This window comes from Fundulus heteroclitus, chromosome 10 (assembly GCF_011125445.2).
Source record: "Fundulus heteroclitus isolate FHET01 chromosome 10, MU-UCD_Fhet_4.1, whole genome shotgun sequence".
Classification (NCBI taxonomy): Eukaryota; Metazoa; Chordata; class Actinopteri; order Cyprinodontiformes; family Fundulidae; genus Fundulus; species Fundulus heteroclitus.
The window spans coordinates 3,888,104-4,032,282 of NC_046370.1; the positions used below are offsets into that span (position 1 = coordinate 3,888,104).

The 144,179-nt window shown below is 40.2% G+C and overlaps 7 protein-coding genes across 13 annotated transcripts in view; 5 read left to right on the plus strand and 2 right to left on the minus strand.

Annotated features, from left to right (window-relative positions):
• Positions 1-3,052: 3,052 nt before the first annotated feature.
• On the plus strand, positions 3,053-29,344 carry cep55l (centrosomal protein 55 like). 2 transcript variants are annotated; one of them, XM_036141804.1, is made up of 12 exons: positions 3,053-3,071; positions 11,502-11,730; positions 11,809-11,916; positions 12,820-12,975; positions 20,290-20,343; positions 21,975-22,119; positions 22,770-22,918; positions 24,067-24,260; positions 25,445-25,568; positions 26,995-27,066; positions 27,154-27,279; positions 27,509-29,344. In XM_036141804.1, exons 2-12 carry the CDS (start codon positions 11,542-11,544, stop codon positions 27,710-27,712), a joined length of 1,521 nt encoding a protein of 506 aa, XP_035997697.1. In that variant the 5' UTR covers positions 3,053-3,071; positions 11,502-11,541; the 3' UTR covers positions 27,713-29,344. The 2 variants fall into 2 exon arrangements, with proteins under 2 accessions (XP_035997697.1, XP_035997698.1); XM_036141805.1 differs by having other exon boundaries at positions 22,773-22,918.
• A 2,430-nt stretch (positions 29,345-31,774) lies between these two features.
• On the minus strand, positions 31,775-34,008 carry rbp4 (retinol binding protein 4, plasma). Its single transcript, XM_021307911.2, is given in 6 exon segments — positions 31,775-32,313; positions 32,623-32,835; positions 33,128-33,234; positions 33,336-33,472; positions 33,555-33,657; positions 33,905-34,008. Coding segments are annotated over 5 exon segments (600 nt in total). The 5' UTR covers position 33,657; positions 33,905-34,008; the 3' UTR covers positions 31,775-32,272.
• Positions 34,009-41,871: 7,863 nt separating this feature from the next.
• On the plus strand, positions 41,872-61,795 carry pde6c (phosphodiesterase 6C, cGMP-specific, cone, alpha prime). Its single transcript, XM_021307905.2, has 22 exons — positions 41,872-42,560; positions 44,546-44,698; positions 45,535-45,624; positions 45,750-45,890; positions 45,994-46,068; positions 46,173-46,237; positions 47,832-47,898; positions 49,732-49,779; positions 49,882-50,031; positions 50,133-50,276; positions 50,638-50,703; positions 51,947-52,102; positions 53,782-53,889; positions 53,977-54,086; positions 54,172-54,259; positions 54,360-54,460; positions 55,960-56,067; positions 56,233-56,296; positions 56,585-56,659; positions 56,791-56,874; positions 58,548-58,701; positions 58,809-61,795. The coding sequence occupies exons 1-22, from the start codon at positions 42,093-42,095 to the stop codon at positions 58,856-58,858; spliced, it is 2,565 nt and encodes an 854-aa protein (XP_021163580.2). The 5' UTR covers positions 41,872-42,092; the 3' UTR covers positions 58,859-61,795.
• A 5,443-nt stretch (positions 61,796-67,238) lies between these two features.
• fra10ac1 (FRA10A associated CGG repeat 1) lies at positions 67,239-91,224 on the minus strand. Its single transcript, XM_036141806.1, has 14 exons — positions 91,105-91,224; positions 88,898-88,977; positions 88,601-88,693; positions 88,064-88,109; positions 85,888-85,964; positions 85,643-85,726; positions 85,390-85,474; positions 83,080-83,125; positions 72,587-72,700; positions 71,498-71,540; positions 69,792-69,925; positions 69,584-69,637; positions 67,776-67,860; positions 67,239-67,398 (listed from the first exon to the last, which is right to left on the minus strand). Exons 1-14 carry the CDS (start codon positions 91,120-91,122, stop codon positions 67,356-67,358), a joined length of 1,002 nt encoding a protein of 333 aa, XP_035997699.1. The 5' UTR covers positions 91,123-91,224; the 3' UTR covers positions 67,239-67,355.
• A 2,811-nt stretch (positions 91,225-94,035) lies between these two features.
• lgi1b (leucine-rich, glioma inactivated 1b) lies at positions 94,036-110,060 on the plus strand. Its single transcript, XM_012881230.3, has 10 exons — positions 94,036-94,722; positions 97,863-97,934; positions 99,543-99,614; positions 100,805-100,876; positions 102,998-103,069; positions 104,378-104,547; positions 104,763-104,927; positions 106,659-106,879; positions 107,253-107,499; positions 108,360-110,060. Exons 1-10 carry the CDS (start codon positions 94,517-94,519, stop codon positions 108,707-108,709), a joined length of 1,647 nt encoding a protein of 548 aa, XP_012736684.2. The 5' UTR covers positions 94,036-94,516; the 3' UTR covers positions 108,710-110,060.
• Positions 110,061-113,505: 3,445 nt separating this feature from the next.
• slc35g1 (solute carrier family 35 member G1) lies at positions 113,506-124,598 on the plus strand. The gene is made up of 5 exons (XM_012881240.3): positions 113,506-114,875; positions 119,921-120,101; positions 121,052-121,186; positions 121,315-121,511; positions 123,452-124,598. The coding sequence occupies exons 1-5, from the start codon at positions 114,545-114,547 to the stop codon at positions 123,862-123,864; spliced, it is 1,257 nt and encodes a 418-aa protein (XP_012736694.2). The 5' UTR covers positions 113,506-114,544; the 3' UTR covers positions 123,865-124,598.
• A 10,161-nt stretch (positions 124,599-134,759) lies between these two features.
• Positions 134,760-144,179, plus strand: part of plce1 (phospholipase C, epsilon 1) — a 124,160-nt gene continuing 114,740 nt past the window's right edge. For 4 of the 6 annotated variants that reach the window (XM_036141808.1, XM_036141809.1, XM_036141811.1 and 1 more), the window contains exon 1: positions 134,761-134,887. The gene's annotated coding sequence lies outside the window, so the exon portion shown is untranslated. Of the gene's footprint in view, positions 134,888-144,179 lie in introns of all 6 variants that reach the window. The other 2 variants (XM_036141807.1, XM_036141812.1) reach the window with 1 other exon arrangement.

Below are 144,179 nucleotides of genomic sequence, written 5' to 3' on the forward strand. Positions count from 1 at the left end.
ATATATATATATATATATATATATATATATATATATATATATATATATATAAATAAAACAGGATGTCTACCTCACAGACCAAAACTGGGAGTTGGTTAAACGTTGCTACTCTACACATAATACTACAAGGTCGGTAAAGTGATCAAAAGGTTTGCCAGGCTGCCACAGATTTTTCAAGACATGTCAAAAAATCCTGAGGCATATCTGTCACATCTCAGAGATACAATTTATAGCTCACATAAGCACCACTGTTAAATTCTGCACCACACAAATAAAGCATACAAAACATTGTCACATTAAAAAGTACCTTTTTTTTTCTCACTCAGTAGCGTACTGTAGATTTTATGTGTTTTATCTCAATGCACAGACAATATGCCAAACAGGAGTGCATCACAAATGTTATATGTTTTGGAGATGCAATGAGACGTGACGTTTCAGAGAGTGGGCCTTATTTCTTCCCGTTCAAATCCATGTGAAACATGCTAACATAAATAGTAAGATGGGAAGCATTGTAAGCAACTTTACATTAACAGCACTGCACAAGCTCCTATGGTGAACACTACAATGTTTGAAGGTACAAAACGAAGGGAAATACAGTATTATTATTAGCTTGACTGGCTACCAGGAGTAAAAAATTGTTGCTGACCAGATTAATTAGAAGATCCCATTGGTTCTTTAACTTTGAACTGGAACATGGTTTGGAGGTGCTTGATATTATTCCCAGATAATAAATATGACCAGAGCTTGTTCCGAGTTTACTGTAATCCATTATGTAGCCCAATTCAATTCTATTTATATAGTGCCAATTCACATCAAATGACATTTCAAAGCACTTTACAAAGTCAGATTCAATTAAATCATACAGACTGGTCAAAAAGTTTCCTATCCCAGTAGATTCCATCAAGTCTTGGCAAGCAGCATTCACTCCTCCTGAAAGAGCGTAGAGCCACAGTGGACAGTCGTCTGCATTGTCGATGGCTTTGCAGCAATCCCTCATACTGAGCATGCATGAAGTGACAGTGGAGAGGAAAACTCCCCTTTAACAGGAAGGAAAAATCTCTAGCAGAACCAGAACCAGGCTCAGTGTGAACGATCATCTGCCTCGACTGACTGGGGGTTAGAGAAGACAGAGCAGAGACACAGAAAGCACAGAAGCACACATTGATCCAGGAGTACTTTCTATGTTATATGGTAATAGTGGATGATCTGTCTTCCCTGGATGATGCCACAGCTAACAGAACACCAGACCAGATGTACCTACTACGAAGAGAAAAAAGACAGAGAGAACATAAAGTTAAAAGTTCTTGCTGCAGCATTTTGGATCAATTGAAGAACTGCATTTTCTGAACTTCCTGATTGTATAGATTTACGATATTACAGCCTTGAAGTAACAAATGCATGGACTAGTTTTTCAGCATCATTCCTGGACAGAATAAAAATACGAAGCAATGTTGCATGCCGTGACCATCCTGAGGGCCTTGTAAAATAAAACAGAACAAGAAAACGATTTTGATGCATTAAGAATGTAATATAAACTATGTCAAAGAGAATGCAGCTATAACAAAGAATGTGGAACGGTTTATAACGGTGAAGCCAGCGGAAGGTGATTCTCAGAGAGCTTTTTGTGAAGTTTCCCAAAGTTATTTTTCTATTTCACACAGAGGGGAGCACAATGTAAACCAACTCTATAGAAGTGAGTTGAACAATAAACAGTGATTTGCAGAACTATAGAGCCCAATATTAGAGCCAGACACAGTTTTGCACATTAAAATGTTTATTAAAACAAATAAGCAAAAACTTGGTGCATTCAAGTCATGTCCAGGGTAGGTCAGAAGAAGCAATCCGCACTGCTCACAACAGGAGATGACAGGCACAATCGGCAGGAGGCAAAGTCCGTGAGACGGGCTTGGGTCATACACGGAGCACACAGGCAGCCAGGTCCAAAAGGCTGAGCAAGAACCTTGGTCCAAAAATAGTCCAGGCCGTGTCCAGAATCAGAGAGTCAATGAGGTGTCCAAGCAAGGGCAAGGCGAAACAGCATAATGAAAAAAAAAAAAACATACTTGGTCAGAAACAAGTGACGAAAACTAAGGAGCCCAGCCAGCTACACACTCTGATGTTACGTCACACCGAACGTGATCTAGGTGAATTATTCGCCTTGATTGCTTGACATTTCTCCTCTCTCTTGCAAACCATCCGCGCTGACGACACAGCCATTTCTCCTCCAGCTCGCAACACAGCGTCATCAAATAGGGGCAGCGTCTATTCACTTGTCGGTTCCTCCTGTCTGTTCAACTCATGGTTAAGGAGATGGATCATACCGCACGAGTGACGGTGCGGTATTTTATATGGAAAGACGAACAACGGCGACTGGGCCCCTGGGTCCACCAGATGCTCCAGAGATGCAGCGAGTACCACCGCCTGTAGCTGCATCTGGACAATGTTCACTTCCAGCAGTGATTCCATCTGTCCAGGACCCAGTATGAGGAGCTGCTGCCCCACGTCGGGGGACGGATCTCCCTCCGGGATGCAAACCACAGGCGTCTTTGGTCAGTAAATCCATGATTGGTCGTTAGAAATATTGCCTATTTTCAACTAGAGCGAAAATTCGCTTTGTTCTTGTGCCAGTTTTGCTTTACACCACGCTGTTTGTAGTTTGCTTCGCTCTCCATGCCATTCGCATTTGCTCAATAGCGTTCCTTTTCTCTTGAATGTGCCTTTACCTAGGGATACGATGTAAATCTCTTGCTCCAGTCGTTTTGGTTTGCGTTTGGTGGGAACGCACCTTAAGGCTTTCAACAATCTGGCACAGACGGGCTGAGAGAGGCTGGTATATATAGGCAGGATCACAGCTGGGAGGAATGAAGGTGATTACAGAGAGAAACGGGTGTAGCTGCTCACTCCAATTAGCAGAGCAGAGAGTGACTAACAGCCAGAGGGCCCAAAAGCTAATAGTTATGGCGGGAGACAGGATAAAACAGAGCAGATGCATAACACACAGCTGAAAAGTCACTTACTCCTCTATGGACTCGTTTTTACCCAAACCCAAAGATGTCTGCCTGACAGAGAAGGTAAGAGCAGCCAAGATTAACTAAAAAAATATTCAACTTTAAACAAAAGGTTTTTCCGATAAACTCTAAAAAGTGTTAAACTTTAAAAGCTTTTAAAGTTTTTTGATAAACGTGGAACAACCTTACAAACCTTTTTTAAAGTTTACCACTTTGGTTAAGCTTCAAAAAAGTTAAATAATGTATCAACTCGTGCTAATTCATTGTTGCACCATAATAGGCGAAGCAGAGCTTGATTAATGTAATGTGAGATCTATGTTAATTTAAAATGTATGATGTCATCATAGTGTTGATAATGTGTCCCTTGTCCCACATTCTTTTTTTCTTTTCTTTTTTTTTACCCTATGCATAAGCCTCTGTAGCCCAGCGAATACATTCAGCCCTGTTGCTGTCACAGTCACAGTTCTTTGCTTTTTCAGTACGGCACTCTGCTGCTGCTGCTGCTGCTGCTGCTGTCAACAACATAACTGATAAAACAAATAGTTCTCGCATTCAATATACATGAGGAGATTTTCTACATGGTTTTAGGAAAGTGGATGTGTATTTCTAAATGATTTATGCAGCCTCGGGTGTTCCCCTTCTTGAAAAACAAGGCCTATTTCTACTTACTTGAAAGGGCAAATACACAAAGAGCACCGGAAATCCATGTTACACGTAGAGAGCAACCAGTACCTGGCTGAGACTCCTGCAGTCTCTCTAATGTCTTTTCTCCCTTTTAACAGATTTCTTATAGCCTTAACAACTGTGGAGGGACCTCCTGCACTCGAAGAATCAAGGTCCCATAGTTCTCCTACTTTTTAACCACAAGTAGTTTATGAACCACCCCAAAAAAAAAATATTCTTCTCAAACTTTGTTTTGTAGTAACTTTCTGATAAGTCTCACCTTCTTTGACCAAAATACAGCATTTGAATAAAATGTGGCTCGAATTCTCTGCTCGGATCTAATCAAAGTGACTTGGCTCCTGGGCTATAGCTGTTCATGGAAGGGCACAGGAGGACCGTTCGCTTTGCCAGTACATTGCAGAGCTAGTGTATGCCGTGACCCTGCTCCAAACAACAGGAGCCAGGCCAGTCGATGATGTAGAGCAGCAAGAGGTCTGCTGTAGAAATGGTAGAGCTGGTCTGCGAACAGCCGATGATGCAGGCAGGGCTCACCGGGAGGCTGAGCCATGAGCCCCGCTCCTCCCCGGCGCTGATGAGGGATCCCAGCGGCAGGCCGAGAGGCTGACAGCTCCGTGAATCTCAGAATAGACAGATGGTGGAAGAATGGAAGAAAAAAAAAACAAGCGACATTTTTAAACATCACTGTCTAGAAAAATTATAGTCCTTTTTTAGGGATTTTGCGCAGTCCTCTCATTTGGAGGCGTGTTCCTTGTCATGCCATTGTCTCCCTGTAGTCATCAATTAGGTTCCAGGAACGCTCACGAGGGAGGTGTTGTCCAGCTGCAGCGTGTCAGATCAGGCTGTAGCTCCAGTGAACTGTAATGAGAAGAACAGCACACTCCATCGCTCTGTCTACACCCAGGTAGTACAAGCAGGCACACCAGGAAGGCTCTTTTCAGAGCTGCTCAGCGCAAAGCTTTTCCATGAGAACATGGAGACGTTTTCATCGCTCTTGTTCTGCCTTTTTTTTTAATGTGGGAATGGTTATATTTTTCAACAGTTTTACAATTGCAAATTCTTTAGACTGTGACTCGCTTGTCACAAAAGGTTTTATTTGAACTTTAGTATTTAAAAGAAATCCATATGTTGGGCATAAACGACAACAATAAAATCAGTCAAAGCTTGTAGGCCGTGGGCCAGAATCTGTAGGACGCTTCCTTAAGAAGTTTCGTATGAACTGTCAGGGGGCAACTTTCTTCCACCAGGATAAGTTGCTACACATAGCAGTGATCTCAAAACACCAATGTTCCCACGTTTTCGCTTGCACATTAATAAGTTATAGCCGATAAAAAATCTAAACTGTGGCGCTCCGGTCCAAGAGGTCACGTGATTCGATTTTTGCTGCTCAGCCAATCAGATCGCTGTATTGTCAGCTGTGCGCGTTCATCAGTTCATCATGGCTGCGCTCGTAAGATGTTTGTATGCATTTGTTTCCAGATGAAGAAAGCCCAATAATAGCATTTTCTGGCGCCAGCTGGCAGAGATCTTGATGGCAAGAAAAAAATAAATAGCCCAGACCATCTGTCCATCCATCCATCCATCCATCCATTTTCTAACAGGCTTATCCCCGCTGGGTTTGCGAGGTGCTGGTGCCGAGCTCCAGCTGTCAATGGGTGAGACGCGTTGTATAAACTCGTTGTGCCAAACGAGTTATCCCCTTCGGAATTTGTAGAATTTTGTATTGTATTTTTGAAATCAATAAAAGTTTTAACCTCCAGCTTTGTGAAGTCTAAATATTTTAAACATCACATTCTAGTAAAATGAAATTTATTTTTTTTAAACTCCTAATACGTTGTTCTATTTTTAAAAGAGACATATCTCGTTTTCTTAATACGGTTAATATCTCGATAAGGTTCTTGGTTGAATTAAAATCTTATTAAATCTGATAATTTTGGCTGTGCCTTTATTCAGTGTTCATTTGATCACACGTGAAATCCGCTTTATATAATCTATTCATGCGGGTTTAGCTACCAAAAAAGAAAAAAAGAGAACCAGCAGACAGCTGTGATGGACTTAGGAAGGTGGATTTTGGTTTCAGCAGACAGACATTCGACAATCTAATAACATAAAGCTAATATTTTCGTGACACATCTGGAAATGACCGTTTTCTTTCTCATAACGTATTATACTGGATGGATGGATGAACGATAATGTAACGACACCATTGCTATATTTCGTTAAGAAAAGTAAAACATCCTCATTTCCACGCCTAATAGGTTGGAAATGAGGCGGAGTTGACTAGATTCATTCTTCCAGCTGAATGCGCTCTTGGCGCAGGGAATACAAATTCTGGCGGGGATAAGTCGTTTGGCACAACGACACCTGTGCTATCCTAGCGCAGCAGGTCTTGGTGATATCACAGTAAATTGGGCAAAAGTCTGGACTATTTCTGCCCTGCGATGGACTGGTGACCTGTCCAGTTTATACAACGCCTCTCGCCCATTGACAGCTGGAGATAGGGACCGGCACCTCGCGAACGCAGGGATAAGCGTGTTAGAAAATGAATGGATGGATGGATGGATGAATGGATGGATGGATGGATGAATGGATGGATGGTCTGGGCTATTTATTTTTTTCTTGCCATCAAGATCTCTGCCAGGTGGCGCCACAAAATGCTATTATTGGGCTTTCTTCGTCTGGAAACAGACACAACAGAAACAACCATCTTACGGGCGCAGCCATGATGACGTGGTAAACTCGCTCAGCTGACAATACAGCGATCGGATTGGCTGAGCAGCAAAAATCGAATCACGTGACTTATTGGACTGGAGCGCCACAGTTTAGATTTTTTATCGGCTATAACTTCTTAATGTGCAAGTGAAAACGTGGGAACATTGGTGTTTTGAGATCACTGCTATGTGTAGCAACTTATCCCGGTGCAAGAAAGTTGCCCCCTGACAGTTCATACGAAAAGTCACCGTACAGATTCTGGCCCACGGCCTATTGGGTCATTTGTTAGATATTTCATACAGGGAAATGTATCAGTATACACCACCGCTATAAACTACTCCAGTGCTAGTCACATGTATTGACAGCCATGCAATAAAATAAATTAATATTTTATCGCAGCAGTATAACCTCTCAGTCCAAAGTCAAACCTTCATTTTGAGAATATTATTATAATATTTCAGGGGGCGGGGGGACCTATTTGCTAAAACCTATTGGTGGCAACAAAAAAAAAACATATCACTAGCATTTTCTTGAAATACATATAACGCATGCAGTGTTTTTTTTTCATTTAAACTTCACTTCTTTTTAAGTCTGATCAGTTCTTTCAGGGACCTCTAATTAGTAAACCACCACTTTGTATTCCCTGCGGTTAGAAATACGATGTGATAAAGAGGCTCACGTCTTGAAGCTACTAGTGGCCAGTAGGCTGGATGATGAGCCGTATTCATGTTTTTTCCCACCACACAGCCTGAGCAGAGTGGTCGGGGAAGGGAGGAGATCTCCACAGCTGACCATTAGAGAATGTCGTTAAAGTGTGCTGTCTTTGGGTCACCATTCAATGTTTTCATTCTTCATAACAACCATTTCATGCTACATCGCAACCAGCAGCTTGGGGAAGCACAAACAAAAGCAGTTACCTATTCCCTTATCTAAATTCTAGGCAGACTATGCTTTGGTGGGATTAGAATAAGATGGAGTTTTTCAGCAACAAACACACGAGATGGATGAGGATGTGAAAACGCCCCCCCATGCTTATTGTTAAGTCCAAACAAACAATGTCCCCTTGGCAAAAGGAGACTGTAAAATAGTATTAGAAACAGAGATAGGCCTACTAATTTGGGGGGTAGAAAAACTGTTAATTTCTTCCTCAATTGATTTTTTTTTTCCCCCAAATGAATAGATGCAACATAAATTATTAAATTACATTTTTTTTAGTGAGAGATTATGCAGTGACTTTTTTTCAAGCTTTAATTTCTATTAATCATGATGATTTTCTACTTAAAACTAATGAAATTTTTGTACATAGACTATTACATCAGAAAAATTTGAAAAAGGTTTAATGAATAATTGGGGACTGAAATAATAGTATGTTTAAAACCGGGTGAAAGGTGGTTATTTTCAAGGTTCTTTTAATCTAACAAACCAGCCTCGTCGGAACGCGTGTTCTAGTTACTGAATATGACTATAACTTGTCTTAGCAAGTTATTTTTTATGTGAATAATATCAAACAGATTGCTTCTTTGCTATGAAATAAAAAATGCGTTGTGTGTTTTGATGCAAGGTTAGAAGACGTCACAAACAATTTGCCACTCAGGGGTTAGTTTTGAACAAAAAAATGCTTGTTCTCACAACAAAGCCTGAAAGTGGTCTTGGAAATATTTTTGAACCACCAAAATAATAGAAAAAACACATTTCTGACTTTTTAACTTTTATTTTCCTCAAACTAAAATCGATGAAGGTGAAATCTGGCATACTGTGCCCACAAAAGAAAAAGGTCAATTATAATTTTGAATACCATCATTTCTGTGAATCAATTGAAAACCTTGAAGGCTTTTTGAATTTGCCATACTTGTAAAAACTTTTCACTGATATTAACCCTCAGGAAAAAAAACACATCTTAAGCGCTGTGAAGCAGCAGAATTACACTCACCAGCTCTGATGAGTTGGAAATATGCTATTTGTATCCTTAATAGAGTTGTTTAAATGATTAAACAGTTCAGCTTTTGAATGCCGTCTACATGGAAAAACATAGCTGACGTGTGAAAATGTAGGTCCCAGAACAAGTTGTGCAGAAAGACTGAACCACATGTGTCTACATCTGGGTTCATTGCTGGATGACTTCATAATTTAACCTCAGTAAACTTTCTTATGATTGCCAGTATGTTTGTCAGTTTAATGCAATAATAAATAATTAGCACAGATGTATTTCTTGATTCGTGTTCTCTTGGCTTCGATGTGAAATTCATCATGAGTGAGCCTGTGTATGAAACAGGCTCCGAGAGCTGGTGCTGAATGTGAGTGACAGTCCTGCTTATTTCATGTCAGAGCTACTGTTTACTGACTTTAACTCATTATTTCTGTTTACCCTGACAAAAGCATGGGCGGAAACTCTTAGAGCTGCTCCACCATTATAGCTGCTTTAATCAACTTCTGTAACACAGCTGAGGTTATTAAGTATACACAGTAGCTGCATGCTAATACAGGATGAAACATACCAGCAGCTCCTGACCTAGTAAAAACAAACAAACAAAAAAAAAAACGAATTACAGAAGCTAGACAAAAAATAGACATTCAATTAAGACATGCATTTGACTAAACATGAATAATACAGATTCATATTTGTGTAAAACTGAGAGATCTCGATGGGCAGATGCTGACAGCAATGTTTAAACCCAGTTTTATTTTTAAAAAGGTTGAGGAAAAATGTATAAAACAAAATATTTGTCATTAATTGAAATCCTATAATAAATGGAAATGATGTAATTCCTAAAATAAAAATCCCATAATTGGAAATGTTGCGAAGACGTCTCAGTCCTACACAGTAAAGAAATAAGTACACACCAAGAGTCTGTGTATGAATATTTTTTGACACGTCTACGCCATACACCAGATTTTTTTGTATTTACATATTGAACAACTTCTATTGTTAATACATTGTCTGTTATTTCCAGTTTTAAATAATTAATGAAAAATAATTCTTCAAGGACTTGCAGTTGTAATTTGAAAGAGAGGCGTGATATATTTTAGACACAAAAGCAGGATTTCGACAAATATGCACTTTTTTTAATAATCACCAGTGTATGTAGACAGTACTGTAAGACAACCATGTTAACAGTTTATTGGCAAAAAAGAAAAAAACAGTTGATTTGGTGGTGAGTTACACTCAAAGACAACCCCGTTTTGAAATGTGTTATCCACTGAAACAGATCCACTTCCTTCCTTGATAGAATTTCCACATTGGGTTTAAAAGTTGCAGGATATTGTATTTTATATCATAGTACCTGATTAACACATAACAATGTTCTTTAAATCAAAAGTCTGAGAAAGATCTTTTAGAGTTCGTTACATTTAATCTATTTGTATTTGACGCGCCGTCCAACACGCGCTGGGAAATGCGAGCATGCGCACTTAGCACTTTGTCACGGATATGACGTCAACGCGCTGCGATTCAAACTTCAGGAAATGAAAGTGTTGTTTGAGCAACGGTCTCGCCACCACCAGTGAATTAAACGCCTATTCTTCTGCTGTCTTAACCTGTAAGTGTTCTGCGTTTCGGTCATTTCACTTCCTAACAGCTGCTCTGTGCGTTTACTTGGACATTAAACTGTCATGTCAATTAAATTATTAGGTTCTGGTTAGAGATAGAAGAAAGCAACTGTCAGTTTTTTCTTTTTTTCTATAACTACTTATCGAAGATATTTGTAACGAAACGAATGGTTTCAGATTCGGCAATATTTTGAAGGGGTTTTTCTTTTTCCTTTCAGTTAAATTCAATTGACTTAAAATAGCAGTTTACTTTTTTTTGTGCGTTGTCTGTGTCTCTAAAAACATGAAATTCGGCTTACCTCATGCCTAAAGCAACACTGCTTCGACTCGTCAAACCCGTTCAGGAATTTCTTACTTTAAAAACGGGGTTTTCTTCAAATATTACCTAAGGTCTGTTGAATCTTATGCTGTTTCTGAAAGAACAAAAGGGTCCATTTTACTCCTTTCCTTGGCCACCAACCAATTCTGGTTCATTTTTGACGAATTGTAGTTTAAAAAAATTGTCAACACTAAATATTGTACAATTATATGTGTGATCCTTATTCTATTCGTTCTTTATTGAACACATGTCAGGGTCATGGTGTTTATTATTGGACCATGTGGCAGATGTGAGCAGTGTTGCCTTGCAGCAAGAAGAAAAGAATATAGATTTAAAAAGTTAACGCACGTTAGGTGAGATCTGGTGTGCAATATGTCATCTTTGGTAGGTATGTTGTTGTTGGTTTATACATTTAAACTCCGAAGGTGTTCGCCCGGATGGATCTATAACGTCTCGTTGATGGCAGCAGTTAACACAGATCATGTCCTGCATGAAAACAGACCTGTATGATGTCATAAAGTGTGGGAAGTGGTTTCTTTATAATGCCCTAGCTGACTTTCGTACTCTCTCAGCAGCCTTCCTGTCAGTTGACGTGCAGTTTGTAAGCCACACCAAGAGATCATGGGTGATGATGAGGATTATTCCTGTTCTGATCCCCTTTTAGGAAATATTACTATTGGGAAACGTTGTGGAAGCTATGGGTGTAATGTAAAACAAGCTTTGTCATTTCCAAAACATAAATGTAGATATTTAGGGTTTTTTTATTTTTTTTTATAGGCAGATATGGGTGTAAACAAAATAAAATAGAAATACAGTTAAAATAGTTGAGTTTCAACAGTTGTAAGTAGAAATTGATCAAGTTTAATTTTAATTTTAATTTTTAATTTTTTACAGTATATTTTATGAAACAGGAATGCAAATATATTAATCAGACCATGACCTTTCAAGGCCTAAAGATCCCTCCGTGTCAACTTTCTGGTTTCCCAACTCGGACTCCTCTTCTTCAGCCTTGTTGAGGACGACTCTGGGTCAGAGTTAAAGAGCCCTAAATTTGTCCAAACGGCCAACGGTTTCTCCACTCAGACATTCGCTCAAATGCAGCTCATGATGCTTGGACTTAGTATCGTCAACATTCACCGCCGCTTGCATCATGATGCTTCCGATTTTGTACAAATTAGATTAAGATCAAAGCATAATAGCCTCTTGAAATGATTTGTCTGATTTATTTTATTAAGAACACTCCACCTCACATCTGTGATATCAACAAAGAAAGCCATGGCATCCAAAGGTGCCAAAGAAAGCCTTGTGTCCAAGTTGGGATTTAAATCCAACAGCTCTGGCTCAAAGGCCGAGGCAGAGCTGGAGAGGGTCCGCAAGGAGAATGCTCACCTGAGGAAAAAGATTGACGAGCTGGCCAAACGGCACATCAAGTCACCTGACTCAGACAAGAGCAAGCTGCTGGAGGTAAAGGCTGCACTTTCACAGCTTTTTCAGTCCCATTTATTTATTTATTCATTTTATGTGTGTATTTGTTGTCTCTAGAGGATTCTGTCCCTCGAGACGCTGCGCGAGAGGAACAACCAGCAGCTCCTGGTTAAAGAGCACGAGCTGGAAACTCTGAGACAACAGCTGTCAGCTAAGGGAGGAGAGGTATGCACAATGACAACTGTGTGAAAATCAAAATCACGTTCATTCCATTATCCATCAAGAAGACGCCTCTACACACACATATACACAAATACACACGCCTACATCGAAGGACAACGGACACGCCGGGGCATTACAGTCCGGCTTAAATGAGAAGATGCGCCCAGTGTGTAGCACTCTTCAGCTTGTGACTTATTTTATTTTTGTCCACACTCTGGCATTGTATTGGTGGCATGTGGAAAACTGACAGAGAAAGGGAAGGGAAGGGGGGGGCAACACATACTGGAATTCCAATGAGCTGCCACAAACAGACAGGGAAATCGCTTCTATCCCGCTTTGACAGCAGCTCTGCAAAGTGAAGTCTAGACAACCAGCAGAAGCTGCATACCAACGCGCACCGTTCTATTCTGTTCGCTTGACATTTATAAACTGTTTGTCTGTGGCTGCTGTCTGTATGTATTAGCATTCGCGTCATGCTGCGCTTTGACTCCGGTGTAAAAACTCGCCGCGCTGTTGCTTATCCTTGTGTAATATGTCCTCCGTTGTTGCCGAAATGACTCTAATTTAGTGTGGTCAGAGTGACAGCGGGCCAAACCCACTGATGACATGCTGGTAAATGGAATGTCAGCGTTTTGTTTTTTGCCCAGACATTAATCATGCTCGCATCCTCCTCATTAAGTTTCATCAGCAAGCGGCTGATGCCACCAGACTTCCAGCCACGCAACGTCGGTCACGAGAGGAGGATAATGCACGAAAACATTTATTTGTTTTTATCCGTTTTTTTTCCTTTCTTTTTTTTTCAGTCAAGCTCTCTGTTTAAACAAGACGATTAAAAACATTGGCGTGGCAAAAAGCAGGCTACTCAGTTTGCTATTTATTTTTTTATTTTTTTTTTTGCAATTTTAGGTGGTGGCTTCGCTGCAGGCCCAGCTGGAGCAGCGCAGGAGAGAGGCAGAACAGAGAGAGGCGATGTTCCAGAGCTTGTCACAGGAAACGGAGAATCTGAAAAACAAGCTGGCCACAGTTTCTGCTCGTTGTCAGTCCCTGGAAATGCAGACCGCGGTAGGCTGACCCAAATACGCTGCTACCTGTCAAAATGTTCTAATTAGTCAGGGAGAGAGTGAGACGTCTCTCCTTCGCATGATCTGGTTGCGTTTTCTGTGCTATAATGGAGGTGATGTACCTGATCTTTACATTTTTCCAGACAAGAGTTTGTGACTATAAATAGTATCATCTCTCATATGTTAGACATTTGTTTTAACAGGGATGGTAAAGGTGAAATGATCAGTGGGAACGTTGACCTCTTTCAGTACTGGTTCTATTGAAAAAGCTCTGACACACCAAAGCAACAGGGGATCATAGAAAGTCTAGAAAAGTATGGGGTCTGATGGGACTTTCCAGGTCAGTAGAAGTATGGAAAAACAACATTAGTGTAGAGTATTTTTATATCCAAACTCTGTTTCGTGTAAAAGGTTAAAATATTGAATATGTCCAACCTTATGCATCTATCCCTTCATACATCCTTCTATCTGTCTCTCCATCCATCTTTGCTACAGTCCATCCTTTCATCAGCTCATTTGTACATCTGGTTATTTTGCCATCCATCCACCCCTCTAGCCATCAGCATATTCCCCCATCTCCTTTTTATTTATCCACCTTCTATCTCCCCTGTCCATGTCAGTCTGTTGGCCAATCCATGTCTCTGTTTCTCCACCCATCCCTTAATGGCAAAACATTTACATTTCCTCACTTTACTCCCTTTGTCGTTGCCTTAAAGTTCTATCTATCAGTCCGAGTGAATTGATAAAGATGCTGTTTCATGACTGAACAGCATCATTGGGTAGAAAAAGACTAAACCCGGGACAGGGATAGAAAATTTGGCTTTGGCTGGGAAAAATAAATGGTACTTTAATCCTTAAATGTGTCTCATCTATCAGTCCATCTGTCTGCTCATTTGTCTGTTTGTTAGCCATCTATTTATTCATTCAAGATTCAAGATCGTGTTACTGATACCCGCAGGGAAATTATGTTGTCCAAGTAATTGAAAAACAGATATGAACAACACATGGACTTTTAACAAAGTATAAAATAAGAGAGAATAAGGCTAATGTAGAAATAAAATTAAATGATTTACAATATATTGACTAAAAACATTTTGCCACAGTATCTTGGCATACAATTAGCCAAAGTGTCTTCTCGTGGTACTGGAAGTCTGACATGAACAGCGCTAGCATTGTCCCTCATGGGGACCCCTGCGGTGCCGATGACTCTCTCAGGTACCCAGTTCTGCAACCTCCCAAACTGCAGCCGTCTTCCTCGGACCACTATTCAGGAGGTAAGAACATAAATCCACTCCCATCCTCTCCAGTTTGTTTCCCAGGATATCAAGTTTAATAGTTTTAAAAGCACTAGAGAAGTCAAACAACAACATCACTCTAGCATAACCACCGGGCCTGTTCAAGTGAGAGTGAGCTCTGTGGAGCATCAGGGTTTCCTCCAGCGTATTTCAACCATCACCCCCGCCAGGCTAAGCTTCATGTTTATTTTAAAGCCACACTAAGTAACATTTTTACCGTAATATATGATGCTCTTCTAAGTACGTATGATGGTAATCTAAGCGTTTATGAACCCATTGAGGGTCTGTCATCTGCCCCCTACTGCCTGTGGCCAAAAAACAACACTTGGTGAGGCGGCCTAGTGGCTCTGTTCTCTGTGGTAAGATGAACAGCTTTACGGCAGCCCAATGAAAGTCCATTGGCATCAATAGCAGTGTGACCAGGTCTGCTTATTATAAATGTCTGGCTTGTTTTTTTTTAAGTCGCAGGTTGCGGTTTATTGGGCGTTTTCCTCCTTCCGTCACCTGACGGCTCATCCTACCTATAGCCTGTGTTTGTTCTCAATCCCCTCCACACCTCTGTTATGGTTCCTCAGCTTTCTCTCCACCTTTCACCTGTAGTCCTCCTCCGGTGCTTCGCTTCGAAGACTCCTTAAGTTCTTACCGAGTGACTGATGTTTTCCCTGTCACCTTTCCTGAAGGCTTTCTTTCTGTTAAAAGCTCCTTGAAGCCACTGTTAATTGGAGCTGCGTGAGGTTTTTTTTTTTTTTTTTTTTTTTTTTTTTTTTTTTTTTTTTTTGTTCCAACCATAAAACAAAATGAATTTTCCTATGCATTAATTACAAGGAACAAATATGACCTATAGATATAGATCGTTGTAGACAAGGTCTCAATTTTTAGGCTGAATGCCGATATGCAATATTTATCTCGATATGTTTTTTTTTTTACAAAGTAATCATAAAACGGTATGTCTTTTAAAAAAAATTGTCTGTGAGACATTTGGGATGAAGCTTTGTTTCAAACGGCTGTAGATAAATTGAAAAACGGCTAAAAAAAATAGCCTACAGGAATACGTAAAAGTATAATTATAACGCGACATAAACCATCTTGATGTATCATCTTAAATTTCTTCTTTTTTTTTATCTTGATATTTTTAAAATCTCAATATATTTGCCAGCCCTAATCTACTAAACTCTAATCCAATAAACTGAAATATCACTGATTTCTAATCAGAAAAAACCCAAACTGAAGTAGTTATTTTTACAGTCAGTGCACTTCCTTCGAAAGATAAAAATGACATGAAATAACCAATACCTATAATATATTAAATTAATTATAAAATTTCTCACACCAGTAAAACATAATAATGTATTAGCATCTAAGAACCCTGCCTGAGTGACACTTGGTATTTTGAAGTTCGTTCATACAGCACGACTCTTTCAAACGTCTTTCACTGAAGTTTGATGGCAGAGGACATTTTTGTCATGCAGTCATCGAGAAGAACCCTGTTGTTTTTTTTGTTTGTTTTTTTTTTAAGTGCAAAAAAAAAAAAAATGGGTAGTCATGTTTCTCAGTGTTTTAACTTTAGCTCAGTGTGTTTAACAGAATGCCTCAGACGGCACATTGTCGCCTTTCTTAAAACCGGAGTATTCCCAGAGGACAGACGAAGCTTTCTTCTTTGGCTCCAGGGTTTCCATATTTTCAGTTTTGATCACTCTCTTGTCCAGAGTCCATTCTCGCAGGACTTTACTGTTAGATGGAAAAGTGCTTACCTCCAGATCGCATGGTTTGATCTGCCTGCTAGCTGCAAATCTCTTCCTCTCTGTGTTAAGCGTATTACCGCCACCAGAAGGGCTGGAGTGAGAAAAAGGCTTATCTTATGCTCGTTAGATGTTACATGACCAAATATGGCATGCCTCTGCTGTTTGGAAATGGTGGCGGGTTTTTAAATCGCAATTATATTGCGAGTGCAATTAATAGTATAGCGGTACTGTTGATGCACGGTTTGTTGTTAGGGAAGCAGCGAACCGTCCTAACTGGGATGATGGTGTCCCTGCAGATGTCCATGTAGTCTGTAACACAGCCCACCCTGCTGGTAATTTATCTACAGCTTCTAGTTGGTTTGTATATTTAAGAGATGAGTTGGGTAGACATTTTTGCTTAAAATAAATGGCGAATGTTTTGTATTTATACTTAGATTTTCAGGGTTCTCATTACTTTTTGACAAATTCAAGTCTTGGTGAACAATATTTTCCAACCCTGTCAGTATATTTCCCTATTTAGATAGAAATAAACCAACCGACAGCTTTCATCTCATACCTTTTATGAACAATCCCGACCTGCCGTTTTCCTGGTCTAAATACAGATTTATTACATGGATATCTTTTAGAAGACAACACATCCCAATTAAACCTCTGATTTGGCTTTTGTCACAACAAATCTGTTCAAACGGTTTCTAATAAACAGTGTAACATTTGCTTGATGCTGATAAATCAGATTTTCATTAGTCACCGGTGGATGAAAGGATGTGTTTGAGAACTGCAGCTCCCGTTTTGTCCATCAGGTGGCAGTGTTTAATCTCAGTTTCCCCAGACTGCTGACACCACCTTCTCCCTGGAGCCTTCTCATGAAAGGTTTATTTCTCAGAAATACATCAGCCATAACAGACATTGTAACGGAAAAAAAATATGATTTTTCAGTAATCTCCTTTTTATCGGCCGTCAGCTGTGTAACCCTGCCTGTAGAAGAGATAAAAGTGAATCTGTAGTAGCCACTTCTTCTTAACTGCAAACCCAGTGCTGCTGCATTGACTATAAAGCTGTCACCGGGCATCTTGCTCATCTGCAAGGAAGCGTAGTCTGCAAAATTACATGCAGGCCTTTGAGGAATATAAACAGATGTAGCAATAGCATACAAAAAAAGGACAAACTAATAAGATTCAGCGATTCTTTATTATTTATTGCAAACTAATAAGCTTATCTGAAGAGCATTTTACTGGGAGAAATGAGCTTTTTCCCCTGTTATGTTACTTGATTACGTGGGTGCTTTTTTTATTTGTTTTAAGAGTAATTTTCTTTTTTACATGTCAGAATATTTCTTGCACCACCAGAGCTAGAGCTGGAGGAAAAGCAGTGCTGTTGTGATTCAGCTGTTTTCCTTTAAAGTGGAATATACTAGATGTTCGTGTCTGTATTTAAAAAGAAAGCTTGCATTTTTTTTGTTGCTCAAAGGTCACGAGGGTGCTTTATGTCTTTGATTGAAGATGTTTGTTTCACGTCTATTCTTAGAACAAAGCATTAAATTGCAACGCTTGGATATAAATGAGCAGAACTATGTGTCCCACTTTTTCTTTTTTCTTTTTTTAAGTTGCGTTTCATAGTTTGCCTCATTGTTGTGTTAAAGCAGCAGAATTAAATGCTGTATGTGTCAGACAGGAGGGCGCTTCAGGTGATGTGAACACTAACTGAAAGCTTTCATTAAAGAAGAAAAAAGCTTGGCAGCCCTGCTAAGCCGTATCTTTGTTAAATGTGACAGGTTACTGCTTCTAACATTTGTGATTACTAAATAAATTTCTGACCGTGGTTTTTAATTAGACTTAATGTTTTTAACCGTAGTCAGCTTTCAAATAATGCAAATATGAGCATGTTGAAAATAAACTGGTCATTAATTGGCTTCTTAGCTGCAGCAGCAAGTAGGTTACATCACAAGGCCATAAAATGATTAGAAACGTCTGCAGAATGTTTTTAACAAGCTTCTGCTAAATAGGTATTTTTATTGGGTATTTATTTAAAGAATATGGTTTAAACTTTGTTACTTGCTTTAATTTAATGTGTTCAATGATGTTGCCTTGTTAGAACCTTGTTATTTCTGCTAAACAACTTATGAAAAACTTCTGCTGCTAGATTCCCATTCATCTTTAAGGAATTTAATGTCATTTTTCTAGTGCTATTTCCCAGTTGTCCTCTTGGAAATATTCAGATCAACAAACCGAGCAATCTCCGCTGCTCCTTCTGGAGGCACAGAGGCCTCAGCTTATACATTTAGATTTAGTTAAACAGCCAAGCTAATGATGTTTCCATGGTGTTACCAGAGTCAGCAGTCTTTTCAGACGTACGATCCGGGGTCCCTACAGAGGAGAGCAAGTGAGTCGGTTATTTAGATCTTCTCCTGGTCTCTGTAAGGAACGTGCTTTGGTTTGACAATCCGCTCATTCGTCAACCACTTTGTCCATTCACTCATCCATTCATCAGTCTGTTGGTCTGTCCGTTAGTTTAATCCTCTCTTTTAATCTCTATGTTCAGAAACAATCCATCTGTCCATCAGAAATTTTGTCCACTCATCCTTCCGTCCCACAGCCCTTCAACTGTTCGTTTTTTTTTTTTCCACTCATTTGTCTACTCAACATACATCTGAGTTCATCCATTCATTTGTCCTTTCACTACCTATCCATCTTTTTGTCCATCCAACTGTCTCTCCATCTATGATTCGCCCTATTTTTCTGCTCATGTAGCGTTACGCAACACATTGAATCATATTCATCACTGCAGCACCAGTGTATGCAGCAACATAATTGCAAAGGACTATTTGGCTAATATATTTCAGATGCAATGCATTTAATATGTTTGCCAATACTGTATTTGGCCACTTAGGTGTACTTCTGTTGTTCTTTTTATTTTATTTCATTTATTTATGAACATATAGCTCTTTAATACAGACAGCCAAAGTCCTTTACTATAAAACCGACCAAAAAAAACAAACATTCCAAATATAGATGAAAACAAATAAAACCGACTAAAGAATTAGAAGTTGGAAATCTGAAATAAAATGCCACAGCGCTTCTGAGTATTAAGCCTTCCTGAATGTAGATGTCTTGCGCTTGGATTTAAAAAGTCCCCCAAGTCACGTGACGCCGCGGCATGGCGGCTGAATGCACTAATGGATCGGCCAACGTGTGCACGTATCGGCCGGTGCCTTCACAAGAAAAAACCTCGACCGCTAGGTTTAGGTGTTTCCCTGCCTGCACTCACGTGACTTAAATTAATGGGTGAATGACAGGCCTCTGCAGCTGCTGATCGCTGCTGAAGAGGGCATGCAGTCATTTAATTCAGGTATGTTGGAGCAGAGACTCATCTAAAACATGCCATCCATCCACCATCATTCCGTTTGCCATAATTGTCTCGTCATTTAGCCATTATTTTGTCTATCCTCTATTAATTTCCAGATTTGCAAGATTCCACACACAAACCCTAACTGTAGTAGATATATCTGCCTAAAATTCAGAGTAAATTTACACTCGGGCTAAAAGAAAAGAGGGACCAGCTTAAATTTAAGTGCGAAGAATGTTAAATTTGAACAGAATGTATAGAGATCGGGATCAGGCTGGAAGGCCCATAGTGACAGAAATGTGACATGACCAGCAATACGCTGGGGAGGGAAGCTGGAGAACTGACTGCAGGGTTGGTGACATGGGTCATGTAGCCCAGACTTTGAAATGTAGGAGAGCATAGATTCATCACTCGCTGCTGTGTTTTTCTTGCATTATTAAAAGTTGGGCTAAATAATTTAAGTCGGCAAGCCCATGTGTAACTTCTAAGCCTCTGGCAGATCTGTAGTTTTGTGTCTACGTAGCTTTTTTTGTTTTCTTCTAAAAACTAAACGGGAAAGAAAGTATATGAAATTAATGGTTTATGTCACTTGACAGAACAACCTGGCCAGCTTGAAATGTTTTTGGAATCCTTGCAACAGCACCACACACAAAAAAGCCTTCGTTTGTGCTTAAAAAGGCACAGATGCTACAACCATTTTTTTAAATGAATAAAACATTCTTCCCTTCACAAAGATTTGCAAATATAAATCTAACCCTCGGACCATTACAAATTAACCTACTCTTTTTTTTCTTTTTTTTTTTTTTTCTTTTTTTTTTTATTCAAGTTTTAAAGTCAGCCTTAACTGAATGTCCGTTGTGACGGCTGCATCAAGGCCTCCACCTTTTATCACTACTTTTGTAATTCACCCTTTTCAAAGCATCTTTCTCTTTTCAGAACAACCAGGGACCTTCGGGAGAGTTGGTCCAGCTGCAAGATCAACTCAAAGATGTGAGTCCACTTGGTCATTTGGCTTTGCTTTGTATATTTGAAATTGTGAACGTCATATTCTTGTGACACTGCGTACCGCAGGAGTATGAAGGCATATTGAGCTCCCTGTCAGTGCCTCAGAAAAGCATATATACCCCTAGGTTATGTTTTGTTGCATTAAAACTGCTAAACTTCAATTATTGGGATTTTGTGTAAGAGACCAACACATAATAGTGCATATTTTGAAGTGAAAGGAAAAAGATATGTGGTTTAAAATACTGTACAAATAAAATTCTAAAATGTGTGGTGTGCATTTAAAAAGCCCTCATATTAAATACGTTGTAGGACTTCCGTTTGCTACAAGCAAAGCCGCAAAGCTTTCAGGGTATGTCACTGCCATCTTTGTTTATGTGGGAACTAAACATTTTAGGTTTTATTTTGCAAAACTGAGTAAGGTTGGATGGAGAGCTTCTGTTAAGTCTCAACTGGGTTTAGGTCTGGATTTTGACTAGACCAGAGGTCTGCAATCAGCGACTCCGGAGCCGCGCGTGGTTTTTAATAACGCTGGCCAAAATTGCTAAAGAACTTAGCAACATTTTAAAATGTTAAGTAATAAATTATGCCAGCTTTAGCACATTTTTCTAGGTGTTTTTCATGCAGTATATGTGTAACATTTCCACAAAGAATAACACTAATAGTTTAAGCAAAATTCCTTATCATTAAGTCTTTTTTTTTTTCCCAAGCTCTATATATATTTATTTTTTATTGAATATCGCTTTGAAGAAAATGTTTTAAACCTAAAATAAATTTTATTTTAACAATAGTAGATATATATAAAAAAAAGAAAAAAAAAAAGATATTTTGTTTGGAAGACGGTTGTTTCTTTCATGGTTCTAAGCGATTTTTATTTAGCTTGACCAAAAGCAACAAATCGCTCTCTGTGGGTTGTAAAGGTGGCTGATCCTTGGACTAGACCATTCTAAGAGGCTATTCCATTGTAGCTCTGGCTGTATGTTAAGTCAGTGTCCTGCTGGAAGGCAAAGCTCCATCTAGCTTCAACGTTTTAGCAGCCTGCATCAAGTTTTACTCACATCCATCTTTTCCCATCAGCTCTCATTTGTATTTAAAATGACAATACATTAAACAGCGTACTCTGCTAATTTGATGGCTTCTGGAGGCTATTAGTTGCACCAGATTTTATTTAAGGGTAGCAACACGAATAGATCTAAATATGTTTTTGATCACATTAATAAATTAATAGTTTTTTTTTTTTTGTTTTTTTTTTTTTGTTTTTTCTCATTTGGGTATTTCCTCAAGCTCATGTTCTCATCATTACCCAAAATATCATATCGGTAAACATCCAGCTGTAAATTTAGTTCACAATACTAGTTATCTATATATTATACTCATAGGCCAAATCTATCAGTAAAATTCTGTCTATAATAGTATACATCTCTATATTTATTGAGTAATAACCCATGTCCTGTACATATGGAACCATTGTTTATCCTGCACTTGCTGCTATTGCACTTCTGGTTAGACCTAAACTGCATTTCGTTACCTTGTACCTATACCTGTGTAATGACAATAAAGTTGAATCTAATCTAATATCAGAGCGTTTGTTTAAAACAGTTGTACAATCTTGCCACCAGGCTCTTGAGAAGAACCAGCAGTGGCTGATGTACGATCAGCAGAGGGAGGTCTACGTTCAGTCGGTCGTTGCCAGAACAATGGAGCTGGAGCAGCAGCTGGCCCAGGCTAAGCAGCAGGAAAGCAAAGCAGAACCCAGCTCTGAGGGTAAACATTCATGACATCCTCATGCAGACGATGGAGACGTTGTGATAAAGGGGTTGAAATAAAGTAAAACAAAGTCCGCAAACAGTGTATAGATTCAGATAGTTATTATTCTTGGTGCACACTCTTTCAGTCACAAGTTGGGCTGCGCAATATTAAACTCTTGCGACGGCGATAATATCGTCATAAATATTGCGATGAGGATATCAGTTGAGATTATATGCCTGCTTTTTTCTCCTCTCATCTCTGTTTCCATCACTTTGTGACCTTTAGCATTTTTGACAACGGTCCAAATGGCTAAATATTACGTTAGCCTGTAAAATGCATGTTCATAAAACTTAAAATGTAATCTGCAACAATTATTCATATCACAGTCCTTTGTGATATGAATATTGTACCCTCTGATTAAATATCATCATTGCAGTGATGATTTTACACGTTGCATTGTGCAGCCCTCGTCATGCAGTTTTTATTTCTGGTTAGGAAAATAGTTGTCCGGTATTTATCAGAGCAGGAGATTGGTCAACAACAGTGTAATGCAGTATTTTGCTGTTAATATTCAACACAGAACTTGTCTAAAATTATCCATAGAAGCTTTTTCCTCTTGAACTGGAGGTCTAATTTTAATCTCCTTTATTTTTTTCCCCTTGTAGCAGCTTCAAGCAACAGTCAAGCTACAGAGAAACAATCCGACCTGAAAAAGCACTATGAGCAATTGCTTTTAGGTATGCAGAAAGACCTGGAGAGCCAGAAGGATCAGACTGCCAAAGCTCAGCAGGAGCTGAATGCTCAGAAGGAACAGGTAAACAATGCAGATACCAGTGTCTTTTTCACAGTAACTCAGTACGGTTTTTACCCCACACAAATTTGTTTTTCCTTCAAACGTAAATGTTTCAGTTCATCAAAGACATTTCACTGTCAGACGGAGACAATCTGGGTAAATACAAATTGATGTTTTCAGATGTTGCTGTCAAATCAAGTGAGGAAAGCTATCCAGAAAACCCCCCACTGAGGAAAAAATAACAGCCCCCAGCTCATTTAAATCTTTGATTAAATTAAGATTTATAAGCCACACCCACCACTAAGCCATAGACTCAGAATATTACTTAAATAGAATCGGCCCGACAATCAGCCTGGACAGAGTTACATTTCTAAAGCATCAGGACTCCAGTGAACCACAGTGACCGGCACTATGGTTCGTTTCTTCACCATCTGAAGACTGAATGATTAATTCATGTTCATTTTTTCGACTTATCATGATAGAAATATTAATTCTGCTCTGTACCACACAGTCCTGAATGAACATTTCTGGCCTGCAGTTTTTGACATTAGGCTCCAGCTCATTTAGGGCACATAGCAGGACAATGGTCCAAAGCACCAGGAAGTCCGCCAGTTAACAGCTCGACAACTTAAGGTTTGATCTAGTCAAGGTTCAGGCTTCAATGTGATTGAAATGCTGTGACATGATCTTTCATACAAAACACTTGTCAGTTATTCAAGGACTTAATTGCAGTTGTTAGGATTAGGGACAATTATATTTTCATCTGGGACCAGTTTGGTTTGGATAACTTTTTACCCCATAATAAATGTAGAATTGTTTGGAAACTTCATATTTTATTAACTCAGTTTATCTTTAAGGATCAAGCCAATCTTTAAGGGGGTGAATTCTTTACCATGGTACTGTAAATTACTCCAGCTGTGCTGTTTGCTCGCGTTGTCGACATGAATGACCCGCCGTTGTCCCCATTTTCCCCGATGAAGTGTGAACAAATTCATTGGCAGTCCGTCCTTTTGAAAGAGACTGCCTCAGCGCTGAATCAGTATGCAGCCGAATACCCCGAGTCCTTGGATTCAGACATCTTTATAATTGATCTGCGGAGCCGGATTGAAGAACTGAGTAAGAGACGGAAATCAAACTGTTTTTTGCCTTTTCTTTCATGGCCTCCGCAGACCTTGAAAGCTCAGGCCGAGCTGCGGCGTCAGAGGGAACAGGTCAGCGGAGTCCAGGAGGAGACCTGTGCTCTGCAGAGGAAGTACGAGGACAAGTGTAGCGAGTTGTCTGCCTTTCTGAGGAAATACGACGAGCAGGGCAAGGAGCTGGACGAGGCCCGGAAACAGCTGCAGGCCGAACGGCTTGGCAACAGGTAAAACCGACATGGTGACATGACTAGGGGTGGGAAAAAAATTCATTTTTTGGGTTCATGAGCAACAATTTCAAGTGTTTCACATTTCATGGGTGAAAGTCAGACAACAGGAATGTAAATAAAGTAAAAGACTTTACTGCAGTGCTGACACAGTGGCGGACTGAAACTACAGTGGATTCTCTCGGTGCGCCGGTGGTTCAGCACACTGGAGGTCCTGTTGTGCTCTGCCCCATGGTCAATCGACACACTCTCCGTCTCTTCTCTAGCACTCCTCCGGTCCAGTCCGACTCCGCTCAGCACATGGCGTCAGAATGGACATTTTCTCTCTTGCACGAGCGCTCCAGGGCCGACTGAGCAGCAGAGATGAGAAAAACCTGTCCCAAAAAGCCCCACCTGCAAAAACATCTAAGACAACAATATCTGGCAAAAATATCTGCCACTTATGTCGGCCATCTGAGAATAATCAGCTGTAACTGATGCATACTTAGATTTTTCATGAACATTTCAGCCCAGCAGGTGAAAGTGGGCCAGTCTGTAACTCCCAGGCCACTTTTTTTTTCTCTCAGTCCAGCACTGAGTAGTATAATACTTTTTAAACTTTTGCTCTATTTATTCATCACAAGTATTACTGCACTAATGCTTTATTTCCAGATGGGTTGTTGTTCAAAACTTAGGAGAATTATCCCTGTTTCTTAGAGGATAGGAGAATAATTTAGGTTTACATGTATTTCTGTCATGCAGGGTTTTTCCCACCGTATTATAAGGCTGGCATCAATCAGTAAAGTTCCCATTTGGGAGAAAATCTTCCGGTGTGAATTAGCTAACACGCTAGCTGTCGTTAGCTCGACCCACTACGTTTACGCTGCACCCTTCCTTCGTATGAATACATGCAGTGGTATACTATGGCTGTTCATACAGACAAAATATAAATAAATGTCTAAAATTTAATGACAGGGACTCTTAAAAAATTTATTTTTTTATTATTACAAAATAAATCAACATTTAAATCAGAATCGAATTGTAAGGTTTTTAACAATACCCAGCCCTAATCAGTGCTGTCCAGGGTTATCCATGTGCCCAGAAACGACTCATTCACTGGTATTCCCTTTTATAAAGAAGTTTTTATTTTAGTGTTTAGGTCCAATAACTTAACTTTTACCTGTGTTTGGATCCCAAACATCTAGACATGCAGCGCACGAGGAAAGGAAGGTGTCATCAGAGAGAGCAGACCGGATGAGGGCCGATCTGGAGAGGATGGAAAACCGACTGGACGAGGAGAAAAAGAGATCCGCTGAGCTTCTGGAGCAGGTCAGAATATCTGAACTAAAAATGGGAACATTGAATCGTTTTTTGGAAAGATAACAAAAAAATCGCAAAGTCCTGCAACCATTTTAATGTCTAGATAAACTGAACATGCCCAAAATATAGATAAAAACGAGCTGTTACTTTGTTATGAAAGCTGTAAGACTGCTGTGGATTTACACATGGACGTCACTTACGACAAAGGTGCTATGGGGGAAATAAGTGTTTGATTCCCTGCTCTGCAGTTTGTGAAGACACATTATACCTGTAAACAATAAAAACACATGTAGAGTAAAGTAAAAACTGATTTGTGTGTATATAAAACACACCAACCTCTCCCTCACCACGGTCAGACCAACGAAAGCCTGCAGGACGTTCTGAAGGCAGTTGAGGTCAGAGGCGCAAAGAACACATTTGATAGCACACTGTACTGTAATGTAGTGTGTTAAATTACTTATTGAAGGCTTGGGGAAAATTTTTCTTTTGCCTGTAACTCAAGCCACCATCTTTGAAGGAACAAAAATGCAGAGTCTGATCTGAAGATCACAATCTTCACTTTTGAGCACAGGGGTAAAATAATTCTCTGGGACCGTTTCTCTGCTAGCGGCACACGGGGTACTTCAGTGTATCAGGAGGCCAATGAATATGGTTATTTACTGTGAAATCGTGCATCAGAAGGCTAAAGATAGCTCACAGATGAGTCTTCTGCCACGACAACTTCAAGATACACTACTAAGGCAAAAATGGAGCGGCCGAAGATGCAGCACATTAACGTCGTGGCGTGGCCCAGTCCGACTCCGGACCGCAATCCTTCAGAAAACCTGTAGAGGGAGCTGGAGATTTAAGGTGGCAAGCATCAACCAAGAAGCCTAATTGGCTTAAAGAGTGTCTGGAAGGAGAACTGGGTCAAAATCCCTTCTGAGAGATTCTGTGTGAAAACCTGGTGAGCAGGTAAAGGTCTTAGTGCTTTGCTCGCTCATAAAGGTCTCCTCACCGACTTTTAAGTTGACCTTTGATTTTTGATGACATCTTTCACTCAATGACATATAAACCAATCCTAAAGATTTGTCTAATTAAAATTTTTCCTCATATTCTGTGTTTTTGTTTTCTTCCATTAATATTCTGTCTCCCCACATATAATCCCACAACATTTAGACTTTTGTTGTTTGTGAGCAAACTTAGAAAATCTGCAGGGGATCAAAAACGTATTTACACCCCACTTCATTTAGACTTTCAAAATAAGAGTCTAGCAAATGTTGGGAAAAGTGTACATGAAAGTGATGGATGCAGACAAATATTAGCTGAGAACATTTTAAATTATTTTGTTCACCAATTTTGAAAGGCGTTCTTTTTTTGTTGTCGCCTTGGTGAGGTTTGAAACGATTGCATGTCCTGCACGCTCAAAACGGCCTTGATAACTTGGTCTTCTCAGGTAAATATGCTGCAGAAGTCTCTCATTAAGGAAAACGAGGAACGGAGGAGAATCGCTGCTCTGGAACAACAGGTGGAGACGTCTTTTTTGGCTCGTTTGTATTAAGTACGGAATCCTGAAACAGTTCCAGTTATATTAATACTTGCGTTGCTTCCTAAGATCCAGCTCTCCGCCAAGGACTTTGAGAATGAAAAACTTGATCGTCAGAGCATGCAGAAGCAATTACAGAAAGTGCTGGAAGAGCTTCGAAAAGCCCGTGATCAAATTGCTAAACTGGAATCTGCTGTAAGTGTCGTCCGTGCTTCTAATTCATAACATGGTGCATCTGTATATTTCAAACATGTAGCAACTTTTGATTCAAACTTTGCTCAGTGCTGTTTTTTTTACCAAAGCAACAGTGGCCGAAGTTTTGCAGTAACAAAAAGTTGTTTAAAGCTACAAGCGTTTACATGCACACAATTGCTGTGTCATTTTGAATTAAAGGAGGTCACACTATTTTTATTTTCTATTTCAGAAGCAGCTAAGTTCCCGCTTTTCAGAGCCCAGCTCGTATGATAACCTGGAGTTTGGGCGTCTTGCTATTAACGACCCCACATCGCCATCTAAGGTCATCAGCCTCCTGGACGAGAGCTTCCTGGAGTGTCCCAAGTGTCAGGCTTCCTATCCAACCAGTCGCCACAGAGAACTCCTGAGCCACATGGACTACTGCTTTGCCTGAACAGGCCGGCCACATCAGTATTTCTGAATATTATCCAAGAGGGATAGCTGCATATGCTTTTTTTTGAATGTACTTATTCCAAAACATAGTGCTTGCTGTTGGCTAAAAATATGGAAATATGATTATTTCCACTCACTTAGAAGGCTTGTTGATAATCAGCAGCTATTTTTTTATTTTTTGTTTTCCAGTCATAAATCCAGTCATAAATTCATCACTCCAGTTATGCTAACAATGACCTGTCCATTTTACCTACAATGGAAGAATAATAAGCTTTGATAAGATGTCTTGTCTCTACAGTACATCATATATCAGAGAATATCAGAGGAAAACTTTACATTCTGACAGTTTTAAATGTAGAAAGAAGGGACTTGAATGACAGTTTACGCTTTTATAGCAAATAATGTTATTATTTAACAGACGTACACTTGATAATCTTCTATGCATTTGGTCTGAAATGTCTTTTTATTTACTCCAGTTGCTTTTTTTTTTAAGCCATAGCACTGATCATAGACAGAAAACTGGTGGAGGGCTTTCTCCTATATCTAGATTTTAGCTGATATAGTTTTATTTTTTTTGTTCAGATTTTTATTTTTGTTTTATGTTAGTATTTATTCTTGGGGATCTTATAAGAAAGTAATGATTTTTTTATTTTTTTCTTGTTAATTATGTGTATTTAGCATGGCCTAATCATGGGGTATCCTCTTTCTATTTACAAACCTGTGAGAGTTTACCGATTAACGTTGTACCAGATTCTCCAATCAATCAAACTTCCATAAATGGATTATTTTCCACTCCCAAGTTTCAATAACTTCACCTGAGGTTCCAATGTGTTGTCGATGCTGGTTTATCTTGTGTTAAGTAGCAAAAGTGCAGCTGTGATTGTCTACCATTTTATAGTATTTATGTGAGGGACAAGATGAGGTAAATTTCTACACTCCAGCTGTTATTGGCTATTTTCAACTTCATTAACTGGTGATTACAGTTATCAGCAAATGTCCATCTAATTAACAGGATGTTTATTACGGTAGTACTGCTCTAATGCCGCAGCAGCAGTCTGGTCGAGCCCGTTTCATTCACACACTTGGATGAACATTGCTGAACCCTGACTAAGATTTTTCCCCCTTACTCCTAGTTTTTATTTGCGTCAACCTAACCAGACCTTAAACATGTAGGCGCGCTGAGCTTAACCGCTCACATGTGTCGGGTTGTCTGTGCATTCCTCTCTCCAATCACCACCTTGACTTTTTAAACCTGCAGCCCTTTAAGGCAGGGAGGGATTGCACGAGTTAATTCCTTGTACTAAACCATTTACAGCGGGGATTACTAAAGGTCTCCTTGTTGGGAGAAAGGTGTGTTTATTCCTGCGGGCTTGGCAGTATAACCAAATAGACTTAAGGCGGACAGACGTTGCTGTGATTCCAATCTTTTGGGTAGCTTCTTTTCTACTTGCACTGTTTGTATTTTAGTAGAGTCCCATCAGGCAGCCATGTTTTTTTTGTTTTTGTTTTTTTTTTTACCAGTTGACGATTTGAAGTGTTCTTTGGTGCATCCTAATTATGTGTTCCTGAATCATGTTGTTGTGCTTAATACTGTCCACGAACGTGCAATAAAAGTGTAAACCTCCACCCAGAACAACCCTTTGGTGTAAATTTTGTCTCACTGCTGGGATTTTAGGTAAACGCCACAATAGTTCCCAATGCTGATGCTGAGATCCTGCTGTTGCTCAGTGAGATGCCAACTGGGTTCTTCTCATCGTCCAAAACAAATTGTGATGTTTGCAATAATTGGGTAAGGGAATGCAATTATTTTGCTTAAACTGGCAACCGTCTGGGTTACAGGTTTCCTCCACAGATGGGTCCCCCAAAACAGCTCATGCTTGTAAAAAAAATGTTCACAGAAGCTTTGGAACAAACTGTTTATAGAGACTTGTTGATTCCAAGATGCCGCTCTCTCTCTGGCATTCTTCCAACCGCTCTTACAAAAATAAACTTTGGTCTCTCAGCCTTGTTTGTCCCTTTTCCAGTTTCCTATTACAGACATGGACAAGGCTAGGTGAGTGGCTAGCTTTATCCACTTTCTCACTTATCACATCCACGGTCCCATCGGACGCATGAGACGGTATTTATAACTAATTAAAACTTTATTGACGCTCAGATAAACTTATATTGATTCAGAAAGAATTTTAAAGGGTGCCACTAATTGAGTCTCTAGTGATTTTGTTTTTTTCTTTATCTGCTTTTTCTCCCCAATTGGTAAATTAACTCAAATTAAAAGTTGGATATCACAAATTTTCAATGTAACTTAATGCTGCTTACATTTAAAAAGAAATTGTCCTCACTCTAATTTACTTTTTTACCATTGATGCTCACTTCTCTAAAGTTTGAGTAAATGAGTACATATTTATTGATGGTTGTGGAGGGTTTTCCTCACTTTGTAGTGGAGTGGGATAAGTTGACAAAGTTTGCAGCTCAGACTCGAGGAAAACCTAATGTGCTCTAAGCAATGATTGCAATAGATTTTACTTGGACAATTGGTACAACAAATCCTTGTAACGCGTTTTTTTTTTTTGTTTGTTTTTTTATATCAATGTGTTGAAGTTTGCAATGTTTTCTCTTTAGTTATGATGCTACAATTTATCATTGGAAGTAGCAAACCTCGTGTTAACAGGATGATTACAACTGTTAGCAATTCCTCCAAAACAGTTTCCGTCTTTTATTAGACATTTAGCATTAGAACTTTGCATGGCTTTATGAGGCACTTTCACCATTAAAATGTTTTTTTCTGAGAAGGACGCATGTGGTGCCATCTTCGGGGGGGGATAAAACTTGCAGATGTTCTGGTGGAAAAACAAATTATCATCTAAAGCCTCAAAGTAAAGTGTCAAAGCTGATTACATAGAGGCAACAGCTGCCAAGAACTAAACAGCTCTTTATACGGCATCAAATGTATACTGCGTCAAACACTGCTAGGTTTAAACCCAATTAAAATACACAAATATTGAAAACGTTGTCATCTAAAGTTACATTAGGATTTATTCAGATGTGTTCCCTATTTTCTTTAGAAATCTGCGGTTGCTAGTCTTAAAATAATTAGAACTCAGTCGAGTCACTGTTTGAAACATAGCTTACAGTTGGAGGACATTCAAACCAAACAGGCCCAGCTTTCACTGTTCTAGCTATTTCATCTTGGCAAACAGTAATATGCTCAGAAGTCTCCGAAAACCCGACAATGCTATGCCACTTTCTCCCGTTGACATGAAAGTGCATGCTTATCCAATCAGGGAAAGGTAGAATGAGCTTCATGTTTGGAAGAGGCAGACAAAATTGAAAACTTTGCTCTTTAAAGGACCAATTAATGAAATTTCATTATTTTAGAACTAAAAAAATAGGCTCCATCCCAATACCTTCAGGCTACTTTTCCTACCTCCTTCCTGACTGACTGCACTATTCAGATGGCAATTATCATAGCGACTGCTGACACTTCTGCTTTGGCTAAAGACCCCTTGCTCTATAAGACTATTTGGATTGAGCCATAGTTTTTTTTGAAGAACTAAAGGTATCTTTTCAGGTAAAGGTATGACATCACACACCAGCTCTCTTGTGTTGTTTTCCAGTCTCTTGTTTACATAGCCGGGCCCCCATGCGTGCGTGTATTGTCACACGCGTGCATGTGAACAGCTGTCGTTGTGTAACAGGGTGTTTTAAAGAGAAAATGTGAGACCATCCGGAGAAAAAGTTGGAGCTTTAAGCAGAGCTGGACCCAGCAACATGAAAATAATATAAAACATACCAGTACCTCCCCTAAGGACTGGCTGACAATTAAGAAATGCAAACGTAGGCCGAGTCAAATCCCAGATTTTGAACTCATTTCAACTTTTAGTTTGAGTAAAAACCGAAGTCATCAAATGTCTTTCAAGAATGTATTTTTTTTTCACAACCATACTTGTTTTATCATCATGCGTACTTTTTGCGGCATTGTGGTGAAATATTTCCACAGTGGCATTAGATTCGTTTGACAGTTTGTGGAACGAAGATCGGATCATTAAGAATTTGAACAACCAGGAAATGTTTGAATGTTTTATTTTAAAAACTGGATCAAACGTACATATCAACAACAGAGCAACTACTGGAGATTACAGTTTAATAAAAATATGTACTTGTGCACTGTATGACTGTTCCTCTCTAGTAAATCAAAGCCCTTTCTAGGAAGTTGTTAGAATTCGGAGACATTTGGATCATACCAGATTTCCACTTGTGATCATTTCTAACTCCGCTTTATGAGGCAGTGATCAAACAAAAAGGCTGTTCTGGGAAAAAAAAAAAAAAAAAGTGCAACAGCTGTTGAAGATAACCCTGATGTTTGGGGGGAGACGGGAGCTGACTGAACAACAGTAAATGTGAAAGTTTGGAGTTTGTAAGTTTTAATTTATTTAGAAAAGAGGGGGAAAAAAAGGAAACTACTTCCTCTCCTTTGAGAGAAACTGAGACGGGAGGGTTGAGGAAGAGATGAGATTCAATCTGAAACCAGCAGAAAGGAAAATAAGGAGCATCAGGAAGGGTGTCACTGAGGCGGCTCTGCGTTCCCACTGTTCTCGCAGAAACCTGCAATGCAAAAAGAGAAAAACATTTCGCTGATTAAAGACAGCCGTCAAACAACCTACATTGTTTTATTTGTTAGGTTTTTTTTTATCTACCACATGACGAATAGTATCCAACTGGAAATGCATTACTCAGACTTTTTATCCAGTGTGCATTCCTCCAATTAATCAATTAAGATCGACACAAATCATAAGCTTTGACACAACACGTCTGAGTTAATCATTAATTCGGTCTTTCGCCTTATTGAACAACCCGACTTTCAACCCACTGGATCAATAAAGGTTGGTAAGCGCTCGGTGGGGATCGACTCACCGTTGTGCGCTACGCGTCTGTATTTGCCCAAAAGGCAGAGGTCCATCTTTTTCTGCGTGATGATGGCCTGGTCCTCTGGCCTCAGGCCCGTCGGGTGACGGGAGAAGACGAAGGAGTAGCTGTCCAATCACGTGCCGTCTGCGTCGAGCAGTCTGCAGGAGTAGTGGATGGCGTAGTTGTCGTAGTCGGTGTCGATAACCCAGTGTTCGTCATCTGAAAGCAGGGTGGGGAGATTAGAACATTTGCGAAAATAAAAAAATTCCTTTTTAAAGAAGCTCCCAATGGATCCATGACTATCATGTTTCTTTAACTGGTCAGAGGGTCACCAAGTGGATGATAAAGTTTAGAAAAGTAAAAAAAAAAAAAAAGCAGTGGGCCTAAGGTCAACGGTCCTATGTGACTAGGTAAAAGTAGCGCTGCATTTTAGCAGTCAGCTACGCTGCCCGAGTGAATTTAGGGGATTTCTGTTTGCTTTCTTTCCCGCTGTGAGGCAAGTCGTGCTTACTCCCTGTCTGCAGGTATGAAGCCGCTCCCCAGTACTTCATCCTGAATTTGGCAGGGTCAGTAGATCCCTCGAAGGTAGCAAACATGTGGGCACACATTTCCCAGTTGCTGCGGGTCAAAGGGAGACAAAGAGAAGAGAGAATCCTCAGCTATTTTATGCCTGGAGAACAGCAAGGCCTCCAGGGAGGGAGAAGAGAAGAAAAACCTACTTCAGAATGATGACTCTGCCCTTTGCGGTCGCGGTCATTCTGCCATCATCCTCGATGTTAAACTGGGCTACGACGTTGTCAAGTAAAAACAATCCCTCTGGGTCCTTCTTTCCCACAGCATACCAGGTCCCTGCATACTATTGGGAGAGAATTTCTTAGTTAAAACTTAAAAGATAATTTTTACTTTTATAAATTAGATTTTCACTCATCATGACTCACCCTGGTTTTGTCAAAATCCTGCTTGACCTGGATGTTCTCTACCTTGCAATCCTGTGCCCAGGACAGCGCCAGAAGGCAAAGCGCCACAGCGAGCCTCAGCATTCTACCTCAGAGGAAGAGGGGGGGGGGGGGGGGGTAAAAAACGGTAAGAGGTTAGGTTGGAAAAGAAAGGAATAACATCAGAGCAAAAAGTCAAAAACTTTCTGGCTGTTATTTCCCCTGACGTTCTCAGGTCAAATTCACTGGATCCTGGTGAAATTCCTCAACACATCTCCACAGAAACAGTCTGTAAAAATCAAAATTTGGAAGCAACATGATGGTCCCATTTATTTCTTTCTTTCAATGCATACCTTGGTGTAAAAAGAAGCAGCTACCTCGCAGAGATTCCGCTCCGCAGCGTCCGCCCGGCTTTATATACGGCTGCCTGCTGTTGCGTAACAACATTCGGGGGTCCTGGACCTCCCCTCCTCACCCCACACATTTAGTCAGCGTTACATAGGGACAAACATTTACATAACTCCTTCTGCTGGTCCAATTGATTTGTGTGTTCTTGCACATTTGGTTGACCGCCTCCTCTGAATCTCCCTTTATGAAAGAACTTTCTCCCTTAAACTTCTGAGAATTTGTTGGTGTTGGTCTGAAGCCCAAAACGGATGTGCACATTTGAAACCTTTGGTAGGGCTTGCACATATAGTATTGATGTGAAACAAGGGGGGGGGGGGGCAAGGGTCCATATGCTGTCTTTGGGCCTGAGCGGCAAAGCTGTTAACTCGAGAGAGTATCTCCACAGAAAATTCAGAAATAAGAGTGAAAAAGACTCCACATATGGATTGAACGTTCCGTCGGTATTCATCAAAGGAACACTCAGGAGTTATGAGTGCCTCCTGCCGTCAGCGGTATAATTGCATCAGCTGCTGCTTTATCTCTGAGTACTCAGAGTGTTTGTATAAAACAAGGCCAGAGTCCACCCTCCTTTCCTGTAATCTTATGTGTTTGAGATCTTCTTTATTTCTCCTCTAAAGGTGTATTTTTTTTTTAGGGTCAAAACAGCAGAAGAGTTCTCACAGAGTATTTTAAAAGCAAAAACTGTGTGGGGGGTGCGTTTATATTGAGCTCCAGGGCAACCAGTGACTTTCAAAAGTCACCCAGGCAGTTTAAGGCAGAGTTAAGTTATAAAACAGAACTATTTCTTTTCTAACTCTTTTCTAACAGTTTTAAAACATTATCCCAAGCTACTCAATCTGTCATCTGAAGATAAAAAGGGAGAGAGTATGACACAACAAGAAAAGAACCACCTAAACCGAATACCTAGGAGTAGATTAAAGCTTTAATTGGTAATCCTGCTCAGAAACACTTTTTGTTAAACTGGGTAAAATCATCCATCAATCCTGAAAGTAGTAAATAGATTATGTATTCACAAAAAAGGAGGTTAAAAAAAATCATTCTCTGTGGGAGCTGTAAAAACTCTAATCGATCTTTGCCGTTCGGTCCGAATGGCATGGATTTGTCTGGGTTTATTTCCTGCTCTCACCCATAGATGTCATATACTCACCCCCCTCTGTCCTTCAAGTTCTTGGGGTATCATCTTATCTATTGGTTCTCCCACATGCCAATTATTCTGACACTCAAGTAATGCCAGTGTCCGTGCTCGTTCCTTCCTGGTTTCTGCTTGCTGGCTGCACATGCGCACTTCTAGTGTTTATGTATCCGGTTAGCTTAGCAGTTAGCCGTTCATTGTAGCTCCGCTGCTCTCATGGTTTACTTTGAACATGGCTGAGATTTGCAAAAAGCAAACTGCGTTCGTGTTTATGAGAAGAAGAGGAACGCCTCAGTAGAAAGAAATAAGACCAGAGTGGATTTGGGAGATTTTTTTTTTACGCCATCCCCCAGAAAAGCGAGGTAAGACGTTCTTGCACACGCCCAGTTATTCAAAAAGGGATTTGGGGAAAATTCGGGATAAATCGCCGACCCCAGCTTTAATCAAAGAAGCCGAGCAGAGGCCTCTGGCATCTCTGGAGGAGCTGCAGAGAGCCGCAGCAAGATTGCAAGACTTGAAAAAGAAAGTGTTCCCCTCTGAAGTATGTCACAAACCATGAAATGGACATTAGCAATCAGGTAGAAGAAGCTGTTCTGGTCAAATGAAACTAAAGTGGAACTTTGTGGTCTCCATGCAAAACCCGAAGTGTGATGGAAAACTAACTCCCTGAACACAACAGCCCCATTGTGGCAGACCACTGTGGGAACATCCCGCTGGAGTGACGCTTACATCTGCTGGGGAAGAGAAGCTGAACATGGTTGATGCTAAACACTGGCCGATCCTGCGGGAAAACCTGTTAGAAGCTGCAAAAGACTTGACACCTGACCAGAGATTCGCCTAAACAAATAACCCGGCATAAATCCAACAGAGGATCTGTGGCAAGACTTGGAAATTGCAGTTTAGAGACCTTCTTCATCCAGTCTGACAGAGATTAGCTGTTTCAACAATAAGAACAGCGTAAGCAATTCAGTATTTAGGTGTCCAAAGCTGGAAGGAACATTTTTCAAAAGACTTGCAGCTTTAATTAAAGTTCAATCCGATCAGATGGTCTGAATGGAGATGCACACAATACTTTAATAGACTATGTTGTAGTTTGTGTTGTTCTGTTACAGAAAAAAAAAACAAGAAGATTAAAATGTAAAAAACAGATAAATGAAATAAAAAGATCATGGGGTGTGAATACTTTTACGAGCCACTGTACAAGCAGGGGCCAGAGAGCTAGCTTCTCCTCCCTCCGGACCACATCTGTTTTCCAGCCTGTCCTCGTTGGCAGACCTTTCACAAAGCGAGGCTGTTATTTTGCACTGAGATCATATAACCACACCTCCGAGGCCTAGAAGAGGCTCAGCGGAGCCAAACATCTGTAGCTTGCATAACCAGAGCCCAGGCCAGCAACAAGCAAGGAAAACAGCACCAGCTCTCTTACACATAAATATTAGCAGCTGGAATTTGACCAGAGACGGGCGCAACGTTTCACAATCCCGAAAACTGGCAAAGAAGAGAGACACGTTTCCCTGGCAAGCTTGTGTGTTTACGTTTCACATTTTGAGGAGTCGTTTGGCAGCCGGAGACAAAGTTCTTGTTTTTTTTTTTTAATGGCGTGTAAGATATGAGTAACTCAAGACTTCTATAAAGTTTTGGATTCAATAAAACACCTCGTGGCTTATTGAGCCGTTTCCAGCTGAACTTTAAAGCTTTGGAGAGAGCCAGAGTAGTTGTCTGCTAATGTGAACACTTAGCAGCCCTCTCCTGGCTTGCTGAATGGGCCTTGTGCCACAAAGCTAACATGTTTACCATGTTAGCAACTTCTTATGCACAAATTTAATATATATATTCACCTGCCACTTTGTTAGGCAGATGCGTTTGCCCACAGATTTTAATGCGTGGTGGGAAACATCCCTGGGAGGTTTTTGAATGCATTTTGACGTGACAGCATCGCAGAGCTGCACATCCGTGATGTCCTTACATCCCAAAATCGCTGCTGTGATGGGTTGGGATCTCTCGGCTGTGGAGACCATTCTGGTATAGGGGGAACTCGTTGCTTCCCTCAAGAAGCCAGTTGCAACATGGTCCATTATCCGCGGTCATAAAGGGGTGGACATGGTCAGCAGCAATACTCAGGTCTGCTGGGGTGTTTGAATGATACTTACTGGGCACTACGGGGCCTGAAATGTGTCGGTAAATCATCCCCCACACCATTACACCACCACAAGCAGCCCCAAGTGTTGATACAAGGCAGGATGGACCAGGACTTGTTGGAAAAGGCAAAGTTTCTAGGAAGCGGCTTTATTTGCCAAGTATTTGTACGCATATGAGGAATTTGACTCTGGGTTGTACAATGTTCACGATGTGCTCACTCATGTAATGATACAATAACACAATCAACACGGTGTGCTGTATAGAAAACACATGTGAACACACTAGAGACAAGCGGTGAAAAAGTGAGACAATAATGCATTGTTTCTGTGAGCAGAGTGCAAATGATGCAGGAGTAATTATTGTGGTTCTTATTATGTACATGTTGGAGGTGGGGGTGATGTAAAGACGCACCTACTTATACAAACATGCAATTAATCTAATACAATCTAAAGTCTATTCTCAGAACTACAGGGAGCCAGTGCAAGGACTTTAGAACCGGGGTGATGTGCTCTATCTTCCTGATTTTAGTGAGAACACGAGCAGCGGCAGACCTGTGAAGACACCGTTGCAGTAATCAATGCAACTAAAGATAAACGCGTGGATGAGTTTCTCTGGATCTCGTTGGGACATCATCCTAAAAGCCAGATTACAGTTTGCAAATGCACACACGGGACAAACATTTGCTGTGGTCTGATGAAACCAAGATTGAACTGTTTCACCATAATGACCATCGTTACATTTGGAAGAAGAAGGGGGAAGGTTTCAAGTCTGAGAACATCGTCCCGACTGTGAAATACAGGGGGTGGCAGCATCATGTTGTGGGGTTGTTTTGCTGCAGGAGGGACTGGTGCACTTCACGAAATAGATGGCACCACGAGAAAAGAACATTATGTGGAAATTCTGTCGGCCTACAAACTTGGCTCAGTTACACCAGCAGTCTGGAGGAATGGACCAAAGTTCCTGCCAGCTTTTGTGAGAAGCTTGTGGAAGGAGGTCCAAAACGTTTGACCCAAGTCACACAGTTTAAAGGCAAGGGTACCAAATAATAAGAATTAATGTAAACTTCTGACCTACAACAAAGTAATAAAACAATGTCTAAAAAAGGTATTGCTCTTATGATTCTGGCATTTAGAAAATAGAAATAATTTTAATAATCCTAACAAACCTAAGACATAAAAGGCTTATTCACATTTCATATCTGACAGTGAATAAAAGCTTATGTGTCTTTTTATGTAGCTTATGAATACGATACGATAAATACGAGTAGTTATTATTTCAACAACAAGTGACAGTTGCAGGACAGTTTTATTCACATCATGTTTTATAAAATGCATCCATGAGTCTTTTTCAACCTACACAGAATGCAACCAAGAGCAGATCAAGTCCAGTTTTGTACGACTCGACTTATTCCAATTTAAAAGCAGTTCATTTACATTGAGTATGCCTTTATTTGCGCAAAAACCCGTTTCCACAAAAGGTAGGCTAGTTCAGAAAAATACAAGGTCCCACTGAGAGGGCATGGGTCAGCGTTTTGGAGAAGAAGATCCAGACTCCGGACGGCTGGCCATCTGCTTTAGCTTTTTGGGGGGGGGTGAGAAGGAAGAGAGATAAAAACAAACACTGGAAACTAGGCCAAAGAAACACACTCAGTAAAACGACATGAAAACAGAGTTAATGCCAGGAATGAGGGAAAACAAATACATGGAGAATTATAGAAACAAAACAAAACTTATAGAAGCAATCGTTTTCAAAGGCCGCTACTTAGGCTCTATCTGTAAATATATAGATAAAAAAAACTACAGTTCAGTTAATGAAACTACACTCTTATACCTTGCTGTGAAAAAAAACTAATTTTGTAATCTGTAATCACTTCTTTGTACCAGTGGCTAATCTGTTTTACTAGTTGCATTTAAAGATAAGATATAGGAAGCCCAATAGCATGTAATTATATAATGGTGATCTAATCGAAATGGACACAGTCAGAACAACTTTAAAAACTTTAACAACTTTAAAAACACACCGTTAAGTCAGAATAGGCAACGCTGGTGCACACCACTGGAGATTTCTGTGTTTCTGCACCTAGGCATCACTTCATTAAACTTGTTTCCACAAAGCCCACACAGTAACACCTTTAACATTTCTCCCTTGATAAGATTGCCTTAATCCTCACAGCAATGTCGATTAGGGAGCTTCTTTTCTCGCCAGATTCCGCCAGCGAACCCAACAGCGAGCTCGGTTAATAGTGATCAGCCATCTTCGTTCGGGGGCCTCGCTCTCAGACTCGCACGTCTCTGCAAATTGGCCGGTTCACAGGACCGATACCTCCATGATGATTTCATTAGCACCAGAGTAGACCGTCTTCACACGGAGAGCATTATACGGGCGGCCATTGGCGCGACGCACGCGATAGCTGCAGCCGACAGGACCCTATTTAGATGCTTGCTCCGCTGTAGCAAAAACAAGGACAGAACATTAACAGGAGCTAATGCAGGATTGGCTCCCAGGGGGAGGTCATTTGAGGCTAGCAAAGCTCCTGTCTCTTGATTGCTCAGATTGCTTAAACAAGGGAGGGTGATTGTGCTCTTACTGTGACTCGTTTATACCGTTGCATAAAATTTTAAACCCTACACTTAGTGCAGTTCCTTTTCTAAACAGTTGGTGGAGACAATGGAGGAAATAACTGCCACGCCTGAACATGGCAGGAAGGGTAACATTTATGGAGAGTTTATAGCCGCCAAGGTTTGCTTGGGTGAGAACAACAGATGCAACATTTCTTTCAACCGCTCCTGGACAACAATGCTGTTGTTGATTTCAAACTTCTCCATATTATTACTGCAACTTTTTTCATCTACAAAACTGAATGCGCCTTATTGGGATTTCATGGGGGAAAAAAACAACACAAGAGTTTACTTTTTTTGTTTTTTTACAAATAAAAATTTAAGATGTTTTCGTTTTTACTCTTTTTATGGCACTAGTGGCTCGTTTCCCCTACAATAGGCTGACAGAAAAGGGAGTTTGAAAGAGGGGGGGAGAGATGCGGCAAAGGACCTGAGGCCAAACTGAACCTGGGTCAGCCACGTCGAGGACTCAGGCCTCCGCATATGGGTCAGCTCTCTACCCCTGCACAATCGGAGCACACCTCAAAATTTGAGATGTTTGGCACGCTTCTGTATACCACTCCTTTGAGTCGGTGCTTCTTAGTACCACCTTTCGCTGTAATTACAGCTGCAAGTCCTTCGGAACACGTTTCTACCACCGTTGTACACATAGAGCCATATTCCTTTACCCATTCTTCTTACTTAATAGCTCAAGCTCGGTCAGGTTTGATTAGAAGAGTTTGCGGAACATCAGTATTGCTGTATTGCTGTACATTCTCTTGGTCTGGACTTTGACTGGGCCATTCTAACACATGAGCACGCTTTGATCAAAACCATTTCTGTTGTGGTTCCTGCTGGGTTTTAGGTATAGTTCTCCCACTGGAGGATGGACCTTCGTCTCAGTCTCAAGGGTTTTGCTGCCTCCAACAGGTTTTCTCCCATGATAGCCCTGAATCTGTCTTTCCATTACCCTAGCATCACATGCCCGGCTTGAAAAATAGTACCCCCACAGCATAATGCTGCCACCACTCTGGGAATAATGCGTTCAGGTTGATGCACAGGCTTTCCTTCAACATTGGCTTTCTTCTTGCCACTGTTCCATAAAGTCCAGGTTGTTTGAGTATACACATAACAGTCTCAAATAATCAACTTTGGACTTCTGTAATTAATGCTCTACTTGCCCAGCCTGTCAAATTCGGTGGCGGGTCATTCATAGGTGACATTGCAGTGGTGCTACAGTCTTTTCATTTTCAGATGAGGAGTTGAAAGCTTGGGATATAGGTTTATAACCAACCGCCGCTTTAGACATCTCTACGTTATTCCTGATCTGGGTTTTTTTTGTGTGTTTCTTGGTCTATTTGTTCTCTGATGCTCTCCAACGAGCCTCTGAGGCTTGTCCAAAAAAGCTGTGGGTATACTGAGATTAAAATAAACACACACTGACTCATACTATTTATTAGGGGACTTCTAAAGGTTGTTGGTTGCGTTATTTGTTAAGCGCATGTGAAACATTTGTTTCTCTCCCACCTAAGCACTGCTTTTTGTTGATTTATCATGCAATCTATGTAAAATGGACTCAATTTTAGGTAGTTGCATGAAAAAACGTGAAAGGTTTTTAGAGACAGGTGTCTTCTTTATAGTAAAAGGTAACAGGGTGTGGGAGCCTCCTGGCCTTTAATCCCTCCTGCTATAACGAGATACTTAAGCCTCCTCAGGGAGGAAGCCATTGGCTGGACAACGGCAATCTGCCCGTAAAGATGGACTTGAATTTTAACCTAAAGCCATGTTTGCAGCATGTCTTCTCCACTCTCTCCCTCTGTCTTCTTTTCTCATCGTGTCAGAATGGCGTTGATAACAAGCTGGCCGGCCGTAGCTCAGGTGTTCAACCGGGCATCTTACCTGACAACATCTCACTCTCCCTTATGGGCTTGGTAGGATTGGCCCATGTGAAATGATCAGCGTTGGGATTTGCGGGTTAAGGATGCTTAAAGCAGGGGTTTTAATGTCCTGACGTCAGGTTAATTAGTGGCGAGTTTGATCCTTTCAGCCTCTAAGCCGCACTCTGCTCCTCTCTGTCTGCCGGCGGACACGGGACGCGTCCCAGGAGGAGAATGCACGTCCATACGAAGGGACGCTGATAGACCCATTCAAGCAACCGGAACACAGCTTGTGTCGAAGTAGTCAGGTTTTCTTTCAGGTGATGCTTTGGTAAAAAAAAAAAGGGAGTAACGCAGAGAGGACGCAACTTAAGGTAAAACCAAAAAAATGGCAGACAAGGACAGCGTGGAGAAATACCTGGAGAACAACCCGCAGGTTGCCAAAGAGTACTTTGACAAGAAGCTGCGTGCCGAGGCCCTGACCGCGGCTTTCTCGGGGACTCTCGACATCAAGGACACGGCCTCGTTTAAGGATGTTAACTCGGTGCAGGAGGCCGCCATCATCTTCGAGCTGGTCCAGGAGCTGCACAAGCAGGCGTGCATGGAGAAGAGCCTCCACAAGGTGCTGCAGAGGGTCACCCTCCTGCTGCAGGCCGACAGGGCCAGCTACTACGTCTGCCGCTCCAGGAACGGAATCCCCGAGCTCTCCACCTCCCTCTTCGACGTGACCCCGACGTCCAAGTACGAGGCCAACCTGGTGAACCCGCAGAGCGAGATCGTGATCCCCACCGACATGGGAATAGTGGGCCACACGGCCACGTCCAAGAAGCCGCAAAATGTTCCGGACATCTCTAAGGTGAGGGGCTGCGAGGGGTTAAGAAACTCTGGAATGCTCTCAGAAGTACACGTGAAGCTTTAGATTAAACCACGACAAGGGATAAATAATATTATCGTTTGGGTGGGTAAATTAAAAAAAAATAATACTAGAAAATGAAATACTTGAAAAATATCTTATTACCTTAAGCACATGCACTAAAAAATCCTCTTATTGCACTCAGAAAGGGTCAAAATAACCCAGAAATACTCCATTATTCACAATTAATATCTGACAGTGAATAAAAGCTTATGTGTCTTTTTATGCAGCTTATGTAAACTTCTGGTTCCACCTGTAGATAAATACGAGTTGAAAAATATCTTATTACCTTAAGCATATAAAGATTACATAAAGATAAAATAAAACTTTTGTTTGAATTTCTTAAAACAGAAGACATATTTTATAAAGATTACATAAAGATTATGTGACAGAAAGTGACTGTTTTTTTTTTTTTTTTTGCCATGGAGCAATAAATAAATCTGAATCTGAATTATTCGATTGGGTATTTGATATATTGGGCCCTGACTCTGCAGGATTGGACGCTGACACCTCTTGTGTTGGAATTCAACCGACACTGGAATAGACTGCCTCCCGCACATACAGAAAGGCTTGTTTGAGAAATAAATTGCCAATATCTTTTAATCTTTCCCAGAACTGCATGTAGCCTAAATAGCTAAACCTGAGTCAGATTTGTTTACGTTCACCTGGTATGGACTGTATTTATTTATGGCTTGTCTATAAATAATTATAGCCTCACTTACATAATGGGATTCGCGAGATTTCACTTTGAAACTCAGCTAAAGAATTACACGGTAAACTGAAGCCAAGGACAGAGCCGGCCCAAGATTGTATGTGGTCTAAATCGAACTTAAGTGTGCAGCCTTGTTCAATCCACATGCCTACATTTCTGAGTGTAACAATTAGCCAAATGTTTAAGTGGCTTAAATACAGAATCTGTCTTGCTTGACCCCCAAATAGACACTTCACATTATTGAATAAGTAGCAGCAAATAAATGGTGAAATCTAAGTATTTACATCACAATGTTTGAATAAAGCAGGGGCCAATATATGTGGCTGGGCTTGCAAGACAAGACCTACAAATAGGCAGATTTTTTTTAAAAGGTAGTTTGAAACTTTAAAATCTCAACTAAGCATGAGAAATAATATTGCAAACTGGTCTTAGTTCGCTTATGCCTTGGACTGGCTGTGCAAGGGATGGAAATAAACTGGGATTTTCAAACTCTGGCTTAACTTTGTTACAAATATTTATTACAAATAAAGAACTGTCAACTCCAACTCTAGCTTTTTTGCCATTTTTTTTACATTAGTTTTATTTCACATTAACATTTTATTTTGTAATCATCATTTTAATTTTATTTAATGAATTAATTGATTTGTTTCACTAAATTTTCTGGCAAACTACTAATCTGTTGGTACAGATGCTGCATTTCCGTCAAATTGCCATTGTCTATACTACATTAAACTGTATTTAACTTTTTATTGTTTTAAGATAATATATAGGATTTGGCAGGTCTTCAATCAGCCAGAGATTACTGTAATCAGCTGCACTGCAAAATAATTCTACATAAATAAACTTAGTAGGTAGCTTCACTTCATAACTTAATTTTGTCATAAATATTTATTATATTGAAATGAATGTTATGTCCAGCTTCTTTGTAATATTTATTCCTGTTTTTCTTTTTTCTTCAAAATGCAACAAATCAATTGCCAAGGCCCTGTGCTTAAAGAATGCTTTATTTACTGTTCAAATTATTGTTCCAGTTTAACCCTTAGAATAATATTTAAAAAAATAATAGGTCTCTTATTGGCCAAACAAATGATTTTGAACTGTATAAATTAAACTGACATGTGTGACTGTTGCTGCTGCTTGGAAATGGCTTTTTAAATTTTTGATGTGTCTGAAAGTCGTTCAAGCGTTTCCTCCTTTTCCCCCCGCATCGATCCAGAATTCAAAGTTCTGCGACTTTGTGGATAAGCAGACTGGATACAAGACCAAATGCATGCTGACCTTCCCCATAATGGCTGACAAAGATTGTCTCGGAGTCATGATGGCACTTAACAAAATAGGAGCTGATGCGTTCACTCCAGAGGATGAGAAGGTAAGATCAGTGCATCGCTGCGTATGCGGGCCGAGAGCAGGGGAATGCTGGTATGGCTAACCTTGAGCGTTGGATGCTGATGAATTTAAAACCATATAATACATCCTTCTCTTTTTTGTAACATGCATTTGATTCTTATCATTCAATTTTGGGTGCTGGTAAAAAGAAAACGGTGTAAAAAAGAAAAGGAAAAAAGTGATTACGTTGTAACAGTAGAGGACAAAAGCCCTCTTATTATACAAAAAGGAGCCAATCAGACCTGACTGGTTTGGTGGCATGAATGCCTGTAAGCATTCAGTCCAAGAAAGAAAGAAAGGAAGGAAGAAAAAACAGCTCCTCTGCAGGCTGTATTACAATATTTTCACCTGTATCTCTACATCCATGAAGAATCATCTCAGCTGGAATAAAATGAGCTCAGATGTGAACAATGTTTACTTTATAAAGTTCTGGTGAATTATTAATGTGCTAGCTCCTCTGGAAGACATTGCTGCATTTCAAAAAATTCAAAAATATTGATTTGTAGCATTAAGGAAGGAACATGCTGCACCTCTTAATTCCGCCGTTCAACCATGATCGTATCTTATTCCCCTGCCAAGACCTACAAAATGTGTTGACTATCAATATCAGTTTTGTAATAGCAATGAAAAGTTTTTAAAAAAGCCTATAGAGAATAGCTCTATTAAGATTTATTACATTTTACATCTACAATTCAGTTTCCATGGTACAGAAACGTCTTTGCTTGTTTGAATGAATTTATTGTCCTCTGCTTTGTGTTTTTTTAAGCGTCTTGACTCTGTGGCTGTGTGTAAATCGCTGTCATCTCTTTTGGTCCACAGCTTTTCCATAAATACATGACTTTTGCTCAAGTCATCGCTCTGCAGTATTACACAGCCTACATGTTCAACGTGGAGTCCAGGAGGAGTCAGGTGAGCGCAACACCCGCAACCCATTTCATGGGTTCCCTGGGTCACTTGCAAGTTCTTTCCAATGTAAAGCTTGTAAGGATGTTATGTTTTTTATTTTTGTTTTTTTTGCTTTTTTCTGGCTCCAGGTGCTGCTCTGGTCAGCCAGCAAAGTTTTTGAAGAGTTGACAGACATCGAGAGACAGTTCCACAAAGCTCTCTACACTGTGAGGACCTATCTGCAATGTGAGCGCTATTCAGTGGGGCTGTTGGACATGACCAAAGAAAAGGTGGGTGTAGTGAACACTGCTGGTTTCTTTTTTTATTTATTTATTTATTTATTTATTGACCGGATTTTACGTCTGCAATCTTTTTCTCTGTTCCCTCCTGTAGGAGTTTTATGACGAGTGGCCTGTGAAACTAGGAGACGTGGAGCCATATAAAGGACCGAAAACACCAGACGGCAGGGTGACAAATTCCCTTTTTTCCCTCGATAACATATTGTTTTTCTCATAAAATAGTTAAAGTGTGTAGATCTCCGGCTTAAAAAAAAAAATCTATCTTATTTACAGGAAATCAACTTTTACAAGATAATTGACTACCTCCTAGAAGCCAAAGAAGAAATCAAAGTCATACCGTGAGCAGCACTCACTACATGCAACAAATCCACTCATATTTTGAGAAAAATTGAGAGAAAACTGACCTTTTTGCAGAATTATATATTTAGAATGTCTCAACACAAAGCCCTCTCCACAAATAGTGGAGCAATAATTTACAAAATGCCTTAAATAATGTAATCTTTTCTGCTGTAGCATAAACCCTGTTTCATCTTCCTTATGCACCATCCATGGCTGCACAATAATCTTAGGCCCTTGTCTCACTGTATTAAGTTTCAGTTGTTTGAAACTTATGTCATTCATTTTGCTTTCACTGTAGAGGTGGACAGGTTTAGGTGACCTCTTGACAAAAGATGGGCCTCTGTGTTATATCAGGTTTACTCCAATAAAACATAAAGTTGTGGGTTACTAGTTAAGAGTTTTTACACCGTCTGATCAAATTACAAAGTAAGGCCTAGTCTAGTCCACCCGCAGGCAGATATCCGGGAAAACGGATACATTTAAAACATGTAAAAACGAATAATTCTGAAAACCCCGGCCAAAGCAGAGATTTATGAAAAACTATGTTTTCTAGCCTAGATGACAAAACATGACTTTTAGGGTCCAGGGAATCGTAATCTGCGACAAATACTACGCCGCTAACGTCACATGTGCGACCGTTGTTCATAGACTTAGCCATACAGTGGAGTAAAAAAGTGATTGCTGTCAGAGAGGTGCAGATTTCTACGTTACTGTTGTGATTAATTATTTACAACATGCGTCTAATCAATGTTATACTGGAAAAATTCACTGCTACGAACTCTACGGTATCTCTATTTTTTTCCGACTGATTATACGACAACCACAAAGCCTTTTCTGTCTTTGCCTCGGTATAGAGACTTCAAAGTAAAAGCATACATGGAACGTTGTAAACGTTTTTTTTTAATAAACGTGTTTTTTTACAGTTTATTTTTAGAAGCCCGGCTGCTCCAACACGGTGAGGTGCAAATAAAAAAAAAGAGTGCTTGGAGGTCAGCTGTTTAACACCGACTCTCCCTCTCAATACGGAGTCACAATGTCGTTCAACGTCGCTATTGTTTTCAAGGATTCTGATTGGCTGACATAGGTTTTAGCTTTGCGATACACTGCCCCCTATGCCTCTGGCATGTTCATAACAACGCTCAGTCGCGCATTTGTGCAGGTTTGTGTGGATGGAAATGTTTCTAAAACTGCTCCTGTGTGTATAATATTATTTTCAAAAATGATGTGAGGGAGATATTGTTTTTTATAAGGCATAAAATATGTTTCAGTTATGTTACATTTATGGGAATTGGAAATTTTGTAAAAAAAAAAAAAAAAACAGTTATTCCTTAATGTGGGATTTATCTCCCAACTGAACTGAATTTTATAATGGATGTTTTCTTATTTTTCAATATGGGATTAAGCAAATCCATATTGAACAAGTTGGTTTTTCTTGGATTTTTTTCTTGGGATGCCATAGTCACCATATTTATGCAACAATGTGGCCTTAACCAACACATTTCAGCTAAAGCTAAACCAATGCGGTTTCTTAAACCTAAAATATTACAATTTTGGCAGTTTAACAATTTTCACATTTCTGCTGTTTTTTCCCAGGGGTCCACCTGCAGATCACTGGGCTCTGGTGAGCGGACTGCCAACCTACGTGGCAGAGAACGGCTTTGTAAGTCACATCAACGTTTATCGGAACAATAAAAACCTCACCTGCTACAGTTAGCAGCTGATTGTATTACTCTCAGTTAAAGAAAGTCGGACATCATGATCAGGTTTCCATAATAATCGCAACTGTCTGTATTTAACAGAAAAAGCTAATTTAAATACTATGTTTTGACATAGCTTGTTTAGATTTTGGGATATTTATATCATTGTACCTATTTTCGTCCGATTCTAAAACTGTGAACATGGAATTTAGCGTAACGTAACAGATAGAAATAATAGGACACCCTATGAAAATCTGTGATTCAACATATTTAGACATTAAATATTAGTTTTAACAACACTTATATATTTGATTTATCTAAATAACAAAATAAGAATAGACAATTTAAGTATTTCTGTAAAACATCTTTTAAAAATGCAATTTCTGGTAAAGAATAATTTTGGGCGCCCCTACATTTATCACAACTTAAAATGTTTAAATAAAAAGCAGCTTATAAGTCTAGTAATGCATTTAAAGAAGTTCTAAAATAATTTGAAATCAGTCATTCAACTGTATGTACAATAGGGTGGAGGATCTTCGAAGCACCGCCATCCAAGAAAATTAAACCTGAAATCAGAATCAGAATCAAGTTTATTGCAAAGTAGGTTTGCACTTACAAGGAATTTGACTTGGTGTTGATGGTGCAGACAAAACAATATATATATATATATATATATATATATATATATATATATATATATATATATATATATATATATATATATATATATATATATATACAGAAGAAAGCTATACACACGGTATAAAGCCACTGCAAGATGCAAAGAGACTCAATAAACCCTAAAATGTTATCACAGAACCTGCAGCTAGTTCTTGCTTCTGTTCGTATAAAAGTGCCTGTTCAATCAGAAAAAAATGCTTGAAGAGGAAGATTTTGTTCTCTGAGAAAAACAGAAGGACCTAATTGAAATTTGCTAGGGAATTGCTAGATAAAGTCACAGTGCAGGACTTCTGGAATAATGTTGTTCAGACCGATGAGTCTGGCACTGAATCCTTTTAACGCCAGAACAGGGGACATGTTTGGCGTAAACCCAATCCAGCACCACGGAAAAACAACCTGGTCCTAACTGTGATATATGGAGGGGAAGCGTCATGGTTTGGGGATGTTTTGTTTGAGCAAATTGTTGGGCCAGTACACCAATATGGAGCTCACCATTAATTCCCTGTGTGAGAAGGTACTCAAGGAAAATAGGATAACCATCTGCAGAAAAATTCAAGCTGAATCAGAGCTGGACCCTGCATTGTAACAACGATCCGGAAGACGCCGGTAAATCCATCACGGACTGGCTGAAAAGGAAGAAACAGTCCCGGGCTGAGCCAAATCCCAGATTATGAGCTCGAGTAGATGTTGTTAGGTGACTTTACATACAGCAGACTCCTCAAACGTCTCGCTGCTGACAGCGAGGAGTGGTGGAAACCTCCTTCAGATGACAGGAGAGTCTGGCAGAGACTTACAGGAAGGCTCTCCCTGAAGTTATATCATCTAAAGAGCTGAAGACTGGCTGTTAGATGTACCTTACCTACCCTTTTTCTACAGTCAGAAAACTGTTTTGTACATCTCTGCTGTTTAATCAGTGAAAAGTGAAAGCTTGATCATCTCCAGGTAATAATCAAAAAAAGATAAGACATCACCATCTGAACATTTCTTTTGAAAGAACTGAGTATTTAACAGGGTGTTTGACTTTTTTCACTTGACCGCGTGATAAAGTTAGGTGCTAACCTTTTAGTTCCCGTCGAACCAGCTCACATAAGTGTCTCCGTGTGCTTGGTCTGCAGATCTGCAACATGATGAATGTTGCTGCAGATGATTACTTCACTTTCCAGGTATGCAAGGCCGGACTGAACAAACGACGCATTCATTTGTGTTCAGATTTCTGTAACAGGGGAGAAAAGCCTTGGTTTGACTGGAATCTGGGTGCTTTACAGAAAGAGGCCGTGGATGAGACGGGCTTCGTCATCAAGAACGTCCTGTCGCTGCCCATCGTCAACAAGAAGGAAGAAATCGTGGGCGTCGCGACCTTCTACAACAGGAAGGATGGCAAACCGTTTGACGAGCACGACGAGCAGATCACCGAGGTACGGATTCTGTGGGAGTTTTTTTTTTTTTTTCCCACGTTTCTTCTTGTTTGGAGGGCCCACTACTCTGTCCGTCTGCTCTCCTGTTGTGTTTGAACCAGGCCCTGACGCAGTTCCTGGGGTGGTCGGTGCTGAACTGCGACACCTACGACAGGCTGAACCGCATGGAGTGGAGGAAAGACATCGCCCAGGAGATGCTGATGTACCAGACCCAATGCACCACGGACGAGATGCAGTCCATTCTGGTCGGTAACCGCCGTGGCTTTCTTTGACATTTCTCTCCATAAGTGAACATTTCTGGCTGCCTTCGCGTGTGCTCAAGAAGCAATTTCAGCAGTAATTCATCGGAAAGCGTTGAGAAATTGCCTTTTGAGAAACAATTTCGCATCAGAAGCTTTAGAGGACTATTAAAAGGTCAGGTTTATTAAACGTCTACCTGGCAACTAACATTTAAAAAAAAAAAAAATGCCACAAGGGTTTTATACATGGCTTTGAGCGATTTCATCAAGTGAATAAGTAGAGGCCTATGCTTTAAAGGTCTCTTAATCGACACGGCCTGTTGATAAATAGAACATAAATGTCATGTGAAATGTTCTTCATAACCAGAACACCAAGGAGAAGTTCGATGCTGACCCTGAGGACTGTGACCAGAAGGAGATGTACAAACTGCTGGTATGTGTCCTTTCATCTCAAGAAACCTGTAGTACAGTTATTACAGTGGAAACCAAACATGTACAGACAGAAGAAAGCAGTTAACCTTTATTTTTGTCCTTTGAGTTATGTACAACATTCGAGGTTAATGGAGACAAACCTGTGGTTGTATTTGAAGGAAGCACCTAAAACCTACCGAGGTTAGGTTTCCTTATCTGACATCATCATCATTAAAATTAATAGAAGTCCACCATGATGTCAGGAAGAAAAATTAGCACTCTGTACAATTTTCAGATGACCTCATTGATGGTATAAGCAACATGGAGATGACCAGCCGATGGTGATTCCTAAGGTGATTAGGGGCCATTATCCACAGCACTGTACCGAACTGGGCCCAAAAGGCACTCAACAATGAAGTGGCCATTATATGAAGAAGCAAGATGACAGTTTGCACCCGTTCAGAGACAAATACCTTAATGTCAAAGGGCTTTCATGCCATCTTTGCTTCGAGGAAACTAAATTGCAGTATTTGGCCATGATGACAAAAGCCAAAAGGGGAAAGCTTGTAGACCTGAAAGCACTTTAACAACTGTGCAGTACGGCGGTGGCAGCATCATGCTGGTGTTCTTCTCAAGATAATTAGAGTCATTAGGAAAGAACGTTGTGTGGAAATATTACAGTGTAATCTGAAGGTATTAGCTAGGAAATTAAAGCTCAGGCAAAAATGTACGTTTTAAATTGTCAATACCACCTCATCATACCGCCTAATTAGTTACAAGGTGGTCTAAGGAAGAGAAAGTCAATGTTTTCGCAGTGACCATCATAAAGTTCTTCTCAGTCCAATAGAAGAATTTTGTGCAGAGGTGGAAGACTGCGAGCAAGGAGACCAACGAACCTGACTCGGTTAGGCTAATCTCCAGTAAACTGTCCTCCCAGAGGGAGATTCTGCCAAATACCAAGAATGATCCATGTAGACGTTTGAATTTAAAGACTAATTTTAAATGATCCTGCTCTTATTATTCTGGGATTTGTTTTAAAAAATAATAATTTTGGTCATCCTAACTGACCTAAAACAGAAACGTTCAGTCTGATTTAATTTCAGAGAGTAAGACAAACAACTTGGTTTCCTACAGTGCATTCCTGCTGTGTTATTTTTTATTAGCTATCAAGTTATCCTTGTTTTTCAGTCAAAATCTAATTCTATTTTTTGTCCCACTCTATTCCAAGAGTCATTGTGTTAACTGCATCCTGTGTTTCTGCTCAGAGGGCCAACTGCCCGCCAGCCGACAACGTGGACGGGGAGAATCTGTACTCGTTCGGCTTCAGCGACTTCCCCGTCTCAGAGTTCGGCCTCATTAAAGCTGGCATTCGCATATTCTTTGAGCTTGGAGTTGTCGAAAAGTTTAAAGTTCCCGCAGAAGTGAGTCACCCAGTCTGTCGCTTGTTTTTTTATTGTTTTTTTTTTTTTTACAACGATGAAGCAGCTCTAACAAGGCACTTGGATGCCTTTCGGATAAGGGATATTTTAATCTGAAATCTAGTTTCTGAAGGTATAGTTGTGAAATATGCCAGGTCTCGTTAGTTTTCAACACCTCTGGATCGGCATCATGTCTTCATTTGTCAAGATTTCCGTAAGATAAATGTTTCTTTAGCATTAAATCACTAAAAAAATATGGATGGACAGGCCTAGGAGTTTCACACCACTGCATTTTTTTTTTTTTTTTTTTTTTAGGGAAAAATCCTGGTAGTTTCACTGTATTAACACAAAAATAGAAACCAAAAAGGATCAAATTGTTTTTACTTAAAAGAGAAAACAAAAAAGACTTGTTTCGAGTGCTGCCAAATCCCAATCCAGTTATTGCAGTTAGATGAATGTTAGCTCTAACACCAGCTTTTAATACATAGGCATGCTGTGGCACAAACATGCATAAATAGAGTTTAGTGGTGATTAATCAAGAGCTTATAGCCCAGAATAATACACCTTTTTGTCATTGTTATCATCATACTGCAACACTGGGAGTATAACAAGCTGATAGTAACTGACTTGTGAGTTGTGCTATCTGCGTTAGTAGCTAGCCTGCAGTCGAACGTTTAGATGTTGCTCAAATTTTACCAACTATATACTTCAAAACAGTGTTACTCTAATGAAACTGATGAGTTTAGTTCCAGCACCATTAATGTTATTGAACAAGCAGATGTTAAAGAAAAAAAAACATAATTGCGAGAGTCGTCTTTCAGCCAGCTCTCCAGCAGTGTGCACCTAAAGGTTGGGGAAGGGCAGCAGTAATCCATACAGCCAGAGAATCTGAGGCCAATGTTCAATTTTTCTTTAGGACTCTGAATACCAGAAGATACGACAGCACCTTAACATATTTCTAAGATTACTGGGTTCACGTGTTTAACTGCCTTCAGCATCCTGTGTTGGTGATTAGTGTTGGTTGCCGGGTCAGCACTAAGACAGCAGCCTCCGTCTGCGTTCCCTCAAGAATGCAAATCCTTACCTTCAGTCTGAGACTTCCAAAAGGCTGCCAACTTTTCAGAATCCAGGATAATCTATGACAGACAGAGGTTGAAGTCTCAAAAGGATTACACAAAGCTACTTTGCTGTGCTCCATTCAGCCTTCCTGTTATCTGATTGCTCTCTCTCTCTCTTGCTCACAAAATGTTGTAAAAAAAAAATAATAATTTATAATTCCTAAAATAACCGAGCTTAAGTCTCTGTGTTCCTCACTTCACTGTTAGACACCTCAACAACGCTGATATTTACTGACTTTGAGTGTTCTTCTCTCAGTAATAACTCCGACACTGAAGAGGGTTGTCCTCAGCACCGGTAGCAATCACATCTGAGTTGGTGGCCTCAGCTCGTCAAGCTGAAAATTGTTCAATTTTCCTCAGAATCTGATATCTTGGTGCGTCTCCACTTTGAACGATAGGACAGTATGAAGAAACACCCGTACCTGGCCCATGCCTACTCTATTGTAAACTTTTATGAGCAAACCAAAGGGAAAGCAGGGAATTGGGTCTTTTGGAGGCAGAATGTTTGTAGCATTGCCTAAAACGCTTCAAAATGTAAATATTAAACTGTTTTTTTTCCCCCAGACGCTGACCAGGTGGATGTATACTGTGAGGAAGGGGTACCGTTCCATCACTTACCACAACTGGAGGCATGGTTTCAATGTAGGCCACACCATGTTCTGCTTACTGCAGGTAATGCCGTTGGTATTATGTTATGCATGGCTGCATATTCTGAGGCTACCACCCTCATCCATATCTGTGCTCCTTCTTGATTTGCAGACAGGGAGACTGAGGAAGTACTACTCGGATCTAGATGCCTTCGCCATGGTGGCTGCTGCTTTCTGCCACGATATCGACCACAGAGGAACAAACAACCTCTACCAGACAAAGCAAGTTAAAAAAAAGACTTTTGTTATTATGAGGGAACAATGGGATAGCTGTTTTCTCACGGTTTTTGTTTTTATCGATCCGCAGGAGTGCATCTCCCCTGGCCAAACTTCATGGCTCCTCCATCATGGAGAGACACCATTTGGAGTACAGTAAGACCCTCATGGGAGAGGAGGTGAATACATGGACGGAAACTAAATAAGTGACTCGCATTGTTCTTGGTGACAGTATGAACCTACATTGACCAATCTTTTTATGTCTCTCATCCACTGCAGAACCTGAACATCTTCTGCAATCTGCAGAAGCGTCAGTTTGAGACAGTGCAGCACTTGTTCGATGTTTGCATTATTGCCACTGATCTGGCCCTTTACTTCAAGTAGGTTCTAAAAAAAATCTGAATTAACACAATCTTCCTACATGGTTTACAACACTATATATATATATGTATATATATATATATATATATATATATATATATATATATATATATATATATATATATATATATATATATAAAATCTGAACTGTTTTAAATAAAAGTTAATGTAATGCCAAAGCAGGGTGCTGAGATTGACCTCTGACTTTTGGAGTGTGGTATATGACTGCTCCTTTTTTGGCATCTGTGCTCTTTTAGATTACCTCTATTTCAAAATGTACTACATTTTGGGCTTGTCATGTAAGGTATGCAGACACTTGAATTATGTAGCAGTTTAAAACAAATAAAAAAAACACAGGTACTATTCAACCTAAATTTACTGTTTCCAGAGTCCGAATAGGTCTTTAAATGGCCCTTTTCAGTGTGTGCATTCAATGTGCATGTTAAATGTGGTAAATCAAAGATAAAGCATGTACATTTAATATAAAACAATATAAAACCACAACAATTATTTTTTTCTAAACTCAATATTCTTCATGATCAATTTAAATTTTTCCACATTTATCCAAAGAGAAAATGATGAAGACAAATACTTTTTCAGACTTTTCACGGCTGCTTAGGAACGTGTATAGAATGTGCAAATATACCAAAATGTTATTTTATACACCATTTTATTTATTGCATGGTTATTTTTCAATATCTTATTATTCAAATGTTTGTTTTTATTTAATCTTCTTATTTATGCTTAATTGCCTCTATATTTATTTTCCTATCAGTGTTTTTTTTTTTCTTCCAGTTTATGTTTCACCCGCTATTAAGGCGAGATACATAATTTCCCTTCAGCACCGCCCTAGAGAAGCCTCCTTACTACCGTAGCGTCTTCCGCAGTGTCTTTTGTCAAATTTTAATTTGGAAAGAAAATAAATGGGGGGGGGGGGGCACTGGGAATTTCTATGTTGTTTTTTTATAGTTCATTCAACAGTACTGTTTTAATTCTTTGTAGATCTTTTCTGTGCATTTTCTTAAAGGGTTACAGCCGCCTCCAAAGCACTGGTAAAGATTTGTTAAAACCTTTAAACTGCATTAACCTTTTCATTCAGTAAAGTAATCTCACACTAAAAGATCTTGTATGGGATCTAAGTCTGATAGATGGAGCGGTGGATGGAGGAAGGCTGATCCTGCGATTGATAAACTATTTGTTGATTTAACCAAAAGTGAAAACTTTTTAGGGAACTTTATTTAAAATCTCCAAGGGTTTCTAAGAGCTTATAACACTACGTGTTTAATGCATCTCTAAAACCCTTTGGAACAGAATAAGGCCCACAGCATCACAGATCCTCCACCATACTTAACACTAGGGATAAGGGGCATTTCCCAACTTCAAAAGTGTGTACGATTTGAAACTGCAAAACGGAAAAGACTTCAAATTTATGCTAAATATTTATCTATAGTCCGCCTGTTGAGATAACTCTTTACCTTATCCCCGTGTCCGCCTGCAGGAAGAGAACCATGTTCCAGAACATTGTGAATGCCACAGAACCAATGGCGGAAGAAAAGGAGGCCATCAACTACATTTCCAACAACCCCATCAGGAAGGAAATTATCATGTAGGCAACTTTTTTCTTTCAAGCGCGAAACATGTTTGTTGAAGAAAAAGTCTGCCCTTGTTTCCACCGCGAGCAGCCTCCTGACGCAGCGGGCGGCCAGAAATCCCATTCATGGCAGCCAAGACGTCGCCCTGCTTTGACTGACTGTCTGTTTCTCACCTCCAGGGCCATGATGATGACAGGCTGCGACTTGTCAGCCATCACCAAACCCTGGGAGGTGCAGAGCAAGGTGAGCCTCCAAGGGAAGTTCAACCGTAAATAATGCGTTGCTTCTCTTCTGCCGTCCTGCACTTTTTTTTTCCAGGTTATGAGAATATATATCTGGTCTTTTATTAGTAATTTAAGAAGGTCAGCACGAAGCTGCATATTTAACAGATGGGTATTAAGTTTTTACGGGGGCCTGGAGATAAATGGCCCTCACCAGGCTGCCTCTAAAGTCAGACGTGTTCATTTCATCTCGTGCGTTTTTATTCCGCTTTCAAGCTTTAGTTCAATCTGTGTGTCGCTTTCTTTCCAGGTGGCTCTGATGGTGGCGGCTGAGTTTTGGGAACAGGGCGATTTGGAGAGAACCGTTTTGGATCAGCAGCCAATTGTAAGATTGGCACCCCCCCCCCTCAGGCGTCTTCCCCTTTTCCCTCTCCGTCACTTTAATAGACTTTACTTCCTTTTCTTTCCCACGCATGAAAACCTCTTTGTGTCCGTCTCTCTCCCTCCGTCTCTTAGCCCATGATGGACAGAAACTGCGCCGAACAGCTACCCAAGATGCAATGTGGTTTCATCGACTTTGTGTGCTCATTTGTTTACAAGGTAAGCTGTTTCTCACTACTCCACTGCCCCTCCACGTCTCTTAAAGACTTTAGAAAGACGAAACTATAAAGTGGGACGCTGTGACAGAAAAGAAAATTGTTTTGCAGCAGAGAGCGTGTGTGGTTGAATCTGAACCCACCCGTAAAGCCAGAAGGCCGTTACGATGTACTCTGCGGCGATTTTACTCTTTAGCTCAGCGGTTTTCTCAAGCTGCAAAGCTCTGTAGTGTGTGTATGTGATTGTCGAGTTTAAACACCTTCTCAACAGCACAGTAAATAATTGAAAAGCCTATTTCTTGGCAAAAAAAAACAAAACAAACGTGTTTTAAATCAAGCAGGCTAAATAACCCAGACATAAAATTGTCAGTGAGCTCAATAATTGCCCAAGCATCATTATAGTGCCTTTTAAAACCCTTTAGAACTTATACTTTTGAAGTTTTAACCATATTTAAGTTATAAAAATTAACAAATAAGGTGGAAGAAAAAACGATACATAGTTTTAAATATTTTTTATTTTATTTTTTACAAATAAAGTAATTGTATTTACCCCCCCCCCCCCCCCCCCCCCTTAATGTGATACCCTTAAATAAAACCCCAGGCCCATCAGGACTCACCTAACTAGTGAATAGAGTCACATTCTGAGTAATTTACCCTCAATATAAACCAGGTTGTTCTGTGAAGCGCTCAGAGGTTTGTTAGAAAACAAACAGCATCGTGAAGACAAGGCAACGCAGCACAAGGGTCTGAGAAAAGACATTTAAAGCGGGGTTGGTTCACAAAAGAACATTCTGCAGAGCTCTGTTCCATCCATCCCCAGAAACTTAAAGAGTTGGACACAACTACCAAGAAACCGTTGCTCGTCTAATCTGAGAGCGAGGCAAGGAGAGCGTTAACCAGAGAATTAGCAAAGCGACACATGGCAAGTCTGGAGGAGCTGTAGAGATTCACTGCTTAGGTGGGAGAGTCTATCAACAGGGCAACTTTTAGGCGTTTGCTCCACATATCCGGCCTTTGTGGACTAATGTCAAAAAGAAATGCACTGTTGAGAGAAACTCCTGAGATATTCATTTAAAAGTTTTTGGCAAACCACATAGTGGATATATCCGTTGCAGCTTTGTACACGTTGATGGCGGCGTCATACTGTGGGACAGCAATCAGGACACAACGTTTTATTAAGCAGCAATTACAATTGAATAGTCTTTGTCAAAGCTAATAGAGAGCTATTCCAAAAGACACTGCCGTTGTAATTGTACCTCAGGATATTTTTTTTTGCAAAGTGTGAAGTTAGCGGGCTAAACACAACATTTTGAGCCTTTAGCCTGTCACGTAGAATCCCTAAATGACAGACAGTAGCCAGTGAGTTCAATGATGTCTCATGCAGAGGTATTATTAGCTACAGAGAGGTGTTTTCGAGCTTTCATCTCTCCGAGGCGGTGTGAAAGGATGCGGGCTGTGAACTTGTAGAACACAATAGCAAGCTATTTCTCAGCCCAGGCTGATATTTTTGATGAGCATTCGCACGGCGTGCGGCCCGTTGTCCCTGTGGACCGCTGCTGCAACATTTATGCCCGATCGCTGCGGCGCGAGAAACACATTCAGCCTTTGAAGATGCTCTCTAAAGAGGGCCCGAGACGAGAATAACCCTCTTCCATTGTTCCTTTTTTTGTTTGCCAGGAGTTCTCCAGGTTCCACAAAGAGATCCAGCCCATGTTCGACGGCCTGAACAACAACAGGGCACACTGGAATGAGCTGGCTGAGGTGTACAACGCAAAGATGAAGGCCATTGAAGATGAAAAGAAGAAACTAGAAGAGGAGGAGGCCAAGAAAGGTAGAGAAAGTTTTTTTTTTCTTTTTTTAAAAAGAGTTGCGTTGTAATCATTCGAAACCAAAAAGTACAACCTTCTTATTCTGTCTTGTTTTTTTTCTTTGTTTCAGCTGGTGGTGGTGCCGAAGTGGGAAAGTCGAAGACCTGCACCGTCTCTTAGGCTTCTGTGCTTCATGGATCTGGACTACCGCGGACTGTTTAGGACTGACATAGACATCTCTAGTCTTCTTCTGGTCTGAAAAGTCATCCTGAAAGCCATCTGTCTTTGGTGTTTGGCCTCCGCTGCGTCGGCTAGCTCTCTCGGCTCCCTCCGCTGATGCTGCATCTCCAGTCGTCTCCAGCTAGTCCAGAGTAGTTAGTTGCGGTCTAAGCTGCCGTCTGGATCGCATGAGCAGGTCTCCGAGATGGGAGGAAAAAAAACAACCTTGAGCTGGAAGTAACGTTGGGACTCTGCACAGAAAAGACCTCATTGACAAGACGCGTGTGAAACTTTTTCCTCCCTCTGCTTTGACAGCACCTGACCAAAGACATAAAAAAAAAAAAACATTGCAAAACTCGCCATGTAAGAAAATAACATTTTTTGGCATGTTTGAAATCATGTTTGTGATTAATCTATATTTTGTTTTTCCTGCTGAAATGAATACCTTTTAGTATAGCCAGCTAAAATAGGTCATTGTTAAGCTTTGAAAGAAAAAAAAAAGGCAATAGCATTCAGTGTTCCTTTGGCAATCATAAGCACAACGTATAATAGTACTTTAAGCTGCACAATGCACTTGACTGCTTTGGCAGCCAAACCTCAGAGAGAGAGAGAGAGAAGGCCAACATGGAGGATAAAGATCTTTCTAATGTAGTGTTGGGGACTTGTTACAAGCGTTTAGAAAGAAATATGAATTTATTCCCTTCAGCACATAAAGTGGGAAAGTACAAACTGATGGCTCTGCTCCTGCTATAAAGACGACAGCACGGGGAGCTGTGGCGCCCAACCAATTAGGGAAGATCATCTCTTTCCTCCAAAGGCACTAATGAATCATCTTAAGGTATATTCGTTTTAATAGGTTATTCATCTGTATGCATTCCGGATATTTTGGTGATTTTGGTGACAGCTGTGTGATGATGCAGGACGGTTCGCCCTCGCGAAAAATTCTCACACCATTTTCTGCGCTTCTGGACTTTGTCGCGTCACAACCGCAAACGGTGTTTCATGGGGATTTTGAGAGCGGAACAGACATGACGTAGGGCATGATTGCAAAAAACGATGGAAAATGATGCGAGTAGAAATCGAATTTTTGGGGGCATGTGTCTTTGCAGCTTTAGGCTTCTAGAAACTGAACTTTTTGCCCAAAGTCAGCAATATTGGATGAAGAGCGTCTGTAAACATCAATCTATCAAAATTTGCCCCGGTTTCTGAATTGGGTTTAGGTCCAAACTTTTACTGATGAGACGTTAAATCATTCCATTGTGGCTCTTTAAGGTGGTTGTCCTACTTGACCCAGTCTCACCGTTTGCAGCGACTTTCTTCCAGTCCTACCCGTGTATTTAACATTATCCATCTTCTTATCAACTCTGACCAGCTTGTCCATCCCTGTCAAAGAAAATCCTCCCCACAGCATGCTGCTCCCACTGCCGTGTGTCACACTGGGGACGTGATGTCCAGAACTATGTGCTTTTGGGGTTATCCTCCACATATAGTTTTTTTTTTTTACCTCTGTAGGCCAAAATGTTCACATTTGGTCTCATCTGGTACTTGGCTTGTGGAAAAGGACGTCTTATGGCTTTCTCTTCCATAAAGGCCAGATTTGGGGAGAGCACAACTAATAGTTGGCCTTTCAACAATGTCTCCCACCTGAGCTTTAGATCATGACAGCTCCTCCAGAGTTACCAAGTTTAAATTACTTGTATGTGGACTGTTTTTACTAATTAGGGGACTAATTAGCAAAAACAGTTGATCACACTGGTTTGAAGCAAATTATGTGCTGCGCTGTGTTATTCTATCAGGGAAACTAACTGAGTACGCAGAAGTTTGCGGCTGTGAGGTGACAAAAATATGACGATGGGTGTGAATTTTTCTACAGGTTGCTGTATGTCATTTACAACTTTAAGATCAGCACTAAACTGAGGACTTTTGAACCGTCACCACAGTTTTTTTGTTTTAATCAAACTTACAGTTCCACGCTGGAGCTCATCTATTCTCATTCAATCGTCTGTATATAACTTGCTGCATAGGTCGAACTTTTGAATGATGTAAATGTGATTGCGAGGGAAGCATAAAAAGCTGCAAGAGCACCTCCCGCTCCTCCCAAGAGTCAACCAGATCAACAGATCTGCAGCTCCTTTAAGAAGCTTTAACAGGATTTGATTGCCAGCCAGTGTTCGAGATCCACACAGCTTTGGACTCCAAATACCCGTCTTACAGGGGAGCGTTATCGCATGCATGTGAAAAAGGACCTACGTTTGGGAAGATCCAAACTATCGGTTCATTGATTGTGTGACTGTCGGGGGCAAAGTCCTGCCCTTTTCTCGCTGACCGACTTCGTGTAAATCAATACGTCTCTTTGTAAACCGGCCTATCTGGTCAGGCATCTAAGGTCACGGTGCGACGTCAGCGCACCTCCTGTTCCACGAGGTGAAAAGCGAGCGTCTCGTTACGCAACGCCGTCTCCTCTAATCAATGAGGCATCAATCAGGGGTATATAATCCCATCAGCACGGCTTTGGGTCTGCGAGGAAACTCCTTGTTTTCTGCCTGGGGTGAAGTGGGGAGCTGTTATAATTACTGGAGTCCAAACTGCAGGGTTTCCACGGTTCCAACGTGAATGCATGCATTTCACAAGAATGCTCCAGCTCCGTCTCATAGGGATAAAGGGCTTCCCTGCTTTTTCTTGGAACCTTTTTGGAAGATATGGAAACAGGGGAAAAAAAGCACTGTATACTACTTTCTACTTATCCTAATAATTGTAATTATGACAATAGAGTTCTCTCTTTAAATGTATAAAATGATCTCAAGTGTATGTACAAGTCATGAAATGTAATATCTGTAAGCAAATGTAGGAAGTCGTGGAGGTATCAAATAAAGAGTAAGTCATTTCTCATAATGAAAACTGGCTCTGGCGCAAAGGTGAGGCTTTATCTGGATTCCCGCAGGCCTCCCTCCCCCCTCTGGGTTTAGCTGGGGCTGGGACGGCGCTCGTTCTTAGTCAAATATCGTGCAGGATCTTAAAGTCTCCAGAGGAGGATGAGCCTGTGGGGGAAAGAGGATCAGTGGCTTGATTCTGATCCCTGTCTGATTCAGTGCTGCTGCTGCTGCTGCTGGGGTCCATATTCTGCAAACAGGAAGACTGTTTTTGGTTGCTGTCTCACCTTTTAATCAGGTTTTATGAACTGCAAAAATATTTTGCCTTAAAAATAGAAGGATCTGAGGCTTCAGTTCACAATAGAGTTACTTTTTTTTAAGACTAATGTCTTAATTTACACTTCTCTGTCACATGAGTGAGGATACAGGAACCATAGCAAGTTGTCATATATATGAAATATTCAAGGCTCGGTAACACTGAGTGGAAATACTATAGTTTCCCTGTATTATAATTTATATTTAACATTATCTGCTTGTTTTTATTTTAAACAGGTTACCAGCTACTTCGTAGCATGCTAACTGTAGTTTTAAAGGGATTTTGTTAGCATTTTCACAACTGTGCCCCGGACCTAGTAGCTCACACTAGTTATATTTACTTCATTGACCAAAATGGAGAAATATATAAAAATGTTTCAAATAAAAAAGGGAGCAGACAGGTGCAAAGAATAAAGACATTACTTGTCAAATGGCAAACTCAAATCTCAATAAATAACACTGCTTACCAAAGACAAAAGTGGTGATGGCCAAATCTCCAGCTCGACTTTAAGTTCATAAAGGAATGATTAATAGGCTTATTTATTCAGGAGGGGTACAAGAAGATAATTATGAAGAGTGTCTGAGTAACCTGAAGACCTAACAAACCGGCACCATTAGGAGGGATTTAAAAGCACTCTGTGGTGATCCTAACCTTGTCGCAAGCTCGTAGTGTTTGTGCGTTCACAAACTCATATTGTACCGCTCCAGCTTCAACTGTTTGTGACCGAACCAAAAACAGTTTGGGCCAATCAGGTTGCAGTATTACGGTTTAAGGCGGGACATACCGCTCTGACGAAAGCAAGAGCTGCCAAGCCCACAGCCAAACCAACATGAATGTGGCGGCGCCACGTGTAGCTGCTGCTGTCACATCTGTTTTGTCAGAATCCACGATTTCATCTTTGATGGAAAAACAGCAAGAAGTACCTTGAGTAGCTTACCCTTCCTGTGGTTTCTCATGACGCCTGCTGCTTTTATTTTCATCTGATGCCGTGATTGGCTAAAACCAACCTTTGGTAGGTGGGCACTTGGGGTCGCTTTGCCCAATCAGCCTGAAAACATTCTGCTGAACACCCCTCCTTTCCACGAATGGATCTGACAGGTCTTTGACAATTTGCTGAATGGAGAGTGCTACACACTATCAGTCTGGCTTACCAGGTTATGGTGATCACATTCAACCTGTAATTCAGCTCTGAGACAAATGACAGCTGCTAACAAAAATGCATTAAATGCTGCCAGCATCCATTCAGATGTTGCTAGTTTTGCTCCCCTTCTGACCAGCATTGTTTATGTGATGTTTGCTGACACATGCCAGCTCATTCCTGGCAATTGCTCACCACAGATGCCTACTTTGTATCTATGAGCCATGCAGTGGCTTTGCCTGTGTCCCGTTCCTCTACGTTTTAAAAACCTGCACATTGGTTCAACTGCTCCACAGTAATGTACTTGTCAAAATGTAATTCTCAGTGATGTGACAGTTTCCATCAAATCTGTTTCTAGTTACTTTTCTCACACGTTGCTGGCACTAAAAAGTCATTTCAAACTAAGACTACACATGTAACAAAGGTTAAAGTACCAATATACAATCAGCTGGAATCTGCAGTCAGAAGCTTTATTCATTTGGTTCAAATACAGAGAGAATAAAAAGAGTTGTATCTTCTGTCTAATTATTTGGCACTAACTTGGATATCAGCACATGTTTTAGTAACAATATGTTATCACTAGAGCCATTCAAGATATTTCCATTAAAAAGTAGTTTGTTTTTTTTGTCAGTCCATTTTATGTTTATAATGAATTAGAGATTTCCAGATAGAGCCATTACATGCACTATGCAATCATCCATATATGGTCATACCTTGCCTTACTGTTTTAGCTAAGGCAAGTTTTAAAATCCCTTTTTATATGCTTTGTGATTTATTGATGTTTCATGCGTTGACGATTTTTAGGTTTTCAGGCTCTGAAACCAGCAACACTGCTTCATTCTCCATGCTTCAAACCATCGTGAATGTCTGGGTAACACAGCAAAGCAGAAAGGCAAAAAGAAAAAAGGCAACATTGTAAGAGGTAAAGCAGTTGTCTTTATTTAGGAGCATAATCTGCTAACAGCCTCATGCAGTTTATTTTTTTGTGAGCCAAACACTTCAGTCTGCCCTTGGACTGAGCGATGTCTGACGCTAAATCCCCCCCATTTATTTGCTGACAGAAGAAAAGAAAGTAAAAAATTTTTTTTGTTTTTTCTGTTCACCAATTTCTCCGATAATTATAGTTCTCTACAAAACGTTCCATTCCAATATGTGTTTTTTTTTTCTTCAAAAGAAAAATCAAACAGCATCTAACTATTTGAAGACGTACATTAAGAATGAACTATGTTCATCTACTGTATGTCTGTCACGTGTAGAAAACCCCACGGCATAGGTTCGGTCCTGGGATCAACATATACTAATGTTTAAAAGAGTTGTGAGTTCAAAACTGCAAGTCTTTTATTTTTCTTACATCATTTGGTTTCTGTGTCTTAAAGTCTTGTTAATGTGATGCCATAGAGAGTCCTGGAGTGACCAGAGTCCCATTTAATTATAAAGTTTAACCAAAGTGCTGCACAAAAAAAACATTAATAATAAACATAGAGATTTGTCTCTCCTCCACTTGTTGCCTGTAGGAACGCTGCACGGATGGCGGAAAAATGGCTACAATACATTTCCCCTCTTTACAGGAGAGATTAAACCAGCTGTCGGAAGATATTTCTGGTCCCAAAAGTGATGCTGTGGAACCTAAAGGGACCCCTCCCATCCCTCTTAAACAGGTAAGACTGTCTAAAGGTAAGGTAAGCAAGTTTATTTGTACGCCACCATGAGGAAATCACAGGAACATGAAGGAATAGGGGCCCTTTATATGTATACCTGCAAGGATTTTGTTATTAATATTGAATACTATTACTACTAATATTAATAATTATCATCATCATAATTTGGGTTTTCAAGCACTTGGACTTTTACTCATGCTCTGCTCTGGTTTTCGATGTATTTTTCATTTGAGATCATTAGGAAAAGCTCTGCTTCTGGTAATTAAGAGTTTCCTAGATCCAGAGACCTGTTTTCAAAAGGCATTAGTTGTGTTTTTCTTTCAATCTGCAAACCTCTACCAGGAAATTCTGAGGTGAGAAGGCAGAAAAGGTTGTTTTATTTTCAATATTTTATGAAGTTGTTGCTGCCGCTGCTGCAGAGAAAAACATCGAATCAAGAGATTAAATCCTCCTGAAGTTCTTTTGAAGTAAAATAAAACTGTTTTGATTTGTGTTTTCAGCAAGCCCATGTGAAGTCCTTTATGAACCCTTTCTTGGGTTTTAGACATCGCAACGTGTCTCCCGCTGTTCCTTTTAAGTGTAATTTATGATAATGCGACAAACAGAGGAAACAGCTATATTAAAACCTACGCAGGTATCATATTGTTCTCTGTGTTATGTACATAAAGCATTTTAATCCTTACCGTGCTAACAAACTGCTCAAATGAGCCCATCATTTCTCATTTGCTAAAGCCTGTTTATACCTGCAGAACCAGGTGGACAACTTCAAGCACCTGACATGATACAGTTGTATATTCCCAAAAGAAAGGTCTTTTTAGTAGATGAGAATTCCAACAGTCCATTAAAACTTTGGCTCAAATTGCATCAGCATATAACAGTTCATTTTTTTTTTTTGCTTGCGGCAGTGAATCATTTCAAAATGCCGTTTCTGATTTTTACGATCTAGAGGACATCCGGGTAATAACTCAGCTGCTAGAGGAGAGTAATTTCACCTATCTAACATATGTTCTGTGCATGAATTGGCCTAAATGCCACTGAAAAGTTCAGATTCTGACACGGAGCCTTTTTACGACACCTTCAGACCACAGATTACGGTGATCTGAAGTCTGAGCATAGCCTTGCTCTATTTGCTTGCTGTGCATTCCCAGCTGAATTGAGCCCAAACATCAGAGATCAGCCAAGATAGATGTTTGCGCTCGGTCTGAACAGGACAAAAACCTAAAGGTCAGGTTAGAAAGCGAGGCCCTGAAAGACCGCCATGCAGACACTGTTAGCCATATTTTACTCGGTACGTAAAATATGCAAGGTTTTGAATGCCACCAGCTTCGGAAGACTAAATATTTCATGCTTACTCCTTCACATTGCTGCAGCTTTTGCCTTTTTAGTTCACATAAAGAAACATAAATGTTGGCAGCTACAGGCTCTTTTGGCTCTTTCAAAAAAAAGGTAAAGTCTGGATATATATTTGTAACCACAGCAGAACCATGTTCAGTTCATTTAGGCCATCTAGAGTAATTCATTGATGTAATATCAAAACTGCCGAGGATTAAATCAAATTTTTTACTGATTTACTGAACCAGTAAAAATTTCAAGTGCCTCTGAAGCAAACTTATTCACAGTCCTTAAACTTTTTCACATTTTTTTTTTACATCAAAACCAAAAACCTCTATGAACATTATTTAGGTTTTATATTATAGTCCAACAAAAAAGTGGTATATACATTTAAATGTATATTTAAAATGATTTTATTTCTTACAAAAACCTAAATCTATAAAACGTGGCGCGCATTAGCCCTTTTCCACTTATCCTTCTAAATCAAATCCAGTACAACTGATCGTCTTCAATCCCTAACCCCAACACGATTTAGAAGTAACCTATTTAGTTATTAGAGTCCATCCATGTGTAATTTAATCCCGGTATAGGTTATCTGAAGACAATTGTTTGCATTGGATTTCATTTAAAGGCATTCTAGTACAGGGGGCTGGATGAAAACGCACCCTGTGATTTTTTCTAGATCTTTATTTGTGATGGAAAAAAAGAAAAGAAAATAATGTCTCATTTTTCTTTCATGCAGTTACACACTGCATTGTGTTCGGAAAGCACATAAAACCTAATTAAAATGTATTGAAGTTTGTGTTTTTTAATGTTACAAAATGTTAAGAAGTATAACCAAAAGTTGACTCAATTAAAGGGGAATTGAAAATGTTCCTTTAATCAGTCCTAAGCAGTAACTTCTCCAGCCATCAGCAGCCCACGAGCCACGCAGGCTCAAACCACTGTTAATTATTCCCCTCATCGTGGTGGAGAGACTGAAGCACAGAGGAAGCCAGAAAGGCAAACAGAAAAGGGACACGGAGAGGCAGGGTAAACATTATGTTTATTTCATGCACACAAGACCCAAATAGAACATACTTAATATCAGCGGGATACAAAAGGAAGTGTAGTCACAGCAGGGTTGCCGCTGATACCAGCAGATTCAAAGAAACATGTCTTCAAAGTACTCATCAAACTCTTCCTCCCTAAACAGATAAAACAACCAAAACACAGAGATGTCAGTTCCTGTCATGCTCAGTGCTGACGTAAACAGTAGAGGGGGGGGGGGGGGGGGGGGGTGATTAACTCTGGCAGAGCATCAGTGCTCTACATGAAGTGAGAGGATTGTGACTTCCAACAATGATTCAGAGCACCGGCACTAAGGATCGGGGAGCAGGGGAAATGTTGACATGCAGCAAACTTTTCAAAAAGCTTTTTTAAAACTCGAAGCTTCTGCGTCTCGCCTGTCCTGACGGTTCAGAAGCTTCACTGACGTATATCTAAATGAGCTACATGCTGTGTCATACACACCCGGGAGCTTGATGGGGAAGATAATTTTCGAACGTTTGTCTGACAACCTCACCTTGATTTTTCCTCCACGGCAGGGGCGGGGCCTCGCCAGTGGTCAGCTTCTGATTGGCTGTCCGGTTCAGTTGCAGCTTCGGTGTCTATTAGAAGAGAACAAACATCAAAAGTTAACAATGTTCCAACATGTTTTTTTTTTTTAACTGTAAATAATGCTACTTTTCCAGAGGGATGGTTGGAAGGACACAAGGAATGAAACAAGAGGAAGGAAAGGGAGGGAGGCAGGACACGAAAAAGGAGGATAGAAGAGAAGCCACGAGCTAGAAAGCAAGACAGAAGTATGAAAAGGAAGTGGATGAGGGAGGATGGAAGGACGGAAGGACTCAAGGAAGGCAGGAAGGATGGAGGGGAAGAAAGGACACATGAAGGAAAGGATGGAATGAAAGAAAGGACACATGAGGAAAGGAAGGATGGAGGGATGTGTACATAGAGGGAAGAGGAAAGGCAGGAAGGACACATGGAAGGAAGGAAGAAAGGAAGGACACATGGAGGGACACATGAATGAAGTACACATGGAAGGAAGGGAGGACACATGAAAGGCAGGAAGGAAGGAAGGAAGGAAGGAAGGAAGGAAGGAAGGAAGGACACATGGAAAGAAGGAAGGAAGGAAGGACGGACACATGGAAGGAAGGAAGGAAGGAAGGACGGACACATGGAAGGAAGGAAGGAAGGAAGGAAGGACGGACACATGGATGGAAGGAAGGTAGCAAGGACACATGGATGGACAAGGACACATGGAAGGAATCAAGGAAAGGAAGGAAGGAAGTACACATGGATGAAAGGAAGGAAGCAAGGACACAAGGAAGGAAGGAAGGAAGGCAGGAAGGACACAAGGAAGGAAGGAAAGAAGGAAGGAAGGCAGGAAGGACACAAGGAAGGAAGGAAGGAAGGAAGGAAGGAAGGCAGGAAGGACAGGGAAAAGAGGGAGGATACAAAGGAGGAGGACAAAAGGATGATAGGTAGGAAACAATATAAGAAAAAAGGTGAAAAGTAAAGGACATAAAAACTGAATAAAAAGTCACAAGGAAAAAAAGAAGGACACTTCCCAAATTTCCCCATTGAACAATCCATGTTTTTTTATTCTATTCTATTCTATTCTATTCTATTCTATTCTATTCTATTCTATTCTATTCTATTCTATTCCAGTCCAGCAAGGCTATTTAAGCAATGAGAAGCTGATCATTGCAAACCCTGAGGTTAAATAACTTGCTGCCAGCAGAAACATGTAATTACTGCTAAACATTTCCTACTAGAACCTCTTCTTTATTTCCTTAATTGCACCCAAGCAACATTTCTGTAAACAACCTTCATCCTGAAAAGGCTTAATTCTCCTTTCCAAAGGCCGCCGGTTTTCAAGCATGTACAACTGCAACAAACAGAAATAACCAGCGTGTGTGTTCTTATGGTTCTCGTAGCACGTTGAGCCAAATTACATGACACGTGTACAAAGGAAGTCTGCTTCTTCAGTACGTTTTCACCTTCCCTGTCCCGTTATCCGTCAACATCCAGGAGCCGACAAAACAAAGAGGCAAGGGGGCAGAGGCGTACTTTATGTCACGCTGTTCACAGTCAACGACTAAATAAAAGCAACGTTAAAAAGAATTAAATAAACAAGTAAAAGCCAAGAAAAAAAAAGACCTGCTGTCAGCCGATTAGCATTAACAGCAGGGTTAACCTATGTGCCTCCAGGAGGTGTCAGGATGTTTTCAGTCAGAAAGTTTGAATGCTGGCAACCTAAATATCCAGGAAGAAATTGGATTTTTCTGCGTGCGTGTGTGTGTGTGTATGCGTGCGTGTGTGCGGCACCTTTATCAGAGTTTTGCGGCTCTGACTCTGAACTGCTGGAGGAGGTGGAGCGATCTGTGGGAAAAAAAAAAAAAAAACAGATGAAATGAGGCTCATAATGAAATTTCTTTCCCAAGAATTAAATGTAAACAAAGCGGCTTCTGAGTGGCAGCTTCATTAGATCACCACCGCAGAGGTTAGCTTAAAGAAGACTGCGGAGGAGTGGTACCTTTATGCTTCTTGTGTTTGTGTTTCTTAGAATTAGACGAGGATTGCTTCTTCTTCTTCTTCTTTTTCTTCTTCGGTGGCTCTTCGTTCTCCTCGGACATCTTCCTTTTCCTCTTCACTTTCACCTCCTTTCTCCTGAAAAGACACGCGGACAGGTCTCAGGGCGTAGATCACAGGGACTAGATATCGGCCTTTACTCCTTCTCACTTTCACATCAGTGCTAATTTTAGACAGCCGTTATGAGTCGAGGCTTCATTTCAGAATCAGAATCAGAATCAGAATAGGCTTTATTGGCCAAGACCGAGTTCCCAAACAATGAATTTTGACTTTGTACTTTGAATATATCTATCTATCTATCTATCTCTATATATATATATATATATATATATATATATATATATATATAATATATATATATATATATATATAATATATATATATATTATATATATATAATACTATAATATATATATATATATATATAATATATATATCTATATATATATAGAATCTACTATATAATATATATAATAGATACATATATCTATTATAATAGATATATATATAATATATATAATATATCTATATATATATATGTATCTATATCTATGTATCTATATCTATGTATCTATATATGTATCTATATCTATGTATCTATATCTATGTATCTATATATGTATCTATATCTATGTATCTATATATATCTATATATATATATCTATATATATATACATCTACATATATATATATATATATATATATATATATATATATATATATATATATATATATATATATATATATATATATATATAAAGAAAAGAAGGAACAAAAGAAAGGCAGGTTGGGATTTTATTTCCCAGCAGAGTAGCTTACTACTCCGGCTGTGAGGACTTGATCCAGTGTTTATGTGTGAGGACCGGCTCAGGCCCTGATCCAGGGTGGTTCCTGTGAACCGGAAACTATCCAATAATGTTGTTGAGGGCGGTGAGGGGGAGGGACTGTGGGGTGTTTAAACTCCAGATTTTGACCGCACCAACGGTCCAGCCTGTCCACCTCCTGTCCGTATGGTCTGATTCAGGACGGAGACGAGTCTGCATACTCGTCTCCGTCCTGAATCAGACCAATGGCAGTGCCGTCATCTGTGAACTTCAGGAGCTTCCCCAGACGGGTCCGCGGAGGTGCGGTCATTTGAGCACAGAGGGGAGAGCCGTGGAAAGGGAACACACCCCGGAGGGGCCCCAGGACTGGTGGCTCCTGAGTGCTAATTGGTGTTCCCCAGCTTGCCCTGCTGCTGCCAGTCATTGCGGAAGCTGGAGATCCGCTGAAGGGTGAAGGCGAGCGATGTGAGCTTCTGGTGGAGGAGGACTGAACAGGGTCCTCGCGTACACCCCTGGGTGGTCCAAGGAGTGCAGGAAAGCTTTGTCCCAAGCTGACTGCGTTATCTGCCCAGCTGTGTTCCCCGGTTGGCAAATTGCGGGGGGGTCTAGCAGGGGTCCTGTGATGTCCTTCAGATGCTTCAACACGCATTTGTAAAGCCCAGCGCACCACATCACTGAGCACGCTCGCTTTTCTATGCCGATCTGTCCTACTTTGAGCAGACAAGTGCACACTCTCCACAGCGTTGGAAATATGTCCTGGAGAGCCAAATAACCCAGATTTTTTTTTATTATTATTATTTGAAAGAGGAAATGTAAGAGGGCTTACTTGTGATGGTAGTTGAGTTTGAATGAGCATTCAGGACAGAGTCCTAAAATAGAAAACAATATTGTTACTGCTGGCCCTTTGCAGGTAAAATCTTCATTAACTACACAGATCATATTTGGTATATTAAATGTGGTATTTATTTAATAATAACGGTCATTGTAGCTCTTTTTTTTTTTATACACGCTGTTTTCCAATTTTTTTAAACACATTTCCTCCAAGTGTATCTATTTACTATTTTCTTGAAGATAACTACTGTATACCGTTCCTCTGCTGTATACACTCCGTTTATTTTCTAAGACCTGATGCTTCCTCTTTTTTTCCCCCACTGATTGACTTTTCTCATTTGTAATCAAGCACAGAACAAAATGCAACCGTGATTTGGGGACAAAGACTTGAAGGGGGAAAAAAAATAAAAATAAAAAAATATAAAAAGTGGACAAAATCCAAGGTAAAACGTGACCGTGGCAAAAACACAGGGTTACATACAATGTTTTGTAACGAAGAAAACAAGCTAATCTAATCTACAGTTAGTTCTAAAGAGACAAAGAATGAGCTTAACAGAAAGGCCAATGTAAAAAAGTGAAAAATAAATGCCAGAGTAAGTATTAAACACAGAAGGGGTTTAAAATCTTTGAACATTAATGTGGGTGTTTCGCTTAAAGAATCTGTTCGGTTCCATTACCAACAACCTCAAACTAAAAAAAAAAAGGCCTGATAGTTTTGTTCTTTTTGATGTCGTCTTAGTGAAGCATACCCTAGTAAAATTACCATGGCTGCTTTTTTTTTTCTAAAGCGTCACAAACTGAATTCAAATGTAGCACAAGCCCGTTTTCTTTTTTCTTTTTTTTTTTTTTGTCTGGAGGTGACCTGTCACTTCAGTTTGTTAAAAGAGCCTGTCATTCCCAGCTTGACTGACTTAGCGGATCCACAAATTACAGTAATTTGAGCACGATTCTCTGCAGCGTGACACCTGGAAGAGCGTTATTATGGGTTTGGGGTGTTAGACAGGTGCATTATCAGCCACGGTTATGTTAACACATACTCAATTACATATTTAAAAAAAAAAAAAAAAAACATTTTGAAACTCACTGAGTTTGACCAAAGCGTTCCTCTTCTCCCCGTGCTCCACGTAGGCAAAATTTACCTCCCAGCTTTTCAGGCCTTCCTCTTTACTGCAGACTTTGTTGCCACACTGGAACTGACCTGAAGGATGAACGCACACACACACACACACACACACACACACACACACACTGCAAATGTTCACGCTCACATTTCTTTGACGTATTCCTCACTTTTTATGCGCACAAAGTGAGATTTTAACAAATCAGTTGACTCACGGGGGCCTAACAGTGAAAAAAATATAACATAGAAATCAGCGATATTTGAGAATTGGGGGATTTGACGAAACCTCCACAAGTGTCAACCTTTTTCTCACCCCACTTCACCTATCCCTGCATCCCTTCCTCCTTATCAGCACTGCTCCTACTCATCTCCCTTGTTTCATCTCACTTCATGGCCCGAGGCCACCCTCTAGCCGCTGCACAGCCTGCCTATTATCCCCAGAGGAGCTTAAGGTGCACTGATCTGGTCTCCGGGGTTCCTCCACGTTGTAGCAGAGGGAGCGAGTGCGTCATAGCGCTACGCTCTTGGCTCGGGGACAAGAAATGATCCACTGTGGGAAAAGCGATGTTCGCTCTCACCCGCGGCAGCTCAGGATGCTTTCAACAATCGGCTGAGGTGACGCCGGCCACCGTGACTTTGGGCCACTCGGGCTGACCGGCCGACTCACGTGTGAGATTAGGAAGATATGACGTCAGCTTAGAGAAATAAGAAAGAGCCACGTCTGGCTCTGGTCCTACGTTGCAACGACAACTGTAGGATTAGCATCAGGGAAGAAAAAAAACAAAACAAAAACTGTTTAAGAAAAAATAAACTGATTTTACAGTTGAAATTACAGCATTTCTTATAAAACTTCAATTAGGGCTGTGTGATATGAATCAAAAATAATACCTCAATATTTTCAGGCTGAATGCCGATATAAAGTAATTTAAAAAAGGCATTTCTGAAACAAAGCTTTATCTCAGATGTTTCACAAGGAATTATTTTTTACAAACAGCGGTAGATAAATATGAGAAACAGCTGAAAAATAACCTATTATTGTTTGGTTTTTTTTTAACCAGCATTGGAAGTAACTTAAATACCATTACTTTTCACTGCTAAAATTGCATTTACTCTTAAAAACACTAATATTTATTTAGATGCCATCTAAAACGCAATATCTGTCTTTACTGTTGATCTGGCGTTCTGTTAGTTGTGACATCATCCATGGAAGACAGATCACCTGCTATTACCATCTAATGTAGAACAGATTACTGGATCAATGTGTGCTTCTATGCTTGTTTGTCTCTCTTGTTGTGTCTCTGCTTTGTCTTCTGTAACCCCAGTCGGTCGAGGCAGATGACCGTTCATACTGAGCCCGGTTCTGCTGGAGGTTTTCCTTCCCGTTAATGGGGAGTTTTCCTCTCCACTGTCGCTTCATGCATGCTCAGTATGAGGGATTGCAGCAAAGCCATGGACAATGCAGACGACTCTCCCTGTGGCTCTACGGTTCTTCAGGAGTGAATGCTGCTTGTCGGGACTTTGATGCAATCAACTGGGTTTCCTTAGACGGGAACGTTTTGTTTTTTTTTACCAATCTGTATAATGTGATTGAATTTGACTTTGGAAAAGTGCCTTGAGATGACAAAAAAGAAAAACATATCAGGATTTTTCTGAGTTTTCTGAGCGTCGTCACACCTTCCACTGAGGTTCACAGAGAGAGGGAGTCTATTGCTAGTTGTATATCCAGTTGTCCTGGAGCTGCATGCACAGCATGCCAAAATGCTAGTTATTGAAATTAATGGCGTTTAAAGTAAAGCGCTAAGTTTATGAATCAGGGGAACAACTGTTTCTGTACGTTTTGTTCTTACCTCATTAACCAGAGCCAGTTTTTTTTTATTGTTCCTGTGATAAACTTTGTTGTTAAACTTTTTACCAGATCCTTACTCATGACAATGAACCCCCTAAAGCGTCAGTTCTAAAATGGGTTTCTGGTTCTGCATCATCAGTTGGAATTAAGGCGCTCGTCCCATCACGCTGTCAACTTAGTGTCTATAGCAGCTGCCACCTAGAGACGTTATTCTGCTGTCCTGCCCATTAACTCTAACAATTTGTCTGTGGTGTTTTCAAGTCTTTATTATGCACATAAAATTCTAATAAATATCTAATGTATGTACATAAACAGCATTTTTTATGACAGGAGAAAGGACCACAAAAGCATTTCTTCTGCAACAAACTTCCCTTGAATAAGTTCCAAATCCCTGCAGTGTAAAAGAGAACCAGCTTAGTGTCTGATATAAAATAATATAATGTATTCAGGGAGCACACCAGTGCAAGTTTGACTCCCCCGAGCTAAACACAACCTCTACCCTGGTGGAATTAATATAAAATCTGTGTCGAGGCCATTTCTTTGACAAAATAAATGGCAAAAACTGAACTATAATCAAGGCCAGAATTGTTCGCCTGTTTGTGTCAGTTTCCAGCCCCCGGGCCCTACATCGTCTCATGTGAGAAATAAAGCCAACTCATTCAGTCGCTTTTATGCATTCTGAGGGTTGTTTCCTAAATGGCCAAAAAGGCCATTCCTGCTTTGCATCAGTTTGCTTTAACTCCTTTTTAAGCGTCCACTGAAGTAGTAAAAAGTTCAACGGCGTGTTCTTCGGTTTGTTGACATGCGCTAAGTATTCCCACACTAAAGGTCAGGTAAGCCTCACATGGGTCTATGACGAAAACAAAAACTGACAACCCGCTGCCTAAGTAAACCCCGATAAGCGGGGGAAACTCCTTTCGTCTTACGTCAATGGCTAATTATGCCACCAGCCAGCGGCTTGAGATCAAGACAGACATTTACTGCAGGACAGATGGCTGCATGATTAACGGTCACTGGATAAAGTCCGAGAGCTGAGGCCTGAGTCAGCGCGCATTCATTTTTAAAATCCCTCCTGAACACTCGTGGCACATGCATTATTCTGAACTCAGATAGATTTGAATTTTTATATGTCTCATGATAACAGCCAACCCAGAGGATTTTATTTGATTTAATTAGGTTTGGTTTCTGGGGGGGGGCTGCTTATCTCTTAGGTTCAGATAGAAAAAAAATATACTGCAGTAAATAAGAAGGTGCGTAATGGAGGTATCTGATCGTTAAAGATTTTGGGTTTTGACTCAGAGGACCTGAGGAGAGTTTTTACACTCTGCAAATTTAGGACAGCCGGGGGCGCTTCTGGATGATGCTTTGGTTTTATTAGATCTACGTTTTTAGATGCAACCAATTTAGCAAACTGACAGTGGATTTGGAGCAGCCTCTTAATCTAAAGCCCCGAACATCACAGCCAATCAGTGTTTGGTCATCAGATCACTGAATATGGAGATTTCTTTGGGTTTACTGTGCGAACAAATTGGGAAATCGAAAACTTTTTGCTGGATTTCCCCCCCCCCCCCCCCCCCCCCATTTATATTTCAGACTGATTAAACACCAGCTCACACACTCTTTCCAACAGAGGTGATGCCTACCCATCTTTAAGTCTGAGAGTCTCCGAGGAATGCTCCTTTTATCCTTAATTATGTTACTGACCTGCTTCCAATTAACCTCATCAGTAGCGAGATGTTCCAGCAGGAGACTTCTCACACATAAAACATTTGTATTAGTCTTTTACTGAATCTCTGCTAGCATCTTGCAAATATGTATTTACAAGATAGACAGAAAAATGAGTAAAACATTTGGTTTAATTTGGTTCTATGTTGGAACTAGGTTCTCTGATATTTTAAAAATAATTCAGAAGTGGCTCTCAATCAAACCCTTCCTACAACAAGTAGTGCAGAATTGTGAAGTAGATGCAACAGGTTTTCCATGTTCTTTTACCAAGGAACCCTTCAGTATTGAGTGCATTTGAACTGTATGAATAAATGCTTTGTAGAACTACCTTTTGCTTAAATTACAGCTGTTAGTCTATTGGGGTACGTCTCAATCAGCTTTCCACATCTAGAGACTGAAATGTTTGCCAATTCTTCATGGCAAAATAATCTGTATTTAGTCAGATTGGACAGATAGAGTCTGAGACCAGCAATCGTATAAATCCTACCACAGATTCTCAACTGGAATTAGGTTTGAACTTTGATTAGGCCATACTAACGCATGCATATGCTTTGATCTAAACCTCTCCATTCAACTCCTGGCTGTAAATGTTAAGGGAGGAAAGGTGAACCTCCACCCCAGTTTGAACTCTTTTACAGCCTACAACCAGGTTTTTTTCCAGGACTGTCCGGTACTTTAGCTCTGTCCATCTTCTCTGTCCCTGCTGCCTCCGCCATGATTCACGCTGGCACTGATGTGTTCAGGGTGACACGCAGTATTCGTTTTCTACTAGAGTTTAGCGTGTTGACCGAAGTGTCAAAATGCAAAGAGCGCCTCCTTCCACTGCTTTGATGCGTCCACTGCATGGTTAACGGCAAACTGGAACACTAAACTTCCAGATTTGTTTCAACGGTTGCTCTTCTTCCTGCAGAGTGGGGGACTCGAGTCACATGACTTGGACTCAAGTCAGAGATTTTATGAATTTAGACTAGACTTGAACAGGTGTTCAGAGACTTGTGACTTGACTTCGACTTTAACGGCAATGACGCGAGAATTGAATTGAAAAGACTTGATGTTTTACCCAAATCTAAAGCTTAAGACATCTATCATTTAAAAAGTGTGCACCATTAATTCATTTCCCTCGTTCAGGATGTATGTATGTGTGAGCTGCAGCACAGCCAATCAAATTAACCAAAAGTATTTTTTCTAAAGGAAAAGAAAAGAAGCTAAGGACAAAGATGCATCCAACAGTAATTTTCTTTGGGTCTGAATATGAAGTTCTGCTGTTGCATTTTTCACTGAATATTCTGGAAAATATGGTTCAAAGGAAGCAAAGTTTAATTTGACTGTTTTGTAAGGTCAGCCAAACTGGTTTCGTCACGTTCTGAGATAAATACGGATTTAAAAAGAACACATGCTCTATTATTCACATTTAAAATATATTTCAACATTGTTAAAGACTCGAAACGACTAGAAATTAGAGAGCAAAACTTGACTCGAGACTTGACTCGGAACTCGAGGATAAAGACTTGAGACTTACTTAGGACTTGCAAAACATTGACTTGGTCCCACCTCGGTCTTCCTGTCACTCTAACATAGAAGCCAGATTAGATTTTTCCTGTCAACAGATCCGCCCACCTAAGCTGTGGATCTCTGCAGCTCCTCCAGAGTTGCTTTTCTGCAGGACTTCCCTGTTTTTAGCTCCACCCATTCCTCCCCCCCCCCCCCCCCCCCCTCCCCCACTGTGGAAGAAACTTACCCCGACAGCATGATGCTGCCACCATGTGACATAGTGGAGATGGTCTGTTCAGCATAATGTGCAGGGTTAGTTTTCTTTCACAGAAGAAAATATATTATTTATCAAACCTTCATTGAAAATGAATTGTTCTCCTTTCTATCAGGAAATAAAAATTTCATTTTGGAACCCCATCACAGATGAACAGAACACGGTGCACAATTTGTCACCAAGATTAGAGCTCTGGAGCTGTGAGCTGTCATTTTTAAAAGTGATTTAATAGCTTCATTGCAGCTGATGTATTTAGTCTGGCAACACAGAGCCCAGCAGGGTATTGCTAATTATAAAGTACAAACAATCAATGGAACAAAGACCTGGCTAAATAAATTATTTAAAAGCAGAAGAACTGATGATTTCACCTGTAAATTGGCCTGCCACTTTCGTTTTACTTCAACAGGAACCTAAAGGAAACTGCCAGTAAGCAGATTGAAATCAGATAAAATAAACTATTGGGAAAGCTCTAAATGTCGTCCAAGAAGCCAATAGATTGGCACAGTTTAAGAAAACTCTTAGTAAACTTCACTAAAAAAGGTAAAAAAATAAAAAAATAAACTCCAGTGCCTCACAGAAAAATAATTATCCCTTGAATTTCTTGACATTTTCCCCATTTGCAGTTAGAAACGTATTTGTTTTAAAAATTGGGATTTCCTGTGATGGACCAAAACAAAGTAGAACATATATCTGGAGAAGAAGGGAAATGTTTTTCTTTGTGTTTTTTTATGTTTTTACAAAGACAAACCAAGGTGAGAGATATTTGTAATCTGTCCAAGCAGAATCTTTTGAAGGTTGTGGTTGGAATGTGACAAAATATATAAAAAGAGTTAATATCATACTCCAGGTAGTAGTGTTAGTTAGTAGTAGGGATGCTCCGACATGACAATTTGAGCCAGTATGGATATAAATATTGCTGTTATGTCCGATAACCGATATTTGCCGTGTGTGTGTGTGTCCACATTTACTTTGATTTTGTAAACGTTTGTACCGACTGAAAACCATAACTGAACTTTTGAATGTGGGTTATAGTCTATAGTTTAGACTTTATCTCATCTCTGCTTCATTTAAAAACCCACAATCCTGGCTGTGATGCATCACTATCATCCCCCCCCCCTCTTTAAACACTGGCAAAAAGAGCATCTAGATGGAAATAAACATCACTTGTGTTAGTATAGGCCCAGTTTTACTTATCGGACTGATGCGACATGTTAAAAAATGGCTAACATTGGCCGATATTGACTTTGTAAAATGCCTTGTGATGACGTGTTGTGAATGGGCGCTATATCAATAAAACTGAATTGAATTGAGGTTGATATATTGTGCATCTCTAGTTAGTAGTGCAAGAAGCACAGATTCACCAAACCTCATTCCAGCTCTTCAAGAATTTAGAGTTTTTTTTTTGTTTTTTTTAAGCGAGAGAAGTTACAAAAGCAAAGACCACTGCCCGTTTCATCTGAGGACGCCCACATACAAGCAGCTTAACATCAGCTACCTCTGCCCTCTCACCTCCACAGCACTCCATTCCGTCTGACAGCAACACCAAAGTGTAATTTATACCGGAGGAAAAAAAAAAAAAAGCACACACACACACACACAGAAAAACATGAGCTGGGCGCTGCAGCTGAACATCCGCCCCGGCAGAGCAGGATTTCGAGACAAACTGGAAATCTGAGCTGAAGCAACAAAAGCCAGTGTCAGTTGCACACGAGCCTTTCACAAACAAGTTAGCTAAATGCCAATGGGGGCTATCAGCTGCAGGCGAATATCTCCACCAGAGTGGCGACGTCCCTGTGTCAGCACACTGCTACAACCGTGTTTGATGTTGAAAAAGAAGCATCTTGCAAGGATTAGAGTCTAGAAAAGAAAAAGGGGAAAAAGAAAAACACACATTTTGAGGTGCATACAAACACTGCACCCTCTGTGGGTTTTCTGTCTTTTTGCAGGAAGAAGAGAAGGCACTGATGTTGACTTGGTGCTCTTGGACATGCTGATATTTGTAAAATAGCTGGTAAAGGCTGTGTGATATTACAGTACATGGACTCCACTGAGATAAAAAAAAACACTCTGAAAGTGTTTGTTCTCCCAGCTTGAAGAGGAAGACAAAAATAAATAAATATTGCACCTCCACTATAATATTTATCATGCTCATTCAACGTGTGAAACTTTAATCAACCTATTTTACTGGAAAGAAAAGTGATGCTTGGCAAAACGATTTTGTCAGAGATTTATTTAGCAATTAGACGATCATTAGCAAAAATAAACATGAGGCTACTAATACATTTTGCAAAAGGAAAAGCAAAATAAATTAACTACTTTGATAATTCTTAAGAGTCATTTAGCAGCTGTCATTTAAAGCCGAGCCCAAGGAGGAGTTTGATGCTAATGATTTGTTAAAAGCATGTAAAAAAAAAAAAAAAAAGCACACAACAACCCAAAACCTTAAATAAACATGGTTACAGTTGGGGGCGCCACTGTACCGTCACAGCCCCGATGTCACTAAAGGAGACATGCAATCATGTTAAAAAATGCATGTGTCATATGTGAGCAGCGCTCTGGACCAGAAAGGAAAGATAGCTGCGTGTTTATTGCGTTTTGTTAAGAGCTAAAACAAAAAAACACAGCAAAAAGAAACGCAAAGAAACATCTGGAACCGTTGACTTGCAGAAGCGTGAAGGCCTGCCAGGTGGTTTGAAGTCACCAGTGCGCAGGGTTGCTCTGGCTTTCCTGATACCGAGCAGCAGCGACCAGTGAGCGGTGGACAGACAGCAAGCCAATCGCTCATGTAATAGTATATGGCAAGCCCTTTGGTTATATAATCACACGCTTCGCTGCACCTGATAGTTTAAGAAATGGCATTAATACACCACTGGGCGCCAGAAATAAATTACGTATTGCACTTTACAAGTGCCGTCTGGTGTCCCAGTGGTGTCTCGAGAGTTTATTATTTATTTAGACTTTCACATAGATAGTTGAACTTTAATTTCACATGCAATCCCAAATTAATTAAGATAGAATTCGGTTGTTGTTTTTGTAAGTAAAAATACAAAAATAACTTTTACTTTTAGACTAAATGATGCATTTTGTTTGACATGTGATCTGTAGGGCAGAGTTTGGTTTAGTCTGCTGGGCGGTTCCCTTTAAAAAGGGCGAGAGGTGATAACTGTAGCACGCAATGTGGGTAACGGACACATTTTTTGGCTATTGCACTTCATACTGTTCAAGATTACCGAAAGGAACTCAGTGAGACAACACTGAAGTGAGGCAAGAAATAAATTGAATTAGTTTTAATAACAGGGAGAAAAGAAAAAAAACTTCACCTGACAACAAAACCCATCTTAAATAATCTATGGCGATATTTAGAGGAAACCTCTGCCTCCTCGACCTTACATCACACTGCGGCCATTAAAACGAAGGGAAAGTGTTCGAGCAAAGCGCCTTACTGGATGCAGAGTGGTGGGCATGACCTAATAGGAACATAACCCCCCCTTTATTTGAACAAAGACGCCTGTGGCAGGGCTAAAGTGCAGTGGACCTTATGAGGATACGAAAGGTCGGCTTAACAGGGTGGGGGAGTTCGGACCTTTCCAACAAATCTGTAAACAGAGGTCTACTCCGGTTATGTCATGTGCATTACATACGAGCCGCCACTAACGACACGTAGCCCACGCAGAATTGCCGGCAATCACATAAGTTCTCGCTGATGAACTTTTGCAACACCTTCAATTGCAGCGTTTGTTCTGCTCAATTCAAGTTGCTTTTTTTCGTCCCATTTTAACACACGTCTAAGCTTCGTGTGCATGATGCGATTCAACAAAACTAAGTGGGAATCCTATATCTGCTCTGCAGACTGAGGCTGGTATTGATTTCACCGGCGAGGGTTCGGCGTTCCCAGCAGTGGCTCAGTTTGACCCGGGGAATTATTAGCACACAAATCAAAGGGGTGACACTTGAAGTGAAGCGCATCTGACCCATCTAATCCCACTTCCTGTAGAGTACTGCAACAGGGGATGAACTGTCAGAGACCAGGATTACACAGTCTTAATCTGGAACAATATATTGGCTTAGTCAGCCTTCTCAGACACACTTTATGTTTGTGAGGCTGCAGCGGTGCAAACATTAGAGAACTCAAGTCCCCAAGATAAAGTCGCCGTGCCTTTTTTTTTTCTTTTTAAGTTGCTGGGAAGATATTGCCTTGGATCCGCACTAAACTAAACTGTCGTCTTTCTTTCAAAAATGCTCCGCAGCATGTGGCAGTTCCTGCATAAACAGGCCGACAAACACAGACAACGTAGCCCCGTCTTGGCAGAGGAATTATTCAAATGTAGAAGGAATATGTCTCAAAGCACATCAATGAGCTGTCGAAGCAGGTGTACCCTCGCTAAGCTGCAGATAGTGTCCTTACTGGCTAAAACTAGAAATATCAGTCGCTGCCACGCGAGGAAGAGGAGGTCTGGCACTAATCCTTGACAAATAATGGAGAGGAATCATCAAAGCTCTTCCAAAATGTCTCAACAGAACAGAGGGAGGCTGAAGATGAGAGGCATAAACACAGGACTAATGTCTGAATGAGTCGAAACATCAGGGGGATTCTAGCGTCCCCTGCGGTTGAGGTAAAGAAAGAGCAAAAGAAACAAAACATAAAAAAAAACAAAAAGTGAAGATGAAGGTGTTAGGAAAGGTTTTCACATTACTGGATTAAGTAACGTGTTACGAGTCTTTATCTCTGTCCCCATCTAGTGGACGTGTGTGTAAACTCACTCTATCATTATTTTAAAAAGTACCAACTGTTGCTGGTTAGAGCATTTTTTTTTATCTGTTAGCATAAAAAAGTTAACTCTTTCACAAAAAAGGTAAATGCAGCATATCTAAAGACACCCAGAAGAAAACATGTAATGGTTTTATATAAATACATTTATAAGGGAAACTTGCAGAATTATACTAATGACCTGAAATTCATCACTTGCAAAAGAGCAACTAAAAGAGACCGGTTTTACTCCAGGGTTTTGGCTAATAAAGGCCAGGATTATAGGCTTAGCCATCCATAAGGGGGGAAGAAAGGCTTTAAAAAACAAAAAACAAATCAACTCTACGGTGGGGTAATTAAGGAGCAAGCCGCACCTTTTCCAGAAACAACTTCGTTCTCAGTCCGCCAGCGAAATCCAAACTGTTGGGATAAGATAAAAACAATTCATGTTATTCAGCACAAATAGTAAAGACAGAAGTAAACCGTACACAGAATAAAACCAAACAGGAAACGTACATGTGACAAACGCATACGGCTAAGGACACATTAATGTGTATACAATTAGATCATATAAAATGAAAACATTTCATTTTATATGATATTTACACACCAAAACTCCTAATTACATGTCACTCAAAGGGAATTTTCTGAGTCCACAATAACAGCGGGGTGCTATTTCACAGTAACTGGTCCATAAATCAGCTTATATCAAATGAAAAATTGGGTGGTGCTTTTATTTACCTGCCTTGTGATTTTTTACCCTAATGTTTAAGTCTGCTTTAACATCAAGATTACAACTCTTATATGAAGAAAATCTGTGAAAACAATTTACACATTTATTAATTAAATGTCAGCTGTGATTAAAACAAGTTAGTCAAATTTTGGTACTGATTTAAAACGGTTAAGAAATGTTTAGCTTAATTGCTCTGGAAATTGTAATAAAAATTCAGTTGCGCTGTAAAAAAAAAACACTGTAAATGACATTTTTTGCCTTGTTGTCCACCCCTTCCAGGAGAATTACATTAGTAAAAATGTTGGCCTGAAGTCTATTTCTCAGTCCCTCAAGATGGGGGGAAAAAATTGGGTGCTTTTTTTCTCTTCTTTTTCTTTTTTTTTTTTTTTTTTACATGCTTTTAACAAATCATTCACATCAAACTCCTCCTTGGGCTCGGCTATACATGACAGCTGCTAAATTGCTCTTAAGATTTATCTAAGTAGGTTTTTTTGTTTTTTGGTTTTCTTTTTGGAAAATGTATCAGTAGCCTCATGTTTATTTTTGCTAATGATCGTCTAATTGCTATATAAATCTCTGACAAAAAAAAAAAAAAACATAGCCAACAAATGGCTACGGGTAAATAGATATTCCCCTAAACCTGCCCAGATGTACAGTCAAGGTTATAATAAAAACAAAATAAAACAACTGTGACAAACAAGGTTAGAATAGGTTTGCACAACTTTATCATAGCTGCATCCAGTTGTGAATGACATTGCAAACACAGGCATTGCCACTCATAATCATTTGGTGCTATAGACTAATTAGTAAAGAAGCGACTTGATAATAAAGTTTTTTTCTTCTGTACTTATCAATTCACCTTAAGGCATAAAAAACTTTGAATCTCTCTTCTTTTCATATGGGTAAGCTACAGTGCTGTGAAAACAAGTGTTTGCCACGTACAGATTGTTTTCCTGCACTTAAATGTGCGACTATTGGCAGCGGCTACCATGAATCAGTCCAAAACCGTTATATTCTCAACATATTTGGTCGTTGGAGTAACTTTGGTGGGCCAAGGACTGCTGGGAAGCTTCACCAGTGTTTCACGTTGTCTCTGCTCCAGGTTCCTGGGTTTTGCTGGAGTCCCAAAGCCTTAAAAAAGTTAACCATTGTAACCCTTTTCCAGGCAGACCGAGGTCATTACACTTTGTTTCCATCATTTATTATTTTTTTATTATTATTTATTTAGACCCGGCTATGATGTGTTGCGCTTGGAGTTCTTGCCGCCTACTTCATGTTGCCACACAGGTTCTATTTGAGTAATTTCCTGACTCTACAGCAGTGATCAGGACTGGGAGCGGATAATGAAACTGAAGAAATGTGATTGATCACTGTTCATTCGTGATTTGACAAAGTATGCAGTCACATTTCGCACAGGTTCCAGTTGGTTGGGGCAGTCCTTAATAAATACAACTATAATTTAAAAATTGCTTTCTCCATTTCCTAAAGTCATATTTGTATGACATAAAAAAAAAAAAACTCCTTGGAAAAAAATAGCAAAAATAGAATAAACCTTTCAGGGGTACCAATACTTTTTTTTTTTCAGCTCTGCATTTGTTATAAGTCAGTTTTCTAGATAGACACTGCACAGTCCCAAAAAAACCCATCATACCCCCAACCTCTTTCAACACGGGGCCAGGTATGACGGAGATTAGTGTCAATAAGCAAATATTAACCTTCACACTTGGCTTCACCGCTGGGACAACTTATCTAATGTAATCTCTCAAGAAACTAGGGCAGAGTCAAACAATTTATTACGCTGCCGTGTCTCACGCAGGCAGCAAGCCGTCTATGGAGGATTGGATTGCTTTGGCGTTTCGACTCGCGTTGTGGTCCCTCGTTTTCTGCTGTGTTACGGTTTCAAAAACGGTTCGACCGTCGGGACAATTTCTTTTTTTTTTTTTTAGCTCACCTTGTTTTCCTTGTACCTGCTGAGATCAGCGATGCAGTACTCCTTGAACAGCTTGTCGTAATACTTCTTGGCTATTTCTTTTTCCCTTTGGGAGAAGAAAATCAACAACTAATAAACAAGCTGACTTTTTACCTCAGACGCATAAGCTAGTCAACGTTTGACATTTGAGAGCCAGAAGGCCTTCTTTCAAACGTGAGGTGAGCGTCTGAAGCGTTAAAGTCTCACATATGAGTAGCTGACTTTGATTAATCACCATGTCATGTCTTCCTCGTCCTCATCCTTCCAGAGGAAGCGGTGATTTTCACGCAGCACGTCCAGATCGGTTTTGTCTTTAGCCCTGAAATAAACAGATTTAACGATTTACTGTGGAAGTATGTGACTGGATCAGAACAATGCGTCCCTGTCCCCAGTGGTGCAGTGAGGAAAACAAATCGTCGTCGGTTCAGCCGTGAGGGTGAGCAGACGACAGATTTTCGAGGAGCGAGGCCGAATACTCACGCAGAGCGTCTGAGGTCGGCCATCTGTCCGCCGTAGTACAGAATGTAGTCGCCGACAAACTTCTTGTGACGCTCATACTGGGAGTGATTTATTTAGGATCAACTTATCAGTCGGCTCTTGGCAGAAACCGTCACAATTCCCGAAAATCCTCTCTTCTAATGTCTTCAAATAAATAGTACGAGTCCTGCCTCACCCATAAAAGAAGATTTTCCCTAACATGGTGGTTTTAGTGAACACTTCCCTTCTTAATGGTATCATTAATTGCATATATAAACACATTTGTAAGAAGTGTGGCATAGATGCTCTTTATTAAAATCAGGAGCGACCGGTTGTCTTTAGAAGTCACCTAATTGGTAAATGGGTGTGCTTAATTGGGAGAGTGCTGCTCTAGTGGTTAGAGCAGGGCGCTGACGTCCTGAAGAGGCGGCATGTTCCTGGGTTCGAACCCTAAAGGCTGCCACTCAGGGTCACTGGGCAAGACCTGCAGCCCCAGAAAGCTCCCCGGGGCGCTGCACAGTGGCAGCCCGCTGCTCCCTGAGGGACGCAGAGGTCACATTTCATTGGGATATAAAGTAGCAGTGGGAAATTAATAAAGATAAATATATATTTCCCTATATAGTCCCACAGAGGGGAAATATGTTTCAGTGTTTAACCCATCCCTAAGGGAGCAATCTGTGGTCCAGGGTCTTGCTGCGAAATCCGAATCGCCAGACTTTGGGGACTCTCCAAGGCGCAAACACCCAGCTGCCTGGGTGATGACCACTATAAGAAAATAATGTATTTGTATTATAAATACAGCTATCCTTTAAAGGCCTCGGATGTTTATGCGAGCACATTAGTGAACAAGGATCATCATGAAGACCGAGAAACACAGCAGACGGGTCAGGGAGAAACCTATTGAGAAGTTTAAAGCAGAGTCAAGTTATGAATCAATACCCCAAGCTTAACAAAATGAACGCATCATCTAAATATGGAAAGGAAATCAAACGACTGCAAACCTATCAAGACATGACCGCCCACTGGAACAGGCGGGCTGAGCTAGGAGAGCGTCGATCAGAGAAGCAGCCATGAGGCTCATGGTAACCCTGAGGGAGCTGCAGTGATTCACAGCTCAGGTGGGACAATTTGTCCTCAGGACATCAGTCAGTTCTATTTAAGGTGACAGAAGAAAAGCAGCTGCTGAACTAAAGCAATAAAAAGTCTTGTTTGCACTTAGCAACAAGCTATATAGACGGGACAGATGAGACCAAAATTTGAGCGTTTTAGTCTACATGCCAAACTCTGTGTGTGTGGTGGGAAACTAACGCTGAACATCACCTCAAACACACCATCCCCACTGTGAAACATGGTGCTGACAGAATCATCCTGTGGTAATGAGAGTCGTTACCAAGCTTAGGGAAACTAGATGACAGCAAGTACGGGTTAATCATGGGGGAAAAAAATCTGCTGAGACATCCAAAAAAAACCTGGGGCAGATTTTTATTTGAAAGAAATCCAGAAAATGTACCGTTTTCCTTCCACTTTGTAATTATGAAGCACTTTTGTTTTGGTCACAACACAAAGCTGGACACCACACAGAAGACTTGGAAAATGTAAATAACCTTAATTAACCTAAATGTTGTTGTTCACAGGAATGTTAAAAAAGAAAGCAGCATGAGCGAGCCATGATCATAGATTTACTTGTCGTCGGAAATCTCATACGGATCCAACCCGGTTAATAACGATTTATCACCACATTCAGCATTTTCTTTCTCTTTTTGCCTCTATAATTCTACTAGGAGGTCCTCAGAATGCTTTGCGATGTGACGTCCATGGCCATTCCCTGTTGATGGTCTGTAGCAAAGCTTCAAAACTGACGTCTGCAAACGCTCTCCATCTATTCTGACTGAGCCCGAGCTTTTTGCAAATGAAAATTGGGCGCGACGTGCAAAGCTGGTAGCCAGACACATGGAGGCTAAATTAAAAAAAATGCACGCCACGTATTTTCATATTATGGTTTAAATACAATGTACCGTCCACTTTCATACCTATATGTGGTACTTTCTGTTGCTTTATCACAGAAAAAAAAAAAACGCAAAATTACAATTAAATATGTAACAGTCAAAAGGCAGAATGTGGAAAAGGTTCAAATGGACATGGAAGCTTTTGCAACTGACTTTAATTGAGAAAAGGATACAGCGTTCATTGATATCAGATGGGCTCTTCTGTTTCTGGCTTCCTCTCTGAAAAAAAACAAAAAAAAAACAGGAAAAGCAGAGGCTTAAACATTAAAATGCAGATATTCTAAACATTATTTTTGACAGCATGGTGTAAAACAATGAGAGAGACTGCACTTTCAGGAGAATAAATGACTGTGCTTATTTAAAAGCAGCTTAAAACAGATAATTATCCATAAGTCTGGCTTGAAAGATGTGGACCAAATTGAAATATCATATCTTACATTTTTTCATGCCTGGAACACAATTCAATAGGAGGGGAACTGGGGCCTCTATTAAGAATTAATCCATACATGCGGCATCTTCTCTGAGCAGAACATAAAAATTGGATTCCTCTCATGTTTACTGCGTCGTACATCATGAAACCAAAAACAGCCCATAAAGCTCCGGTGTGAGGCTGTACGTGTATTTTCTTTGTATCGACGGCGGACGTGTGTTAAACACATGTCAGAAAAACGAAAAAAGCTTCACTGTTCCCCGCCCCAGCGGTGCCGTACCTGTCCACTTCACAGGAGTGTAAACTGCGGTGGGCCACCTTGGAGTGCCGACCTCTTTCGAACGGCTTCTGTAGGATTTCCGCCTCCCGTTTCCTGTCAAACGGGAACACTGGATGTAAGCTCCATAAGCAGACAGGTGGTAAATAAAAGACACGTCATGTTCAGAATACAAATGGAAGCATGATCAACCCCCCCCCGTCTTACTTCAGTGTTGTGGAAGGGCAACATTTGAATAGAGAAACCACTTCACTGGGCACTTTGAATCCACGGCTCAACACTTAAGTGCTTCATTTTTACCTCTCTCTCGCTTTCTCCGAGGAGTCTCCCTCTCCGTCGCTATCGCTGAAGTCCGAGTCATAGCCGCCCGCTCCGTGAATCTGTTGATGACACAGATAAGGCACAAAGGCAGAGCTACTTTAAGAGATGTGCACATTTCAAACAGACATCCAACGATCCTGTTCAGAGTGATCTGAACTTCGGTCCTATCAGGAGGTGACATGGCTGTCTTTCCCTCGCAAACCAGCTGGCTGTGCTGTTGATTGCCGTGTTCAAGATGATCTCAGCATAAAGCCTGATATTTTTCCCAGATTTCAAACTAAAATATGGCCTTTGTTATTCATGTGGCACATTCAGAGGTGTGAGCAGCGGTATGAGGAGCATTCACACTGATTCACAGACAGTTTGGATGTTCTTTGTCCTTCTGGGTGTCATCACTTCCGTTTGAAAATAAATAAGCTTAATTTTCTAATATTTCTATTATCATTTTAATCTATAAATCATATTTTAACTGTTTTTCCAAACTATTTTCCAGCTTTTTTGTACCTTTGTTTTAGTATTAATGTCCTCCTTTGCCTTTGCACATTAACTACTACATGGTTGGTGTGCAGCGCAGACTGAGACCACCACTCAGGTTACTTGCAAGCATGGGCCAGTATAATATTCACATGATCTAATGGTAATTATTTCATTTTTTAAGTATAATAACAATAATAATAATAATGATAATGTTATCTAACTGCTTTCATTTAGAACCTGCCAACCCCTTTGTACTAATAATAACATACTGGTTATCAAATGTATGATGATGTTCTGCATAACATTTAGGTATTTGTTATTTTAATTTAGACAAACAGATTTGGGAAAGATACAGAACAAACATCTGCTAAATTAAGGGGTTTTATTGCTTATTGCAATAACAAAATGCATCTTTTTTTGCTGTTCTGCTCTTTAAAGAGTAACACGAGTATATCAAACTGATATTAACTGGTTAGTTAGTCGGTCTAGTTGCTCTTGTAGCCAGCCTGCAGTTGGGTGCTTTAAAGACTTCCAGCTCATGGTTTAGTTTTAAAATAGCATTGTTATTTTTTTTCAAAATACCAAGAAAAACTGAAACATATAGAGTTATGTACATGTTAAGTGGGAAGGACCAGAATGGCATCAGAATTTGGGTATGAATTGATCCAAAGTGCATTAGGCTCTTTATGTACTTAATGTATATTTATGTTCTACTACCATGTAATATGTGACTAACTAAAATAATTAAACATGGTTTTCTACACAACCCTAAAGAAAATAAGAAATCATGATGTCCTTAGAAACCAGTGTCCTTCATGAATAATTTATATTATTTAAGTAGGTGGATATGTAGCTTCTAAAAACCTGACGGTTGAGTTAATTGACCTTCCTGAAGTTTCCTTAGGTGTGGGTTTTGTGTGCATGGTTGTGTGTCCTGTGTGTGTCTCTCTGTGTTGCTCTGGGATGGGCCAACGACCCGTACCCCGCCTTTCGCCCAACAACGGCGGGAGACAGTATATTTAAAAAAACTCAGAGAACACAACATAGTTTCATTATTTTCTTATTTTATTTTGGGAAAATTCTAAAGTTTAAAATCAAATTCATTGTTTATTAAAAAAATAAATGAATAAGTACTGATCCATCTCAAAGATCTATTTCCCTTACAGGTTTGAGCTGCTTACTTTGGCCATTTTAATGTATTTTTTCAGCTTTAACTGTGCTCTACTTCTTTATTCAAATCTTTTTTTTCTCCACTTATGTTGAATTTAGTCTCATACATAATTATAGAGCAGACATTACTGCAGTCGTCACTGTAATATGAAGCTGCCTGTTTCATTTTAAATGATTGATGTTTATATTATATAATTTCTTAGTCTGATGACAAAAACAATAATGTTATATTCCTTCTGACCACGAACAGAACTAAAAGAGAGAAACTGCCGCTGTTGCGTGGCGTCGTCCTGAATCTAATGTTATTTACGATCCTCGATATTAGAGAAAAATTATTGGATTTGCAGGGATCTTCTCTAAACTAAATGTGCTCCCAATTTATTTTATTTTTTTATGAGTGTTTGGCTCCAATGAAGCTGCAAACCCGTTTAAAGGCAGACGGCAGAAAAGCAAACCCAGTTAGAAGCTAAAGTTCTTTTGCTAACAGACCAACGGCACACAGGCAGAGCGCTTCGAATTTTAACATTTCTATACTTCACCTTCACGAGATTCTCCATGAGTTTCTTCTCTGTTGCTGCCGTTGAAGTGTTTACAATAGGAAAAGCTCGTCGGTGACGGATGACGTATGAGACAAGTCGCGCGGCGATGACGTAACGTCCAACCTATTCAAATAGGAATATCGGAAATTACGGGCGGAAATTATATTAAATGAACAACAAAATAAAATAAAAAATGTATGAACATTTTCTCATTGTTTTCAATTCGCAACATTTGCAGCTCGGATGAAGTAAATTATACATTTAGTTGATACATACACTGCCTGTCCAAAAAAAAAAAAAAAAGGAAAAAACACACAAAAAAGTAGACAATAAATTAATAAAATTAAACAAATAATATAACTTAAAAAAGGTCACACATTTTAATATTTCGTTGGACTGCATTTCACTTTGATTACAGCACACATCCGCTGTGCCGTTGTTTGGATAGGCTTCTACAATATCAAGATTTATTTCCACCCAGATTCATTTTCACCAAGATCTTGAATTGATGAGGGTAGAGTCTACCCGCTGCGCAAAGCCTTCTCCAGCACATCCCAAAGATTCTCAATGTGGTCAAGGTCTGGATTCTGTGGTGGTTGATCCATGTGTGAAAATGAACTCTCATTCTCCCTGAACCACTCTTTCACAATTTGAGCCCGCTGAATCCTGCCGTTGTCATCAGGGAAGAAAAAAATCAATTGATGGAAAAACCTGATCATTCAGTATATTCAGGTAGTCAGCTGACCTCATTCTTTGAGCTCATACCGCTGCTGAACCTAGACCTGACCAAGACACCCCAGATCATAGCACTGCCCGCACAGGCTGGTGCAGTAGGCACCAGGCATGATGGGAGCATCACCTCATCTGCTTCTCTCCTCACCCTGATGCGCCCATCGCTCTGGATCAGACCATGACCTTCTTCCATTGCTCCAGAGTACAAGCTCTATGCTCCCTAGCAAATTAAAGCCTTTTTTCTGGTTAGCCTCACTGATTAGGGGTTTTCTTAAGGCCACACAGCTGTGCAGTCCCAATCCCTTATATTCCATTCGGATTGTGCATGTGGAAATGCTCTTACTTTCACTATTACCGTACACAAAACCTGGAGTTCTACTGTTGTATTTCTTCAATTTGATTTCACCAAACGTTAGTGATCGCTGATCACGATCATTCAGTATTTTTTCATGGCTACACTTTTTCCTCAAAGACAATGGGTCCCCACCGTTGCTGGTTTTTCAGTTTTTGTGCTGGACAGCTCTTAACCCAATTTTGGTAGTTTTAGCAATCTCCTCACATGTTTTCTCTGCTTGATGCATGCCAATGATTTGACCTTTCTGAAACAGACTGACTGAAGCAACTCATTGCACTAGTTGGGATTAAATTTATCATCTGAAACATTATCGGACATGGAGTAATTATCCAATGGGAGGCTCGTACCAATTTGCTTAGTTAAATCCAGTTTGTCTGTTTTTTTGGCCAGGTAGTGTAAATAATATTTAATTAATTTATGCAGAGCTAGTTATTTGTTGCAACTCTGCCTAAATTAATAGTTTTTCTCACTTATTTGCGTTTTAATTCTTCCAATGAGTAATGTTCAGCGTTATTGATCTTGTGGGCTAATTGAAAAATATTATCTGATTATGTTTGTTCAAATGTCATCATGGTGAGTTCAAAACAAGAGAGAAGGAGAGGAATGCTAAAGCAGATAGATAGATAGATAGATAGATAGATAGATAGATAGATAGATAGATAGATAGATAGATAGATAGATAGATAGAGCACCAGAAACCATGCATAAATATACCTGTTTTCCATTTTTTTTAAATCCCCCTATTCAATTAATTGCACACTTTAATTCCCACATTTAGTTATTTTAGTAACTGTTCAGTATTTGTTTTCTTATGCTACAAAATAGCTCTTTGCAGCTGATACACCTGAATTACCCTGCAGTGGGACTAAGTATATATTTTTTCTACTCTTTTGTACACAAATACAGAAATGGTTAGCTTGACAAATAATGACATAGCTAGCTCAACACAGTACATAAATAAATTGCTAGATAAATACATAATACATTTTGATAGTAAGCTAAGTTAAAATGTGAAACGTTACTTAAATTAATAGCTAGCCAAATAACGAAATTGTTTGCTTGAGAAATTGGTAATTAAATGAATATTAGATGAATAGGCCTATATAATGAGTGATATAACAGTTAAGAAATAAACATTATTAAGTTCTAAGTGTATTATGTACGTATTTATTTATTGTCTTTCCTCTGCTCTTAGGCATTTTGTAAAATGTGTTAGCCTATTTTTTTTGTCGTTTGAACATGCCACATGTTCTCCCATGGCGTATAATGCTGCTGTTTACTGTGTGATTTTCAAAACGTGCTGGAAGAATAGAAGAACATCGTGGGAAATTTGAAACACATCGGGAAACCCAGAGAGCATCACCACACAATGACTTCAATCTGGCAACTGATGCCTCGACAACGGCACAGAAAATTGGGCTGTTTGGAGATTCATAGCGTTCATCTCCGCGGAGGAGGAGCAGCAAAGGTCGCCCCTCTGTACTGCAGACGGAAAATAAGGCACGCATTATGCGTTTTTGAATGTTTGATCATAATCCAGGATTAAGACAGACTGCTGGGGGTGAAAGTTCAGCAGAGTCCGGGAACAGACCTCCAGTGTTTCACCACTTCTCTGAAATCAACAAAGCACTTTCATGCGCGCTCAAAGGGGACGCACAGGACGACAGATTGGATGAAACAGTGTCGTCTGCTGCAAACGGAAGCAGATATTTGGTTTATGCGTTGTGCGTGTTTTATGGAAATCATATGGCGGACTGAAAGAAGCAAAGCAAAAAGCAAAAACATGGCTATTTCCATCCTTATTGTCATTGTTCTGCTGAAGCGGGGGGGTAAGGGGGCGGCATTTGAATGAGAGTGGGGCAGGTGCATTCGCTCCGAGCCTCATGAATAGCCGCTTCCCATTAGCCACGCGCGGCTCTGTGGCGCGCATAAATAAGAGCTGGCAGCGGTGATAAAAAAGCGCACCTTGGGGCTTCCAACCCCTCCTCCTCCATCTCGCTCTTTCTTTCTATTTTTCCCCTCCCTCTCCGTCTCACTAATGGGCTTCCTCGCAATATCATTTAAAAGTACTTCTTTGAAGGCAGCGAGTAGAGTCGCGGGCTATGATATTCTTTTCAATTCTCTTTTTTCTTCGTCCTTTCAGAACAAATCCGCTGATCTGGCAGAGACGCGGGGGTGCATCAAAGCTCCAGCTTGTACCGCAGATAATAAATAATTAGGAGCAGGAACCGAGGCAGCCTCTCTGCAGCGGATCGTGTGCAGATTTTTTTTTATTTCTTTTTTTGTTTTTTCCTGTGGAAGTTGGACTGGTCCAGGACAAGGAGGATGGTGATGGGACACCCGGGCGGAGGATGGAGAGGAGGACGGACTGTCCTGCTGTGGCTCGCTGCTGCCTGCTTATTGGTGCTGACTGACGGACGCAGATCCAGGCAGCCCAGATGCCCCGTCGGATGCACCTGCACTAAGGATAACGCCCTGTGTGAGAACGTCCGAACCGTGCCGCACGCCTTCCCGTCCGACGTCGTCTCATTGTAAGTGAAGCGCCAACAGTCTGACCACGCGTTACGATTCAAAACGCGGAATGTGCACACGTTTTGGGAGCGTGTAGAGCCGGCCCGTGGCATAAGCAAGCCAATGATGCTTTTGATCTCTTGCGAATTTCAATGGTGAAATCCGAAATAATTGTTGTTGATCGCAGTTGTCTATAATAGTTCCGTTCTGTGCCGTGACGTCACTGCCAGAAGATGTCAGGAGTGAGGTGTTACTATATCCACGAAGAACCGCTCCCAGACTCAGTGATCGCAACGGAAATTAATATTTTTATTTTTGTTTACTGATTAACGCTAAATTCATTAAGTCACTGCGAACGTATTAGTTTTAGGTATAAATAAGGATCCATTGGTTCTTCCTTGCTTACCGGACTTTTCCTTTAAAGCTAGGGTTTTCCCACAAAGTTTCCCCAAGTCCCTTTTTAAATGACTTTGCTTACCTCGCTCTTCTGCTCTTCATGGGGGTTCGCGTCTTAAAAATCTCCCAAATCCACTCTGGTCCGACTGAGGTCTTCTTCTTCTCATAAACACGAACGTGGTCCACTTCATGCGACTCTCAGCCATGTTCAAAGTCTACGATGAACGCAGTGGAGCTCTCATCGTAAACACCAGAAGCGCGCATGCGCAGCCAGCAAGCAGAAACTAACAAGGAACGAGCACAAACACTGGCGTTACCTGAGTGCATCAGAATGATTAGCATGTGGGACAACCAATACATATGGTGAGAGTAGGACCGAAGCTCTGACAAATCCCTGCCATTTGGACCGAGGGGCATGGATTGATTAGTTTTTACAGGCCTGCAGTTCCCACAGAAAACAATTTTTTATCCTCCTTTTTGTGAAAACATAATGTACCGTATTTTTCGGACCATGAGGTGCACCGGATTGCGAGGCGCGCTGTGAATTAACGGTAATAGGTGTGTCTTTGTCCATACAAAAGCCGTACCGGATTATAAGGCGCATTAAATATTCTTCCCGAGTGTGTAATATCACTCCGCCCCTCCGCGTACACCCACTGATCTCTATTTATTCACTGGATTGCTGGTTGGCCCGAAAAACTGAAGTCACTGGCCGCCATCTTGCTACTCCCTACTCTCACAGGATCTCATAGGATTTGGTTGCAACAACAAGCAGTTTTCTGGCTGTGGGAAGACGTTTCACAGGTAATTTTACAGTCAGTGGATGTACTAACACTGAGTACTGAGAAAGTTATGTGCTGAAATATTTTGCATGTTATTTATATATACACACATATATAAGTATATAAATAAATAAATATATATGTATGTATATATATATATATATATATATATATATATATATATATATATATATTTGTATATATAAATAACATGCAAAATATTTCTGCACATGACTTTCTCAGTACTTGATAGTATTAGTGCATAACATAAAAGTATATGGCATTTTACATTTTAAAAGTCTTAAGCCCCCCCTGAACATGAGAAAATCATTGTTGTTCGATGCTGTAGGACACATATTCGTAGTTACAGGAGGAAAATAGGGAGTACCAATATGGCAGCTAGTGGCTTCACAGTGACGTGTACTACCAACGGCGAATCAGCAATCCAGTGAATAAATAGAGATCAGTCTACACACCTCTCTCCTGAAAGGGAGAGCTATCCGTCTCTGATTGGAGGACAGAGTAGTTGGACTACACTGCCCTGTTTCTAACATAAAGCCAAAATAAACGTAACTTTTATATTGAATAATCTGACTAGGTTTATTGTTGCTAGTGTGTACTCTGGGCGAAAGCTGCCTTACAGGAATGCACTTCTAGTTTAGACATTACAGTCAGGCAGTCTTGTAGACAGCTCAGGAGTCCGATCAGCTGACACAGTGTACCATAATGCTTAGAATATCCATTGAGTGGAGTGGCTTTGTTGTTTACCAAAGTCGTACTTACACATTTTAACACATTGTTGAGCACATTGCACAACATAAAATTAGTCAGTAAGCACAATATTAATCATATATAAGGCGCACCATCAATTTTTGAGAAAGTTTAAGGATTTTAAGTGTACTTTATAGTCCGGAAAATACAGTATTTGCTACTTCCAGGATGGAAGGACGATTTTACTCAGTATTACAAAAAGTGTTTAAGAACAGGGTTACCATCTGTAGCTTTAGCCTGGCCAGCCATGTTTATATGTGTAGCACTCTCCGTTCAGGACGTTATCAATCTGGGGCTGCTCCTATCGAATCCTTTTGGGCAAAGGAGGGACATTCAGCAGCACTTTTCGAGCTGATTGGACGAAGCGACACCTAGTGCCCGCAAACCAAAGGTTGGTTTTAGCCAATCACATTGTCAAATTAAAACGTAAGCAGCAGGCGCCATGAGAAACCAGAAGAAGGCCAAGGCACTTCTTGCTGTTCTTTCAAAGATGAAATTGAACAGATGTGATAGCAGCAGCTACGCGTGCGTCCTTGTGCGTTCTTTGGCTTAGATCTACCCGCGGCGGTGGAGCAAAGCTACAGCGGGCTCCACACTACAGAGCGGCCGCCGTGGTGGCAGCCTTCTGCGGGAGACAGTAGGTTATCATCACGGCTGCAGCAGTGGATGCTCTGCCTTCTCACGCACACACACAACAGTGGTTCGATCAGGGGCCGTGAACAACTTTTTGAACCACACACTCTTTAGAGACAAAACTTAAAAGCTTTCAGCGCATCCAGAGTAAATCCATTGCTTCCATCTCCTTAGCACCCAGTCGGCAAATGCCTGTTTTTTTTTGGCTCGCTCTATGATCGGCTGGCCACAGCCACGGCCAACCACTGACTAGCAGTCTGCTCACGTCACAGCTCTATTCGACTCGGCTCTGGCGGCGCTACCTCTTAAGTAGGGTCAAGAAAAGCCAGTCCGGTAAGGAAAAAGCTCACAAAACGGGAGGAGCCAAGTAGGGGCCGGCGGATCGGAGCCCGTGGAAAAGGGGCATTAGTGACGGTTGGTGGGTGGACGGGTTTAACAGGAAGTGGGCCCCCCGAATCAAATTGTGCTCCAGGCCTTACATAACGTTGGGCCGGCTCTGAGTTGTAGAAACATAGCAGCAATTCTGATGATATTTGTTTCAGTCTTATAGTGTAACGAGTGCTCATTTTTTATTTTAGATCTTTCGTCAAGTCTGGATTCAATGAGATCGCAGGAGCAAGCTTTGTTCACACACCTAACCTGCAACTCCTGTGAGTATCCATCCATCCATCCATCCATCCATCCATCCATCCATCCATCCATCCATCCATCCATCCATCCATCCATGAGGACTGTGTGTTCCCCAGATGGTTCATATGCAGATTAAATGGGGGTAGGGGGGTCTCCAAAATGGTGTTAGGATTATGCAATAAGTGATCTGAATGAACGTGGGAGAAATCAAAAGCAAATGAGGGTGAATAAAAAAAATTAGTAAAGGGAATTAGTCTTCACTTCTTTATAGACTGTTATATTATGCTGTTTTTTTTTTTTTTTTTTTTTTTTTTTTTTTTTTTCCCCAGTGTCCTGTCTAGCACTATGGCAATAGGAATTGATATCTCAATGCCAGATGGAGCTCGACAGATTTTGCTTTTACAAGTGGAGCAAACAGCTTTCGCCATAGTGCTCCACTTGATTTATGCTTGTAAATAGCTTTATTATGATTCCTGCAAGGAGAATTTCAAATTATATGGACATGACAATGGGAGAGTAAAGGAAGAACAAAAAGTGAAAGAAAAGAAAAAAAAAAGAGTAGAGGTGAAAGAAAGAGGAGATAAAAGGAAGAGAATGATAAAACGTCCTCTGTCTGCTCCATCACCTGGAAAGAGACACAAAAAGAACAGCACAACCAACAGACATAAAGCAACAGATACACTCGAATAACACCTAGATGCCATTGCTAAATCATATATATTATTATGTAAGCTGACATGTGTAATGTGATATTTGAAAAAAGAAAGTGACACAACATAAATAAATAAATAAATAAATAAATAAATTATAAGATTACTGTATATAAGTGAACACTTAATACCTGGGACCCAGCACCTGTGGGAGATGTGAGAGTGCACTCGTTTAGGTGAAGATTATCCAGAAATAGCTTGATAGTGATTGTGGAGAACCAAAGACCCACCTTCCCCGAGCACAGAGGCAGGCGTCAGGGGACCCGTAGCCCCGGACTCCCAAAGGGGTCCCTAAAGCAGGTCGCCCAGGAGGGGCCGACACAGGATATCTGCAACCCCCCCCCCCCCCCCAAGGAAGGAGCAGAGACGACCCCGAGGAAATCCCCCAGCCACCGCAATGCCGACGCCCTCAAGAGCCGCGGAGACGAGGCCGTGGGCTCCGCCGGCAGCCAGCCCCGCTGAAGTGGTCCCGGCCATGGGCCCTGAGGGCCAGAGGCCCCAGGGGCGCCCCGCCCCCGCGACGAGGGCCCCGGCCGCCCCCCGGGGGGCCAGGCCCCGCGAAGAGGCCGCCAGGAGTGGGCCGGCGCACGCCCGGGAACCCGCCCCAAACCCGAAGCCAACTAACGCGCCAGGGGGCCAAGGCGCCCGCCAACGAAGTGGAGGAGGGCAGGACGTGGGGGGGATGGGCTCCGCACCTATCGGAGACTTGAGATGTTATATTATGCTGTTTTAATGTATCTGTCAGTGTGATCAACCCCTAAGAGGATATGAGAAAATGTTTAAGTTACATTTAGCTAATTCAGAACAGAATTCAGTCACGTGACCTCTAAATAATAAAAAAAGGTAATCGCTTGTGACTGAATGAATTGGTTGAGATGCATTGCCTGTGCTCCTCATTGTGACTGTTTTCCTTCACAGACTCTTCACGGCAAACTCCTTAGATCTGATTGATGAAGATGCTTTCGTGGGTTTACCACATCTTGAATACTTGTAAGTATTTTTCTTTCTTTCTTATGTGGGGAAATTTATTTTTTGTTTCAGTCCAGCTCACACCAATAATACACTGTACATGTTTGTACTTTTTGGGCAGTGTTTTGCAAAAGTAATCACACTGAGTTCTAAATATAAATTCAGTCTATCATGACGTTTTTACTTGATTGACCAACACAACGTTTTAAGCATTTAAGAAATATGATACATAGTCGTTACAGTTTGGTTTTCAAATCAAAATCTAAAACAATGTGGCTTGCATATAATTCAAACCCACAATAATTTAGTACTCCTACCCACTTTTCTTTGACACCCTAAATAAAATATCATGTCAAAAAGTCATTACAAGTCACTCAAAAAGTAAATAGTGTGTAAATCAACCTCAGTATAAATCCAGCTGTTATGTGAGGGTGTAAGAGGTTTGTTGGAGTACATTATTGAACAAACATCATCACGAAGACCAACAAATGTATCAAATAAGTCAAAAAAGAAGTTGTAGAGAGGTAAGATTATAGAGCATAGTCCAATCTTTGAAGCTCACAGAACTGCGTTCCATTCATCATCTCCAAACCTGCCAAGACATGATTTTAAGACGATTATTCAGAGAAGCAGCCACGAAGCATATGGTAGCTCTGGAGGATCTGTAAAGATCCATGACTCAGGTGGAGAACAACTGGCAGAAAAACAATCATCCACTTTACAAGTCTGACCTTAAGAGAACAGGTGCAAGAAAAATAAAAAATAAAAACTACTTTAAAGAAGTCATGTTACAAGTTTAACTCTTTGGCCCACAAGCTAAAATGAGGAAGAAACCAAACTGTTCACATCACCTGGAGAACACCTTATAGCTGTTTAAATATGGTGGTTGTAGAGTCATGCTGTGGGATGCTTTTCTTTAGCAAGAACAGAGAACTCAGGGTTGATGGAAAGATGGATGGAGCTAAATGCATGACACACTATTCAGATTTTAATTTTGAAAGTTTTCCAAAACCATGTTTTCATTTTTTACCTAATTAATTATGCACTACTTTGTGTTGGTCTATCACATAAAATGTATATAGAGAATACTTAAGTTTGTGAATGTAACTTGATTATGTGTTAAAAGAAATATATGAACACTATTACAAGGTTCAGTATTAAAATAAAATGTGTATGTTTTTAATCTCCTTAAATGACCTCGTTGTTCACAGATTCATTGAAAACAATAAAATTGCATCAATATCTCCATTTGCTTTCCGGGGTCTCAAGACACTGCTACATTTGTGAGTATTTCCCCTTTGTAACATCACTTGTCCTTTTCTCTGTTTTTTACATCCTGAACTTTTTTAACACACTTTCATATTTCACTATTTCTCTCCTTTCTCACCAATTTTTCTGATTACCGTATATTTTGGACTATAAGTCGCATCGGTCAAAAAATGCTTCATAAAGAGGAAAAAAAAGGATATTTTTTTTCCTCTTTATGATCTTGGAACTTGACTATAAGTTTCAAGATCAGCCAACCTATCTAAAAAAGTACAACTTATAGTCTGAAAAATATGGTATTTGCCTTCTTCCCTCTTTGCAGCAAGTTTCCATAGCTTTCCTGTGGACTGAAGTGCTCAAAAACAGTTGTATAGGGGAAATTGTACAGGGATATCATAATGTCACATATTCTAAAACACATTGTGCATCAGTTTCCATTTTCTGCTACTGTATCAGTTTGTCAGTTTCTAGAATGCAACGGTATGAAGAACTGCCTTTGGCAGCTGTCAGATCACAAGGTGACTGTCTGAACATGTCAGCAATATCAGGTTGCACAAGTCCAGACCTGGATGTTTGCATCTCTTTGTTTACCAGGGATTTAGGACAAAAATCATTCACTCTTCTGTGGGTCTTCATTGTTAAAGTACGTTTTTGATTGATGTACAGTATAGGTTTATGTATCATAATCATTAATAGCATTATTACCTCCACACTACAGAATGAAGTCAAATAAGATAAAGTAAATACATGGTTATGTGTCATTTATTTTTGCAGACTCAAGGAATTGACTGAGAAATCAAGCTGGGAACATGACTGACCTGCAAGTCAAAACTAAATATAACTGTACTGTAACCTTAAACATATGACCTATAATCCATCTCAGGCTCTCTGCCAGGTTGCTCTATTCAGTTTTAGAAATTTTTTTTTTTTTTTTTTTTTGTGCTTGGACTGCTTCTAAAAGCAGCGCAGACTTCAATAATAGTACAAGAACATAAAAAAGTGAATTTTTCCATAATATGTGCCCTTTAAGTTGGCCTACATGTGTGCTGGTATGCTGCATTTTGATTTCACAGTCTGGGTGGTTAGCCTTATTTTGCACATTGGAAACCTCTACTGAATGACTTTATGAGGAACACTAGTAGTTGCGTTTCCGTTTGAATTATTGATATATTTCCATCTGGATATTAAGTTGCAGACTTTAAATGAAGCCATTCAGAAATGTGCAAAAACACTTAAATTCATATTTGCTAATTTATTAAAATACATTTCCTTAGCACAACCAAGCTACCATAATTTCCTTACTTTGTCCTACATGGGAAATGTCCTTTGTTTATCACATACTTGTGTTTGATTATTTCTATTTGATTCCATGTTTATAGGCTCTTTAAAGTATTTAGATTTTTTATGCTGCTGCAACAAACACATTTCCCTGTCATGTATTAATAAAATACATCTAATCTATTCTTAATCAGTACTAGCACACTGTTACAAATCATGTGTTGTTTAATTTACATTATGTTCCAGTTTAAGGGCTTTTGTTTGAGGCTTTTGTTATGTCATCATATATAAAGAAACAATTGAACAAGCGTATATAGCTCCTTTTCATCATGACTCTTTATGGATATTTTTGAAAAGAGACATGAATAAATTCTGAATGTGTGGTTTCAAACTGCTTTTGACATAGTAAATATATTATTGAAGGGCACAGACAGTAAAGCCAGCTTTAAATCAGTCTGTTTGGAAAGTGCCTTCTTGTAAAAAAAGCACACACACACACACACACACAAAGTAAAATGGCCTCTCTTCTGTGAACTAACTCTTTAATGAATAATGCAGCTTTCATCTCTTTCTGTTTTGCTGTTCTGGAGTTCAGCTCAGCTCTCAGCGGAGAGGTCATGCAGAGACAGCCTTACCTAATGTTACCTTAATTCAGGCGCTGAACAGTTTGGTCTGTGATAGCTTTGTTTCATGGTTGGGTTCCTTGTCTGGACTGCAGTCATCCAGATTTTCTTTGTGGTTCTACTCCAACCATTGTTGCTTACAACTAATGAAAAGCACATATTAAAATGAATATTTCTATCGTCTGCAGAGGTAAATGTACTTTTAATTTTTGTTATCTGTACCTCTATGTTGGTTAGGAGTCTGGCTTACAACAACCTGGAAACGCTGCCCAAAGATGTATTCAGGGGTATGGAGGCCTTGACCAAAGTGTGAGTAACTTTTTTTTAAATTATTATTATTAATTTATTATCACATTATATGTGTGTTTCTTTATTGGTTTACAACTCCTATGTAGACCCTACAATCCTGCTAACCCTATTTATCATATAACACACACACACACACACACACACACACACACACACACACACACACATTGTGTATATATATATATATATATATATATATATATATATATATATATATATATATATATATATATATATATATATATATATTACAAGAAACTGCTGCATGTCCATCCGTTGTCCACACTCGCTTGATTGTACATGGTCCAGAGGGGTCTATTATTATAAATTATAAACATGACAGATATCTCATATTAAAGTTACCATTTAACCTGATTGGTTCCACCATTATACAGCTGTTAATACCATTGCCTTGCACCAAAAAGGTCCAGGGTTCAAATCCATGCAAGGGCATTTTTGCATGCATGACGTCTCCCTGGGTACTCTGGCTTCCTCCCATGTTCCAGAAACTTGCATGCTAGGTTAATTTTGCACTCTAAATTGCTTTTAGGTATTGTCGTGTTCTGTTTCTTGTAAGGGGCTGCAGTATTCTGTATGTCTCCACGTTGCTATGAGATAGACTGGTGATCTGCCAAAGCCTGTTGGAGACAGACACCAGCCCTTTGCATGGTTAAAGACAATAGGAAGATATAAACTGGCCAAAGGGGTTTCAGTTTGTATCTCTATTAAAAATTACAACAATTAAGAGAACACATGGCGTATTTGTAGCCCAGAGGGGTAAATATAATTGATTTGACTCATGACTCATTTATTGTAATAAGTCAGTGAAATCTGTATACCTAATTATTTAATTTCAGGTCAAATTTTTGGGTGGCATGGGCCTTAAACAGAATTATTTCCTGCTTTTAACTGGGAACAAAGTGAAAAGGACAGTAGTCTTCTTAAGGACAAAAGAGAAAAGAGTAGGTTGCCAAAATGGTTCAATGAACTGCCAGCCAGTGACTCACAGAAAAACAGCCTTGGATCTTGTTGTGGTTGCACTGTCAGAACCAACTAGAATGATATCAGTGTGCATGGGCTCAGTTTGAGCATCCAAGGTTAATGGCTGTTCAGACGGAGTGTGTATGTGTGTGTGTGTGTGTGTGTGTGTGGGGGGGGGCACTCAGTGGATAGGACACTAGCTGGCTCAAGCCCAAAATGCAACCTAGAAAAGCAGTAATGAAGGAACAGATACAAGCTTTGGCGCTGAGCGTTATCGTTTCCATTTTAATTGTAATATGCCCAGATGAGATCCATTCTTGCGTGCAGGGATCTGCGGGGGAACAATCTGATCTGTGACTGCAAGCTCAAGTGGCTGGTGGAGTGGATGCATCACACCAATGCCACCCTGGACCAGATCTACTGCAGCGGGCCACCCATTCACCAAGGGAAGAAGATCAATGACCTGCTGCCACATTCATTTGACTGCATCACCACAGGTATTCCCCTCTGATGTCCCTCCGCCCCCGGTGCACACAGACAGTCGCTCTGAACTGCAACCCTCTCTCCCCCTCCTCTTTATCAACCGTCCAAGTACTTTTGAGCGATCGTAATGCCTGTCAGTGTTACCTCTGCATGTTTATGATGTATAGAGAGCACGAACGCATGACGTTGAGATTAAGGACAAAGTTGACTGCTGCGTCATGCTTTTCAGAGTTTGCCTCCTATCAGCTGCTGAGGTTCGAGTCGATTTCAGTGGAGACCTTCACCTTCGGTAACGAGCAGTACGTCGTGTTTGCACAGCCCTTTGCTGGCACGTGCAACTTCCTGGAATGGGATCATGTTGAGATGACCTTTAGAACGTATGACGCAATCGAAAGTAAGTATAAAAAAATGTAAGACTGTAAACTGAATGTTTTATATGAGCACGAGTAGGGAAATTACACAAAGAGAAAGGTTTACAAACTGTTAAGTGAACGTGTTAGCTCATTACTGTCAGCAGCCAGGTCACTTAAGACTGCGATTTAAACACCACATAAGTTAAAATAGTTTTTAATGCAGTTAGGATTAACAATGAGCGTTTCATTAGGAAGGACCACGGCACAGAGGTATGAGTTTAAAGGTTTATTGCAGGAAGGGGTTGAATGCATGTAGGGATGGAGTGATGACGGGATGTAGGGATGAAAGAATGGAGTGGTGGAGGAATGAAGGGATGGAGGGATGAATGGATGGAGTGATGTGTGTGTGCGGGCACAACTGTTACAAACACACAGATCGTTTTGTGGGCCCCCAGAAATGATAACATATGCCTCTCTACTCCTTTTTAAACTTGACGATAATGCTTTCTTCTTCACTTTAAAGTGAACGATATGAACTCAAGGCCCTAACCATCAAAACTGATAGATAAAATGTTTCTTAACTGCGCCACCATTTAGTTGTTGATGGATGGGAGTCCAGGTGGGTTCGCAGCAACTGCAGGGATGAGCACAGCAATAAAGCTGCAATTTCATGCATTCTGCCAGACTATTGTACAGGAAAGCGGCCAAAAATAACAGCAGAGAGGTCGTTTTTAATTTACATGAGTGAATTCTTTGACAGCTAACGTGCCTAAAACAAATTGGGATTTTATGGGCCCACAATTACAGTCATGGTCTTTTCGGACTGATTTTCAAACGACACAAACCATTAAAGAATGTGATAAGACAAGCTGTTTTTGGAATTCAGCCGTAATGAAATATAGATTGTATGAGCAAAGGGAACGTGAGACAATAAAACTAAAAAGATGGCATCGCTTAGGATGCAAAACATAGATAATGACATAATCTGTGGGCTAATTAGTGGATGATCTCATGACCTACGTAGGCTGTATTTCTTTAAGTTTTCATTTCAGGCAAAATACAGTGAATGAACGAGGTTTAGTTCATGCAGGAGACCAAACTGTAGTTCATAAAATGTATGAACTGATTTTAGGTTTTCTGCATTGCGTACATGTCAGCTCCACTGTAAAAGCATTATAAAACTGAAATATAACTAAACAAAAGTGTGAAGGCAAGAGTTTGACCGCGAAACATACTTTAAAATTGAAACGGAAAAACATTTAATTTTCAAGATTTCAGTAGCTGGTTTTAGTTTACCTGAGCTTAGGTTTTCTACTCTAAATCTGGTAGTTTAGTTTTCCTTCGTTGTTTAGTTTAGCGGTACTTTACTAAGCTTAGTTTTATTAATCTTTTTTTAGTTGGTTTTAGTTTAGCTAAGTAGTTTGCATAGTTTAGTTTTGCTAATTCTTTCTTTGTTGCTTAAGTTTAGTACAGCTTACTAGCTTTACTAAGTTTACTGTAGATATTTAGTTTATAGGTGTTTAAAAATGTGTAGGCGACAAAAGCAGTCTTACCTCAAAGACACTGCTAGCGGTTGCATAACATGTTCATTTGCAATTTTCATTTTAAACTAAGGTCTTTCTTAAATTATGCCTTAGCTACATTTCTCTCACCAAAGATGCTTTGATCCTTTATAATGGAGGGAAACAATGCTAGTAATCTATTGGTTGCTATGATTGCAAGCATTCACTTAGTAATGTTGATCATGTAATGTGTGTATGTTTTTTATGGAGGCACCTCCACCGTTGTCTGCAAGCCTATGGTGATTGACAACCAGCTGTTCGTCATTGTGGCCCAGCTGTTTGGAGGCTCCCACATCTACAAACGTGACTCCTCTGCCAACAAGTTCATCAAGATCCAGGACATCGACATTCTGAGGATTCGCAAACCGAACGACATTGAGACCTTTGTGATTGATGGAGAATCTTTCTTTGTCATTGCTGACAGCTCTAAGGTTGGGTTTTATTTTCTTCTGCTCCTCTTTTTCCAGTATTCAAAACAAATTTGATTAAATGGCAAAACATAGCGTATTTGATTCTTAACCACTGTACAGGTGTTGTGGTGCGCTATGAATGAATAATACCATCGCACCGTGTCTGCCAGCTCCTCCCCTGGTGCTCTTGTCTGCGGTGTTGGCTTGTGTCTGCTCACGGTGATTAGTCTTGCGTTGCCAAATGTTTGCATATCTTCTCACATATGCTCAGGGACACTTAGGACACACACACAGACACAAGCTCATATTTCAAGTGGCGTACGGAAAAATATAAATTTTGACTCATAAGTTATATATTTTTTTAACTATCTTAATTTAATGTTGTTTTTTGCAGGCTGGATCCACGACCGTATACAAATGGAACGGCATTGGCTTCTATTCCCACCAGCCTCTCCACCCCTGGTACAGGGACACTGATGTTGAATATGTGGAGATTTCCAACAAACCACACCTGATTTTGTCCAGCAGCTCCCAAAGGCCTGTTGTGTACCAGTGGAACAGGGTCCAGAAGAAGTTTGACCGCAGGACAGATATACCAGACATGGAGGATGTGTTCTCCATCAAACACTTTCGGGTAAAAGGTGAGAGCTGAAGCTTCAGAGTTTAAGATGTTTTTTTTTTTGCAATGTTCCAGATGAGGTAATACAGTTTTGAAAGCACTGAGGTACATTTTCTTGCATTTTGGAAACCTTTACTTTAAAAAATGCACTGTCACATTTAAATGTTTCAGATCATCAAACTGAACAGTGAGACAAAGATAACCATATTCAATTCAATGAGCAGTTTTAAAATTACGACTGTATTTATGAAGGGATATAGCTATTCAAACCATACAACCCCAAAGTAAAAATATAATTGTTCCTATGTTAAAATCCCTTAAACAGCACCTGTGTGACAACAGAAAGTGTTGATAGAACAACACCAGGCCTTTAATGTACTTTGGTGCTAAGCCATTCAGTGATTAATATTCAAGGGTGGTACAACCCGTCATTAGGTTTAAGAGCCAATTATTATTTAGATACAGTTGTTTTTAGCAAGCTATTCCCTTAATAACTGAAATGACCGTTTGAGTTATTTACAAAAGTACTCTTTCTTAAAATGTATTTGATGATCTATAACATTGACCAAGAAAAAAGAAAAATACACACAATCGTTAAAAGGTCAAACAGATTTTACATCAGAGTAAAGTTTTGGTTTTTTTCAAGGTGGTTTTATTCCTCAATGACAGCTCTATGAAACATTAATTTCATTTGTCCTTGCATGTGAGGTAGCTAAGCTATTTCTGGTTCTTTGCTCAACTGCTGTTGCCTCAAGCTGTGAATTATTTGGGATTTGGAATTACGTAAATTGTTTTTCTGAGCTTTTTTTCTGCTCCCCATCCGCGTTGAATTCCACCAATGTCTAAACTGAACATCCCCTCGGATCTTTGTCCTTTTCAAAGGTGAACTGTTCATATGCTTGACAAGATACATCGGGGACTCCAGGGTGATGCGCTGGGACGGTGCCATGTTCAAAGAAGTCCAGACATTCCCCTCCCGTGGCTCCATGGTGTTCCAGCCCGTCTCCGTGGGCAAGTGGCAGTATGCCATCCTGGGCAGCGATTTTTCACTGACACAGGTCTACCAATGGGATGCTAAGAGGGGGCAGTTTGTCCCATCTCAGGAGCTCAGTATTCAGGCGCCACGGGGGTTTTCTGTGGTCTCTGTTGACAACCGGGTGTTCCTGCTCGCATCCAGCTTTAAGGGGAAAACTCAGATTTACGAGCACCTCATGATCGATTTGAGTGATTAAAGTCACCATTTGTTTGGGATACTTTGGTGTTTAAATTCACTTTCCTGTTACGGTGTAGAATCACGAGTCCAAATTTAAATTAATTAACTGTGTCCTGCCATAGGTTACACCTAGGAGGCCTTGGAAGTAGCGTATAAGCCAGACTGTTAACCAATTTGGAATTAGTTTTTTTTTTTTCAAATGAAAAAAAGAGAATCAAGCCATAAACTTACTTTTATTAATTTTCAAGTGATTTTTCTGCTGCAATTTTGTGTTTTACAAATTCCCAACATCTTTTTAATGTTGAAATTTGTCTCTAACAAATGGGGTGAAAAGTTTTGTGTACCTTTGACTTTCTTCTTCAGTTTGTCAAGCCAGTTCAGGGAAATGTATTTTAGCATAAATGTTTCTGCTTGTTTTTGACATGTTTCACATGAAAGGAAAATCTTAACATATAAAGTGTCTTTGTAAGATGTTGCTCTTCCATATCTGCTCTGAACAGATTGATGCAGCCTGGCATTGGCTGTTTAAAGATGTAGCGCTCTAAATACGGGAACACTAATTCTGCCATATGATAATCCAAGTACTCCTTTGATTGTTTCAAATCTTTAGGGTTTAGTAGATATATCATGACTACATGAAATGGCACAAATTAAATATTCAACAGGAGAGCTGAGAGACTCTTTGAGGACAGAATTTCTTGTTTGGTCCCAAAACTCAAATCCTCTAGGGCTGGTGTCCTGAGACGCTTAAATGATCTGTAGATTTTTCATCCAACTTTATTCTTTGTGTTATACCTTGCAGAAGTAATCGCACATCTTTAACTTTTCCACAACGGTTTTATAATTTTTCACAGTCGCTTTTTTAACAGGATTCTCTTCCATTTAGCTGCATCCATCTCCCCATCCACCCGGATTTGGGTTCAGGCACCATTGGTGTTTGGTGTATACGTCAGAAAGTTTCATTTTGCTCTCCTTTGGCCACAGAGCTTTCTTCGCTCTGTCTGCTGTGTCCATGTCATGGGTCCCGGCAAACTGCGGGTGGTTAGTCTGTATTGCTCTTCTTTACCAACAATGGTTTTGCTTTTGTCAACACCCCCGTTGAAGAAAAGCTACCATTGCTGTTTTTCACTGCAACGATGGTCTGTTTAGAGTGTGTTGGTTGCATTTAGACTAAACAAGCTGAACCCATTGGACCACAGCATTGTATTCCCCGTTAGCCGTATCTCTTGTGTTAAACCGCTAACTGGGCTTCTTGTGGCTTTTCTCTTGTCACTGTTCCATAAGAAATTGTGAAGTGCTCCAATGAAGTCGTGTCCCCAGATAAACCTAAACTGTGCATCTCAGCAGTTCCTCCAGAGTCATTGTTGGCCTCTAGGCTTTTCCTCTGATGAATGCTCTAGGGAGGTTTACAGTTGTGCCATACTCTTTCCATTTTCAGATGGTGGCTTGAACAGTGTTCTGTGCGACGTGCAAAGCTATTGTTTTGATATTGTATTGTTTTGATATTGTATTGTTTTGATATTGTTTTATGACGGAACCCTTCTTTCAAGCTCTCCACAGCATCACTGCTGACCAGTTTGGCGTGTTTCTCAGTCTTCATGAGGCTATTCGTTCTCTAATGTTCTCTAACAAACCTCTAAGACCTTCACCGAACACCTGTATGTATGCTGGGAGTGGACCAAATCACTATTAGCTGACTCATGAAGTCATCTAACGTGTCGGAGTCAGAGGTACGAGGGCAGAGTAGCACACCGCGCGTCTCAGGTTTTTGACTGGAAATTGTTTTAAACCATGAGTCATTTTTCTTTTAATTGCCAGTTAATTCTAACTGACACCCTTTGTGTGTTGGTTTATCACATAAAACCAATACAAAACTAATGTAGACCAGATTACTGGATCTGTGTGTGCTTCTGTGCATGTTTGTCTCTGCTCTGTCTTCTGTAACCCCCAGTCAGTCGAGGCAGATGAGAGTTCATACTGAGCCTGGTTCTGCTGGAGGTTTTCCTTCCTGATAAAGGGGAGTTTTTCTTTCCACTGTCGCTTCATGCTTGTTCGGTATGAGGGATTGCTGCAAAGCCATGTACAATGCAGACCACTCTCCCTGTGGCTCTACGCTTCTCCAGGAGTGAATGCTGCTTGTCGGGACTTTGATGCAATCAACTGGGTTCCCTTATATGGGAAATCTTTTGGCCAATCTGTATAATCAGACCCAATCTGAATAATCTGATTAAATTTGACTTTGGAAAGTGCCTTGAGATGACATGTTTCATGAATTGGCGCTATATAAATAAAATTGAATTGAATTTAAAACACTTTGTCAAAGGAAGTTTGTGCTTGGAGAATGAAGAAAAAAAAAGAAAAAAAAAAAGAAAAGGTTCAAAGAGTGTGAATACTTTTGCAAGGCTCTGTAGGGTTGTTTTATCTAATGCTTATTTAACAGAAGATGGAAACATAAAGGTCCCTTCTTGTTGAAATCCCACTCTGTGATAAGAGAGCGCCACAGACTCACTCCTGAGCATCCAGATGGAGACCTTGAATAATCCGACAATCTCAGAATTACTCAAGAATAGTTTTCACAGTTGTGCAACAATTTCTGTTATGTTGTTTCCAGTATTATGGCAGGAGTTGTTTTTTTTTTTCATTACAATGCCATAGGGTAATAAGGCACCCTTACACTCAAGGAAAAATTAGAATTATACTCCTTCATTTGTAGTTAGTAAACTTGCACTCCTTGATCCTCCCTAATGATTATTTCACAGTGATGAAACATCCACTTGTGAGAAACTGGGAAAAATAAACAACTATTTCTTGCATGTAGGACACATAAACTCATGGTTTTAGTTTCCCAATGAATGACGCACCAGAAGCCTCCCACTGTGTAACACCAGTCCTCTCTGTTTCGCTGAACTCTCAGAACCCCCCCCCCCCCCTTTTTTTCCCCCCCTACAGCAACAAAAACCCATTGTTGTCTTTAGTCTCCTGCTAAATGCTAACCACTGTGACGCTCATGCTACCTGTGCTTTCACACACTGCTCTTACTCTGACGCAAAAAAAAGAAGAAGCAGAGCAGAGAAATACCGTCCCTGAAAACAACTTGCCAAATATAGCATTTATGTGTTTACAATGTGTGTGTAATTTATAATACTTTTGTATGTAGAGAGGCCCAGACTCTGTGTTATTTTTGATAGCTCATAGAATTAAATGTAGAGTTGAAAAAGATCACCTTAATATCGTGCTTGTTTTGCATTACAGTAGAGAATTTACTTGTGCTAGTGTAATCAAGTTAGATAACCATAGAGGTGCCTCTTTCTCCTTTTGCTCGCTGTATTTTATATATCGTAGTAATAAAACACTAAGTCAGAAATGTTGCTTAATTATTTCATTGTCAATGTGTGATTAATCGCAGTGTGGAAATTATTCACATTGCTACTTGGGTGGCAAATCTATTTTTTCATACACTTTTCCTACCTCAGGAGCTCAAACATAAACTAAAAGAAAAAAAACTCTTATGGTACATACGACTCTGTGACCTTAATGCATTGCAAGTATTAGTAATGCTTCTACAGTATTAATTCAAAATATGATTGATGGTCAAAAACTAAGCCGAGCACTGCTCTATTGTGTATTTAAGGATTTTCACACCATAAAATAATACAAAAGATCAGACACAATTTCTGTATAAACGGTTTCAAAAATAATATATTTAACAATAATACATATACCCCCGCCTCTCGCCCATTGACAGCTGGAGATAGGCACCAGCACCCCTTGCGATCCCACGAGGGATAGATGTGTTAGAAAATGGATGGATGGATAATACATATGCACTAATTGTGAATTTTATCATAGAAATTTTAGCTGTTCAGTGTGTTGCCCTAATCACACCTACAGCTCAACAGGTAGGTTTGGTCTGGGGTTTTGTAAATCATATTTTTTTTTATCATAGATAAAATGGTCAGGACGTTTTCTAATATCAGTTCATATTTTAACAGCCAATAAAAGAAAAAACAAACAAACAAAAAAACGAGAAAACTGTGCTGCAGGTTGTTTGACAAAGATAGATGATCTGGATCCAACACAGTGTCTTGCATTTAATTATCTAAACTTCAAGCTTCAAAAAACTGAATTACGTTTAGATATTTCCATGATGCTGCTTACATTTCAAATTACTGGTATCTTTACCTCATGGATTCTTTCCCATTTCCACTGACTAGATTGTTTTTTATTTTTAGAAATGTGCTGGGAGCAGCCGTTCATTTCGCGTGTTGTGGTTCTGGCTATATAATTAGGCTGTAATTATGCTCATAAAACTGACTTAGTATTGTTTAGGGACTGGAAATCAGAACATCCTCGTATTCCTGACCCGCGGCAAGCTCCGGCAGGATAACATTGAACAAGGTATTGCTTGATAAACAGATTTGGCTGAAACCTATCCATAATAACTATTATGATGCTTACTGCAAGCTCTACATTGTGAAAAGAGGTAAAGCTGGTTATCTTAAATGCATAACCAACTGGATCACAACCCAGACCCTGACACATAAGTTGACAAAGTTATATTTAAAAGTAATTAGTTTTTAGTAATTACATAAACTCATTCAATTTTCTTTTCTAATTCTAATTTTCCCCAAACTTTATTTAATCTTTATTAAACTTAAAGGGGGAAAATACACATTAACGTATGTGCTATTGGTTGACACGGTCATAAGATACAGCATGAGTTCTTCGTTTTGAAACATTTAATGAGTAGAAGTTGTTTTTTTTATTTAATCTGGTGAATGCAGATTAAGGTGGATCAAGACAAATTTGTACAATTTTTGATATCTGGCTGATTAAATAGTGCACTGCTATATTAATGGGAATCATAAGTTTATTTTTTTATTTTCAATTTCTTTGAGCAACAATACAACCAAGATTTACATTGAGATGTTAAGGCATGTTAGTAGCGCTCAAAAGGAGTTGGTTATAAGTTCCAAGAACTTATAAGAACTTACCCCCAATTACAATATTCATGCCACGTTTAACATATAAGGTATTTTGATAAAAGGAGGCATTACAAATCAAAGCGCAGTTACAGGAATACAGAGTGTCTTATTTTGAAAGCAATTGTACAGAAATAAGAAGATATCTAGTAGTACTTATCGAAAATGTTGCAAATCATCACGTTTAAATGTTTGAGTTACCTGCATATTTTGTAAAGATAACATATTTATACGCGCTTTTAAGTTGTCGTAGCGTGGTAGGATGTAACCCATGTAATTTTTAACAACATTTATGTTTTCAGGAAATATTTATGCAAAACAAAGAAGTACAATGAGGCCATCTGAGATGTTCTGACAGACCATAACATTAGACGCTTATGATGAGCAGATCAATTAATAATATATAGGTAGATTCTTATGTAGATGAATACATGAAGCTAGTTTCTGCTACATTGTTTAAAAATATTATGTTAGAAAAAATAGTAATAGGGGCAATGATTTAGGTCAAAACTGATTTGCATAACTGGGTTTAGCGCTGGCTGTGTTCATTAAATTTACATAAATGTGCTCCACGTGAATTTTTTGTCTTCTAAAATGCATGAGAAGTGAGACAAGCGGTGAGAAAGGGGAGGGGAGGGAGGGCGTGAAGAGTTGGGCAACACGTCCCACCAAGCAGGACCGGTTCGGATTCACTTCTGCCCCCCTGTGGGTAAAAACAAACACGGCATGGCAGCTTGACACCAAGGTTAGTGATTAACCTTGCGTTGCCAGTCTCTCAGGACGGACACACACGCGCAGACGTCGGGACAGCGCTCTCACCGAGGCATGCTGCCGCTCGGCCGTCACATCCCACCACCACCACCACCACCACCATGGGCGAGTGCAATCACTACACGCCGGAACGGGCTTTAGCCGTGGAGGAGGACGGCGTGTCCGTGGCGTTTCACAGAGCTGTCAGCCACGACAACGACAGTCGCTTCCACGGCGACCAAGAGGAAGGCGAACGGGACGACGACGACGACGGGCTGACAGAGGAGACGGTTCACCTGCGAACTAAGGATGGAGATGCTGAAGAGGCGCGAGGGTCGACAGGAAGCGGGAAGTTACGGGAAGGCGGCGAGAAGGAGACGCTGCTGTGCCTGCCGGCGTTTTGCGCGCGGGGCGAGAAGACGGCATCCTCCGGAGAAGTAAAAACACCCGACGGTATGGTCGACTCCTACAGTCCTAAACTTTTCCACACTGTCACTCTGGGAGCTGGTAGGTGTCGAAAAGAAGAGGCAGCGTTTACAGGAAGAACAGCCAATCAGTGACTTCCTGCGTAGTTTTACGTTATACAACGGTGTTGCGTCATTTATTAGCGATAAGGATCTAGCACGTGTGTTCTAAAAGCCCATTTAACAGCTGCACTTTGCAATGTATAATAATAATAATCATAACAATAACAATAATAATAATTATTATGATTATTATTGTTATTATTATTATTGTTATTGTATTATTATTATCATATGTCTCATTGAACTCCATTTAGTTCTTTATATTTTCGTTCTCATTTCGCTCTCAGAGACGTTGCCTCTAAATTTTCCACTTCAGCAGCATATTTCTTCTGCTTTCATTAGTCATGGTTGAAATAGCAGCGGCTCGGTTGCTAAGTATGGGGCCTTCCTGTCAATTAGGCTGCTGTAAGCCCTCTTAATTTTCCATCATCCCTAAAGAGGTTGGAGGTACGGAAACACATCTCTGCCATAATAAGAACAACCACAAAAAAAAATATATATATAAAAAAAAAATTGACTTGACTCTGTCATGATTTAGCATTAAGCTTAATAATTATAACATGGTAGTCATAACATGATATAGCTAAATTGAACGATTATATGTCATAAATTGGAATTGTGAGCTAGTTATCTTTTGACATCTCTTCCTAGGTTTGATTTAGGTATCATAATTATGATATGACTTGGGTATTTCATAATTATGAGATACTATCAAAAGCACCATTTCCACCAAAGGTACAGGAATTTACAGACTTTTAGCTTTATCTATTACCTACTTTTTTGGTTGTTGTTGTTGTTGGCAGCCCGAGGAAAGGAGTCAAGAGTCTTACGTTCTCAGAAGCTAAAGTCAAATTTATTTTTGCCACATATACAGTTGTACAACAAGGCAAAATTGACTCTATCCGCTTTTTCTATCCGCAGAAAAAGCATTGTCATCAGAATACAACGCATATTAATCTTCTTGGGCCAAGCACTCCGTACAATACGCTGGACTTAGGGACGCAACATCATCTAATTGGCTCTATGCAAATAGAATCAGAATCAGAAACAAGTTTATTGGCAAGTAGGTTTGCACTTACACGGAATGTGTGTGTGTGTGTGTGTGTGTGTGTGTGTGTGTGTGTGTGTGTGCGCGCGCGCGCGTGTGTGTGTGTGTGTGTGTTGGTCTCAGGCATGTATCTAATTGAGACAGACCTACAGTTAGAGAGAAGTCCTTGAACATTCCTACATTCCTAGAAAAGATTACAATACTGAATGCAATGGACGTCTCCATGAAATATCATAAAATGAATGCTAACACTTCACACAGACTAATAAGTATTTGTCTAATATCAATTCCAACAGAGTTAATAACAAGTAAATGACTAATATAGCTTTAAACACAATTAACCACAAAAGGCAAATTTTAACAATGGGTTGGAGGTTTTTTTTTCTTCTTCTTTTTTTCCACTGGTCTGAAAGACCATAGACAATTTATTTAAACCAGCCTAATGATATATGATAAAGTTGTGAAGGAAACTGCACTACACCTCCAGTGCAGTGGGTGGCGGTAATAAGAAATCAAAGGCATCGCCAGCCTTACCTATTCGTGACGTCTGTCAAACGTTACAGTATGAAGCACTGAGCTGTCAAGCTTAACTTTAATCTCAGTCAAACTGATTTTCACAGTAAAAAAAAAAAGCACTGAAATAAATCAGAATATGAACCGTTAGATGTTCTCTGACTGAATTATGTCACTGAAATATATCTGTTTGGCTTCCACTCGTTGGTGAAAGCCAGCGGGAGTTTAGAAACGAGATCCAGGCGTTCTCTCTGGATAAAGCGATTCTAGACTGCCTTCTAGACTGAGTTGAGCTGGCTGTAAGCATCTAGAACATTTAAGCACTTTTACAGTTGTGCAATATCTTGATAAACCAAGCAGATATTTGAGTGTTACACAGTTACATTATTGCCTAAAAGTTTTGTAAAAGTTTAATTTGTGTCACAAAAAGTGTAATATGTCAAACTTTAGTCACAGTTTTTGCCGATTTCTACCGCCACTGGCGCTTTCAGTTGAACAATCCGCTTTGAACCCGCCCCTCTATGATCCCTGGGTACTCTGAAAAGTTCCACCCCCAGACCAGGACATTGTTATTCGGCGAAATGTGCACCTGAGGAATTGACACTGCTTTGCTAAAGTTGCGTCACAATGTGCAGATTGCTTTCAAAATCCCAGGTAATGAGTAAGGTCAGTGCAATGGAAAAGGAGCTGTGGTTTTAATTTTCTATGTCATAATAATTACTTTGCCGTCTCAGAAATATGACAAGCTGCTGTAAGTCAGCGTTACAGGTTACCGAAGGGAAGTTATGAGCTTGACAAATGAAAATGATGAAATGGCAAAGCAAATCATGCAATACTTCGTCATTATATTGGCTTGTGGGATTTTCTTTTTTTCATTTATAGTAGGTTTTTAACTTCATTTATGTATTTAAAAAAGAACAGTGTAGCACAAATAAATATGACCAAAACTACTAAATATGCTGCATTTAGGTCGCCAGTGGCAGAATAGATGAGGACCAAAAACACCAGACTAAACCAGCTAAACCTATAAGACATAAAACATCATGCAAAAAAGTTACCCATCTCATACTCATGAAATGCCAGCACATAATTATGACTTTTCAAATAATTTCATAATTGTAATATGCTTTATACTGAGCCCCTAAAGGGACATTAAAGGGAAATAATGATTAAAGAAAAACTTTCTTGTGTGCACCAGATACTTTCTGGTTCTAACCAGATATTTTTTCGTGCAGAAAGTATCTGGTGCACACAAGAAAGGTTTTTTTTAATCATTATTTCCCTTCAATGTCCCTTTAGGTGCTCCATAACTATATCTACAGTACAGTGTATACTTTCTCCTAATTTACTAAGTCAGCAGTATGATTTCTCATCATGCAGTCCCATAATTATGATATAGTAGGCTATTTCAAAATTTTGATTTAGTTAAGCCCCAAATGATTAATTTCCCTGCCTGATTTAGATATAAACAGCCTGTCCATTCAACTAGAAGATTATTTTCACAGATGAAATGCAACAGGTATCTCTCAACAGGTAATTAAAAAAACTTAGCAGTATTAATTTTGAAAGACAAATATCAGCTTTTTACGCATTTTGTTAAAATATGGGCATGCCAAGTTACTTATATCCTTCTCAGTAATTAATGGGAACATCTTTTTTATGCAATACAGCAGTCAGAGGGCATCTTTTTGTGTATTTCTATGGGTGTTTTGATCCTTTATTTTTGGTACCTACCTCCAGCTGTTTGAGGAAGGACCTCAGTGCCATCATCCTGATCTTTAGCTCCCGTCACAGATTCTCTGTTGGATTCAAGTCGGGACTCTGATGACCTGGCCGCTTCAAAACGTTAATTAATTCAACACAGCAGAAACCTGTTGGTAAAAGGAAACATTTCTCTAAAGCTAAAACTGCCAGGGCTCGGAATAATTTTAGGCTTCATTGTAACTTATCATCCTGAGATACTAAGTCACAGTTGGGACTTGGCCATCATATAAATATGAGTCAGTATTTTATAAATGTGAGCTAGCTAAATTATGATTGCGGGAAAATCATATAATCACTGTCAGTTTAAACCAAAAATTATCCGACATATAAAAAAAATATATTGTCATACATAAAAATGTATCATTTCCCAAACCTATTAAAAAATGTGGGAATATTACACAGAGAACCGGTGAAATGTCGAATCTTAGATGTTTTGTGCAAGTTTGTTTTGTTGCAGTTCGATGAAAACTGCAACAAAACGTTAAAAAAATCCCTGCAAGCGTCTTGCAACCAACTGTTGGTTATAAAAAAGTTACAAAAAAGTTACAAAACAAAATCCTATACCTACCTGTGACTGTGACAAATCACTTTAGTTTTACCAACTAAAAAATAAGTTAAAACATTTGAATATAGAGTAACTAAAATCTCTGTATATAGCTAAAAGTTTTCCTCATAGTTTATTTTGCACTCCAACACCGCTGCATTAAAAGAGACACTGGTTCGCAAATTTCTTCCGTTCTCTATTTTTTTGTTCATATGCACATCAATGAAAGTAAACTTTACTAGAGAGGAAGACTTTAGTCCAGTTAGATCAGTGAGAACCTATTTCTTTTGTTTGAACCCAGACGTGCCAGATTGTCCTTCTGCAGATGAGGAGGAACGTCTGTCATGTCAGTTCAAAGCTCCTGTTCAATCTAGTAGAGGGCTTTATTAATGCATATGCCATACTTGCACATCTAAGAGGGTATTAAACAACTCTGAATGACAATGACAAGCGGTGAAGAAATATTCTGCCAAATGGAGGATGTGTTTTTTTTCTTTTTTCCTCATAGCGAGCTGCGAGGCGGTGCCCAAACCACATTCTGCAGATCTGCAACAGCGTGGCATTCTTTTGTAGTTTTCTACACTGTCTCGCTTGTTTTAAAACGTATAGGAAACGTCAAGCGTACAAAGTTTAAAAAAAAGCAAGGAAACTCATGAATGGAAAGGTAAAAGCTGAGAAAGATGGCCGTCTATTCCCAGACCGACATGTAATCTCTGCAAACATATCAGTTTGATCCTCTCCTGGCAACTTGTACAGACATTTCTCCACAGCGTTTGTTTGTTTGGTGGATCTTTGGTTGCCTCGAAGAGCTCGAAAAAACACACAGGGGGTTTCTGCTCATGTGCGGGCCACCAGAATTGGCAAAGACTCCCTGACAGGTGTCAAAACGTGTCCAGAAAGAACTGAGCGAAAGTCCAGTTGTCTCCGATTTAAGCCTGTTTGCTGTCGCCAACTGAGAATTTGTATGTGCATTCTGCTATATTAAGAATACATTTAAGTACTTTTAAAATGACATATGGAATATTAAGACTCCTTTTTTTTTTGGCAAAACATTTTATATTTCCTCTCTTCATACTGATATTTATTCCTCTCTCTTTCCCAGGCCCAGAGAAACCAAAGAGATGTCCCGGTCTGGGTCTGTTCTATGCTTTCCTGTCTACAGTTTTGTTCTCCATCATCGCCCTGCTGGTGAAAACCATCGAGGATATCCACTCCATCGAGATCAGCGCCATACGCTGCTTCTTCCAGATGCTTTTTGTCATCCCGTTACTCATCTACCACAAGTAAGGAGAAGGTCCACTCCTACCCCGCGTTTTTACGAACATTAGCTCAGAAAAACATTGTGTAATAAGTCTATATAAAATCAGGTTTTATAAAAAGGGTGGCTAAAAAGCGGCCGGAAGAAGTCCCATTTGCAGTCTGCCACAAGCCATGTAGCGACTCTGCATCCATGTGGAGGATAGGTTACAGGCCAGATGAGACCAACATTGAATTTTTGGGGCGACACGAGAAGAAGCATAATGCTGTGGGAACGCTTTTCTTCTGCAGGGACAGCCTTAGAGTTAAATGGAAGGACAATACTTGAAGAAACCACAGTAGAAGCAGCAAAGGATTCAAGATTAGGGTTAAGATGAACCTTCCACTACGACTATGATCCTTAGCAAACAACCGGAGCTACAATGGCCCAATTAAAGTCCATATCTAAAGCCAGCTGAGAATCATTGGCAAAACATTAAAATTGATGTTGGCAGACTGTCTTAATCCAACCTGGCTGACCCGGTACGCTGAATAAGGACACACACTGTACATTTTAGGTTTTTTATTGTAAAGCATTATGGAGGCCATGTATGAGTTTCCTTCCACTTCACAATCCCATGAAATCCCAGCAAAGCACAATAAAGTTTGTGCTTGTTATGGGGCAAAATGTAATCTAAATGCCGTCAATCTAGTTCAAAAGAAATGATTGACTAAGATAGTAAATCACATAAACTACTTGTCAAAAAAAAAAAAATCTTAAATATGAACTCTGCAAGTGGAGTTCCCTTTTTTCATCTGTCTTTTAATCAACCAATAATTTCACTCCCTGTATTGTTTTTTTTTTTGTTTGTCTTAACTCATTATCCATAATCATCTCCAGCTAACTTCTTTCAGTGTCATTTATGTATCCATGCATCTCTGTGGATCCTGCTCCACCTAACATTCATCCATCGTCCTGGTGTGTCTGCTCCTCCAGGATAGGCTTCCTCGGTCCCCGGGATAAACGGATTTACTTGGTGCTTCGGGGTTTCCTCGGTTCCAACGCAATGATCCTGCTCTACTATGCAGTTCAGCAGATGCCGCTGGCAGACGCCACGGTCATCATGTTCAGGTCAGCGCTGCCAAAATCCGAACTGAGTTAAATTGAATTAAATATGCCCAAAGTTTCATGTAAAAACGGATTTTCTGCTGTTGTCTTTCTCATTCATCCATGAAACGGCTGAATTTGACCCCCATAAGCAATCCGGTCTTTACCTCGCTCCTGGCTTGGGTCTTCCTCAGAGAGAAATGTACAATCTGGGACTGTGTGTTCACTCTGTTTACCCTCACCGGAGTCATCCTCATCGCTCGCCCGCCGTTCCTCTTTGGCGAGCATCCCAGCGGCATTGAAGGCAACTACACTAACCATGTCAAGGGAACTATTGCCGCCTTTGGAGGTGAATTGCTTCTTTGTGTTACTCCTTTGTTTAGCTAGTTAAAACATATGCTGCTTTAAATATAAGGTAGTGAGGACCCTTTTCTTACACTTCTGAAAAGGGTCAAATGCTGGGCCTTAGGTTTAGCTCGCTATTAATCCTATAAATCATGTTAATCTCCGTTGTTCCCTTTCCTCCCTTGTTAGATGCTCAAATCCTCTCTGTCTATGACATTTGCAAGCACCATCTCAAGCACTAGCGTATAATGCTGTTCCCCAAAAATAATAACTCTAATTTTCTTTTTAAAGGCACCCAATAAATGTAGGGCAGTTAAGCCCGCAATCTGTTTTTGAGTTTCTTCCCTTCCTTTTTCACTTTTGAGTGCAATCCTGCATTCAAACCGGAAACACAGGTGGAGCAGGGTAGAGACAAAGACCCATTGTGTTCACTAAAATAGGCTTCTGTGCTCACCTCAGTCTCAATGGGAGCCTCGGCAGCGTTAGCTCACCTGGTTTTTAGGGGGTTTCTGGAAGGGAAAACGTCATTTGTAGCATCGACAGCAGGTAGACGTTGCTGGTTTGTTGTGGAAAAAGAGTAGCTGAAAGTGCTCAGAGTTAAAGTATCACTTAAAAAGTGCTTTATTCATTTAAAAAAAGGGGAGCTAATATATTAGAATGAGTCGTTACACACTGAGTTACATATGTAGATAGATAGATAGATAGATAGATAGATAGATAGATAGATAGATAGATAGATAGATAGATAGATAGATAGATAGATAGATAGATAGATAGATAGATAGATAGATAGATAGATAGATAGATAGATAGATTGGTTGTTAAGGCTCCCAGCTAATAAAAACCAGCATAATGAAAAGTATCTCCTTGTACTGTTCTGCACATGCACTCAGTGCTCTTTTCTTTTAGAATTATTGCATCAGTGTGGCGTAGCATTGAGGCGTTCAGAAAGCCCAGGTTACTTTGATACAGACCTACAGGTCATCTGCGTTGTTGGGTCTGGTGTCTCTCATCTTCCTCTGGACCATTATACTCCATGGATTCTCTGTGGGCTTCAGGTCAGCAGTATTTACTGGCCAGTCATGCACACTCACACCATGAGCGTTAAAGCAGGTGTTGGTACTTTTGATGTGTGAGCAGGTACCTAGTGCCGCTGAAAAAACAACCAGACTGTTTTCTCCTATACACACACGTAAGACACTTGTGATATTCTCTTTGATCCAGTTGTTGCCCGTATACGGTAAATGTCTGTGTGCGGTGACTCTAGAAGCACTGAATCCAGCTGCAGCCCACGTCTTGTGGATCACTCCTCAACTTTTAAATAGGCTTGGGTTCATAACCAGGCTGCAGCTATTTCTGTTGCCCCTTTTTCTATCAGTCTTGCTTCCTTCTACTCAACTTTCTGTTGTTTAAAGTTATTCCCCCCCCCCCTTTTGAAAGGTGTCAATTGACTGTCTGCATGACATTCCAAAAAAAAAGTAAAAAACAAAGCAACTGGACTGGTTTTCCGTAGTTGAAGACGTTTCGCTTCCTTTCCCGGAAACTTTCTCAATTCAAAAAGTCTGGAGTAATGTGGAGTAACATTGAATTGAGAAAGCTTCCTGGATAGGAAGCGAAACGTCTTCAACTACGGAAAACAAGTCCAGTTGCTTTGTGTTTTACTTTTTTTTGGAATGACCATCACCTGGATGACTGAGAATCTTCACCAGCATGTCTGCATGACAGTCTTTTTCATGATTACTTAGGCCTTAAGAAAAAATTTCTTTATTAAAAATTATTTTTTTCATTGTTGGGCTGGTATAATATTAACATTTTGTGGAAAACTTGATGTATTATGATGCACCTGTATTTAGGAAGAGCTGTGAGAGTGTATGTGAAGTTATTAATTGAATAACACGAGTATATTTTTTCTCAGTCTTACTTCCTACTCTGTTCCTTTTTTAGGTGCGATTGGAGCCGCTTTTACTTTTGTTGTTCTGCGAAAGATGGGGAAGAGCGTCCATTATTACCTCTCTGTGTGGTACTACGCCGTCATTGGCCTTATCGAGTCCATCATCACTGTGTCCATCCTCGGCGAGTGGAAACTCCCGTTCTGTGGCCGAGATCGCTGGATACTGATGCTGATAGCTATTCTGGGCATCGCCGGCCAGACCTTCCTCACTAAGGCGCTGCAGCTGGAGAAGGCCGGGCCCGTGGCCCTGATGCGGACGGTGGACGTGGTGCTGGCCTTTTTCTTCCAGTTTGTTTTCTTTAACCGTGCGCCGACCTGGTGGAGCCTCGGGGGGGCGCTGTGTGTCGTGTTGAGCACCAGCGGAGTTGCATTTCGGAAGTGGTATAGCAGCTCTCGCAGGAGCTGAGAGGAGTACTGCATTTCCAGGTGCCAAACAGAAGTTTGCTTACACTCATCACAGGCACAACTTATATTAACTTTTAGTGATGCATTTGAAAAATGTATTCATTGTTGTATGAATATACAAGAAGCAACTTGAGGAGTTTCTAAACAAGATATTGGTGCATAACTTTGAATCTACTGTGGACTTTCTTTAATCCCTGCATGGTTAAAATTCTCCAAAATACATACATACGCCGCCATTTATTTAGATAAATTGTCACTTAGCAAGTTACAAAAAAGCCCCAACATCTTGTAACCCCCAGATACCCGAATCACTGCAGACAGTGACTCGGGTATCCCAACATCTTCAATTTGATGATAGGCTTAAGCCCAAATCTCTGGTTTGTTCCTCAACATACTTACTGACAGATTTTCTTTCATCAGCACTTTAAAGTTTGGGTTAAAGTCGTTGAAACTTTGATAGAATTGGACGTTCCAACTGGACGATGATTCTCAACACACATAGGAGCAGAGTTTTTAAAAAATAAGGCCTGCTTGCATTCAGATTCTGGAAAAACCCGGATGTCGACCCCATTATGTTTATTGACTATGCCCAAAAAGCTATAGAACCTACCATCCATCCATTGTCTGTACCCGCTTAACCTTGCAGGGCGGGCTGGTGCCTACCTCCTCGGTCATTGGGCCAGAGGCATAAAGCCAACCAGATTTCCCTAAATGTTTTGAGCCCCTTTCCTCAAATATTTTTTGTACACCCCAGACATGTCGCCAGTCTGTCACAGGGCACACACAAACAACCATTCACGCACACACTCACACTTAAGGACAATTTAGAGTGACCAATTAACCTAACAGTCATGTTTTTGGACTGTGGGAGGAAGCCAGAGTACCCGGAGAGAACCCACACATGCACAGGAAGAACATGTGAACTCCATGCAGAAAGACCCAGGGTTGGATTTCAACCCAGAACCTTCTTGCTGCAAGGCAACAGCGCTACCCACTGCTCCACTGTGCAGCCCTAAAAAAATAACATAATTAAAAGCCTTAAATTCCTGACATTCATCCAGTCCAACATTATTTATAAATCACTAAAAAGCAAACACAAAGTGCTGTTCAGATAAAAGCAAGAACACTAGTAGAATCAAAACCAACACCCCACTAAGTATTAAAAGCCCAAGAGAAAAAAGTTTCTAAGAGATTTAAGAGTGGACAGGGAGGATGTCTGCCTATACAGCGGCAGAACAAAAAGGCAGTTTAAGAGAACGAGGCGGCACCAAGGGCTGTAAAAGCTCAGAGATGTAGAGCGGGGCGAAGCTGTTTAAAAACTTAAAAAAAACAAATAAAAATATCTTAAAATGGATCGGCAGCCGGTGAAGTGAACTCAAATGTGCTCAAACTATTCTGTGTGGGTTGGTTAAAAGACGTGCAGCAGCTTTTTGCGCCATGTGATTAAAGACCCGCTGACACTAAAGTAAAATAAAGTAATCCAGCCGTGTGGTCACAAGGTCACAGGTTACTGTCCCCAAGGGCTTCTTCATAAGCATGGGCTTTATCTTTAAAATTACCATGGTGGGTGTATGCAAACTTCTGTCTGAGAAATTATTATTTAGTTTTCCATTTTTTATACTTTCATGATTTTTTTTTGGGAGGTTTACGCTGTACTTTGGTACGCAACAAATGGAAACATGAGCGAAGATGCAGGCCATATTTACAGGAGGCGATAGATTGAAGCCCAGAACCTTTTGGTATATTTATGCATGTTGATTCTTGAGAGTCAACCCGCGTAGTTTATTGTGTGCATTCATTTAGCATAAAATGAACTTATGCCTGCAGGGAATAAAAAAGAAGAAAAGTCTTTAAAAGCAATATCCTGTAAGTCGCCTTCCTGAGTGGAACCCCTTAAAGTCTGGTTTAAGATGAGTGAAACAGTTTAGGAGACGTCCACCGTCCCGTTTTTTTCCCCTAACTTAAACAGTAGGCCAAAGACTGACTGGGACCATTTTTGTTGAGTCGTACTACTTAGAAAAATACTAGTATTTATTTATTTTTCCAGTGATTTGCACTAGACTGCTGAATAAATAACTCTGTTAAGCACATTTATATTTACTTTTCTGTCCTACGAGACGGGGTTATTTAGCTAAAACTAATATCCTGAAAACTTTCTGTCTGATTCCCTCTGAGGTTTATGGTCTTTATAGTTACACCTAAATAATACTCAGTTATTTTTTTCCCCCGTCTCTGTACTGTAATTAAAGTGCCTTATGTAGGAAACTTGTGCTAAGCTATAGAGCCTAATACATATTGAAATCATCATCAAAACAACATTTTAGAAAATTAGAGTATATATGTAATTTATTGGTGAGAATCATTTTTGTTTGAGTAAATTTATTCAAATTGGGGGTAGAAAAAGATCTCACTGCAATGAGAGGACTGAAGGACATATTCTCTTGTCTTTCCTATTTTGAAGAGTTGCAGAAAGAAATTGGCCTCTGTGTCAGGTCATATTTAGCCTATACCCCTGAGAAAAAAAGTCTTCATTGACATTTATTTATTGGGATTGATACTGGTGCCGTTAAGTGTGGCAATTGGCCTTATTTTTTTTTTTTAGATGCAGCTATTTCTAAATGCTGGATGTTATTAGCCCTGGAATTAAATAAACTGGGGGTAAAACTTAACGTGCTACAGTTTTCAAGGTGAGATTATGCTATAATACAATGAAAAAATAGTTTATTTTTTAGGCTTTTTCCACATCTTTGCCAGCAGTGCCAATAAGCCTAGAGGACCCTGTAATCTACCTGTAAAATACTCGTTCCTTTCGAAGGCCACACTGAGGTCTTTCATCAGCGTATTTCTCAGGTCAGCTCGCACTTTAAGGTCATCTAATAGTTTAATCAGCAAATCTGAGGGAGCTCAGGTGTTTTAGATGTTACTCTCAGTTTAAATGATCTATTCTAAACATGGCACTTTTATAACATCATAGCTTCACCAAGTACTAGAATACTGAAACATCTGCAACACAGGGAAGCTTTAAATAAATAGTATCTATGTGCATTTTTGCCTCTAACAAGCATCAAAGCTTAAAAAAAGAGAAATATTGAAAAAAAATAATAACATGTTTTAATTTTATTATTCTTTTAAAATACTTTGGGCTAAGTTGTGGCTGTAAGTGACATTTGTTTCTGTGTAGATAAGTTAAATTTTCAGAAAATAAAAGCAAATTTCCTTTGACTAAAGTAGAGCAGTGCTACAAGCAATTAGGTTTATTTAATTGGATTCTGAAAGGTCGCCTTGTGTATCTCTAGAATAATATCCGGTCTTATCCATGAGCCTTACTCTTATCTCACAGATTGTTGTACAGTCCAATGACTATTAGCATCTGAGTGCAGCTTTAATTGTTTATTAGACTGTTTAATCTGGCACAATATAACAAGAGAGCTGATGAGATTAGTGCTACCTCACTGCTACTTAATATCCTAAAGTTTCTTCGTCAGCGTTTTTCTTTTTCTTTTTTTTTGCAAACTATTTATGTGGGACCTGTTGGGAAATGTGTCAGCACAACTGTACCGGTCAAATAGGTCGCTTTATGCAGAAAATCCCTATCGCAGGTCCTTGAAATCTGAGTCTGCACAATTCAGCACAAGTCTTTGCTGACGTGTGACCGTTTCTTTCCCGTGTGCCTTCTCGAGGAAGGAAAACTGGAAAGTATATGTAGAATTGATGTGTTGCTTGTAGTCATTTTAGCAAGAAATGCAACTCCCTATATGCAGGCGGAAAGCCCTGTAATGGAGTGACTCAAGAGTTGATGTAAGATGACTGCTGTTTCGTTTGCTGTGGTTTCCTATAATGGCAACATAAACTGTGAGATCAGAACATTGTAGTTTATTAATCATCTTCTTTAATTTGTTGCTTATGCAACACCATTTGATAACATGGAAACACTTATATTAGTAAAATGTTATAAAAGAACTGAACGAAGAAATCCGGTAATGCGGTTCTTAGGGTGTTTTATACTGAGCTTTAAAAACCCTTTACTGTTTCTGTATGTAAACCAGCAAATTGTTTGCAATATATGTATTTCTTCCTAGTGGTAGAATCATTTTAGTATATTATTTTTTCATAATAAACACTTGAATTTACGAATCCTACTGTCTGTGTCTTTGATTTGTAGTGATTCTTTCTTTTTTTTTTGTTCTTCTTGTACGTAAGTCACTATTATAGACAGCATTTCAAAAAGCTGCTTTCTTGTATGTCTGAGTGTTAATGGCAGAAGTGGTTCTTGCATGAATGGTGCCCAGGGTGAGTTATCCTTCTGCCAGACCTGATTCAAATGCAGGAAGTTATACACTTAGTTGTACAATGTTGTCCCACACAAAGCTTGTTACCTAGTCTCCCTATTCCCTGCAGAAAGCAGAGGGCACCTACTCGACACACGAGGCTGTACACTCCCTATTGATTGCAGCTGTATAAATGTAATAAAAACTATGTTTAGTGCACAAATGATAGATTAGATGCATTTTTATATTTGGTGCTCAAGTATCCCCTTCTAATGCCACTGTGGGCAACTGTCCATATGTTCCATATTAAAAACTGCCACTGGTATTCTTTCCTATAGCCATGTTACTAGATTCTAGTGTTTCAGTCAATATTTTGCCAGTCAGCGTAACTGGATTGGGCATAAAATCAATTATCAGCACAAAAACACTCAGACGTTGTTGATTTGGCGCCCTCACCTAAAGCTAGCTCTGAAATACATCCTGTACGCTGCATTTCTGAGGCCGGGCTTCAAGCTAGTTTGAGTGGACTGCAGCATTGGAGTTCCCAGAGAAAAAGACAGTAGGTTGTAATACATGTAGCCATCACCTGTAGAAATATTATTTTTAAATAAACCGTTAACCCTTTTACTTGCAGAGGGAGTTCTCGTTGGTTCTGGCTGATGTTTACATCCCACCACACACCTGCATATTAGAAACTGACAAAGCTCACTGAGCTGATAACAGGCATAGAGAAAAGTCCCAGACTCACAAATTTTTCTTCAGGATTTTACACCGCAAATCTTTCAAATATACTACCAAAATACAAACAGCATGTAAAGTGTCCCACCAGAGACACAGGCGTGCGGTGGTTGCAAGGGGTGTGTTCTCTCCGCCCCTTCTCTCTGTACCCAAATGACTGCGCCTCAGCGGATCCATCTGTAAAACTGCTCTAGTTTGCAGATGACACCACTATCATTGGTGCAATCCAGGAGAATGATGAGTCTGTATTCAGACAGGAGGTAGATCAGCAGTTTCACTGGTGTGGTGAAAACCCCTTTGAGCTTAATCTCAAGACCATGTGGGTGATGATGGACTTCTGGAGAACAATCCCCTCACCATCCTAAACAGCACTCTGTTTACTGTGGATCACTTCAAGTTCTTAGGAACCACCCTTTCTCAGGACCTGAGCTGCTTCTCACACATGGAGACAGTCGATTTGGCTCATCCACAGAACAGGACCGGTACAGACTGCAACAAACAGTTAAGTCTGCAAACAGGGTCATCAGGCTTGACCCTCTCTTTATCCAGGACCTGTACAGGTCTGGGGTGAGGAAATGGACCTCTCTGCAGACCCCACACACCCCGGACACAAACTGTTTAGACTTTTACTTTCAGGTTGGGAAAAAAAAACACCTGTCACAAAGACAGTCTCTTATTTCTCTGACAAACACAATGAACACCTTACAGCCTGAGTAATCAGCTACTCTGCTGTAAAACACAATAACCATATTGCATATTCTTATCTTTATATCATAAATTGGTGTACATAACCATAAATCTATAGATATTGTTCCTTTTATCCTTTATTGTAGTTCCTCTAAAGTTTATTTATTCTTAAGACCTGTGTGTTACACTGTGATGGACTGGTACCTGTCCAGGGTGTACACTCCCTCTCCACCACCAACCCCACCCCTCGCCACCCCCCACCAGTGGATGGATGGGTCTATGCAAGCTTTGAGTGCTTGAAACTGAAATCAAATTCCTTGTTCCTGTAAACAATCTTGGTGAATAAAGGTAATTTTAAAAGTGCTATTTGTGTTTTCCAACCAATCATGCAGAACACTAGAACTCAGCAGAGCTCTCTAGTGTCTTACAGGCCCTAACAATTGAGTCAGTAAATGACAGCTGGACCAAAGCTAGGCTAAGCAAGCTATTTCCAGAGCCCAAACATGCAGGAGTTGTTCAGATTATGTGGGAGCAATAACATTATTGTGTATATGTATGTATTCAGACTTGTATTTTGTATATCAATGGATTAGTTGTAGACAATGCACCATTGTATCTTTTTTCATCTGGAGGAACGTTGTTCCACTGAGTCATGCCATCCATGATCTTGTTTTTGAAGATCTCAGTAACACTTTTCAGGTAACTATGATGTTCACTCTCACATCAACAATCAGACACACGCCTGACTTAATGTCTGAGATTTAAACAAGACAAACACCCTGCAAATTGTTGAGGAATTATGTTTTTACTATGTTGCAAAAACACCTGTTTATAATTTTTCCCTTTAAAAAATAAGTAATATGTCTGGGTATCTTTATATATTCCTCATCACAACTTGTTTTTCCATTACATTTCACAGAAAATTGAGATATTCTCTTTAGTTGTTTATGTTTCATGAGTTTCTCAGTATTATTACAATTTTTCAACATGTAAAAAAAGTAAAAAAAAAAAAAACTACACATAGGCTGTTGTAGAATGTCCTACATTTTTCATATGACAACACATGGAATAAACGAAAAGGCAAAAACTTGTTTCAAGGAGGAATAACTTGGCTACAAGATAAATTTAGAAGACCAGGAAACATCTTGAGTCTGGAATATTTCTTTCCACTTTTATATCTGGTATGATTCTGATTTGCTGTATTTTTATTAAAAATTATTTCTCTGTATAGTATACCTTCAGGTAGGATTTGTTATATCAAAACATCATACTATGAGCTGTTTGTCTTTTTTTTCCGCTTTGTTTTGACATCCGCTCTAAGATTTTATTAAAATTAAACACATCCATAATCTTCACCCATCGAATAATTCCTTACATCTGCTTAAGATGTGAAGGGTTGCAGAGAATCTCAGGGGTGTCTCCAGGGTTGTCTTTGCGCATATGTAATGAGCGTTTTCAGACAGCAGGGGGCAGAAACATTAAAGCTATACGACTTTTTCCTGCTGGTTATGCAATGTTAGGGTCGCATCAAACTCTGATGTCACAAATGGTTAAATGTTTATTGAAGTAGACACATGGTTGTCCAGCATGAGTGAGTTCTGGCCACTACTGCAGCATGAAAATGTGGACATTTCAGGGAAAATAATGTGGGTGATGTAAAGGTGAGGCCCTAAAATGTATAAAATTATTGGATATAAAATTACTTAAAGTATTAAAGTAGAAGTAATCACCCACAACCCTTGAAAATGTAAGGAGCAGAAGTTAAAAGAAGGCTAAAAAAATAATTACTCAACTTAAGTATAAATAACCAAAATTTATACTTGAGTAAAGTAGCAAAATATTTTTACTTAGTTACTTGAGACATCTGCCTAACAGTCGTGTTTTCTTTAACTCTGGGAGGAAGCCCGTTTACCCAGAGAGAACCCACGCATGCATGGGGAGAACACGCAAACTTCATGCAGAAAAGGATGGGATTCAAACCAACCACCATCTTGCTGCAAGGCAACAATGCAACTAACTGCACAACCATACAGCCCTAGCAGCTAAAGTAAAAAACAAACAAAAAATGTGTATGTATATTATAAATAAAGCTCTAGAAAGTGTTTTATCTAGACAACTCATATAAGGAATATTGTTCAGTCCCTCATCCAGCAATGAAAAGAGTATGGTGCAACTGAACACTAACCAAGGCATGGAGGTTTACATCTCTGCAGGACAACAACCCTGAATATAGACCCAAAGGTACAATGAAATTGAATAGATAGAAGCATATTTATGTTAAGTCAAAGTCCAGCCATACATCTAAATGATTTAACATGACACGGCTGGGAAACTGATGTTCCCAGCCACTTTCAGTCCAGCCTTACCCCATGAGAGTCACAGCTGTAAAGCGGTGGAAGGTGTATGAGATTGATTGACTCTCATGGGCTGAATTCAAAGGCACGCCGCACTTTTCAGGTTTTGATTCTAATTTGGTAAATGTTTTTTCTTTTGTCTTCCACTTCATCACAATGCAGCACTTTGTATAGGTCTGTAACATCCCCAATAAAAAGTGTATGGGAAAAATAGGATTAATGTTCAAGGGATACTTTTGAAAAGCAGTGTAGACGTCAGGTTTGCTCTACTGCCTCCTGCTGACATGGTTAGGGATGTTAATAAAACCTTTCATTCACAAAGTAGACATTAAAGAGGTTATTTGTGTTCTGTAGCCATAGATTCTGTTTCTCCTTTTGGCTCTTTGTTTTCGTGCTTTTCATCTTTATCCATTTCTGTTTTCAGGTTTAAACTGAACGTCTGGTTGCTGACTCAAGCAACAGATACCTACACCTATGGGTTTCATGATGGTTTCAACTGACATCATCTAGTGATTAATGATCACTTCCTTTGTGTAATGTCACTATCACATGACTCATTCTCATCTGTGAATTCCCCGCCTCTTTGGGCTGTTTTCCTTGTAATTAGACAGGTCCTGTCGGGGACAAATGGAATATTGAAGTTCTACTAAAGCAGTAAACACTGAAAAACGCAGCTTGGTTTATCTCTGGAACATGTCCAAACATGCAGCTGTAAGGAAGTGCGTCATTGCCAGGTAGGAGTTATTAAAGCAAAGATAAATAAAAATGCTCGTATTTGATTGCTTTGTACAACAAAATCTACAACATGCATATTTTAAGAATACAAAAACAAAGTAGGCATATTTTCCTGAAAATAATAGACACTGAGATGTTATTTGATACTTTTTTTGCACTGCTTTTACTTACATGTAACCTGTATTTTTCTTTAGAAACATGACTGCGATCAAACAGAATATATCTCATAACACATTTTAATTTGAGCGCCTTTCAAAACACTCAAGGACATTGTACAGGTAAAAACAACAAGTGGTAAAAGCAACACCTTCATAATTAAAAGAAACTACACAATTACACACTATATCTGATTCCAATCATTTGCTTTTGATAGCTCATGTTGTCTGAGATGTATTCAAACCCCGACGAGTCAAAGCAGGGCTTCTGCTGTAAATCTGATAACTTTACTGTCTATTTACACACTTTTTATATCAATCATCTAACCAAGGTACACAGCAATTCATCCGTCGCACCATCCAGAGTGTGACGTAGCGAGCCACGATGTTTTATCAGTCTTTATGGAGTCCTATAAAAATGTCCCATAGGTTTAGATGCACCTTGTCTAGATTCAGGAACATGCAGCATCGAATAAACGGTCCTGTCAAAGGGGAGAGATGTGAAAAGCAGCAGCTCACTCAGTATGTAGCTGTAGGCATATTGTGGTGGGATGTTCAAAAAATTGCTAGATAGCAAAAGAAGAGCCACTCCTCTTCCCTTTTTCTAATCAGGAAAAGGGGATTCCCAAAGGTTTGTATGGTCCTGGGTGGAGGAGAGTAGAGGGGGGGAATGGAAGGGTTTCACATTCCTGCAGGATGGCATCAGACTTCCCATCAGCGGAGCTGGAGAAAATCAGAAAACAGTCCCCCATTTTTCCAAAGCTGAAATAAAAATGAAGAAATAGTGTTGAGAAGACACATGGCCAGTTTGAAGGTAGTGTGAGTTACATCCAGGGCTGTTAGATAGTTGATGACACTGGCCAGCTGCTATTGGCCCATACAAGGCGGAGCTCCTATTTGCATTTACAGTAAATGAGCTCTGCAGCAAAGAATCATTGATGACAGAGGGAACAATGTATAGGACGCGCTGAATATAAAGCAAACCGCTGGATACGGTGAGAATGGTGGTTGCCAGACATTCCAATGCAGTGACACACACTCAAACACACTGCCGGCTTCTGCAGGGCCGCAGTTATTGTCCTCCTGTCTGCTGGTTCACGCTGTTAACCAGAGGTGAGACAATGCTGCTTTTAGGTGCTGTGGGAAACATTTCAGTTACTGATAAATGATAAGAGCCAAACTGGAAAATATTTATTCAAGAACGACATAAATGTAAATGACTCATCAGCATATCTCTGCGTTTTACAGCTGACTTCTAATTTAATTTTATTGTCTTAGTAACTTCTTTATCACATTAGTTTTAAATGCATGACTCCTGTACGCCTTTTCTAAAAGAAAAGTCTTGGTTTTACTTGAACTTCAAAAGTTGTCTATTTATTTCAGCATTTATCTACTTAGCTAGAAAGACGAGGGTCCCTTAAAGGGACAGTTCAGATTTTATGAAGTGCAATTCAGTTGAGTATTCATTATCAAACTTTTTTTCTACCAGCTGTAACCCATATACCTCCACTTTTGTTGCGTGTGACTAAGATTTTCCCAGAGTCCGAAAAATGGAACTTCTGTTGAAAACCACTCCCATCACAAAAAAATTGTTTCTTTTATAAACCTTCAATCCAGTGTCATGTTTGCATTGCATTTTTAAAACTTCAACATATCTTTAACCCGTGACATATCAATTGTGTGCTAGGGGCCCAGAGGACAGCAGGGGGCCCCAGGATGCCGTTTATATTCTGGGATTAACTCTACATAGACACACCGCCTCAGCTCTTTACACCAACTGATTAAATCTTCCTGACAACCCGCAAGGTTCCTGTCAGATAATTTTTTTTTACGTGTCCACGAGCCACTTGGTGGTTTGGTTTTCAAAGAAAGTCCCGCGGATTCCAATACTCCGCTGAGCACCTGAACGCACCGCAGAGGACAGCGCGCGGTTGTCCCACGCAGTGCAACACGAGCTGCAGGCAGCGTCAACTTTCTCCTCCGGAGCTGTGAGGCACTCAGAGTCTATGTCAGAGACAACCCAGCGGCGAGCCGAGCTCCTGCGGAGATTTGTTTTTGATGCCGAGCGGACTGACGACAGGCCGGTGGTGAGTGTCCGCAGACTGCCTCCCTCGGGCCGACTTTGAATGAGTCTCATTTTACGGGTCGTTTTGGTTCTGAGTGCCGACTCTCTGGAAAGTTGTAAAGACCTGCTGGACAGTGAAGCTCTCGCTTTCCCCCAACGTTTGTCCGCGTCCTCAAGAGAAACCCACATGCAATGCGCATCAGTTTGGCACTGCCAGAAACAGAAAGTGTCCTGGCGTTTATGGTTTTTTGGAGGTTACGCGCGTGAAGAGAATGACAGAAAAGCACGTGCTGTGAGCTGCGGTTATAAGAATATGCTGAATGATGCGCGTTGTAATTCTGCCCAGACCTGCTTTGTTTTCATGCACCGGACAATCATCCCCGTTCTAACTGCAGGTTGTGTTTGTGTCACTTTTGAACTTTGACAGCAGGTGATGTCACTGTTTACATTGTGGGGGGGGGGGGGGGGGTCTCCTTGGGAGTCCTGAGTAGGACAAGGGGTCAATTCATCCTTTGTGGGTTTTTATTTCGGTTAAAAGCAAAGAGAAGAACCAGTTTTAAACTGAAAACGTAGTGCTCACCCCAGGGGTGTTGCAAGGATCTAGAAGCACTTGAGGCCCAGCCCCGTCCGGGCAGCACGATCTATAGTGCCAAAGGTGTTTGTTCACACACCCACTTAATCCAAACAAGGTATTCCAGATTTGTTTGGCTTCTGTCCAACTTTTCACAACGTTTGGTGTTTTCATAGGAACATTCTTTTGTGTGGCAGGAAAGTAAACAACTTGTACATCTTAATAACATGCTATTTCCTTGCACTAATTTGAATAATTCCTTTATTTTGAAATGTCTCTAGAATCTGTCAGACCTGGCATCAATGTTTAATAGTCATCGGCTAATCAAGCGTCACTATTGTAAACGCTCCAAATGGGGTTAAAGCAAGAGTCAGTGATTTTAATTAATCTTTTTTTTTTTATTAATTTATTTTTTTTCCTCCAGAAGTTTCCCCAAGACCGTCTTACCTTACTCTTCCGCTCTTCAAGGGGATCGTATGTAAAAAAAAAAAATCTCCCGAATTCACTCTGGTCTTTTTTCTTTCTACTGAGACATTTCCCCTTCATCTCATAAACAAAAACACGGTTTGCTTCTTGAGACTCTGAGTCAAAACTCTACAATGAATGGCTAACCGCTAAGCTAACCGGATACATAAATGTGAGAAGTGCGCGGCCAGCAAGCGGAAACTAGGAAGGAAAGAGCACGCACACTGGCGTTACGTGAGCGCGTCAGAGTGATTGGTATGTGGGAAAACCAATAGATGAAGGGATTCCCCTGGAACTTGAGGAACAGAGGGGGGTTGCGTATACTAAGTCTATTGGTGAGAGCAGGAACAAAACTCTTTAAAATCTATTCCATTCGGACCAAATGGCAGAGACTGATTAGAGTTTTTACAGACCTGCAGCTCCCACAGAGAATGATTTTTTTTAACCTCCTTTTTGTGAATACACGATGTATTAACTACTTTCAGGATGGAAGGACGATTTTACCCAGTATAACAAAAAGTGTTTCTGAACAGGATTACCAACTGTGAAGCTTTAAGAGTTCAGCCACTCAACTTAAAAAAAATTGTTTTCTGTGCTTAATAGTTATAACCTTTTAACATGAGATGAAGAGAAGTTGAGATTTGGGCAGATTTTTATTTTCTTGTAGTGGGGGCGGTTTTATGTTCTATTAGGTCTGGAAACTATCAGATCTGGCAACCCTGCATGGCTGCAGGTGCATGAAAACCAGCACCACGGCTTGGAGACTGTTTCTGCAACATTCGTCCAGTCCAGTCGCGAAATGTCCTCATTTCTAAAAATTCCCTGGTCAACTGTCAGTGGTATTGTGAGAAAGTGGAAGTGATTGGGAACGAAGCCACAAAGAGGTCGACCGCGTAAACTGATGAATCAGGGGCAGCGGATGCTGAGGCGCGTGGACCTCTCTGAAGTAAGGTTGCGATCTTTCTTCAGAGTCAATCGCTACAGACCTCCAAACTTCATGTGGCCTTCAGATTATCTCATGAACAGAGCTTCATGGAAAGCTTCATAGAATGGGTTTCCATGGCTGAGTAGCTGCATCCAAGTCATTCATCAACCAGTGTGATGCAAAGCGTCGGGTGCAGCGGTGTAAAACACACCGCCACTGGACTCTAGAGCAGTGGAGTGACACGTCGTACGTCTCCATCTGGCAACCTGATGAGTCTGGGTTGGGCAGTTGCCAGGAGAACGGCACTTGTGTGACTGTAGTGTGCAAAGGTTGTTTATCAGGAGCTGGGCTTTGTCCCTTAGCTCCAGAGAAAGGAACTCTAAATTCTTCAGTAGACCAAGATATCTTAGACTACTCCAGGCTCCCAATATTTGTGGGAATAGTTTGGAGATGACCCCTTCCTCTTCCAGCATGACTGTGCACCAGTGTACAGAGCGAGGTCCATGAAGACATGAGCTGCATCCAGCAAGTCCTAATTATAGCTCCTGTTCCAACAGTAAGAACTCTATCGTGGGGTGCAGAGGATCTTCGGATTGCGTTGCCGATTTCGGACAGCCTTTAACTCGTAATTCACTAAGTCACTCGATGGAAACGAACATGGACGATGCGAGTCCCTTCAAAAAATGAACGCACACTCTAGTTCTAACAGTAACCCGTCCAATTGCTTGTTATTGTCGTCTCAAACCGAGTTGACCTACTGCCAATTATTTTGTTTATATATTTAAATTGTTTTAATTTTATGAAGAATGTGAAGAGTTTTTTTTTCTACAGAAAAGGGTGTATATGCATTATATGCAAAATAAACAGTGTGTACAACACAAATTCATAAATAATCAGAGTTTAATTTTCAATGTTAACATATTATATACAATTTATTTCACCTCATCACTGCTGGTAATTTCATTGCTTCCTTTGATTTAAAACTTTGCTGTTACACTATCTACTGCATCTTATTTGCTGTAGATAACAAAGGCAGAGATGACCAAAGGCCTCTGGTCCATGGAGGACCTACACGTCAAGTAAAATGTGAAAGGGTAGATGGTGCTACTTACAAATGCACGCTCTCTTCTCTCGGGACATTTTTGTTAATTTCCATGAGGTGGTCTGTGCTTAGACGCCTTGTCACCCAAAGAATTATGAGATTCCTTACAGCTCCTTAGCACCAATAAGGGACATTGCGAGGTGGATATGCTAAAGGAACCATGATAGGAAGCATACTTTCCTGACTGAGCTATTCGGACAGTACTTATCATGGCAAACACTGACGCACTTCCGCTTTGGTTAAAGAGGCTCCACTTAAGTTCATATGCGAAAGTAAATACTTTAGGCAGTATAGTCGATCTATCTTAGCTTATCTATAAATCTACGAGACGTGCAACTAACAACTGAATGTGTAAAAAAAAAAAGTATCTTTTTTTATTATGTTAAAATCGTGTGTCATCATTTTCGTCAGGAAATAATTCAAACTGTCACCATTGCTCATCAAATTCAAATAAACTTTAAAGCTGAAGAAGGTACGTTTTTATATGAATGTATTTTTTTTAACATATTTGATAAAACTGTCACTATATTATGACGGTTGAATACGAGGCAGATAATCGGTGAAAAAAATCAAGCTCCTCTGGCTCCTTCCAGTGGTCCTACAGCCATCTGCTGAAATACACCGCTCCCGGTCAGAAACAACCAATCAGAGCCCGGGAGAATGTCTGGCTCTGATTGGTTGTTAGCGCTTAGCACTTCCAATCGCTCTTCTGTACGCGCCGCTCACACGCCTCCCCTGCAGAGCTCAACCATCATTCAAGCTCAAGATTGCTTTTGGGCTACAGTTGTGCCGAGAAATGGTGGAGAAACAACCAGCTTTACAGGAAAACAGCTAGTTTCTTGAGTGGCCCCTGCTCTGACAGGTAAACATTGGAGCAGCACGACTGTGGGGGGGAGGGCTGCAGCACGGCAGAGAGCAAGGAACGTTGTTGCACACTGTGTGAAATAGATGCGGCTGGTGTAAAATCCTGAGAAACCGTCATATTTTCTCTCATGAATTCAGGGCTTATTACAAGAGAGGAATAAGACTCTCTGTGAAGACTTTCACTCTTACTGTTAATCAGAGAACACTGAGAGGTGTCCCCAGATGATCAGGCCCATCAATGCATGTGGTTTCCATTTTTTTTAAGAGTCTAGATCAGAATCCGTGTGACAACAGGGCAGGAATGTCGCCTGTTGTTTAAAGGAAAAACACCTGGCTAACATGGAAAAGCAAAACAGTCCATGTGACTGGCCCGTATTTCCACTACAAAGTGAGATTTAGATATACAGTAAATACATGATCACAGTCACTGTTATTTTCTGACTGATATTTTACAGGACATTAGTTGGCGGTGGATAGCAGCGTCAGGCGTTCCCATCGCATATCCTGCCTTCTTTGAAATTGATTGATGGGTAAAACGATGGAAACAGAAATCAGCATAACATGCACGAGGCTCTAAGATCGACGCCGAATGGGACGAGCTCCTCCGTTAAACAGTAATATAACTCAACTCAGAACTTAATCAAAACCGTGACCTGTGATGCATTTGGCTGATTGAGTGGGGTGGAGGTTTCTTGAGATAGTGAATCTGGAGCAGACAGATATGACTGACTGGTTGGACTTGTTTTCAACGCTGCTGCAACGTACAGTCGATGTTTACCTCCTGTTCAGCTGCGCTGCAACTGCTGACGCGGTACGGACGACGACGCTGCATCTGTAGTCTGTTGACTGCGTCGGTAACTGGCTGTGGACTGGCAGAGGTTCATTCCATGTTGGTTTGTCCTTACGAGCTCCCACTAACCTTTTTTAAACAGATCTTAGAAACGAAGCGCACGCTTGGACAAAAGCTAGCACGATCGCGTGGTCACAGTAAGCTTTGTGCCATATGCAAAGCGTCACACGGACTCCAGTGTTCTTCATGGTGCACATATGGGGATGTTATGGCCTCCCTTTTTTTCTGCTGCTCAAGACAAACGTTCCCCGGCGAGGCGAGGAGGAAACCTTGTTCAACCGTCTCCTCGGTGTCTTCCATGCGTAAAGTTCATGCAAACATGCGTGCAAGCGTTCATTCACCTGAAAAGCTCAGTTTGCTCTCACTCTCTTGTTACACCGATAGACTGAGCACTTCTCCCTTTCTGTGGAGTTTCCATTGCTGCCTCTCTCTCAGCCCTGCCCTCTAATCAAATCCATATGTCCTACAGATCCCTTGCATGAACACTCTGTTCTGTGTGCAGCAATGCTCCCCGTGAAACCAGCCTGCTACTTTGTGACTGGAAGAGAGAGTTTTTTTTTGTGGGTAATTAAATGTGCTTTTTTTTTTTGTATAGTTATTTAACCTCCATTTAAGCAGGAAGTAGAAAACTTCCCAATCTCCCCTTTTTCTAGAGTGTCCATGCCAAGATATGCAGCTGCTAAGGCCACTGAAGATAACACTATGATATACACAGACCCTCTGCACACTAATGAATATTTAGGGCAAAAGTTAACCTCCAAAAGATGAAATGTTGACGTTTCATCATCTTCACTTTAATTTCCTATCCTCTTGTTGGCACAAGAGTCTGATACTTACGCTGTTCACGGAAATACGGCCTCCTAAAAACTGGTTAATGACTTTCTCCGTGTTGCTGGCTCTCCATGTTTTATGAGCCGTTTTTGTGGCTGGTTTGAGTAACAACCTTTATGAAACCTTTATAGCTGTTGGATTACACCAAACACATCCAACCACATATAGGTAACCATGGAGAATAATAGCGACGCACAGCCAAAACCAGACAAAAAAATCTATCATCTTTTGTAATTTCATTATTTATAAAACAAATATTCCACCAGATTGTAATTTGGATCTCTGAGTGGAAACAATAAATCGCCAAAACACGTTTTCAAGAACAAGAGAATGAATTCAGCCTTTAACGTTTGTCTCGTTAAAGTTGTCCAACACACGTGTTGAACCCTCCATACTTCCTAACAGCCGTAAGCAAGGCACCCACACATGCTACTGATCACTTAATTAATTATAATTAAGTTAATTAATTATAATTAAGTTCTAATAACTTTTATTTTGGGGGGAAAAAGCATTAACTTTTCATACTGCCTCAGAAATAACATAAATGCTGATAAATGCAACTATAATAATGTAATCTACAGCATTTAATTATTACTAAATTGATTTAAATACATAAACCTAAGCTAAAACATAAACTACATTTAGTAGTAGTTTTTATAGTCTGTTTGTCTGGCTGCTCCCCTCCAGGTTACCTGCCTTTTCGCTTGCTTGTTGTAGAAACTGATATTAGCATCTTAATTACGTTGGCAAGTAATTAAGATGTGACAATGCAGAATAAAAAAGCAAATTTTAGAAAAAAATATTTTAATAAAACCTCTTAATTAATAGAGATGTTTGTTTATTAATAAAATAGGAATTAGATTGTGTTCTTGTAGGTGTGGTTGTGATTCTGTTCAGCCATCTATGACATTTTCAGAGTGATTCACGTTCCTTCACGTGATTCTTCTTTTATTCTCTGATCTCCTATCTGTTAACACTGGGTCAGGTCAGGTTGAGATATTTATGCAAAGCGCTGATGTGGAGAAAAGAGGATCGCAGATCCAAACAAACAAACAAACGAACAAAAAAGTGAATCTTTGCGGAAGTTTCAGCATGAATAAACAGAAATTGTAAATTGTATTTTGTGACACATATTTAATGTTAAAGGTAAATATTATGTAACTGCAGCGCTACACGTTCCTGATGATTGCTCTCAAAATGTATAATGAGTAAACCACTGCAGCCATATTGAGAATTTGGTTCAGTAAAATGTGTTTTTTAAGGACATTTGTCACTTTTTTCAACATTATGGTTTTGTATTATTTAAAGAAATGGTTTGCAATACTGTTTACATTTTGGGATTTTTTCTCTCCAAGTTACTAATTTAATTGTTTGGCCAGCTTAAGAGTGGCCAAACAATCGTTCATCTTATTGGTGTCACAGATTTTGTGGCTGTAATGACATTCGCCATGAAATCTGCATCTCATTTGTTTGCAGTTGAGTTAAAGAAACTTCTTCCTGTTTCACTCACACAGTGCGATGGATTTTCATTTTCTCCCTCGTAGCGCTGCAGAACAGAAAACGGGGATTCCTTCCTCCCCTGACCTGCCTGTTACATTTCAGGAATGTTCCTGATCCTAAACTAAAGCTTTGCGTGAAGTATTTAGTGGAGTAATTTGAAGGATGAAAGCCGTTTCAGCTCAGCATTAATACCGCCCTCCCTGCATTTACCCTCTTTGAACACTAATTGTGCCGTGTTAAAGAAAGTCTGGAAAATAACGATTCGCAACTGTGAAGCGTGAAGTTTTCAACCAGAACCGGCTATGTGGTTCGGCTTTACTTTTCTGTGCGTGAGGGCGGGTCTAATCACATACCAGGCTTTGAGTCATCATTCGGATGAGTTTGGGGGGGATAATCCCTCCTGAATGAGCATTAGAAAAAAGGCTTTCATGTGAGAGCGAAGTCCCTCTATTGAGGGGATAAACAATGATTTAGGCCAGGGCTTCAAAAAGCGGTTCCACCTCCTGAGATACTAACTCATTAAAACAAATTACTCATTAGAATACCAGTAGGCTTCCTATTGTTGCATTAAAAAAAAAAGAAGTTGAATATCTGGTTTAAAAACTAGACTGTGGCTCTTGTCTTGCTGTCAGATTAATTTAAGGTCTTGCTGTTTGATATTTTATTTCTTTTTATCCATCATCGGTGGCCACCATACGCCGTATCTCCACTTCAGGAACTGAGCTTTTTTTTTGGGGCCCTTCTGTTCTCCCCACCACATCTTAGCATAAATCTCCTGGAGTTAGAAACTTTTTACAATGGTATGACAAAATAAGTCTGATCTCTATCAAATATTCATATAGATGACTTCTGTGCAAACTTAGAGAGGAGCTCGTGGTGATTGGCTACTGAAATAGGCTAACAAGGCCCATCCATTGTGCTTTTTTCTTCTCTTACTCACTCGCACATTTGTCTTTCATTGTCTCTTACATTCACAAGAAAGCACAATTGGAAAGCCTGATTCTTCCTGAAAACATTGAATAGATATAATTTTAAAGTCAGGCTCAGAGCTTTGCATCGTAAAAAGGAATGCAATGTAAGTATATTTTGCTTCAAATCTATATCAGATGAAAAAACAACAACTGTGAAGTTCAAATTTGGTCCGTGAGGCCACCTCGGTAATTGTACTTGCATCGGTTTGACGTCACTGTAAATAATGCTGGAACTGAAGTAGAAGTGATTGAACGTTTTCTTGGTCAGTGCACTTGTTGTCTGTGTGTGACCTGGTTTCAGTCTGTGGGCGTGTTTTGCATGTGTCCGTCTACAGAGATTTAGCCGGGAAGAGCCGTTTGATTTCCCAGGCAGGGTCAGAGTTCGGCTGATAGCAGGAGCCACTTTAAACCAGCGTGTTAGACGAATCTTTTTAGGTTCCCTATCTGCAGAGTTAATCTTCGTTGCCGGCTGCGTCTCGCTGTGTCGTAATTAAAACTGCTCTTTTAACCTGCTTTGGTTTTGAAACACAAGCAAGAATTACAGCCACAAGGAGACACATAGCTTATGCCAGACACCGTGTGAGATGAGGTGATTTCAGAAATGTTGAATATTAATTAAAAAGCACAACTGTCTGCTACGTTGCTCAGCATATTACTGCAGGATCGAAAGCTCCAGTGTGCAACTTCTTGCTTTAGACGACTAAAATACCGTCCCAGGCTTGCCCTCCTAACCTATAATTGAAGTTCATGCCACCACATGTCACCGTCCACCTTAAACCACATCGTCCTTAATTAGATGGCCAACAGCAGTGCAGTGACAACACAAGCTCACACCCCAAATACTGTTAATACCTCGTGGCTTAACAGCGACGGCCCAACGCAGGACGGTGTGTTGTAGTTACGGGGTTGTTGGGGTTGCGTGTTCGCCTTCATAATACGCCTAAGCTTAGAGGCAGGTGTCAACAAAATGTCTCGTACCAAACTTGATTTCAGGCAACATGGATTAATGACATGTACACACAGGTTTGCAGTTAGGCAAATTAAAAAGATGGACTCAGGACGCAAAGCACAAACCTTAAGTTGGTATGACAGGATATTCAGGCATATGGTGTTTGCTAACTTTTGGTGAATCAGGATGGGCCTGTTGGTTCACTGTGAGAAATACAGTTCATGCTGTCATGGTTTTCACTGCTTTTAGCTTCAGTGGTCGATTTAAAAAAAAAAAAACAACAACA

Excerpts from the sequence above, each read along its gene's own strand:
- cep55l (XM_036141804.1), top strand. The coding sequence starts at position 11,542 with ATGGCATCCAAAGGTGCCAAAGAAAGCCTTGTGTCCAAGTTGGGATTT. Across the intron at positions 11,917-12,819 it reads TGTCAGCTAAGGGAGGAGAG|GTGGTGGCTTCGCTGCAGGC; the intron begins GTATGCACAATG and ends TTGCAATTTTAG. Across the intron at positions 12,976-20,289 it reads CCCTGGAAATGCAGACCGCG|AACAACCAGGGACCTTCGGG; the intron begins GTAGGCTGACCC and ends TTCTCTTTTCAG.
- pde6c (XM_021307905.2), top strand. The coding sequence starts at position 42,093 with ATGGCAGACAAGGACAGCGTGGAGAAATACCTGGAGAACAACCCGCAG. Across the intron at positions 47,899-49,731 it reads ACGTGGCAGAGAACGGCTTT|ATCTGCAACATGATGAATGT; the intron begins GTAAGTCACATC and ends CTTGGTCTGCAG. Across the intron at positions 50,704-51,946 it reads AGGAGATGTACAAACTGCTG|AGGGCCAACTGCCCGCCAGC; the intron begins GTATGTGTCCTT and ends GTTTCTGCTCAG.
- fra10ac1 (XM_036141806.1), bottom strand. Across the intron at positions 85,965-88,063 it reads ATCTGATATCAATGAACGCT|TATGAGCGTCACAAGAAGTT; the intron begins GTATCCTTTTCT and ends AATCACTCCCAG. Across the intron at positions 69,926-71,497 it reads AAACTCAACTACCATCACAA|GAGAAAGGAGGTGAAAGTGA; the intron begins GTAAGCCCTCTT and ends GTGTCTTTTCAG.
- lgi1b (XM_012881230.3), top strand. The coding sequence starts at position 94,517 with ATGGTGATGGGACACCCGGGCGGAGGATGGAGAGGAGGACGGACTGTC. Across the intron at positions 97,935-99,542 it reads ACACCTAACCTGCAACTCCT|ACTCTTCACGGCAAACTCCT; the intron begins GTGAGTATCCAT and ends TTTCCTTCACAG. Across the intron at positions 104,928-106,658 it reads AACGTATGACGCAATCGAAA|GCACCTCCACCGTTGTCTGC; the intron begins GTAAGTATAAAA and ends TTTTTTATGGAG.
- slc35g1 (XM_012881240.3), top strand. The coding sequence starts at position 114,545 with ATGGGCGAGTGCAATCACTACACGCCGGAACGGGCTTTAGCCGTGGAG. Across the intron at positions 114,876-119,920 it reads AGAAGTAAAAACACCCGACG|GCCCAGAGAAACCAAAGAGA; the intron begins GTATGGTCGACT and ends TCTCTTTCCCAG. Across the intron at positions 120,102-121,051 it reads CCGTTACTCATCTACCACAA|GATAGGCTTCCTCGGTCCCC; the intron begins GTAAGGAGAAGG and ends CTGCTCCTCCAG.